This window comes from Colius striatus, chromosome 12, assembly GCF_028858725.1.
Source record: "Colius striatus isolate bColStr4 chromosome 12, bColStr4.1.hap1, whole genome shotgun sequence".
Taxonomy (NCBI): domain Eukaryota; kingdom Metazoa; phylum Chordata; class Aves; order Coliiformes; family Coliidae; genus Colius; species Colius striatus.
Genome location: NC_084770.1, coordinates 27916398 through 28053410, shown reverse-complemented (window position 1 = coordinate 28053410; position 137013 = coordinate 27916398). Strand labels below are relative to the sequence as shown.

Here is a 137013-nt window from a genome sequence, read left to right as displayed (position 1 = left end):
GCCCCTGGCCAGGCCCCCCTGACCCTGCAGCCCCATGGCCGCCTCCCCGGGGCTGCACAGGCCCAGCCCCAGGAGGAGCCAAAGGAGGAGGAGGAGGAAAATACAGGGGAGGAGCAGGGCAGAGGGACAGAGCAGGAAAGGGATGGAGCTTAAGGAGACAGCGAGTGCAGGAGGAAAAAGAGCAACAAGCAGCAGCAGAGAGGGACAGAGAGAGGATTGGAAGGGCAGAAAGGAGGATGGGGGGATACACAGACACAGGCAGGGAGAGGGACAGGGGGCAGAGAGACAGAAAAGGCACCAGGAGAGTGGAGTGACAGAGAAATGGGACAGGGATTAGGACAGAAGGGAAAAGGGAAAGGAGAGAGAAAGGCAGGGGAGGGGAGGGGAGGGGAGGGGAGGGGAGGGGAGGGGAGGGGAGGGGAGGGGAGGGGACGGGACGGGACGGGACGGGACGGGACGGACAGCAAAGCATCCATAGAGAGCAAAGAACAGAGGGCTGTGGATCAGCAGAAGGAGGCGCAGGAGGGCGGAACAGCGATGTCCTGAGAGAGTCAGAGGAAGAGCTAAAAGGGGATGAGGAGCAGGATGGAGGCCTGGAGAGAAGAGACAAGTTCCAGCCAGCTGAGCAAGAGAGACGGGCAGGAAAGTGGGGACAGGCTGTGGGGGAGAGAGGGAAAATAAGGCCCGGAATCACAACATGGTGATAGAAAAAGGCAAAGGGCAGGGAGCCGGAGAGGAGAAAGAAGAAATAGCAACAGGACATAGGACAGACAGGGAGGGGTTAGAAAATACAGACAAGGAGTCCTACAGAGAAAGAGAAAGAAAAACCAGTGATGGGGTAAAGACAGAGAGGGAGGAGGTGAAAGATGAGGGCAGGGAGCCAGACCGAGTGATGGGGAGGGACCAAAGCTAGCAATTATGGACAAGTGCCCTCATTCCCTGAGCACTGCCCAGGAACTGCATTAGCAGGAGCCTCCAGAAGTGTGGTGCCTGCAGCAGGCCTGTCCTGGGCCCAGCCCTGCACCCTGAGAGTGCTGCCGACCAGCACCTTGTCCAGTGGCCAGCCCTGGGGAAGGGAAATCACCCAGCTGTTTCTTTGGGGTTTTTTGTGATGGTTTTGCTTTTAAAAAGCAACTGTTTCAGCTCTAAATAGCACCTGCAAGGAAAAAGGAAGCAGGCTTCCCACGTGGGACACCTTTAATGCCTGAACCAGGTGTACCAGAGTTCAGAGATTTCATAGAATCATAGAATAAAATCACAGAATGGTGGGGTTGGAAGGGGCCTTTAGAGATCATCCAGTCCAACCCCTGCAGAAGCAGCTCCCACCTAGATCAGGTCACACAGGAACGTGTCCAGGGGGGTCTTGAAGCCCTCCAAGGACGGAGCCTCCACAGCCTCCCTGGGCAGCCTGGGCCAGGGCTCCCTCACCTCTCAGTAAGAGTTTTTTCTTTTGTTTCAATGGATCTTTTTGTGTTGTAGCTTCATCCCATCACCCCTTGTCCTGTTGCTAGCTACAACAGAGAAAAGGGATGTCTCAACCCCCTTACACCCATCCTTTAGATAATTGTAAATGTTAATAAGGTCTCCCCTCAGTCTCTTCTCCAGACTGAACAGCCCCAGGTCCTGCAGCCTTTCCTCGTGAGGAAGATGCTCCAATTCCCTGATCATCTTGGTGTCCCTATACTGACCTCTCTACAGAAGTTCCCTGGAGCTGAGGAGCCCAGAACTGGACACAGGACTCCAGAGCAGAGGGGGAGCGAAACCTCCCTTGACCTGCTGCCCACACTCTGCTTGATGCACCCAGGATGCCATTGGCTTCTTGCCCACGAGGGCACGTTGCTGACTCATGTTCAATTTATTACCAGCCAGCACTACCAGGTCTCTCTGCAGAGTATTTAGCTGAAGCAGTGGGAGGCATTTAGGTGCCACTTGAGACTCCTGCTGAGCTCAATTAAGTTCTAAGGCACCGTGTCTCCCTGCTTTGCCTTTGGAGAGCCAGTGTACACCAGAGGAAAGTGCTGCTGAAGCTCTGCACCTTTACCTAAAAAAGGCGATTATTTTGAGATTTCCCAAGAAAGTAGAGAGGGATTTTCCATTCTTCACCTTTTGGTGAAGAATGCAGCAACCTTGTTCCACTGTGAAGAGGAAGATTGAGACCTTGTGAATTTCAGAAGGGGAGAGATTTGCTTGAATGAGGCCTGTACCAAGAGCAAGCTGGTGGGAGAGGACAGGAGTGAGGAAAGAGCCGAGTTAGAAAGCGCTCTAAGAGAGAATTCTCTCCAGATTCTCTAGGAGAGAATTCTGACTTGACAGAATCTTACTTCCTTGCTTTAATTGTGGTAACTCACCTCTACTTTACTGAGGGATAAACAAGAGCCAGAATGGCTGCTACAGTGAGTAGAAGCTACGAATTTGTTGTAGAAGTTGGAAATGTGATAATAGATGATAATACATGATTTGGCAGAAGTACACTTCATCAGATTGGGAGAATCTGATTGGGAAATGATCTCTTGATGTTCCCTTCTTGAATTGATGTTCCTTTCTAGTCCATCTTCCTCCTCCCTGTAACTCCTCTCTTCCTGGATGGTGGCTGCTGAGCTGCCTGTGTGATGTACCATCTGCTCTTGAGCAGCTGTCCCTCAGCAACAATTCCCATTGCATCCCACTCTTCTCTGAGTTGACTCCTGCCTTTCCATCTTGTCTTGGTTTCAGGGATCTCCATCCAATCCTTATCTCTCTTTCTTCAGCCCCACAACTCCAGCTGTTTCTTCTCAGATGCCTTTGAGATGTCCACTCCCCAGGTCAAGTTGAGCCTCCCTCTTGCAGAGGTTTTGGGCCCTGGGATTTCTCCCAGTTGTTTTGAATGGAGGTGAGCTGGCTGCTGGAACACAAGGGGTACCTCTCCCACTTTATGTTGTCCTTCCTGCTCTGCAAGGACCCTGATGTCCCTTCACAAGGGCATTCTTTCACGCTGCTGTAAAGCACAGTGGTTGCCAAAACTGCTGCCTTTCCCCCCCTTTTCCTGCAGGCTGTATTGTTCTCAGCTGTGGTACACAGAGCTCCGGGGTGGCTCCTTGTCTGAGCCTTCTGAGCAGTCATCCAGGTTTTAACTGGCTTGGCCACAGATACAGTGCCTTCAGCAGAAGTGGCAGTCATTTCCCCACGGGCCTGGCGAGGCTCGTCCTTTCCCAGGGTGGTCTCCAGTCGTGGCTGGTTTGGAGGGAGTTTCCCATGGTCTCCTGGCAAGTGCTGTGCCGGAAAGCATGTCTGCTCCCTTTGCTCCCTCCCGAGGAAGCTGTTAGGGCTTGGCAGTTGAAGCCTGGGAAGTTGAAGTCTTGGGAGTTGGTTCTTGGAGAGGGAACTTCAGCAGCAGTAGGGATTTGCTGCCTGACATTCTTGGGAACAAATTCAGCTCCAAGGATGAAAACTCAGCATTGAATGGAAACTCCTGAAGGCTGGTGCTTTTTAACTGGGCAGTCACAGATGCCCAAACCACAGGTGATGATTCTCTCTTTGCTTGGAAACCAACCTTAGCAAGTCCTGGGTGCTTATTTCTTTGGTGTTTTCTTTGGTGTTCCGTAGGCACAAATGTAGCTTGGACCAGCCAGCTTAAATAAAGATGGTACGGACAAGTTAATGCAGCTGGCAAGCTACTTCAGAAACAGGTGCTGCAAGTTAATCAGTTGGGCCCTGGGTGATCACATGGGCAGAAGCAGCATATAAGGAGGTAGCTAGCAAAGGAAGGGTGGTTTTGAGTCACCTCAAGTGGTTGTACTATGTTGCCTGTATATGTCTCTGAATGTGCCTTACCTAGCCTCTCTACGTCTTTGAGTGAATATTGCTTGCACCACTACAGCAATGTTCTTTGGTCAGGAAATGGGACAGCAGATGAACACAGGTCTGCTGCAGGATGCTGGGGTCTGCTCATGGGCTGAACTCTTTGCGATACCTCTTCTGTCTTTTTCCCCATAGGGGCCGTGTCATCAGACCCACGTTTCATTTCAATGTACCTTCCCTCCCCTTGACATCCCCATGACATCTCCTTTGGTGAGTGTGCCCTGGGCTTGGCCCCACAGCTTGAGGGCTCTGTGTGTTCCCAAAATGGAGCCCTCGACTGTAAGCTCCTGTGTCACTTGTGTGTTCCTCCAGAGCAGCCTCAGACTGTTCAACCCAGGGCTGGTGGCTGCTTCAGCAGAGCTTTGCCATCACGGGATCAAACAGGACCCAAGGAACAGAAAGTCAGTGAGTTTGGGTGTCCCTCACAGCCTGTGCATCCCTACCCTGCCAGTCCTTGGCAGCAGAATGACTGGGAAAGTCATTCTGGGCCTGGGAAAGGTTTGTCCCAGAAGGGCTCAGGACTGCAGGAGAAGGGAGTTGAAGCCACCCACCAGCCTGTAGAGCTGTGGGCAGATGTTCCTGCTGAAAGGCAACCACAGCATTTCCCTCCCTGACCTTTGGTGTGAGATATTAATTAGTGCCGTGAGGCCTCCTCGTTGTCACTGGCCAGGTAACGTGCCCAAGGCACAGCTCTGCACCAGGCACTGATGTTCTTAAGAGACGTGGGCTCCTTCTCCTTCCTCCCCAGAAGCTCTGCTGGCAGAGCCAGTGACTGAGCACTCCGAGCATCTCCATTCAGCTGTAGGCCCTGGGTCTCCATCTCAGTCTCCCAAAAGGCTTTGTACTGAGATGATCTGCAGTTTAAAAGTGAAATCATTTTCATACTGCTGGTGGACAGAAAACTCATGGTCTCTCCTGAGCCACTTCCTCCCCTCCCCACATCACCCCTCTGCCACTGCTGCAGTTCCTTTTGAAGAAATCTGCCCCCACACAACGCTGAGTGAGCAGCCCATGGGAGATGGCTCCTGGCAGAGCTGGCCAGCCCAGCCAGATGTCCACTCCAGCGCAGGCTGTGGGCTGATGTCCTCTCTCTGCAGAACACCACCACCTGATGTAGTTGTCTCCTTGCTTTCCCATTCTGAAGAGCAAGTGTCAAAGCTCTAGTGATGTGAAGCTTTGTGGGCAGTGAGCAGAGCCAGTGTGCAGCGTGGCTGTGGTGTCCCTGTGTGTCAGGTGATGTGAGACACGGTGCCTGCTGATTTTGTGGATTACACTTTCAGAATGAATGCTCTGTCTGGGTGCATACTTCTAAGTGAGAAATAATTGGTGTTGCTTTAGGGGCAGGTAAGAGAGCTCCTCTCAATTGGAGAGAAACTTCTGATGCTCAGCACTGTTGAGAGTGGGGCATTTCCAAAGCAGCTATGTCTGTGGTCAGTGTGAAAGGGAATTTTGACCATCAGATCCTTGCTCAGCTTCTCAATGAGCTGTAATTCAGAGGCTGTAGTTAAACTCCAAGCCCAGTTTTGTCGTGTCAGGGTGTTCACAGCAGGAGTCACAGCATAAGTGGTGCACAAATCCATGCTGGTGTCCTTTCCCCAGGCTGCCCTCGCACCTTGGTGTGTCGCCTCACCAACATCTCCTCAGTGCCCGTGACCTTCAGCCTCTGCATTCCCAGGGATGGCTCAGGAGAGCCCAGCACTTCCAGTCTTGCTCAGATCTCAGACAACACTCACCCATCCTGTAGAAAAGGAGCCCAAGGCCGTGTCAAGCCAACCGAGTTCTCCATCAGGCCTCGTAGAGGGACCATCTTCCCCCAGGGATCCCTGGCTCTCCAGGTATGGGGAGAGCCAGACGTGCTTGGGCAGGTGGAGCTGAAACTTCACTGATGCATGAGAGGGCTTTAGGGCTGGCAGCTCTGAGCAGAATGCGGTGAGAGATCTGCCCTAGTGTTAGGCTTTTGTTAGCTGGGTTATCCTGGGACTTTTCTGAAGGAGCACTGCTTTGTTTCCAAGATCAATGATGATCACGAACCATATGCTGAAGCACAGAAGCCATTTGGGAGCTGCTTAGAGCAATGGCTTTGATTGAAAGTAGGCAGAGGAAGAGTGAGGAAAGAGCTGTTAAAAAGAGACATGTCATTGCCTAAAGCTGTTTGCTCTTCCTCCCTGTCCTATTCTTCCTCTCCTGTGGAGCAGAAGGAGTTGTACTCCATGTGGTGATCTCCAGTGGGGACTGGAAAAGCTCTGGCACAGCATCTGCTGGGCCACGTTTTGCCCTCAGCTTTCCCCTGGTAAAGCTGAACACCTTCTGTTGAAGTCAGCAGGTTCCCTCTGTTGTAGTTGGGACTTAGAAATTAATTCTAAGGCTGTGCTGAGTAAAGCATGAGTCTAAAGGTGCTTGGATTTAGCTTACAGATGCCCTGATCCCTGCAAGGTGTATTTAACAGACCAGATCTTGTCAAAAGACTCTCATTGCTCCCAGAGGCTGTGCTCTGTGCACAGACCAACAGAGGACAATGGCTTCTAGGAGTGATGAAGCTTTTAATGCTCTTCTCTCCTCTCCCTCCAGGTCTCCCTGTGTTCCACCACAGTAAGGACGTATGAGCTGGCGCTGGCGCTGGACGTGGATGGTGTTGGTGAGGAGGTGTGTGAGCTGCCCATCACTGCCAGGTACCAGCACTTTCCTCACAGCTGAGCCCCTCTCCTCATGCCCCCAGCCCCGAGCTGCCTGTGCAGGGTTCTGCCTCCAGCTCCAAACCAGAGCCAGTTGTGGCCAGCCAGCCAGGAGAGCAGCAGGGCTGGGAGAGCAGCCCATGTTGTGCTCAACACTCAGGCACGGCCCTGAGCCTTTTGCTAAAGGGAACATCATGATATTTGTTATCGACCTGGGTTTTGGTGCTTGAGCTGTAGCCAGTTTCCAAAGGGCCACCTCTCCTCCTTCCTGCCAGTGGTGGGCTTGGGCTGGGCTGTGACGAAAGTGCAGCACTGGACACAGCGAGGAGCCTGCTGAGAGCTGGTGTGTGCTTCAGCTGACAAAAGCTTGTGCCACATGAGAAAAGGGCTGATGGCAGGACTGGTGAGGGAAAAATAAAGACAAGGCCTTAGGAAGGGGAAAATAGTCCTTGCTGTGGAAGGTGGACTCAGGTTTCTCTGCTTCCTTCTGGTTCTCTTGAGCAGTCTCAGCCTTGTGCCAGAAGTTGCTCGTGCTGCAGGCAGATTGGATCCCGTTGTGCTGCAGTGGGTGTCAGTTTGATGACAAGAGGGATGCAGAGAGGAAGGAGCCAACTTTTGTGAGACACTGGAGTCTTGTGTTCCTTGAGCCCAGGTGAGCACTGGTGATGGTGGGAAAGCTCCCCCAGAGCTCACACCTTGCTGGGACTGTTGGGAGGACCGTCTTTGCAAGCCCCCTGAGGCAAAAGTGCCCATCAGAGAGCTCTGGGACAGGGCCCCGTGGTCTGCCGGGGCACTTGGCAGCCTCGGTGGTGCTGAGCCTCAGGGTTTGCCCATCCTTTACAGGTGATTTCACACAAAGTGAAAGGTGATTTATAGCTGTATTAACCGTGTTTGACAGCGACAAACATGCTCCATTTCATGCTCTTTGGGGAGCAAACACATTCTGCATTGTCTCAGCATCCCCCATTGCAAGTGATTTGGATAAGACCTTGTGCTGGGAACAGGAACCTACCTGAAGGGAAACCTTGGGAAGCAGTTTATCTGCTCTAGCCTTTGAGGTACAGGAGAACTTAGAGGACAGTGAAGAGCTACTGCAAGGAAGCTGCCAGCAACAGGAGTGGAGGCAGCAGATTTTAGACCCCCCGAGGATGCCGAGTCTTGTGTCTGGGTTATTTCCTGCCTTTCTGCTTTCTCCTGAGGGTTTGCTGTGTGGTTCTCCAGCCCCAAGCCATGTGAGATTGGTCCTGCTCATAGCTGAGTGCAGGTGCCGGTTGCTCTGGAAGCCCAAGCGGTGGGAGAGCAGGACACTGTTGTTTCTGTCACTGTGTTTGGGAGGGAAAGATCCCCTCTGATGAGTACTAGGGAAAATTGGGCCTTTGTGCCACTGCTCTTGGTGGGGGTAAAGGGTACAGGCAGAGTTGCTGATTGCAGGGATCCTTCCTGGCAAAGCAAGATCTTGTGATCCATGGCTGGTGTGGGCAAGGAAAGAAGGGATTCAAGGTATAAGCAAAATATGATGCCTTGAAAAGAGGAAGGATGGTCGAGGGAGGGTCTCCTCCTCCTCTCCTCTGCCCTGGTAAGGCCTCATTTGGAGCCCTGTGTCCACTTCTGAGCTCCCTGGCTCAAGAGAGAGAGGGAACTGCTGGAGAGAGGCCAATGCAGGGCTCCCAAGATGCTGAGGGGATGGAACACGTGTGTGAGGACGAAAGGCAGCGGGACCTGGGACTGTTCAGTCTGGAGAAGGGAAGGCTGAGGGGGCACTTCATCAACATTCACAAGTATTTAAAAGGTGGATGTCAGGAGAACGGGGCAACACTTTTTTCTGTAGTGCCCAGTGACAGGACAAGGGGAAATGGGTACAAGCTGGAACACAGCAAGTTCCACTGGCACAGGAGCAGAAACTCCTTTGGTGCTGAGGGGAGGGAGCCCTGGCCCAGGCTGCCCAGGGAGGGTGTGGAGGCTCCTTCTCGGGAGGTTTCCAACTGCACCTGGACACGTTCCTGTGCCCCCTGAGCCAGGGGAACCTGCTGGAGAAGGGGCTGGGGCTGGAGCAGCTCTGCAGGGCCCTTCCAGCCCCTACTATTCTAGGAACCTGTGACTTCCTTTTCTATTTCTGTCATAAAAGTGCCAGACTCGAGGGTGATGTGGGGAAATAGTTGGCTACCAGGGTGCTGCAGGAGGAGAAGCTCACCTCAGCTCTGGTGCTCGTGTCTCATTTCCAGCCACAGGATATAGAAGAGAGCAGTGGAGAGGTCGGAGCCAGCCTGGCAGGCTGCAGAGGGGCCCTGAGGGAAACGTGTTGCAGGGAAGTCGCTGGCCATAAGAGCAGATCGGGAACTCCTCTCCCTGCAGGGAGGAGCTTGGCGTGGCTGTGATCAGCAGTGTCAGATGCCTCTGCATCCTGACGTGGAGGCTGGCAGAATCTGTAAACGGCCTTGTTGGAGCAGGGGAAGGCTGGGACACTGCCGTGGTGTGATAAGCTACGAAGGCAGGCCTGGGAAAGCCAACTAGGATGTTCTGGTGCCTCTGTTTGGAGGCCTAAGTGATGCCAGGGACTGGAGGCGTTTGCCCAGCCGTCAGTCAGGAGGGGCCGTGCTCACTGGCTTCATCCTTGTATCCTTGCCCCCCTCGTGGGAGCAGGAGGTGCTGGTGCAAGAGCAATTGATCTCTGAGGGTGTCCAGTTGTGGCCGTGTGGCTCCGATTCAACAAGCGCCTCCTGTCTTGGTGTTCCCGTGACTCTGCTGTTCTGCCTCGTGTGTTTTCTGGGCATCCTTTGCCCCGAGTGCGCTCTTCAGAAAGGGGTGACCCGATGCAGGAGATGCAGCGAGCTGAGGGCAGAGGAACCGAAGCAGCGGGTTGATGTCATCGGAGCAGAAACCTGAGAGACGGCTGTGACAGACGGAGCCCTGAAGCCATGGGCTAAATCAACCCAGCAGCCAGGGCAGAGGGCTGGCCACGGCGTGAGGGGACGGTGTCTGTGCGTATCTGTGTGTCTAGATCTCAGCGGCAGGGAAGCGGGCGTAAGCAGCGCGTGTGAAGCGGGCAGACGCAGCTGGTGCGGGACAAAGGTGGGAGCGTGGCTTGGGTTTGGCGGCGATGGGGTTAACTCGGCCCAGCCGCCGCAAGGGGGCGGAGCCAGCCCGCCCGGCGTCGCGGTGACGTCACCCGCCGGCGCCCGGGCGCGCGGGAACGGCCGTTGGAGCCGGTGGCGGCGAGCGGCGGGTGAGTCCGGCCGAGCTTCGTCCGAGCTCCCGGCGAGCCGCGGCTGAGCCCCGGCCGAGCTTCGTCTGAGCTCCCAGCGAGCTGCGACTGAGCTTCTACTGAACTTCGTCTGAGCTCCGGGCTGAGGTCTGTCTGAGCTCCGGGCTGAGGTCCGTCTGAGCTCCAGGCTGAGGTCCGTCTGAGCTCCAGGCTGAGGTCTGGCTGAGCTCTCTCTGAGCTCTGGGCTGAGCTCCGGGCTGAGGTCCGGCTGAGCTCCCCCTGAGCTCCTGGCTGAGCTCCCTCTGAGCTCTGGGCTGAGGTCTGTCTGAGCTTCCTTTGAGCTCCGGGTTGAGGTCCGTCTGAGCTCCGGGTTGAGGTCCGTCTGAGCTCCGGGTTGAGGTCCGTCTGAGCTCAGTTGGAGATCTTGGCTGAGGTCCCTCTGAGCTCCCCCTGAGCTCCTGGCTGAGCTCCTCCTAAGCTCTGGGCTGAGGTCCCTCTGAGCTCCCTCTGAGCTCCTGGCTGAGCTCCCTCTGAGCTCTGGGCTGAGGTCTGTCTGAGCTTCCTTTGAGCTCCAGGCTGAGGTCCATCTGAGCTCCGGGCTGAGGTCCGTCTGAGCTCAGTCTGAGATCTGGGCTGAGGTCCCTCTGAGCTCCCTGTGAGCTCTGGGCTCAGCTCCAGGCTTAGTTCCCTCTGAGCTCCGGGTTGAGGTCCATCTGAGCTCCAGGCCAAGGATCATCTGAGGCTCATCTGATCTCCATCTGGGCTCAAGTCAGCATCAGGTGAGCACTGGGCTGGGTACTGGGCTGGACATGGGGCTGGGCACTGGGCTGAGCATTAGGCTACAGGCAATGAGCAGTGACACTGAGCATTGCTCCTTTGCAGTCTTTAGAATTGTTCATTCCCTCCTTGTGTTGTTCAGTTGTCCCACTTATTTGGGATCCCATGGGTGCTCCAGACCCAAGGAGATGAGGTTTTCTTCCCTCCTTCCTCTTCTGCTTGCCTCCTCCCCCAGGTGATCACCAGGCTTTGGGCAGAGCGGGAGCCCCATGGGCTCTGCTTGGGTCAGCACCCGTGGGGCAGTGCGGGTGGCACTTGCTGCCTCTCAGGGTATTTTGCAGAGCTTAATGTCAGTGTGATGTTTACCATGCAAACCACTGCAGGAGCTCGAGACTGCTTTGGGGAGTGTGGGGTGGTTTTGAAGATTCAGCTGAAGCTTTGTTTGGAGTGCCTTGGAGCCAGGCTGGCAGGCTGCAGAGGGGCCCTGAGCAGGAGAGGGAGATCGGTTGCAGGAAAGTGTCACTGGCCACGAGAGCAACCTCTGGTACCTCTGTTTGGAGGCATAAGTGATGCCAAGGGCTGGAGGCTTTTGCCCAGCTGTCAGTCAGGAGAGGCTGTGCCCACTGGTGTTTCTGAAGTTGCCAATATCTCTGTGGTGCCCCTGGTTTCATATGCTGTTTCCCAGACAGTGTGGGTAGGAAGAGGGCTTCAGTGTTGCTCATGGGCTGTTCAGGAGAAAGCTACCTGTGGCTTAAATATGTTTTGGGGAAGTCCAGATGAGACCTGCTTGATATTCTAATGTGGGAATTTGTCTTTCTCTGTAGGCTAAAACACCCAGGGAAAGTCTGAGAGGCACGTACACTCGTGTGCTTCCCTGTACCCTGTCTGTAGATCTGCCCCTGTGGCAGGGCAGGCAGGGGCCCTGGGGTCCCCTTGCAGGCAGGGCTCCCTCCCAGGGGCAGGGTTCCCGGGGCCCCTCGGGCACAGATGGAACTGCTTCTCCTTGCGGCAGGTTTTCCAGCGACATGAGCAGCCAAGTGAAAGCAGAGCTGCACCCCAAAGCTGCTCCTGCAGGCAGCAGGCGCACGGTGCGGGGCAGGGCGGCTGGAGCCGACTGGCTGGGCCTGAAGGATGAGGATTGGTGTGAGTGGGAGCCGCTGCCTGCAGCGAAGGGCAGCCCTGCCGTGAGCCGCCCCAGCCCTGCCCCGGCCGCACGGCCTGGCCCCGCCAGCCACGTCGCGGCTGCAGAGGAGGCGGCGGCTAAAGCGGCCCCACTGGAGGAGGAGGACTGGCTGATCGCTGCCTTGGCTCGCAAGAAAGCCCAAGCGCAGGCCAAGGCCCAGGAGAGGAATGCCGAGGCCTCGGAGGCCCCAGGGGAAAGGCTGCATCCCCGTCCTGCTGTCAGGTAAAGGCACAGTTGATGGCCACGCTGCTCCCGTTTGCTCCACGTGTAGCTGCTCCAGCAGCACCTCTCCCAAAGCCTCGTCTCAGATTGAAGCCATTAGTTTTAAGCGCTAGTTTGTCTTGGGGTGGAGCCCTGGGAGCCCAGCACCTGAAGCTGTGCAGCAAGAGCTGGGTGCCGCCAACCCGCTACATCTGCTGTAAATCTCCCTTTGAACGGCTCCTTGCTTAAATGCCGTAGTCCTAGCACTGCAGTCTTTTATCCCAGTGCTATTTGAGCCTCATTGTATGTTTTGTGATGTGGCTGCTGTGGTGTGGCCGTGTGCTCTCTCCATTTCCCACTGCCTGGCCTGGCTGTCCTTAGGACACTCTTGCTGAGCTCACGTGTGGTGCTGCTAACACTCAGGCTTGTGTCACAGCTCTGTTCTAGGGGATGATTTCTTCAGCAAGCTCTCTGCAGAGGACAGCAAAGCTGCAGGGGTGAGTCCAGATTTCAGGAGAGAGCCCAAGTGTGTCAAGGGCTGGGACTGGGCTGGGCTAAGATTGCCCCTGATCTCCCTGTGTCCAAGTCAGTAGTGGGATATGGGAGATGGACTGTGCCACAGAGGTAACCCCTCTGTGGCATCCCTGTGGAGTGGGGAAGATGGGACAGGGGAGTGGGTAGATGGGGGGAGAAAGGCTTCCAGGTGCCAGGAATTACGTGCTGCTTGCAGCCTTCCTGGGTGCACTTGAGGGAAAGTGTTGTAAGAAGAACGCTTGCCCAAATCAATGCCTTTGAGTTTTCCTGATGCTTGTCCCTGAGGCAGCAGAATCTCAGCAACAGAAGCAAGGCACAGGGAGGTTTTGAGTGAGAAGGACACCCAAAGGTGGTCATGTGCTCTTCTTCCTCATAAACCGAGGAAAAGCAGGGGCTGGAGTGAGGGGGGGGAAGTTTCCAAAGTCTGCTCATCTCTGATCTCTCCCCTCCCTGGCACACAGGGACCCAGGGCCTCTGCCACAGACGCGGAGAATCTGCTGCAGAACCTGAAGGTGAGTGTGGAAATGCCTCCCTCTCCCCACACCGTGCCTCCAGCCATGGCCTCCAGCATCAGCTTCCAAAGGGAGCAGTGACACTGAGGCCTTAGCAGTGCTCACCCTGCTCCCATCCTTGTCCCCTTGCTTCCCAGGATATGGATGACCTGGACGCTGATCTCCTGGGGATATCAAAGCCCAGTTCTGCAGCAGAGAAGACAACTGTGAAAGGTCCTGAGGAATGGGGTTCCTTGGGAGAAGGACGAGCTAAAGCCCCAGGGAAGCTGTTAGCTGCTGAGAAGGGTTAGAGGGAGATTTTACTTTTGTCTTCACAACTTGATTGGGAATGAGCAGGGGATGTCTTCATCTGGGAACAAAAAGTGGAAGGAGAGCCAAAGGGGTTGCATTAGAGGTATGCCAGCCACAAGGCTGTGGGGAGGAATGTGTGGCGCCACATGTAGCTGCAGAGGAGCAGGGGGGCTGGCGTCTTTGCACCCAGTTGCTCCTCTGGGCATTGAGTCAAGGCTGCTTGTTTGAACAGAGAAGGAAGAGGACTGGAAGAGGAAAGATGATGTGTCTGGCGTGTACAAGTCCTCGGTGGCCTCCACACCCAAGAGCCCAGTGGCGAGGAGGCGGTCTGTCAGGTGTGGTGCTGCGTGTGTGTCCCTAGCTCCAGGCACAATGTCCCTGCGACAGGGCAGGCAGGGGCCCTGGGGTCCCCGTGCAGGCAGAGCTCCCTCCCAGGGGCAGGGTTCCCGGGGCCCCTCGGGCACAGATGGAACTGCTTCTCCTTGCGGCAGGTTTTCCAGCGACATGAGCAGCCAAGTGAAAGCAGAGCTGCACCCCAAAGCTGCTCCTGCAGGCAGCAGGCGCACGGTGCGGGGCAGGGCGGCTGGAGCCGACTGGCTGGACTGGAAGGATGAGGATTGGTGTGAGTGGGAGCCGCTGCCTGCAGCGAAGGGCAGCCCTGCCGTGAGCCGCCCCAGCCCTGCCCCGGCCGCACGGCCTGGCCCCGCCAGCCACGTCCCGGCTGCAGAGGAGGCGGCGGCTAAAGCGGCCCCGCTGGAGGAGGAGGACTGGCTGATCGCTGCCTTGGCTCGCAAGAAAGCCCAAGCGCAGGCAAAGGCCCAGGAGAGGAATGCCGAGGCCTCGGAGGCCCCAGGGGAAAGGCTGCATCCCCGTCCTGCTGTCAGGTAAAGGCACAGTTGATGGCCACGCTGCTCCCGTTTGCTCCACGTGTAGCTGCTCCAGCAGCACCTCTCCCAAAGCCTCGTCTCAGATTGAGGCCATTAGTTGTAAGCGCTAGTTTGTCTTGGGGTGGAGTATTAGCGCAGGGTTTTCTCCTACTTGATCCAGCCTGCAGCCCTCCAGGCTCACCTTGCTGTTGTGGCCAGAATCGCACCCACTGTCCCAGGTCTTGCAGAGCTGTCCTGGATGAGCACAGCCCCACAGCACACGGTGTGGTCCTTGTTGCTGTCTGCATTCCCCTTCATTCCTCCTAGTTCCAGACACACCGCCTCCTCCTGCTGAGTTTACACCGGCACAGGTTGAGCCTTGTGCCGTTGGAATGGGGCTCAGAAGGGAAATGCAGAGAGCCATATGTGATGTGCAGGGCTTTGTTAGCTGGGGCTGCTGCTGTCTGGGGCGAGCGGGGATGAAACGAGTAGGAACAGCAGTGATGGAGGTTTTGAGACAGAGGCTTTCAGCTGCAAGGCAGGAATTGGTGTTGGGGACAGGATCTTGCCTTCCCTGAGCTCTTCCACATCTGGTGTTTCTGCCTGCAGCCATCCAGCTGCCTCCACAGGAGCCCCACAGCAGGCAGCTGCCCTGCAGGACACAGCCAGTGCAGACAGCTCTGGGTAAGGCCTCTGTCAGCTCTCGGGCACCCTCCGTGGGACAGATGTCCTGCAGAAAGCAGCTGCGTGTGTGCAGTGGGGGAGTGGGGGGGGCTGGGAGCCAGCAGCGATCCCTTTGGGCCTGAGACCTCTGTAGCTAGGAGGGAGGGCAGCTCGGCAGGTGGGTTGGGTTCTTGTCTGTTGGAGCACTAGGAAAGCCAAGCTTTCAACTTCAATGGCAAGCAGAGCAATATCTGTGTGCCTCTCCCTGCTGTGCATCACTTGTGTCTCTGCCCCTGCAGGCAGCCGGTGCCCTGGCTCAGCACCACGAAAGGAGCCTCAACTCAGGCGTCGGAGGCTGAGAAGGAGGATCCCTCCGGAGACACCAGCGCCCTGGGTGCGTTTCCTGGGATTGTGCAGCTTGGGCAGCAGGATGCAGAGAGGCTCCCCCTGCCCTGCAAAACAAGAACAAATCAGGAGGCACAGCATTACCCTTGGCCATGGAGTTGCTGCCCAGGCTTTGAGCAGCCGGTGTGGGAGCAGGTTGCCATGCTGCAGGATCCCACCATCCCCCTTTTGTGGTGTGGTGAAGACACGGTGCTGGGGCACACTGAACTCTTCAGGGCTGCCTTTGGACTTTCAGAGGGCTGCAAAAGACTTGGTTTCTCTTGGTGGACATGAGTTCATGCTGTCCTTTCTCTCTTCCCCCTTCCCTCTTCCTGCCCACGTGCTGGTCCCACTAGTGCTGTGTCTGGGCTGATGCTGTGCACCAGTTCAGAGCCTACTGAAAGCAACTCTTTGAGGATTCAGCCTCCTCCCTAGGCGATGGAGATGGAGGAGGAGCCATGCTCTGCCCTCAGCCTTTCTGTGCAGGGCAGAGTGCCAGCATTGTGGGGGTGCAGGAATGAACAGGCCTGCCTGACCCTCTGTCCCCATCACCACCCACCAGAGCAGAGCAGGACCCTTCTCACTCTGCCCAGGAGAGCCAGACCTTTGTCCTTCTGGGAGGGGATGATTGCTGTTGCCATGTCTGAATGGCAGACTTGTTCCATTTTCAGCCTCTACAGCCTTATTGCCAGGAGAGCAGGAGGTGCAGGGCCCTGTCCCACTTGCTCAGGTAGGTCTGCTGGGCCTGTGACCCTGTGAGGTGCAGGATCAGGCTTGTGCTGATGGCCCTCTGCTGCCAACTCCTCGTCATCCAGCTCTGTGCATCCATGGGAGCCTGGGTTCATGGAGGGAAAGTGTTGGGAGAGCTCTGGGATACCACAAGTAGTATTTATCAAACCAAAGCACGTGTGCTGTGGATGCTTTGTAAATCACAGCAATTGACACTGCTGCATTGCCTGAGCAGCATGTACAGACTTCTCCAGGCACATATACGTCATATTAACAGCAGAGATTGCAGTTGATAGAGGAATTGGCTTCCTCAGCATGGTAGTGAGGATACTCGGAGATGATTTCTAGAGCACTGGAGGGCCATCAGAGCCTTTGGCAGAGAGGGCAGCTCTTGCTTTGTCTTTGAAGCCCCTTTTTCACATCTCCCTGGGCCTCCTTGCCCTGCCTTCGTGGCAGGACAGCTGCTGTTTCCCCGAGAGCTGCCGGCCTTCTCCTTGAATCTACCCCCACAGCAAGAGGAGCCCAACATCATTTTGTCTGGGATAGGGGCTGCTGAGCATCAGAAGGGAGCCAGGCCAGCAACAGGGTTGGGCTGGGGAAGGGTAGAGGAAGGGCCTCAGTAAGCTGGGTATGAATTACCACTCCCAGGCTAGGAAGAATGTTCCCTCAGGACTTGACCTGCCTGACAGCAGCCCTGTGTCTCTGCAGGTTCCCACGCCCAGGACACGTCTCCAGGCTGCCCCACAGCTGCAGGTGAGACACACGCCTTCCTGTGTGGGCTGATGGCCACCCCACAAAGCCACAGATCCTGAAGGGCCTTGATCTTCCCTCTCCATCCCCACAGGCAGAGTCCTCAGGCCTGGGCTTGCTGCATGAGAGGAGGCCGGGGCATGGCACTGCCCAGCTCTGTGAGGATGCATCAGGCTGCCGGGCAGCTCTGGTCAGCGCCCAGGCCCGTGTGGCAGAGCTGGAGAGCCAGGTGAGCCCCGTCACCTGCTGGAAGGGGGCCACGGGTGACACAGCGGGAGGAGAAGGGCTCATGTCCACTCCAATGGCATCAGAGTGACAGGGGAGAGAGGAGAAACCTCTCTGTCCAGAAGTAGCCATGGCCACTGAGTGAGTGCTGCTGTGGGAGCTGTGTCCCTGGAGCAGCACAAGGACCCCGGGTGCCCGGCAGGTCCAGATGCTGGAGGTGGAGCGGACGCAGCAGAGGCTGTTGCTGGAGAGTCTCCAGCAGCAGCACCAGAAGAACCTGGATCTTCTCGAGAGCCCCTACAGGTACCAGGCTCTTGCCTGTGCTCCCCTCCTCTGTCAGATCCTTGCCTGCAGCCATCTCCTCTGAGGTAGGGAGGGCTGGGCTGCTTCCCCAGTCCATCCTTGGGGTGGACAGGCACAGAGGCACGTCGGGGTGGACCTGGTGGGGACAGAGAGCAGCCCCACAGGTGAACAACCAAGGTTGGAGTCCACTCTGACCAACACTGTCTGGTGGGTGGTGAGGAGGAGGAACAGGTTTGGAGGAACTCTTTGCCAGCATGTCCCCAGCCAGTGCAATGCACTGAGCAGCAACAGGAGGGTTTGAGGCTCTGACTGTGGAGAGGCCGAATGTTTCCCATGTGCACAGCAACACTGATCTGAATCCCCACGTGCACTTTGGGTGGAGAGCTCCAGGTATTGCCACGAGAGCAACACTTCTCCCTTGGTGTGACCTCTACGAGCAGGCGGCAAATGAAGGTGTTGGAGGAGAGCCACGGGCGGCAGGAGGAGAGGCTGCGGCAGGAGCTGGAGCAGCTGAGGGCTCAGCTGCTGTCGCAGAGCCAGGACGCGGAGCAGGCGCAGGCAGAGCTGCGGGCACAGCACCAGCAGCAGCTGGCAGCACTGGAGCAGCAGCACACGCTGGAGGTGAAGCGGCTGCAAGAGCTGCAGAGGTGAGAGCAGCACACACGTGGGGTTAGTAGCCCTGCTCTTGGCAAAGGAACCAGGGAACAGCCTGGGGCTGCGGTGAAAGGAGGCTCGAGAGGCACTGGGCTGTGGGTGGCTCAGTGGCTTTTGGAATGGGGATTTGCTTTGTAGGTTGGCACAGGGAGATGTGGCTGGAGGTACCATTTCAGAGTGAATGTTTTACCTTTTTACTCAGTCCAGTGAGCCACTGGTGTCGCATGTAGTTTGGGTCAATGAGAAGCCAGGTTTTGGTGGAGAAGCCCTTAAGCCCTGCATGTGGTCCGTGCCAAATGTGGATGGCTGTCAGGGGCGTGCCCTGTGACAGCCCACCACGCCAGCTCAGCTCCTGGCACCACTCAGCTCCATGACCAGGCCTCTTGCACAGTGCCTGTCACGGGGAGCACGGCTTTGAGACAGCCCGTGGTGGGCTCCTCACCCGTGTCCCGCAGGACGTCCATCCAGGAGCTGCGCCAGGACTACGACGAGCAGCTGCGGCGGCTGCAGCGGCTGAAGGATCAGGAGGTGGATGCGGTGACCAGCGCCACGTCACACACCAGGTACCAGCCCCCTGGCCGTGGTGTTCCCCGCGGAACCAGCCTCAGGCTGTGGCAACAGAGCCCATCCCCTCTTCCCCCTGCTGCCTCTCACAGGGCTGCTGAGCACTTTGCTCTCTGTCAGTACTCTCCTAAGCAGCAACTCTGTCTTCCCACCACTCTGCTGTGACCCACAGAGGGGCAGGGCAGGACTGCCTGGCCTTTGGCCCACCACATCTCCCCCTCCATCGCAGTGAGGTGAAGCGTGTGCCACAGGGTTGACTTTCTCCTCGCTCTCCTCCGCAGGTCTCTGAACGGCGTCATCGAGCGGATGGAGAAGTTCTCCAGTGATCTGCACGAGCTCTGGCACAAGGTGGAGGCCAAGCACCACAGCACCTCCCAGGAGCTGGCCACGTGGGCACAGCAGCTCAGGGGTACGTCTGTCAGCCATCTGTCAGTGCTGGAATGGCTCTGGAGGCACCCAGGAAATGGGGAGAAGGTGCCCTGAGTCAGGCAGGGACTGGGAGCCGAGGCTGGCAAAGCCTGGCCTGCCTCGGCCACTGAACACCTCTGGGTGTCTGCGTTACGAAGTGGGGTCCTGGGGGTGTGCAGAAGGGGAGCAGCACAAATGCATGCAGGTCTTCCGCTGTGAGTATGGTATGGGCAGAGAGGGCTTCCCACCTCGTGCTGCTCATGGCTCGGCTGCTCCCTCTGCACAGTGCTCCAAGACAGGATGTTGCAGCAGCAGAAGGACATGGAGGAGGAACAGAGACGACACCAGGACGTGATTGCTAAAGTGGAGGCCAGGCTGAGCGAGCAGTCTCAGCAGCTGGAGCAGGTGAGCCCAGGCTGTCTCTTTTGCCTGAGTCAGCCCTCCTGTCTGGGTTTGGGATAGGTATGTGTTGTCCCAGGAGCCTGGAACAGCCCCTGTCTCTCCTCCCTGTCCAAACTCAGGAGCGCTGCAGGGCGCTGGCAGAGCAGTGCCAAGTGGGATCTCTGCAGCGCTCGCTGGAGGAGCGGCAGCAAGTCCTGAGCCAGCAGCTCTCCAAGGAGCGAGCAGAGCTGGAGAGGGCCAAGGTGAGGTGGGACAGACAGCTCCAGGTGCTGTTCACGTGTGCCCCGAGTGTGAGCGGGGCTGCAGTGCGCTGTGTGGTGGAGGAAGGAGCCGGGTTCTGGGCTGCAGCATTTGCTCCCTCAATCCCACCCCCAGGCGCAGTGACTCACAATCAGAGCGGTCCCCTGGCAGCTGGAAGCTTGGGGCTGAGCTCTCCAAGCAGGGCTCACCCCAAGCACTGGGGGCTTGAACCAGCTTCTGGGTGTTGCCTAATGTTTGGTGGCAGAGATGGGCTGAAGGAGAAAAATCCATCAGCAAAGGGGACTCAGTGCTTTGCCTCTCCCTCTCTTGTGACATTCTGCAGAGCACTTTTCTGGCGGAGCAGCAGTTGGTGGTGCAGAAGTGCTCAGAGGAGTACCAGAAGCTGGCGACTGAGTGGGCTGAACTTCGTGCCCAGCAGCAGCAGAGCAGGGTGAGGATGGAACTGGACACGGGCACATGGGCTCCCAGGGAGAGGGCACCGTCAGCAGCCTGGCCAAAGTACTGCAGCGCAGCCCCTTCCCATGCCCACGGGGCAGGCTCTACGCTCCTTCAGGTGTTTCAGACAGAGATGTCGCTTGGGGTGGTGAGAATCAGGCTGCCCCAGGAGCAGCCTCCACCAGCCTGCTTTAGATGCTGACAGAAGCGTGGGTTCCTCTGTCTCTCCCCTCTGCCTGTGAGGAGTTGGGGCAGCCAGACCAGGCACAGCCACCTCCGTCATGAGAGGAAACCCCCACGGTGGGTGTAAGCAAAGCCTCCCCCTGCCACGAAGTTTTCCGCCCTTGGCCTAAAAACCAGACTCAAAGTCTGAAAACCAGGCTCGAAGCCTGAAACCAGGCTTGAAGCCTGAAAAATGAACCAGACTCGAAGTCTGAAACCAGGCTCAAAGCCTGAAAAACCAGCTCGAAGCCTACTTCATGTGGCGATCAACCCAGGGTCCGATTCTCAGCTGGGTGGGAAGAAATCAGTCCTACTCAATGTGAGTGACAGCAGAAATCTTCACTTTATTGAGAGCAGGCTCTAACTTATATACACAGCAGCTTCAAAGCTAGCTCAGCAACAGCAGCTAATAGATTACATTCTCATGTTGATCCTACTTGCGGTTTCTGCGATAAGCAAGCTCCCTCACATTTTCCCATCTTGTTTTTCCCCCGTAGTTTTTTTCCACCTTGGGCTGTTAGCTCGTTAGCTGAAAACAGCCCGACCTTGAGGGAGCAGAAAGCGGCCTGCTGTCTGCACTGACTACGTGACAGCAACTGCTTTAACCATGGCTCTGACTCTGTGCATTAAATTCATACAACTAGAGCTCAGATTGCCTTGCCCCATCAGGCCTAACATGATACCCCGGGATCCATGTCCATTCTCCCTTAACCATTCCTCCACATCCCCCTGCCATGGGGACGTGGCCAGAGCCAGCTCTGCTCCCTCCTAGGGCTGTCCAGAGGGGATCTGTGGCATAGACAAGGTGGCAGAGCTGCCACAGTGGAAAAGAAGCATTCAGCCTGAGTATTTCCACTGCTGACAAATTGTTTTGCTTTGAGCATGTTTGAGGGTGTGCAACGTGGTTGAGGGGCTCTGTCCTTCCCAGGGAAGGGAGTGTGTGTGTGTACAATCCCAGCTCTGCCAGCCCTGGTCCCCAAGGGGTGATGGATGAGGGCACTGCTTAAGTACCTGGAGGTGTTGCTCTGCACCCCACACTGGCACACACGAGAAGCTCAACGGGGGCAGATCTCTCCCATCACTTGGGAAAGACTCACAACAGTGAACAGGACAGGGCAGGTAGTGCATTGGTTTCCCCCGTACCCATCCCAGGAGCTGGCAGAGCTGAAAGCCAAGGAGGAGCAGCTGGAGAAGGCCAGAGAGCTGCAGGATAAGGCCTGGCAGAAGCTGAGGCTGGAGAAGGAGAGGGTGAAGGTGGCTGCGCAGCGCGTCCGGCAGCAGGAGGAGAAGGTGCAGAGCAGGGCCAAGGTGAGCACAGCATCTGCCTGAGTCTGGCAGCAGAGCTGGGAGGGGTCACAGCCCTCCCCAAGCCAGGAGGAGTCCTAGTGCTGTCCTGGAAGGGGAATGAGGGGATGCAGAAAGGAGCCCTGCCCCATAGCAGCAAGGGACCCTGTCCCCAGCCTCCCCAGCCTCTCTACCTTGCAGCTCTCATCCCAGAAGGACAAGAGGGGGCAGCGAGTGCTGCAGAAGGCTTGCAGGGGGGAGTGTGAGCACCCAAGGAGGCTGCAGGCCATGCAGCAGCGCTTGAAGCAGCTGAGGCAGCAGGAACAGCACCTGCAGGAGGTACACCCCCTCGCCTTTCCTTCTTGGCCTGAAGCCACTGTGTTGAGGGCCTCAACCTTTGCCAACAGCTTCTCTCTCTCTTTCTCCTGGGGATGGGGCAGGAGTGGCTGAGCACGGCTCTGAAGAGGAGACAGCTAGAAGAGCGATGTGAGGAGCTGCCCAACAACTCCATGATGCTGCTGACTGCAGACCAGGACCTCGGTGCCCCTGTGGACGGCCTCTCCAGCACACTGTGTAAGGCTTTCTGCCTGTTGCCAATGGGAAGGGACATGCTGGGGGGGGAGCTGCACTTGTATTCCACTTTTCAGGAGGCTTGTCATGTTGCTGAGGGCTGAGTTAGTTCCCTGATGATAAACCTCAGCTATGAGTTGGCCCCTTGTCCTCTGAAGGCAGGGCAGTGCCAGGAGGGTGCAGAGAGGGCAGAAGGGGAGAGGCAGCTGGATTAAAGCCCGTTTGCAGTGGGTGGTTGGGGAGGACCTTGCTGTGGGGACATGCAGGCAGCTGGAAAAGGAATGCTGTTGTCTCTGTCTGCAGTTCCCCTGACGACAGCGGCACCACAGAGCTGGGGTCTTGTTGCAGAGCCTCCAGCTCCTGTCAGGGTGCTCCCTCAGCACAGCCCTGGGGCTGGCAGGGACACCCTGGCCACAGCCAGCGGCACCGAGCTCATTGACGCCACGCTGCTGCTGCTGAAGTTCAGGGCCCAGCAGGTGAGGGGGAGGAGGCTGGGGCTGGAGAAGGGGCTTGGAACCAGCTGGATGGGAACAGGACTGGCTAAAGCGCGCTTTGAGGCTGGCAGCCACAGCATGGGGTGTCTCCTCAGACCATTACTGAGCTGTTGGGCTGGGTGGGCTTCCAGAAGAGGACCTAGAGGACCTGTCACACCTAGAAGAATGATGCCAGAAGCAAGGAGGGGTGAACCTTCACAGCTTGTCTCAGGTTCATTAATAACATGCAGGACCTGATGGTTCATCCCTCTCCTCACACCATCCCTGACTGGGAGAAGCCATCTCTGCTGGACTCTGGCTTTGTGATGTGCCAGTCCCCTCCCTTCAGCCCCCTGCTTCCCTGCTGGGGCTTTCTCCAGGCTGGGCTGCTCTTTCAGGCTGCTTCTGTAGGATTCGGGGTACTTTCCTCACCCAGTGACACCCTGGACTGTGACTCTGTTTGTGTTGCACTCTGATATCTGTCCCATCATCCCTTTCTTCTCAGGACCATGGTTTCTTAGAGAATGAGGAGTTCTACCTGGAGAGTCTGACAAAATCATCCTATCACACGTCAGCTCGGTCACGAGGATGGTGGTCAGCACATCTCACACCAGCAAAACTGCAGCCACGTCTCCACCAATTGGTGACAAAGAAACCCAAGCTTTCTTAGGCATTGTGGGCTTTTGGAGGCTGCACATTCCCAACTGCTGTAAATCCTCTCTGTCGAGTCACCTGGAAGAAAAACGATGTCAAATGGGGCTCTGAACAACGACAAGGCTTTCAACAAATTAAACGAGAGGCTGCTCAGGTGGTGTCCCTTGGGCCAGTCTGAGCAGGACCAGATGTGACAAACATGCTCTGCACTGCAGCTGGAGAGAATGGCCCTACCTGGAGCCTCTGGCTAGAAGCACGTGGGGAGGCTGGAGGCTGAGCCCTGGGATTCTTGAGTCAGGGATGCAGAGGATCCGAGGCCCGGTGCACTCCCACCAAGAAGGGGAGACTGGCAGCAGATGAAGGAGTTTGAGCTGCCTCAGAAGGAACTGGCATGGAAGCAGGACTGTTCTCAGCACCCAACTGCCAGTGCTGGGCTGGGTGTCCAAAGGGAGGGTCTCCTCCACACATCAGGCGACTGACGCCACATGGAGTGAGGGGGTTGTGTTGAGCACTCAGTGAGCTCCTGTAGGAAACCCCAGTCACCCCAGCATCCTGCACGTGATCACCAACTGGGACTTGACCCTTTCTGACATCCTGGGGAACCTGAGGCAGGAGCATCCCAACAGAATGTGGAGCAAGTGCTCAGTGGCATCTCTCTGCAAAAGGGATCTCTTCTCCTGGGCTGGTGTGTGGGAGCTGCGTTGTGTGGGCTGTCTGAATGCTGACATGGTGCCTTTCTGGCAGGTTTCAGTGCAACTAACATGGACTTGGAGGACACAGGCGGTCCCGAGGGGCAGACAGTGAGTCGCCAGAACCGGCGCCGAAGGAAAAACTCCTGGCAGTCCAATGTCCTGGTGTGGGAAATAGAGGTGCCAAAGGTAAGCAGCCACTGTCCTGCTCGTGCCTCCTGCCCTGCCCTACACAGCCATCTCCTGCTTCTTCCATCTCAGGGCCACCCCAGGCAGATAGAGAACCAGGCAACGAGGGTTTCAGCGTTTAGCTGTCAGGGCTACACCCTGGGATGGTTGCTGGAGTCCTTTTTCTCTATCACACTCCACCCTGATCTGTCAGGGCGATGCTCTGAAGGCCTTCAGAAGGCTTTGAGGGTTCACAGTCCCTGAGAGCAGGGGATGAGTTGTGGTGCTTTCCCCTGTGCAGGAGGGTCACGTTCCAGCTGCCTGTCCAAACCCACCCTGCAAATGAGCTGCAGGAACCAGGAAGATGGGCAAAAGAAGCCCCAGGGCACAGTGGGGTTTGATCTACATTTCCCTCCTTGACTCTTGCCTTCTTGTCTTTCATCAAGGATACAGTCACACAATTGATTGGCAAACAGGGGCAGTTTATTAACAGCTTGAGGAGAGAGTCTGGGGCCACAATTTCTCTCTCAGCGCTCCCTGATGTCGATGACTACGAAATCTGTCAAATCAAAGGTAAGAGGAATGCCTCTTTGTTCAGGGTCTAGGATGTCGCCTGGGGGCCTTGAATTAGAAATGGATTCAGTGGCTTGGCAAGGCCACGGCTTTTAGCCAAGTGTTCTGCTCAGGGCTGTTCCAGGACAGGGATGTGGCAAGTGGCCAGGGCCTGGGCACGTGCAGCCTCTGTTGTAGGGCTGGGAATGCATTTGAGCAGCTTTGGCTGCTGGAGCTGAACCAGCTCCTTTTGCAAGATCCCTTTGGGCTTGAAGCAGCAGATAGGGGATGCTTTTCAGCATCTTGACTGGGAAGGATGTTGCATCAATTGGGACTGAGAAGTATCTGCCAGCCAATTGGGTCCCTGCTGGAGGCCAAAGCCGTTCCAAGTGGGGTCTGGGGCTCTGAGCTGCTCACGGTGGTTGGATCTCAGGGTCTGTGGCCAGTCTGTTCTAACTGAACTTGTTGATGCAGCACAGGAGGCTTCTGGCAGCTGTGTTGCTTCCCATGGCAGGGCTGGAGGTGTCCTCAGCCTACCTGTGTGATGACCTTGGGTGGGATTTTTGTCTTCCAGGCCTCTCCCATCAAGTGGACAGAGTGCTGAGCCTGATTGGCGGGAGGTTCCAGCACCTGTGTCTGGACAACAAACACTGTGCTCGTTTCTGCTGGGAAAAGGTTCTGTTCTAGAAGGATGTAGGAACGGGTACAGCATGGGCAGCTGCCCCAGGCTGGCCAGCAGGTTTTGGAACCCATCCTGACATGGTGCTCAGCACATGTGTGCAGTTGTGTCAGGTCCCAGCTGATGAGCAACGACGTCACTCACCATCCCCTTTGTACATCCCCTCGTGCATTGTTAGAACTGTTTCTCCTTCCCTTGTTCCTTCTTGTTATTCCATTAAAATGTTCTGATTGCAACCTCTGGGAGCTTTTGGGTGTTTCCCCTTGTGTCTGGTTCCAGCAGTGAGCCAGCACCCTCCTGGCTCTTTGTCCCTGGCTGAGCAAAACCAGGACATCTACCCTGTCCCTCCCCCTGCTCCAGTGACACGTCCTTCTGTCCTTAGGGCTGCAAAGTCCCAGCTGCCTCCATCACTCTCTGCAGAGAAAAGCAAGAGGAGAAAATCTTGCCAAGCCCAGCTGTAGTTTCTCTTGGCTGTATCCTACAACTCTGTCCATGTGCTACAAAATAAAGCCCAAATTTGGACAAGTGAAACACTGGAAACAAGGGAAACTTTAGAGAAGCTTTTCCACTCCCAATTGAGGGACATCCTATTTTATGAGTACATAACCAGCTGGCTAGATGAGGGGAGAGCAGCACATGTCATCTACCTTGACTTCAGCAAGGCTTTTGACACTGTCTCCCACAACATCCTCATCAGAAAGCTCAGGCAGTGTGGCTGGGATGGGTGGACAGTGAGGTGGATGGAGAGCTGCTGAATGACAGAGCCCAGAGGGGGGGGATCAATGGCACAGAGTCCAGTGTGAGGCCTGTGGCCAGTGGAGTTCCACAGGGATGGGTTCTGGGGCCAGTCTGGTTCAACATCTTCATCAACCCCCTGGATGAGGGGACAGAGGAACCCTCAGCAAGTTCCCTGCTGGCACCAAACTGGGAGCACTGGCTGATTCCCCAGAGGCTGTGCTGCCAGTCAGTTGGGATCTCGACCGGCTGGAGAGTTGGGCAGAGAGGAACCTGCTGAGGTTCAACAAGGACAAGGGCAGAGTCCTGCAGCTGGGAAGGAACAACCCCCTGCACCAGGACAGGCTGGGGGTGACCTGCTGGAGAGCAGCTCTGCAGAGACCCACCTGGGAGTGCTGGCTGATAATAAACTGACCATGAGCCAGCAACGTGCCCTCATGGGCAAGAAGCCAATGGCAGCCTGGGGGCATCGAGTGTGGCCAGCAAGGCAAAAGAAGTTCTGCTCCTCCTCTGCTCTGCCCTGGTGAGGCCTCATCTGGAGTCCTGTGTCCAGTTCTGGGCTCCTCAACTCAAAGGGGACAGAGAACTTCTGGAGAGAATCCAGTTCAAGGCCACAAAGATGATCAGGACACTGGAGCATCTTTCATATGAAGAAAGGCCACGGGACCTGGGACTGTTTAGTCTGGAGCAGAGGAGACTGAGGAGGGATCTCACTAATATTGACAAACACCTAAATAGTCGCTGTAAGGAGGCTGGGGCAGCACTTTTTTCCATGGTATCGAGCAGCAGGACAAGGGGTGATGGGATGAAGCTGGAACACAAAAAGGATAAAAATGGAGCAGAAGCCACTTGGGGGGTTAACAGCAGAGGTTCAACCGACCGTCCTGGCCCTGCCCAAACAAAACCCCTGCACGCTGTGGGAGGAGAAGAGGTCCCTGGAGTGCCCCCAGGGCAGTGGCTGGGGAAGGCAGGATGGGCTGCAGCTCCCATGGGAAAGGGCAAACCCGCTGGTGGGATGGTCTGTGCCCAGGAGCCTGGCTGTGCTTGGTGGGTGATGAGAAAGGATGGGGAGACTCGGTGTGTGCCTCGAGGAGACTGAACCTTGCGGTAACGTGTAAGTAACGTGTGATGCGAGCTGTGTGTTGTAGGAAGTACCGCGGCAGGAACGGGCTGAGCTGATGAAGAACGAGATGTGGACGCTCGTTCTCGGCCCGCAGACTCCATTTCCCATGACCCCCAGCGCCTCGCTGCCGGCCAAAGCCGCGGGCGGGAGCCGCGGTGCCTGACGGGAGTTGTAGTTGTGCGGCGGCGCCCGGCGGGAGGCGCCGTGCGGCGGAGGGGGCGGGGCCGCGGCTTCCCAGCGTGCCCCGCGCGCAGCCCGCGCTCGTGCCCTGCTCGCGCCGCCGCTCGCGCTGCCGGGGCCGTTCGGTCACCCCAAAACTTCGCGTCCTGCCCCAACCCCCCCCCGGCGCTTCCCTCGTGCTGTGCGTGTGCAAACGCCGCTCGATGCGGTGCCGCGGGAACGGGGGAGCGAGTCCGGCCCCAGAGAGGGGTGGCAGCAGCTCGAAGGGCTCCCGGAGCCCTCCCGGGTCAGGAATCGCTGCGGCAGGGCCGGGTCCCTCTCTCCTGCCGCTGCCTTGGGCCTTGCTGCTGGAGCCGTCTCTGCGCAGGGGCCGGTGGCTGCAGCTCAGGAGGGAGCCGCGGGGCTGTGGGGCGCCTGCCCCTGGCCTGGCTTCCTTTTGGGGCGGGACGTTGCCACTTTGGCTCCGTGTCTCTGCCGGCCAGTTACTGACTGAAGAACAGATTGGAGAAGAAGCTGTTGGTCAGTTGCAAAACTGCAGCAGCCACAGGGAGGGAGAATGTGAAAACATCTGGGCAGACCCCAGGGTCAGTGGGGAAGGAGGGGGAGGAGGGTGCTTAGGCCCTGGAAAGGCTTCCCTGTGCTATGTGGGGAGGAGCGTGGTGAAGCAGGTTGTCCCCCTGAAGTCCACGGAGGCCACAGGGAAGCAGAGACCCACTGGCAGCCCGTGGAGGAGCCCAGGCCGCAGCGGGTGGATGCCTGCAGGAGGCTGTGACTCTGCTGGAAGCTCATCCTGGAGCGAGCTCCTGGCAGGAGCTGGGAGTCTGTGGGGAGGTGCCCGTGCAGAGCAGGTTTGCTGTCATGACTTGTGAGCCTGTGAGGGCCCCGGGCTGGAGCAGTGTGTCCCCGTGGGACTGTTCTCCTGTGGGTGACCCGTGCTGGGGCAGGGTGTGAGGAGCTGCCCCCATGGCAGGCCCCAGGCTGGAGCAGTTGGTGAGGAGCTGCAGCCCGTGGGAAGGAGCCACGCTGGAGCAGTTGGTGAGGGACTGTCTCCCGTGGGAAGGACCCCACAGTGCAGCAGTGGGAAGTGTGAGGAGGCCTCCCCCTGAGCAGCAGCAGTGGCAAAGTCCATCTGCGATGAACTGACCACAACCCCCATCCTCTGCGCTGCTGGGGGGAAGGAAGGGGACTCCTGGGAAGAGGAGGGGTGGGGGGAGGTGTGTTTAAGCTTCAGTTTTATTTTTCATCTCCCTGCTCTCATTCTTCCTTGAATAAATCAAACCTTTTTCTCCCCAAGTTGAGTCTGTTTTGCCCGTGACGCTCATTGCTGAGCGATCTCTCTGTCCTTAACTCACAAGCCGGTTGTTTTATTTCTCTCTCTCTCCTGTCCAGTTTAGGAGGGGCAGAGATTTTATGACTTGGTGGACACCGGGCTCAACCACCACATAACCTCAGAAATCTACCCCAGGAAGCAACCCCTTGAACTCGGGAATCAAGCCCAGAAAGCCACCCCTGTCAGTAAGAAGGAATCCCAGTAAACAACCCATTGCATCCAGGCAGCAGCCCCAGCAAGCAGCACCCATCGTCCAGTCAGAAACCCCAGTAAGGCTGCCCAGAGGGTGGCTTGGTCTCCATGTTCAAACGACATCAGGAGACTTTCAGGGTCGGTGTTGGCTGCAGATTGCTGGAATCACTTCATGTGCAGAAGAAAGAAAAATCAGAAAAGAAGTGAGAAAGTAGAAATTCTTTCTTCTTGCTGCTGAGTGTTGTGACATTTTCACTCCTGAAATCTCCTCATGAACCACCCAAGAGCTGAGGAATTCAGGAAAGCGATGCCCAGAGCCTTGGCTTCTGAGGGCATTTTGCATTTCCATGAGCCCTCTGGTGCCAAGTCCCTGAACGGCAGCTCCTGAAAGAGTGACCAAGCCTGCAGAGAAGTGAAAACCAGCAGCAAACCTCCGAGTTTCTGAGGCTGTGAGCGGCCCCACTGAGGCCATGGCTGGAGACCCTGCAAGGAAGGACAGCTCAAGGGAGCTGCTGCAGGAAAATTGCCCCAGAGCAGCCCCAAACACTGGCCATTTCCATCTCTGGCCGGACACCCCAGCTCTGAGGAGGGGCCTTGGCTGCACACCTCCGTCCTCCCCCAGGGCTCAGGGAATCCCAACTTCTCTGCTGTTCTTGACAGAAAGGAAACCGGTTTCCTACCCACAGTGCTCACACACCAAGTCCCACAGCTCTTGCTACGGCTGCTCTCTCAGCCAAGCCCCTTCTCAGACAGTTCCAGCTCCATCAGGTGCTCAAGGTTGGAGTCCCTGCTCAGTGCCTCTGCACGGGGGTTGCTCTGGAGACCCCTCGGATGGTGAGGTAGCGAGAATCAATGGGCTCTGGGCAGTTCATCCGGGCTTCTGTGGCTGTTCCCGCCTCCTGCCTGTGTCAGCTCACAGGAGGACAGAGCTCAGAACAAAGGCTGTGACCGCACAGCTCCTGCACAGAGCACAGCTGGATCCCTCCCAGCATTCAGACGCTCCAAACCTGTCGGCTACCCGGAAGCACCCCAAGCCAGCGCCACCTCCACGGGACACTTTGGGGTGAAAACGTTTCTGTCAGGCTCCCTTGGCTTCCAGGCTTTGTCTTGTACAACAGGAAACTTTATTTTTGTAACATATTTACAGGATTGCAAGGTCCAGAACAAGAGAAACCACAGCTGGGCTGGGCAGGAGACTTGTGGAGCCATTGGGGACATGGCTAGTAGCCCAGCCACTGAGCAAATCCTCTTTCCACCAGCATTGCGTTCACCGACACCACCTACAGGGAGGTGAGAAAAAAGCCCATCAGACACCAGCAGGAAACACCAGCAAGTTCCTCCTGAACAAGGAAAAGCCCCGAATCCTGGACCCTGGCAGAGCTGCAGCAATGGCTATGTCCACACACGCACCTCATCTCTCATCCAGCTCCACAGCTGAATCAGGGGCAGCCCCGTGGCAAGGTCGTAACTGGTGACCTGAAACACAGGGAAACATCAGCGTGAGGCCGTTCTGATCTGAGCCACGGAGGATGCAAGGCTGGACACGTTCCCTACAGTTCAGCTCCTCAAAGCTGGGTGCAGGCTGCAGCAAACGCCGCTACTGGCAGCAGGCAGCTGGGAGACCCTGCAGGCCAGTGTGCTGCAGTCACTGCAGCCCGTGCCCTGGCTGGGATGAGTGATGCCCTGGAGCACTGCATCAAACCAAAGGAAGCTCACAGACAGCCCCAGGTGAGCCCTGGGTCTGCTGGACAACCGGCCACTGTGGGCTCTGTCAGCCCGGGACAGGGCCCTTCCTCCCTGCCCGCAGCAGCAACAGGAGGGAACGCTCGTCCCTTCCCAGCCACAGCCCTGAGCGGTGCTGGGGCTACAGCAGGAAGGTCTCAGCAGCCAGATGTCTGCACGGGAGCGCTGCCCAGCAGCCAGGCTGATGGGCTCTGGCTGTGCTGCTTTCACACACACGGTACACGAAGGGGCATGGAGGAGAACAGCAGCAACAAGACTCCTCCATCCACACAGCTCTCGGGTACCTGTGCCACCAGCGCTGCGCCTCTGGTCATCTCGCTGACAGCAGCGTCCGCCTCGGGGGAAAAGCCGCCCTCGCCTGCGGGAAGGAAGGAGCAGGAGGAAACCCAGGCGGTTATCCACAGGCTTCAGAGGCCAGAGGGCACTGCCTCAGGGAACGTGCTAAACACTGACTTCTGCTGCAAGTAGCTGAAACCTGCTGGAGGCCTGCCAGCCACAACCCCCAGTGCTGAAGGCTGGCCTGACCCCCAGCCCCTGCAGCCACCCCTTCCATGCCCAGAAGGATCCCGCACGCTTTGGAGACACCGCTGCAGCATGCACCACTGACACCATTAGGAAAAGCCCACACAACCAACTCAAGAGGAGCCCCCAACTCCCCAGGAAGTATTTCTAGGCAGTGACTGACATTCTTGCAGACTCGCAGGGTCGTCTCTTGAGCACAGAACTACACACATTCATCATCTAGTAGGAAAACGTCAGGTGGTTGTCTACAAAACCAAAGTGGGCACTCGCAGCTGTTCTACGACTCAAGCAGGCAGAGCAGTTACAGCTAAGTCACCCTGCCCATCCTGCCACCTTGCTGTTTAGGAGAGCAATGAATTCTCTCTCCCATGCAGCAAAAAGCCGGGACATCCCTCATCTTTCCCCTGGAGCCCGGCAGGTTGTGCCCTGCAGGCACGTTCAGAAGGATAAACCCCACTTTTCCCAGTCCTTGCTGTCGCCACGTCAGAGGCTGTGCTTGCCATGGGAGGGAGAAAGCAGAGACAGAATCCTCCCTTGGCATCCACCAAAACCTGCAGGAGGGGAGCCAACGGCTCGTCTCCAGAGCTCCATTACCTGCCAGTGGCGCCACGTTGTCCAGCAAAACTTCTAGTCCTTGGAACGGTAGGGATAAGAAGTCAGACCTTCAAGGAAAAAGAATCCCTCAGGAAAAGAACGTGGCTTTAGGCTCCTGTGCTGTTCTCTCAGGTGACACTGATTCATCACCTGCTCTAACAGGAACTCGGTTTCAAAGGGACAACAGGTCAAAATAAAAGCCAGGCCTCTTGTCCCAGCAACCTGGGCAGCAGCAACCACGTGTCTCAGCAGCAGGCCCAGCGGGATTGGGCTCCAGGCAAAACCCACCCCCATCATGGAGGCTGCGCTGCTTTCCTCCCGCCTCTGGGGCACAATCCCGGAGTTCATGGGCTTGTGTAAGAGAACCCTCATCCAATGGAGCTCTCCCAGCCAGCTGGGCTGGGGCGTGGGGAATCTGAACTGTATTCCACGCTCATCCAGCATCTACACTTTGGGGCCTCCTGAAGGCATCCTTTTGCTCAGCTTGCACACTGGAGTGGCAGAAGCTGCAACTCCCTCTCCTCTCCAAGAAAAGCCTGGCAAGAGCTCGCTGTGCTCTGCAGGAACCTTCACCCGCTGCCCAGACAACCCTTTCTACCGGTTCCCGCTGCAGCGGTGGGAAAGCCCAGAAGCAATGCCAATGGCAGGGATGCCTCTGATGAAGCCTCAAGGCAGATCTGGCCTCAGGCAGGGAAAGAGGAGCTACAGACCTGATCTGCCTGAGGGTGTCAGTCTTCACTCTCTCGTAGCCCCCGTAGTCCACGTATCTGAGCTCCACTTCCCGGCGCTTTTGGCAGTAGCCCATCACTTGAGCCCGCAGCCATGTCCCGTCCTGGCCTGGAGCCACGCAGATCGTGCCGACTGCACAACACAAGAGTGCAGAGACAAAAGGTTCAGGCCAAGTGCATTTCCAGAAGGCAGCACTAGTGCTGCTGGCCTCTACTCAGATGCAGCAGCGTTTCGTACACTGCTGCTGCTGCTGCTTTCCCTCCTCACCACCCACAGCCCATCAGACAGGGCGGCAGCTGGCACACACGAGCGCTGGGCTTTCGCTCAGCTCTGGCTGCCACTGCCACGCTGCTCTCCCCAGGCAGCCAGTTCCCTTCCAGCCTTTGGTCAGTGAGCAAAGTTCCTGAGGAGGAACTCACCACTCCGTGGCTGGGGAGGAACTCCAGGCACGAGTGGGGCAAGGAAGAGGAGAGCAACAGCTGCACTATGGCAGCAGCTCAAAAACAGATGAGACAACAAGCCAACGGCACATTCTCACTCCCTGGGAAGCCCCCTAGCCTAAGGCTGGGGCATCAGGCTTCCACGTGGCCCGAGAAGGTTCTCAGATGAACAACTTGAGAGCAGCCAAGTTACTTGCCTTCCACTGGAGTGAACAGGGTTGGAGTGTCCTGTTGAGAATAGCAGGCAAACATCTGCTGGTGGAGGCTCGGCAGGGCACAGAAAGTGGGGTGTGTGGGCTGCTGCACAAACATGTGCCCCGCATCAACCTGGTTCACCACGGCCACCGCCACCGCGACTCCCTGTGGGAGGAGCAGCTGGCATGGGGAGGAAAGAGATTCTCAGCAGTGTTCAGGCAGCACCAGCTTCACTCACAGCAAGTCCATGTTCCACCAGCAGCTCCTGCCGCCTGCAGCCACGGCTGCCAAAGCCCTGCCCCTCTGCTACTTCACTCCCAACGTGTCTCCGTTGTCTTCACTTCTCCAGAGCAAGGCCCATCCTCTCACCCAGAGAGACAGCGCTGTGCACGGTTACTCTACAGCTTCTAGATGCCCCATAGAAGCAAAGAAATCTTTGTAGGTGTAATTAAATGCCATCAGGAAGTCAAAGGCTTTGAGAAGACCAGCTGCAGGGTCTGGGGACAATCCCAGTAATGGCCATGGATCAGTGTGGGACTTTGGCCCCACGGCAAGTGGCCCTTAAGCAGAGGGGGCAGACAATCAGCTTTGCTCGAGGCTGAAGTGCTGTTTCCTTAGGCAAACAGCTGGTCTGTAGCTCAAAGCCCACCAGGCCACAGGTGCAACTCCCTGAGTTTGGCAGAGCCTGGTGAAACATTCTGCTACCTCTACCAGCTACAGAAGCTGCAGCACCGAGGGCCACAGAAACCCCAGACTGGTTTTGAGGGCATCTGTGGAGCAGCCACATGGATACAGCCCACTACAACAGCACAGCACATGCACAGAGCACACAACAGCCTTCCACCCTGACACCAGCACAGCAGCAGGCTGGGACTTACCCAGGGACTCTCAAGGACTAAAGGAAGTGTCTCTGGTGCAGGGGGATACAGAGGGTAGATGCTGGGGAGACACAGCCGTTCAAACCTCCTGCCAATCAGGCTCAGCACCATTTCCACTTGATGTGGGAGGCCTGGAAGACAAAAGCCCCCTTCAAAGTCAGCAGCACAGGCAGGCTGAGGACACCCACCCCTGTCACAAGAGGCGATCCAGCTGCCAGAAGCCTCCTGCGCTGCATCGACAAGTTCAGTTGGAACAGATTGGCCACAGAAGCCGAGAGCAAAGCAACATGAACAACTCACACCCCCGCGGCCCCTGTCCAACAGCTTTGGCCTCCAGCATGAACCCAATGCACTGGCAGGCGCTTTTCAGCCACAATTCCTCCAACATCCTTCCCAGCCCAGACTGCCTGTGCTGATACACATCCCACAGCTGCTCCTGCAAGCCCAAAGGGACTCTGCAAAAGGGGCTGGTTCAGCTCCAGCAGCCAAAGCTGTTCAAATGCATTCTCAGCCCCAGAGCAGAGGCTGCACGTGCCCAAGCACAGCCAACTTGCCACATCCCTCTGCTGGAACAGCCCTGAGCAGAACACTTTGGCCAAAGCACCGGCCTCCCCAAGCCACTGAGTCCATTTCAATTCCTTGCCTGTCTCATCAAGGCCCCCAAGCTGCATCCTAGACCCTGAGCAAAGAGACATTCCTCTTACCTTCGATGTGACAGACTTTGGAGTCAGGGACATGAGGGAGTGTCGAGACGGAAACTTTGGCCCCAGACTTTCTCCTCAAGGTCTTAATAAATTGTCCTTGCTTGCCAATGAAACGGGTACCTAATGACTTGATGAAAGGGACAAGAAAGCAAGAGTCAGGGAGAGAAAAGGAGCTCAAACAACACTCTTCTCTCTGGCTTCTTTCACCCACTTTCCCAGTTCCCACAGCTCACTGATCCACCCATCCTCATATCTCTCAGAAAAAGACCCGATGGGGCAAAACCAGGCTTGGTAGCAGTTCCTGGCTTCCTACAGTCAAGCCCCATCCTCTCCCAGTGTCACACCACTGCTGCTTTGGGTTTGTTAAAAAGCATGCCACACACATTGTGGTGTTGCAGTGTGAAAGACTAAGTCTCAGCAACTGTGAAAGCAACTCATGAGATCAGGAAGAGAGCAGGCAAATTGACAGCAGAGCCACTCAGGCTGCCACGCACCACAGGCTACAGAGGGGCTGGACAGCTGTGCAGGCTGATGCAGACATGTCTGGGCAAGCCCTGTCACACCTCCTCTCCCACGGGCACGTGCCTCCACTTCCAGCCAGGGACGAGGTCACAGAGCAGAAGGGTTGGGCTGGAGTCCCTGTGGATAACCCTGTACAAGATCAAGGGCGCTCCCTGAGGAAAAGGGACAGCCTGTCTGCACTGCCCCCTGAAACGCCTCTTTCTGCTGCACAGCTCCCTCCTGAGCCCTCGGCTCTGCTGAAGAGCAGAACTGCCAGAGCAATGCTGTGCAGGGCAGCCACAGGGCATTTTGCATCTGCCAAGCAGGGCAGCAGGGATGAACACAGGCCCAAAAACCCATCTCTCTCGCAGCCTAGACACGGCTCACTAAAGACAGAGGCAAAGCAGCTCTCCAGAACAGCTCAGGGGAGCATTCAGCTGGCAGCGGTGGGTTTGGACAGGCAGTTCAATTGTGACCCTCCTACAGAGGAGAAGAAAGCAACTCATCCCCTGCTCTGAGAGACTGTGTACCCTCAAAGCCTTCTGAAGGCTTTCAGAGCATCAGACTGACAGATCATGGGTGGAAGGTGATGGAGAAGAAGGGCTCGGACAACCAACGTCACCCTGGGCACAGCCCCAAGAGGCCCCTTGGTTACAGCTGTGCTCTGGTTCTTCATTGCTGCTGGGTCCTGATGGGAGCTGAACACCAAAACCCTTGTTGGTTGGTTGTTGATGTCCCTGAGGTGGCACTGAGAAAGTACCAGACTGGAAGCAGCAGAGGCATAAACAGGACAGTGACCTCTTACCTTTGGCAGCTCTATTTCCCAGGCAATAACTTCGGACTGTCTGAATTTTCTTCTTGGCTGAGACTTCGTTTCAGTCCCTGTCTTCCTCACGGGAATGCCAGTGTCCACTGAGCCCATGTCAGTCCCATTTACACCTGCCAAACAGGCACACAGGTCAGCATTCAGACAGCCCAGACAAGGCAGCTGCCACACACCAGGCCAGGACAAGAGATCCTTTCCTAGAGAGGTGACACTGAGCACTTGCTATGCATTCTGTTGGGATGCTCCTCCATCAGGTTCCCCAGGATGTCAAAAAGGGTCAAATCCCTTTCAGAGCCTACTGAAAGTTTCCCTTGATGCCTGGAGACAAACCAGCCCACCTCTGGGAATGTAACAGGAGGAGGCCCGAGTTCAGCAGCAGCCCCTCAAACACAGTGACCCTTTACCCAGCAGCAGAGGCAAGACACTCTAAGGAGTCCAAGTTCCCAGCTGAGTGAGAGCTGAGCCAACGCCAGCACGGAGCTGCTGCTGCAGCAAGCTCTGCTGCATTTCCCCACGGCTTCAACAGGACTCTTCAGGGGGGTTTCAGCATGCAGGGGGAAGACCCCAGTGCTGACCAAAAGCTGCCCCAAGCAGAGCAGCAGCCGTTTGTCTCGGCCCCAGCCCAGCCGGGTGCCGAGCAGCCCGGCACAGCCCTTACCTGCCGCGCCACGCGCATGGCTCCCCGCCGCCAGCAGCCCCGCAGCATCCCTGCTGGCAGCCGCGTGCTCAGCCGCTGCCGCCGCCTCCACCAGCCCCTGCTCTGCGTTGGCACCGGAGCCTGAGCCCTGTGCGGGGCTGGCTGCAGCGCTGCTGGGACACTCTGTGCTCTCGGGAAGCACAGGGACAGAAACGGCAGCAGGGACACCGCTCTCCTCTGCACATCCTCCTGTCTCTGCTCCTGCCGTGTCACCCTCAGCAGTGCTGGGCTCAGCTCTTGGTGCCGACACATCCTGAAGGTCGGGCTCTGGGTGTTCCTCTGCTGATGCCAAAGGCAGTTCCTGAGGGACACAGGCTTGCCCTTGGGGCGATGATTCCTCCTCTGTCCCTCCTCTCTGCTGCGCTTCCTCAGCAGCTGCTGCCGCTTCAGCATCATCTCTGGTCTGCTCTCTGCGGTGGGAGTAGAGCCACCAGCAGCCCAGCAGTGCCAGCGCTCCAGGCACGGCGTAGGGGATCACGCTGGCAAAGCGAAGAGCCATTGCACAGAGTTCAGCAGGATCTAGCAGGAGACACAGACAGCATGGTCAAGTCGTCCCAGGGAAGGGAACAGGAATAGCTTGAGCTATTGCTAGGAACAGTTTCCCAGCTGCTCCTTCCACTCCCAGCTCTGCTCTACCAGCTCTATGATCTAAACCCTCATGTTTGGGCCCAAAGTCTCTTTTTTAGCTTCCAAAGCCTCATTTTGAGGCCAACAGAAGAATCACCAGACAGCAACACTACCATAGCCTTGGCCAGCCCCGAGATGTGGAAGAGCTCAGCATGGAAATGGACTGGGAGGTGCAGAGCAGCCTCTCCTGTCAGCCCTGTCTACATCCTCTTCCCTGTCCTGAGAGTTTGGGTCATCCTTACCTTTGGAAGAGGACGAGAGTTGAGGAGAAGTGAGCAGTAACGGAGAAATGTCTGGAAGAAATCACAAAGGCGAGTAGCAAGGGAAGGAGCCGAGTTGTCCCAAGGGCAGCTCAACTGTCCTGCTGGGAGGCTCTGGCTCTGGCTGTCCCCTGGGAGGCTTTATAGTCCCTGGCCAGGTGAGGTCACAAACGCCGGGTGGGGTCTGGAACAGCCCCTGTGTGACATCAGCAGCGCCCAACGTTCTCTGTCTCCCTTGGTGACGGCCACAGCGCTGCCCCTCCCCTGGGATGGCCTCTGGAATCACAGAAGGGCTGCAGGGAGGAGGCAGCTGAGGTGCAAGAAATCCGCTCCACAGTGGCTCCCTGGGACACCAGCACAGCGGCTGGGACAGAGCAGAGACACTGTGGGCAGCCCTGTGAGCTCTGGCAGAAGAAGGGAGCTGCAGGGTACTGTGGAACTCACAAGCTGTATGTCTGTGATGCCAGGAAAGTGCCAACCAGGACTCAGCAGCCAATGTGACTGTCAAGCAGGCCTTTCTGGCAGCGCTGGGCACACAGGGGATGGCTCCACCAAGAGTGTGTCCTCCTTAGAGCAAAACTTTCCACATGTCCCAGACTAGATCTGCGTATTCATTGCACTTCTTCATGAGTTCCCCCCATTGTCCTGCCTCAGTCTGCCCAGGCCACAGCTCCCTCACGCCTCCTTCGCTGGGCCTCAGGGGCCATTGAGGACGAAGGTCTGAGTCTACCTCACAGTGTGTTTTTCACCTTTGGCTTCCTGGTGTTTGGCCAAACCACAGGACAGGCTTGAGCAGTTGTTTCTTCACTCCTCTCACTCTGTTTGGTCCAAGATATGTTCTGCTCTTGCCAGATAACAACAGGAGTGAGATGTGCTGCAGTGACGGCTTCTTGTGACTCTCCAAGATCAGCAATGTCCTGAAGCTTGTGCTGCCACAAGGGAACAAGTTCCTAATGCCAATATTTCAGACACCAAACACTTACAAATGTGTTCCTGCAGATTTCTGGCTGAATGTTGCTTCTGTGCTCTGATGCTTCTGTAACATCTGCAATTCATTTGACACCCTGGGCCAACAGTCTGTCATTGTCTGAAAAAACACTGGGTTTTGGGTGAACTTTGCTCATTAGACTCTCATTATAGCACTGAAACACAGCTCCATCCCAAAGCCCACCCAGCTCCAAGGTGCCACCAGCCCTCACTGAGCATGTGCTCTGCACTCTCCTTACCCTACACCTTTAAAAGCAAAGTGAGAGCATTACACAGCAATCCCGATGAAGGTCTGTGTGACCAGAGTCACTCCAGCCCCATCTCATAGGGAAAGTAACTGTAAAAATGGCTTAAGAAAGGGGGCTGTTGGGGAAGACACCATCGTGAATCCGTCAGGGAAGGTTCAGCCTCAGGCTGCCTCTGACTCTGGGAGTAGCTGACTGATGCACCTCTCTGCCCCCACAGGGATGCCTCTGGCTCAGAGCTGGTTGTGCCGAGGGCTGGCTGGGGAAGCTCAGAAATCCCTCTGCACAGTCGCTTCTCTCATCTCCTGCTGCACTATTCGCAGCCTCAACATCTGCACGAGCTTTGGCAGACGCTGTGTCCATCCCCAGCAGCCCACCAGCACCTGGGGAACCTGTTGCTGCCATCAACTGCACCTTGGGTTCAGCTGGGTGTGAGAGTCCCAGTCTGGCTCAGTCCTCAGTCTGGGGCCCAAGACCTCCTGGTTTGCGTCCAAAATCTCATTTTTAGCTTCCAAAGTGGTACTTTTTGGAACAATTCCTCATTTTCACCATCCAAAGCGAGAGGTTTTGCTTCCAAACCCTCCTCTGGGGGCCCAAACCCTCCTTTTTAGCTTCCAGTGCCTTATTTTGAGGCATAAGCCCCCATGTAAATCTTTCAAACCTCATTTGGTGACCCAAACTCTAATTCCCAAAGCCTGATTGTCACATTCCAAACCTTGGGTTTAGATTTCAAATCATCCTCTTCTACATCCAAAACATCACCTTTATTTTCAAAGTCTTATTTTTGTGCTCAAACCCTCATTTTATGCTTCCAAACCCTCGTTTCTTAGCTTCCAAACACTCAATTTTAACCTCAAAAGGCTCGTTTTGTGTCCCAGATGCTCATTTTTAGCTTCCAAAGCCTCCTTTTTGCCTTTTTTAACCTTATTGCTTGGAGCACGGTCCAAAAGTTTTTGGTTCCAAAGTCTCACTTTGTGGCCCAAGTTGTTCTTTTTAGCTTTAACCTGTTCCTTTTCAGCTTTCAATCCCTCATTCTCGGGTCTCAACCTCAGTTATCAGCATCCAAAGCCTCGTTTTAGCTTTCTAACACACCTTGTTGGGTAAACCCCCTCCTTTTGAGCTGCCAAGGCCTCCCCTTGGAGGGCACAAGCAGGAGCTGGGCAGATGCTGCCCCTGTGTGTCTCTGTGCACGTGCGGCCGCTGCGTGCCGCGTCCCCTCACACCCCAGGCTGCACATGGGCAGTGCCTGGGGGTACCCAGGGAGGGCCTTGGGTGGCCGCCCCTATGTCAGCGTGTGCCCGGCACCCCGTGTCCCGTCCCTGCCCACCACACAGCACACACCGGCCCCAGCCTCTCGCCCCCCGCCCTGCAGGGAGCCCTCAGCGCTGAGAAGGGCCCCTGAGCTCAGCCTTCTCCTCTGCAGGGCCACAGCAGCTCTGGCTGGGATCTCTGTACTGTGTCAGTGCCCCACAGAGAGCACAGACACACTGAGGCACAGACAGTGCTGCTGGGCGGGGGAGATGAGCCCTCAGTGCCCTTGGCTGGCCGTGGGGGACTGAGAGCTTGAGCAAGGGCGAGACACGGAGTGGTGTGAGGGGGATCTCTCTGCTCTCAGCAGGGGCTGGGGCTGTGCAGGCTCACAGGGGATGGGCACAAAGGGGCAGCAACAGGGCACTGGACACCAGGCAGGGGCACAGCCCGGCTGCCCTGGCTCTGCTCTCACCCACAGCCCGTCCTCTGGCCTCACAGCCCTCGCTCAGTTCTCCCTGGGGGCAGCAGAAATGCTGAGGGCTCCTGTGCAAATTCATCCCTGCACAGACACTGCTCTCTCCTGCTACACTCAGTGCAACTGAACCCCCCTCAACGTCCCATTTCTGCTCTGTCGCCAGTTCCTCTCAGAGATGCAGCGAGAGAACAGAGCAGGGCAGGAGCACGTCCTCAGGTGTCTGGTCTCTGCTGCACAAGTACCACGAAGATGAAGCCTGGACTACACTCCTTCCTTGAACCATCAGCCATCAGCAGAGGAAGACAGCTTCAGCCTGTAATAAGTAATGGTAAAAATTGTTATTGTTGAGCAAATTGAGTGGGATTCAGTTGTGTTGTGCATGTTGTTATAAGCAATGACTCTGTTTGTGTAAGTTTTATTATGTTTTGTAATAGTAGTTAAGTGGTTAAGCCAACACCTGGGCAGCGCTGGGAAAGTGCAACAAAATAGCGAAACTTCAAAGGCAGGAACACCCAGCAACATTTTTCACCAATCTGGAGCTGGTAGGTGAGCAAGGACTACGCGTGGACACTGTCAACTGACCAACCAGAGACCGATTCGTCGCAGTGTCCCAGCCCATGGGGGGGGGGGGGAAACATATATAAGGACATACGAAAAGTTGCACGGTGCGCCGTGGCGGAACTGTTGCACTTCCCCCGGTCACCCAGCGCTGTTTGCCCTTTTATCGCTTGCTACAATTGGTTTAATAAAATAATGTTTGGTTAAGAAAGCTTTAGAGGCTGATTCCTCAATAACAATTTGGTGCCGTGACTCGGATTCTCGAGCTTCGGCGGAGGACCCTCGCACATCGGGACGGCGCCTCGTCTTTTTTTTGACGATCCCGGGGTGAGTTGGGGACTCCTCGAGGCCCTTGAATTCCGAACCCTAAATTTCGATAATTGGGCAAAGAATTGAACCCCGTAAACTTTGTGCACGAAGAACCGGACGAAGACCCCAGGGAGGGTAAGGATTCCATTCAGAACTGGACGAAGACCCCAGTGAGGGTAAGGATTCCGTTCAGAACTGGACGAAGACCCCAGAGAGGGTAAGGATTCCGTTCGGTTGGGGTGGGTTTCCTGGAGTGTGCTTGAGTGAGACGCCCCCCTTGGGGAAGCGAAGCGAGTGTGGACCCTGCCGTGAGGCAGCGTGGGACTCTCTTGTAGTGCGGTTCTCATTGCCTGCGAGAGCGTGAGCCACGAACGAGGGGTGCATGTGTGTGTGTGTAAGAAGGCACTCCGGAAGATGGGACAGAAGAAGAGCAAGCCTTCTGATCTCATGGGGAAGGGACCCAAGGAGAGGTTACCGGATATTCCCCGAGATTCCCCATTGGGCCTTATGCTCAGGCAATGGGAAGGTGCGCCTTGCACAAGAAACAAAAGTAGGGAAAAGATGGTTTATTATTGCATATGTGTCTGGGGAAACCAGCAAATTAGACCAGATCACTTTTGTTGGCCAATTTTTGGGTCATATGAGAATTGGATTTGTCAGGCTCTAAACCTTTACGTAAATGATAAGGAGCCCTTTAATTCTGAGGAGAGCGAGTATGCGCGTTGTTGGCCATCTTCTGCTACTCGTGCAGGGGTTTTCGCTTTAGGTGAAAATAAATCTGGCCGTAAGAAGAAGGTCCCTGAGGAACCTCCACCCCCTCCCCCTCCCTATGATCCCCCGCCAGTAGAAAATCCAAGACCCCCCTCTCCCCCTGTGCCTTCAGCCCCTGAGGAGGATCCCGATTCTTCAGGGACAGTCGGGGGGACCCGGAGACTCACCAGGAGTCGGGCTAGACAGCAAATAACATCAGAAACGGAGCCCTTGATAAAATTGAAGTTAGGTCCTCAGCGTCAGGAAATGGAATTCCTGGTGGATTCGGGGGCAGAAAGATCTACTGTCCAAACTGTGGCCCGGGGATGCACCCCGTCCTCGGAGAAAATACAAGTAATAGGAGCAAAAGGAGAACCCTTTTTTGTACCTGTAATTGAAAGAGTAAAAATAGAATCCCCATCCAGGATAGGGGAAGGGTCCTAGGTTCCCAGTAACTAGGTTCCCAGTAGTGGCTAACCCTTATAACCTGATGAGCCAGTTGTCCCCAGAATTATCCTGGTATAGTGTAATTGACCTAAAGGATGCCTTCTGGGCCTGTCCATTGAGGGAGGAGTGTCGTGACTATTTCGCCTTTGAGTGGGAGAACCCTGATACCCATCGGAAACAACAACTTAGATGGACGGTTCTTCCACAGGGATTTACTGAATCACCAACCCTCTTTGGACAGGCTCTGGAACAAGTCCTGGAGGACTTTGAACCGGAACCTGGAGTAATTGTGGTACAATATGTAGATGACCTATTAATAGCAGGGAAAGACTAAGATAGTGTGCGAAGTACCAGCATTAAGTTATTGAATTTTTTGAGTCTAAAAGGTTTAAAGGTATCAAAATCTAAACTGCAATTTACCGAGGAAGAAGTAAAATATCTAGGGCACTGGCTGAGTAAAGGGACTAAGAGACTAGATCCAGAGCGAGTAAACGCTATTCTGTCCCTCCAGCCTCCCAAGAATAAAAGGCAAGTGCGACAACTTTTAGGTCTTTTGGGCTACTTTAGACAATGGATTGAAAATTACAGCAACAAGGTTAAGTTCTTATATCAGAAGCTAGTGGGGGAAGGTCTGATGAAATGGAATACAGAGGATGACGAGCAATTAGAGAATTTAAAAACTGATTTAGTAAATGCCCCAGTATTGAGTCTGGTGAATACCCGGAGGCCTTTCTATCTATTTGTTAACACGGAGGGTGGAACAGCCTTCGGGGTCTTAACGCAGGAATGGGCAGGTAACAAGAAACCTGTGGGGTATTATTCCAAGTTATTAGATCCAGTTAGTCGTGGTTGGCCTACTTGTTTACAGGCCATAGTTGCTACTGCTCTCTTAGTCGAAGAAGCTGGGAAAATAACGATGGGAGGAGAGTTAAAGGTATACACCCCTCATAATATACGAGGGGTATTACAGCAGAAAGCTGATAAATGGATTACGGATGCCAGGTTACTGAAATATGAGGGGATCTTATTGCACTCTCCCAAGTTAGAGCTTGAAACAACTAATTTGCAAAATCCAGCTCAATTTTTGAATGGAGAACCGAGTGAATCTCTTTCCCATGATTGTATCAGGGTAATAGAATATCAAACCAAGATAAGGGAAGATTTAGAGGAAGAGGAGTTGTTATGTGGAGAGAAATTGTTCGTAGATGGATCATCTTGGATAGTGAACGGGAAAAGGAAGTCAGGATACGCTATAATAGACGGGAGCAGCTGGACAATTAAAGAATCAGGCCCCCTGATTCTTGGTCGGCACAAGCCTGCAAACTATTCGCAGTATTGAGGGCATTACAGTTGTTAAAAGATAAGAGAGGAACAATATTTACGGATTCTAAATATGCATTTGGGGTAGTTCACACGTTCGGAAAAATTTGGGAAGAGAGGGGCCTAATGAATTCTCAAGGTAAGGGATTAATACATGAGACCTTAATAAAGCAAACTTTGGAGGCATTAAGAGGGCCCAAACAAATTGCGGTAGTTTATGTAAAGGGCCATCGAAAGGGAACCTCCACACAAATAAGAGGGAACAATTTAGCAGACGAGGAAGCTAAGAAAGCTGCGTTACTGGTGATGAAAGCAATTGAACAAGATCCTGTACAAACTAAGTATACTATGAAATTCACAAATCAGGAAAAAGGAAAATTGGAGCAAATGGGAGTAGTTGAACGAGAAGGAAAGTGGTGGTTACCTGATGAGAGAGAAATGCTCCCGAAAGGGGTAGCTTGGCGAGTTTTGAGAGTTTCGTAGGCAAACCCATTGGGGAGTGCAGGCTCTAGTTGATCAATTTGCCAATAAATATATGACCCTGGGGGTGTATGATCTAACAAAAAGAATGTTAAACATTCTCCAACAAGCCAGTCAGTGCACTCCTGGTACTACATCCTTGCACCAGAGACAGGACTCCAGTTTGGCAGCAAGAATCAGCTGCATTAGCTTATGGCAAGATCCTCCCCAGAAATGTGACACAGAGATGCCAGGGCACACGGCAGGCTACAGGAATGGCAGCCTTGGTGGTGACCTGCTGATCTGTGCTGATCCACCTGCTCATACACAGAGAGAAACGGAACTGTTCTAAGGAAATAAAACCCCATCTGGATGAGATCAACACTGTAAACATGGCTCACAGAAATGCCACCCATGAAGTACTTGGGTCACTGGGCCATGTCAAGCAACTCAGCGTTTGCTCTGGCACCAACACACTTAGCACAGGGTGGGCTCCCAGTAGTCCTCAGAAACCCCAGTGAGCTGCCCAGTAACGTCCAGTAACTCCCAGGACTTCCCAGTGCCCCCCAGTACCCCCCAGTTCACCCCTCAGGAGCCCCAAATAACTCACTGGTAAATCCCAATTCACCCCCAGTAACTCCGTGTGCTTCCCAGTTCATGTCCAGTAGCCCCCAGTAGGTGCCAGTTAAAAAAGTCTTCAACAACCCCCAAGACTCAAGGTCTGAAAAGGACTCAAAAGGCCTCAAAAGGCCCTAAACTCCCAGCCAAAAGCAAACATTTGCTCCAGCACCGACATGTTCAACACCTGGAGAGGATTTTGGCTTCCCAGGGAGAGGGGCTTTGGGGTTCCTGGGGGGAATGTGGGGCTCCCAGGGGAGATTCTGGGGTTCCCAAAGGAGCATTTGGGGTTTTTAGGGCGGTACTTAGGGCTCCCAGCGGGTATTTGGGGTCCCCCTGTCCCTGCACAGGCGGAAGGTGAAGATGTTTCTGTTCCAGAGGCGCTGGCACATGATGTTATTGGAGACGGCAGCGCGGGGCTGGCGGCCGCCTCTGGAAATGCCAAACCCAACATCCCCTCCAAAGGGGTTTCAGCCACGGTGCAATTGTTCAGCTCCAGGGCCTCGGCAAACGTCTGGACCCGCACCGAGACGTTCAACACCTGGGGGAAAACTGGGGTGAGGGGGGTGGTGGTTTAGCCCTGGCTGTCAATAACCAAACCACACGGTTTGTTAACGGCTGCCCAGCTCAGCAGCACGGCGACGAGAACCAAGAGGGAGCTCTGGAGCCCCGTGGGTTGAGATAAGGACAGTGTAATAGAACACAGCCCGAGCAAGCAGCCACAGCGAGGGCCAAGGGACACAGCAACGAGCGCTGCCCAGTGTCACTGCTCAGCGCCCGCAGCCCGACGCTCAGCCCGAGGCAGCAGCTGCAGTTCCTGCACTCGCCGCAGAGCCGCGGCCCCGCAGCTGCCCTGAGACCCTCAGCTCTCCTCAGAAAGCTCAGGCAGCGTGGCTGGGATGGGTGGAGGTGAGGTGGATGGAGAGCTGCTGAATGACAGAGCCCAGAGGGTGGGGATCGATGGCCTGGAATCGAGTTGGAGGCCTGTGGCCAGTGGAGCTCCACAGGGATGGGTTCTGGGGCCAGTCTGGTTCCACATCTTCATCAACCACCTGGATGAGGGGACAGAGGGACCCTCGGCAAGTTCCCTGCTGGCACCTGTCCTGGTTTAGCAAGGAGCTGCTTTTGCTTGGTACCAGGGGGAGCGGGTTGCAGTGCAGACCCGGTAAAGAGTTTGTGGACTCTGGCTCCTGGGTTCAGACCCACCTCCGGCCCAGCTGGGCCAATCCAGCGCCTCTGCCAGCACTATTTAGGGACAGGGATTGGAAATGCTTGGCAGGAGGTTTAAGAGTGACATAAGATAGAGGCGCCCACGTGGATCCCCCAGGCTGAGGAGGAAGGAAGGAGGAGCAGACCAGAGACCCCTCTGCAAGCCGCGGTGAGAATGCAGCTGTGCCCCTGTAAGCCATGGGAGGCAATGGCAGGACTGAGAGCCACCAGCAGCTCCGTGTGAGTGAGCCCAGACGGGCGAGAGACTGTGTGAGGAGGGGCCATGGCACAGGCTGAGCTGGAGCCTGTGGGCCCAGAGCAGCCCCACCGAGAGGCAGAGAGGAGCTGGAGTAAAAACACTGGGATCGGGACTCTGAGCCCGGGAAGAAGGGAGGAGTGGGGAGAAGGGCTGGTCGGACTCTCCATCGTTGTACCACTCTGTGTTGTGTTCTGTTTGTTATGTTTTGGGGTTTTATGGTTTTGCTTTAGTTGGTGTTGCATTGCATTCTTTTGTTTTGTTCCCCAGGCCCAGCAGCCTGCTCGGTTTTGTCCTGGACCTGAAGCAGCAACTAAGCTCTTCCTGCCCTTTGGCAATCCTCAGGTCTTTGGTACCTGAAACCAGTCGTGGTCTTTTGTTCCCTGATGGGCCTAAACCACAACACAGATGTGGGAAGTGAGCGGCAGCGGCAGAGCCGCAGGGAAGGTTCCAGAGAGCAGCGCAGGGCCTGGCACAGGGACTCGTCCCCGCCTGGGTCCCCATCGCCACGGACACGGGGCCCCTCCCACCCGGCGCCGTGTCACAATGGGCCCTGTGTGACACCCCCAGAGCCAGGGCAGCTGTGGCCCTGCAGTGTCTGAGGAGACAGTGATGGGAGAGGGCAGGAGCAGGGCACTGCCCAGGAGACCCTGAGAGCAGCCCCTGGCTTTGCCTACTGTGCCTGGCAGCCCATGCTGTGAGGTGTTCGCCTTCAGCTGCTCTCCCCTCTAACCCACACGTGCCTCCATCTGGCACAGAGGCTCCCCAGCCACCCCAGGATGGCTTGTGAAGATGATGAGGCTCCCCTAAGGATGGTGGAGAGACGTCCTAGCCACCTCACGAGGGCCTGGGAGGACAGGACTCCCCAAAGGATATTGGAGACACCCCCCAGACACCCCAGGACGGTCTGGAAGAAAAACAGGGCTCGTCAAAGGATGGTGGAGAGGCCCCCCAGACATCCCAAGACAGCCTGGAAGAAAAACAGGACTCCTCAGGGGAGCAGCTCTCTGCCGGAGCCCTACGAGGTGATCCAGAGCCAGGTGCTGCAGATGGGTGAGTGAGGGTCCCCAGGGCTAGGCAGGCCGGGGCCAGCGAGCGCGGCCGGCTCGGTGCCGGGAGCCCGTTTCTTTGGCTCGCTGGCAGCAGCCGTCCTGTGGGCAGGGGCATGGCAGCGTTTCATCCCCCCACACAGCCTCCCCCTGCTCAGCCACGCTGGCTTCAAAGCTCTTCCCACCCTTTGGGGAGGTGGTTGGCAAAGATGATGCGTCCCACTGACTCTGCTGTTTCCCCTCCACGTAGATGAGACACTGCCAGAGCAACATCCAGAGGGTGAGGAGCTGCAATTGAATTCCGAGAGCATCTCCTCAGTTTCTTCAAGCAGCAGCAGCATCAACTCTGGGATTGAGGTACTGAGCTTTGGCCTTGCTGGGACTCTTGTGTGTGGCATCTTCAGGATGCTTCTGTGAGCAGAGGGACTCAGAGTTGCTGGGATCCTCCACCCTGCAGAGGCTGCAGCCCCTGCTTCCAACTGTCCTGGGCGCTGCAGCCAGCACTGCCCGGCACCTCTTGCCAGAGCTGCTCGTGCTGCTCAACCAAGCAGCACCATGGGGGTGCTGGGCAGGATGTCTCTTCATTCATTCACTCCCTTCCTCCCTCCCTCCCTCCCTCCCAACCTGCAGGCTGCTCTGAGGAGAGACAGCGTCCTCGCAGCCATTGAGGCCTTAACAGCAGCACAAGCCCATGACAGGCAACTGGGCAGCGACATGCTGGATGTGGCCATGAGTGACCCAGACTCCTGGCTGTGGGATGTAAGTGCCCTGGGGCTGGCTTGTCCTGCCCGTGAGCCCTGCCAGGCCTTGTTCCTCCTCCCCTCCCTGACCCAGCTCTCTCGGGCACCTGAGGCTGTTTCAAGGCAGCAGAGAGGGCTGGGAAGGGCAGAGGTTTCAGAGGCAGACAGTGGCACCACCATCCTCCCCTGTGTCCCCTGCAGGTGCCAAGCATCATGAGGTGCATCCACAAAGCCATGGAGCGTGTGCACACAGACACGTCGTGGCACAAACTGAAGTCGCTCCTGCTCCTGCTGAGCAACAGGAACCCCAGCGAGGTGGGCAGGAGCCTGCTGAGCATCTCTCCAGCATGGGACAGGTACCGACCCCGACAGCCATCAGGGCTCATTCCCCGTGGGGAGAGGGGCTGGGTGGCTGCCAGAGCCATGGCGGTGCCGAGGCCGGGCGGGCACGGCACGGTGGCTGCGGCAGCCCTGCTGACAGAGGCTCTGGCTCTGCAGCACTGCCCTGGCCATGCTGGAGGTGATCTTCTCGGCCCCTGGCCCTTTGCACGGCACCCTGAGAGCGGCAATGGAGGTGATGGACGCGCTGCAGGTCCGGCAGCCACACAGGGTGTTGGGCTCTGGTGTGGAGGACACCGGCATCTGTCCCTTGGCGGTGAGTGAGGAGTCGGTTCCTGCAGCCTCCTCTGCGGGCTGGAGCCCTGGGGCTGGGGCAGGGCTGGGGCTGGGAAGGGACAGGAGCCAGAGGCAGAGCAGCGGCTGGCTCTGGGGCACAGCTCTGCACGGCCCCTGCACAGGCCGGGACCCCGGACACTCGTCAGCACCCGCTGGTGCCACCTTTGTGCCGGCTCTCGGGAGGGCGGGAGGAGCTGGACCAGACACCAGGTCCCACGGGCCCAGCCGCCCCCAGGACGGGCTGTCTGCCCCGCTGCCCTGGCGCTGAGATGCCGCTGCGAAGCGGGAGCCGCACGGAGCTCGGCCGGCTCTGCTGCTCCCTCACTGCCATCTCTCCTGCAGCTGCTGGCCCACATCGACAGGGGCACAGAGGACTTGGCCAAGCTGTACAGAGCCTGGAGGTTCCTGAGGTGTCCCCGCACGCCGGTGCTCTCACTGCTGCTCAGAGGCCTTGTCACCTTGTCAGAGGACCCTGAGATGGTGAGCGGCGCGTAGTTCAAGTGACCCCGGGGCGGGGAGGGTCTCTCAGCACTTCACAAAGACAAAACTGTGTGTTTCCTACAGGCCAGAAACATGCAGATGCTGCTGCCAGACATCATGGAGATCATGTCGCATGGCAGCGCTGACATCAAGCTGAAGGCTCTGACTGTCTTCAGGAATGTGCTGGTGGCTGTGCAGGCGCACGAGGCCAGCCCCATCGCTCTGCAGCTCTCTGAGGAGCTCCTGCACCTCTTTGATGATGTAAGGAGCTGTGGAGCCTGAGCCCCACTGATGGCCCCTCTGGGAGGACGACTCTGCTCCCCTCCTCACTCCTCTTGTGTGGCCTTTCATGGGCCCGGGGCTGTTCAGCTGGGGCTGCAAATGTGTCCCACAGCTCCTGCCTCGAGGAGCCGACCCTGAAGCTTCTCCCTCCCCATGGGCCACAGCAATACCCCGCTCGCCTGGGCAAGGGAGAGGCTGTTGCTCAAGTCCTCCTGTCCTGCTCCCTCCTAGGAGTCCAGCCATGTGCGAGAGGTCTCCATCAGCCTCTTTGGAGACGTGATGCACATGGTGAAGGAGGACAGCAGGAGTCAGCTGAAGCAGATGGTGAGCGAGAGCCTGATCCCGCTGTTGTTCCATATGAATGATGAGGACACGGCCGTGGCCACGGTACGGATGTCACAGAGTCCCAGTGGTGTGGGGAAGGGTCTGCTGGCAGCACGGGGCGGGCCTTGGGGGCTGGGGCTGGTGGCAGTCAGCCCGCTGGAATGTGTGTCACTTTGGGGTCCTGAGGCAGCGGGGACTCCCAGGATCAAAACTCTGCTGCCAACAGCCTGGGCGGGAGGAGCTGGGGCAGCCGCTGCCGGCGATGCCCATGGGGAGCTGCTGCTGCTGCGTCCTGCTCAGGCTCTCCGGCATCCAGCCCTCGTTGCCTGCAACCCTGGGCTCTCCTCTCCTGTGCCCTTGGGCCTGCCCCATCCCCAGCAGCAGCTCAGCAGCTTTCAGGATCCCTGTTCTGCGGCCGGCAGCAGCAGATCCTGGAGGTGGTGGCTGCCCCCTATCCTTCCCTGCACCCTGCGCCCAGCTCAGCCTCTGTCCACCGCTGCCTCTCCTCACAAGGGGCTGGCAAGGGGCTGGCAAGGGCTCCCAGCCTGGCCCAGAGGAGGAGGAGGATGACCAGTCGTCCCTTCCCTGGACCCTGGTGCCATCTCTAGCCTCTGCTTTTCTGCAGACCTCCAAGGACACCCTCCTGGCCTGTGCAAGCTTCCTGGGGTGGAGGAAGTTCAGCTACTCGCTTGCAACAAGTCAGATGCACAGGGCTGCAGAGTGCTTGGTAAGGAAAACCCACAAGGCCCCGGCCGGGCTGGAGGGCGCTGCCCCACGGGCAGTTCTGTGGTGAGGGCTGTGCTGCTGTGCCTCGCCTGCCCTGCTCCAGCCCGGAGCCCACAGCCCAGAGCTGCACCCTCCTTCCAGCACAGGCCCACCAAGGGCTCTTCTCTCTCCCCTCCCCAGCCCAGGGTGCTGAAGGAGACCCAAGTGAGCCCTGGCAGTGGGACAGAGGGGTCTCAGTACCCCCAGACCCCCTCTGCCTGCGTCTCTTACGTCAGCCCCACAGGGCTCCTGGCTGGGAGACGGCAATCGCCAGGGGCCAGGAGGGTGCTGGTAGGAGGGATTGGTGCAAATGGCTGGGGAGGGTCTGTACCAGCCCTTGTCCTTGTGCTCTCTCCAGCTGGGGCAGGACAGCAGCAGGGCAGAGAAGTGCCTGCGTCGGAGCGCGCTGTACCTGGAGGACACTCAACCAACCCTGCGAGCGGCGGCCATCAGGTTCCTGGGTGAGCCACAGCCCCTGGGGCCCCTCTCCTGGCAGCCTGGCCCTGTGCCTTCCTGCCTTCCCCCTGCCCACACGCCTGGCCTGGAGGCTGCCTGTCAGTCCCACTGCCCTGCTTCCCCTTCCTTCCCTGGGGCCGTCCCTGCTGAGGGGGAGGAGAGGGCCGGGCCCGGGGCAGCTCTGACAGCAGCTCTGTTCCCAGGTGTTGCTGCACAGCACCCAAAGCCTCTGAGACGCCAGAAGCTGCAGGACATCTGCACCGGTGAGTAGGGCCAGTGCTGTGCTGGCCGGGACTGGTGGTGCAGGGCACAGAGCACGGAGAACACTTGAGGGGCAGAGAGATGCCAGGGGCACAGGGGCCTTGCTGGGCAGCAGCTTCCAGCAGGTCCCTTTGTCTCACCCGCTCCTCCTGGCCAGGGCAAGAGGCGGCTGGGTGGGCACGGTCTGGCGGGCACTGCTGGGGCTCTCTGCAGGCAGGGGGGTTCATGTCTGTGCTCTGCTTCCTTCTCTTGCAGCCCTCCAGCCCTTGACACGAGATGCTGAATGCTCAGTCAGCTCCCTGGCAACTCAGACCATCTCCGTCCTGACATCTCTCCAGGAGAAGCCACCCTCAGGGTGGAGCCGGTGGTGGCGATGCCTCAGGCCCCACTGAGCCTGGCAGAAGGGAGATTCTCTTCTGAAATGCAGCCACCTGAGAAGCTGTTGGTTTACATTAAAGCTGGAACAATCAGCCCTGTCTCCAGGTGTCCTTCCCACGGCCCCTGAGTGTGCTGAGCTGGGCCACTCCTGGCCTCTGCTGCTGCCTGCAGGATGGCCCAGCCGGACCCAGGCTGTCCTCACAGCAGAGCCCCAGCTCCCCTGTTGGAGCACGCAAGCTGGAGGGGAGCAGGAGAGATGCTGTAGCCCACCCTGTCCCTCCGGAGACAGCTCAGCTCACACAAAGGCCCCCGCTCTCTGCCAAGCTGGCAAGCCATCGTTTGTGCCAGCAGCCAAATGCTCTCTGCTGCTGGGGAGCCCAGAACTGGCCACAGTCATCCAGGGGCCTCAGCGGTGCCAGGTCAGGCCAGGGGTCACCTCCTCCAACCTGCTGCCCACACTGTGCCGCCACAGCCCAGGATCCTGTCAGCTGCCTCTGTGGCAAGGGCACGGGGCTTCTGCCCCACTCCCGCTTGTGGCCCCAGGCACGAGAGATGCAGAGGAGCTGGAGGGGCTCTGAGGAGGGCAGCGGGGTGCTGGGGCTGCAGCAGGAGCTGCTGTGGCCAGGCGAGAGCCACAGCCCCACCAGCTCTCGCTGCCTGTCTGCGTCTGCTGGGGATGGAGTTTCATTTCCCCAGCGCAGCCCTCACAGGGCTCTGCTTGGTATTTGTAGCTGGAAAGGTGTTACTGACACACCAGCCCTTTGGCTCTGGCTGAGCAGGGCTGGCACAGCAGCAAAGCTCTTTCCAAGTGCCCTGAGCAAAGGCCAGTGGGCTGGGGCTGGGCCAGAGCTTGGCATGGGACAAAGCCAGAAGAGCTGCCCCAAGCTGACTCCAGCGGGATTCCATGCCCTGGGGTGCCCTGCTCAGCAACACAAGCCCAGAGGAAGAAGGAGAAGTCATTGAGTCATTTGTCCTCCAAAGCAGCTGCAGGGCATCCTGAGGCTCTTCTTCCCACAAAGGGGCTGGGCAGCAGGAGTCAAAGGGAAGGAGAGAAGGAAATGTTGTTCCCCTTTGCTGCCTCACACAGCCTTTGCTTTTCTCTGTTAAACTGTCTTTCTCTGGATATGTGTCATTCCTGCTGTTGCTGGTGGTGTCTGTGCTTACAGTGTTGCTCTGGAAATGTTTGGGTTCCTCTCCCTGCAGCTCAGGCCTGAACCTGCTCTGTCCCAGCTGCAGCCCATCGAGCAGCGAGTGCGAGGCTTCCTCAGAGCTGGCTCGCTCACAGCATCTCTCTGTTGGAACGGGATGCAGTGGGTTTGTCTGGGCAGGTTTGGCATTGGGGCTCCAGGGGTGGCTGCTTTGAACAAAATGCTGCCAGGAGCTTTCCCTGTATCTGGCAGGGCCAGGGCCAGTTGGCTCTGGGATGGACTCGCTGCTGCCCAAGGCCTGGCCAGTTAGTGATGGAGGTAAGGCCTCTGTGATGAACAGACTGGAGAAGGGGAAGAAGCTGCTGCAGCAGAAGGGAGTGAGAATGTCAGAACAACATCTGCACAGACACCGAGGTCAGTGGGGAAGGAGGGGGAGCAGGTGCCCAGGCACTGGAGGAGATTCCCCTGTGAGCTGGTGAGGCAGGTGAGGCAGCTGTGCCCCTGCACACCCACTGATCTTGTCAATTCCCCTCTTTGGAAGCCGTTTCTCTCAAATTCCCTGTCTTGTTCTCGCTGCCTCTTTTCATCCACCCCATGCAAACTCTAACAACAACAGTGACTGTGACCACAAAGATGATTCCTTCCATCAGGGCAGCCAGCCGGGCTTTGAAGGACCATCCACCCAATTCCTGGGGCATGTTGTTCCATTCATCTCTGGTTGCTCTCCTGCCTGCTGCTGCTTTTCTCATCTCATTCAGCTGTTCCTGCAAGGTGCTGGTTGCATTTGGGAGCTGGATGCAGCAGTGGTCTTGGTCTCATTTAAGATAGCCACACATTCCTTGTTCTTTCACTAAGAGCAAAGCTAGGCCTGGCCTGTTTTGCAGTGTTGTTTTATTCTTAGCTTGGGCCTGTTTATTAACACTATGGAATCCCTTTTGAGTGGCTCCTGACACAGTTTTTTCTTGCCAAGTCACATTTGCTTTCAAGACTCGGTTTTCTAGAGCCCTTAGTCCTGGGAAGAGGAGACTCTGCAGTCCCCGACCAAGCTGTGCTGCTGTGGAAGGCCCTGCGCAAGGATCAGGGTCTTTGTCTGTTTCAGGAGCTCTTTTCATTCGCCCCCAGTATTGGCCTTTGCCTGGACTCCTTTCCCATGCAGGACAGAGGGTCAATAACGCTCCAGTGACTTGTCTGGCTCCTGTGCTAAGCTGTAGCTGGGCAGTCCAAGATCCATCCGGCCTGACCCACGTCGTGTCACTGTGGTAGTTTGAGCCTGGCTGGATGCCAGGTGCCCACCACACCACTTTATCCCCCACCTCCTCAGCAAGCCAGGGAAGGGGAGAAAATAAGATGGGAGTCTCGTGGGTTGAGATAAAAGCAGTTTAATAAAGAAGCAGCAAAGCCGCGCGCGGGAAGCAAAGCAGAAGCAGATAAAGCTGTTCCTCTCCACTTCCCATCAGCAGCGATGTCCGGCCACCTCCCGAGAAGCAGGGCTGCGGTACGCGTAGCGGTTGCTTTGGGAAGGCCAGAAATGAATCTCGCCTCCCCTTCCTGCTCCTCTCCCCCAGTTTATATTACTGAGCTGATGTCATAGGGTATGGAATATCTCCTTGGTCAGCCTGGGTCAGCTGTCCTGGCCATGGCCCGTGCCAAGATCATGCCCACCCACAGTTATTGGTGAAGGTGGGGGAAGGAGTGCTGGAGGGACAGCCCTGATGCTGTGCGAGCGTTAGTCATAGTATTGATATCAACAGTAAGCACAACACTGCAGGAGCTGCTGTGGAAAGTCACTACCATCCCAGACCCACTACAGTCACCCAGGGATGGAATTTCTTGTTCACAATGTCCATTTCAGAAATGGTGTTTCTTGCCACACCCACATCAAAGCAGAGTTCGGGGTGGATGTTTTATGAGGACTTCACACACGGATGCAGCTGCAGCTGGCTGTGCTGATGTTAGAAATGGGCTTGGTGCCCCAGTTAAAGCACCAATCTACAGCCCTGCACACTTCCAAAGGCCTCCCCCAGCTCTGCTCTGAGTGTGGAGCTTCTCTCCAAGCTCAGCACACCCGGGAGTGCTGGTCACAGCAGGGACTGTGCCCACAGTCACACAGAGTGTCCCTCATGCTGCAGCCCGTGCGTGGCTTCGACAGTCAATGGCAGCGCAGGAGGTGGGCACAGCCCTGACTGACGTGTGAGCAGCAGCCAGTCAGAGGCACAGAGGGAAGGTGAGGCCAAGGAGCCCAACATGGCAACAGGGGAAAAGAGGAGAGGAAGGAGGAGAGGTCACTTGTGAGTGATCAAACTCCAATGGGGGAGTGAGAGGAGTGAAGAAACAACTGCTCAAGCCTGTCCTGTGGTTTGGCCAAACACCAGGAAGCCAAAGGTGAAAAACACACTGTGAGGTAGACTCAGACCTTCGTCCTCAATGGCCCCTGAGGCCCAGCGAAGGAGGCGTGAGGGAGCTGTGGCCTGGGCAGACTGAGGCAGGACAATGGGGGGAACTCATGAAGAAGTGCAATGAATACGCAGATCTAGTCTGGGACATGTGGAAAGTTTTGCTCTAAGGAGGACACACTCTTGGTGGAGCCATCCCCTGTGTGCCCAGCGCTGCCAGAAAGGCCTGCTTGACAGTCACATTGGCTGCTGAGTCCTGGTTGGCACTTTCCTGGCATCACAGACATACAGCTTGTGAGTTCCACAGTACCCTGCAGCTCCCTTCTTCTGCCAGAGCTCACAGGGCTGCCCACAGTGTCTCTGCTCTGTCCCAGCCGCTGTGCTGGTGTCCCAGGGAGCCACTGTGGAGCGGATTTCTTGCACCTCAGCTGCCTCCTCCCTGCAGCCCTTCTGTGATTCCAGAGGCCATCCCAGGGGAGGGGCAGCGCTGTGGCCGTCACCAAGGGAGACAGAGAACGTTGGGCGCTGCTGATGTCACACAGGGGCTGTTCCAGACCCCACCCGGCGTTTGTGACCTCACCTGGCCAGGGACTATAAAGCCTCCCAGGGGACAGCCAGAGCCAGAGCCTCCCAGCAGGACAGTTGAGCTGCCCTTGGGACAACTCGGCTCCTTCCCTTGCTACTCGCCTTTGTGATTTCTTCCAGACATTTCTCCGTTACTGCTCACTTCTCCTCAACTCTCGTCCTCTTCCAAAGGTAAGGATGACCCAAACTCTCAGGACAGGGAAGAGGATGTAGACAGGGCTGACAGGAGAGGCTGCTCTGCACCTCCCAGTCCATTTCCATGCTGAGCTCTTCCACATCTCGGGGCTGGCCAAGGCTATGGTAGTGTTGCTGTCTGGTGATTCTTCTGTTGGCCTCAAAATGAGGCTTTGGAAGCTAAAAAAGAGACTTTGGGCCCAAACATGAGGGTTTAGATCATAGAGCTGGTAGAGCAGAGCTGGGAGTGGAAGGAGCAGCTGGGAAACTGTTCCTAGCAATAGCTCAAGCTATTCCTGTTCCCTTCCCTGGGACGACTTGACCATGCTGTCTGTGTCTCCTGCTAGATCCTGCTGAACTCTGTGCAATGGCTCTTCGCTTTGCCAGCGTGATCCCCTACGCCGTGCCTGGAGCGCTGGCACTGCTGGGCTGCTGGTGGCTCTACTCCCACCGCAGAGAGCAGACCAGAGATGATGCTGAAGCGGCAGCAGCTGCTGAGGAAGCGCAGCAGAGAGGAGGGACAGAGGAGGAATCATCGCCCCAAGGGCAAGCCTGTGTCCCTCAGGAACTGCCTTTGGCATCAGCAGAGGAACACCCAGAGCCCGACCTTCAGGATGTGTCGGCACCAAGAGCTGAGCCCAGCACTGCTGAGGGTGACACGGCAGGAGCAGAGACAGGAGGATGTGCAGAGGAGAGCGGTGTCCCTGCTGCCGTTTCTGTCCCTGTGCTTCCCGAGAGCACAGAGTGTCCCAGCAGCGCTGCAGCCAGCCCCGCACAGGGCTCAGGCTCCGGTGCCAACGCAGAGCAGGGGCTGGTGGAGGCGGCGGCAGCGGCTGAGCACGCGGCTGCCAGCAGGGATGCTGCAGGGCTGCTGGCGGCGGGGAGCCATGCGCGTGGCGCGGCAGGTAAGGGCTGTGCCGGGCTGCTCGGCACCTGGCTGGGCTGGGGCCGAGACAAACGGCTGCTGCTCTGCTTGGGGCAGCTTTTGGTCAGCACTGGGGTCTTCCCCCTGCATGCTGAAACCCCCCTGAAGAGTCCTGTTGAAGCCGTGGGGAAATGCAGCAGAGCTTGCTGCAGCAGCAGCTCCGTGCTGGCGTTGGCTCAGCTCTCACTCAGCTGGGAACTTGGACTCCTTAGAGTGTCTTGCCTCTGCTGCTGGGTAAAGGGTCACTGTGTTTGAGGGGCTGCTGCTGAACTCGGGCCTCCTCCTGTTACATTCCCAGAGGTGGGCTGGTTTGTCTCCAGGCATCAAGGGAAACTTTCAGTAGGCTCTGAAAGGGATTTGACCCTTTTTGACATCCTGGGGAACCTGATGGAGGAGCATCCCAACAGAATGCATAGCAAGTGCTCAGTGTCACCTCTCTAGGAAAGGATCTCTTGTCCTGGCCTGGTGTGTGGCAGCTGCCTTGTCTGGGCTGTCTGAATGCTGACCTGTGTGCCTGTTTGGCAGGTGTAAATGGGACTGACATGGGCTCAGTGGACACTGGCATTCCCGTGAGGAAGACAGGGACTGAAACGAAGTCTCAGCCAAGAAGAAAATTCAGACAGTCCGAAGTTATTGCCTGGGAAATAGAGCTGCCAAAGGTAAGAGGTCACTGTCCTGTTTATGCCTCTGCTGCTTCCAGTCTGGTACTTTCTCAGTGCCACCTCAGGGACATCAACAACCAACCAACAAGGGTTTTGGTGTTCAGCTCCCATCAGGACCCAGCAGCAATGAAGAACCAGAGCACAGCTGTAACCAAGGGGCCTCTTGGGGCTGTGCCCAGGGTGACGTTGGTTGTCCGAGCCCTTCTTCTCCATCACCTTCCACCCATGATCTGTCAGTCTGATGCTCTGAAAGCCTTCAGAAGGCTTTGAGGGTACACAGTCTCTCAGAGCAGGGGATGAGTTGCTTTCTTCTCCTCTGTAGGAGGGTCACAATTGAACTGCCTGTCCAAACCCACCGCTGCCAGCTGAATGCTCCCCTGAGCTGTTCTGGAGAGCTGCTTTGCCTCTGTCTTTAGTGAGCCGTGTCTAGGCTGCGAGAGAGATGGGTTTTTGGGCCTGTGTTCATCCCTGCTGCCCTGCTTGGCAGATGCAAAATGCCCTGTGGCTGCCCTGCACAGCATTGCTCTGGCAGTTCTGCTCTTCAGCAGAGCCGAGGGCTCAGGAGGGAGCTGTGCAGCAGAAAGAGGCGTTTCAGGGGGCAGTGCAGACAGGCTGTCCCTTTTCCTCAGGGAGCGCCCTTGATCTTGTACAGGGTTATCCACAGGGACTCCAGCCCAACCCTTCTGCTCTGTGACCTCGTCCCTGGCTGGAAGTGGAGGCACGTGCCCGTGGGAGAGGAGGTGTGACAGGGCTTGCCCAGACATGTCTGCATCAGCCTGCACAGCTGTCCAGCCCCTCTGTAGCCTGTGGTGCGTGGCAGCCTGAGTGGCTCTGCTGTCAATTTGCCTGCTCTCTTCCTGATCTCATGAGTTGCTTTCACAGTTGCTGAGACTTAGTCTTTCACACTGCAACACCACAATGTGTGTGGCATGCTTTTTAACAAACCCAAAGCAGCAGTGGTGTGACACTGGGAGAGGATGGGGCTTGACTGTAGGAAGCCAGGAACTGCTACCAAGCCTGGTTTTGCCCCATCGGGTCTTTTTCTGAGAGATATGAGGATGGGTGGATCAGTGAGCTGTGGGAACTGGGAAAGTGGGTGAAAGAAGCCAGAGAGAAGAGTGTTGTTTGAGCTCCTTTTCTCTCCCTGACTCTTGCTTTCTTGTCCCTTTCATCAAGTCATTAGGTACCCGTTTCATTGGCAAGCAAGGACAATTTATTAAGACCTTGAGGAGAAAGTCTGGGGCCAAAGTTTCCGTCTCGACACTCCCTCATGTCCCTGACTCCAAAGTCTGTCACATCGAAGGTAAGAGGAATGTCTCTTTGCTCAGGGTCTAGGATGCAGCTTGGGGGCCTTGATGAGACAGGCAAGGAATTGAAATGGACTCAGTGGCTTGGGGAGGCCGGTGCTTTGGCCAAAGTGTTCTGCTCAGGGCTGTTCCAGCAGAGGGATGTGGCAAGTTGGCTGTGCTTGGGCACGTGCAGCCTCTGCTCTGGGGCTGAGAATGCATTTGAACAGCTTTGGCTGCTGGAGCTGAACCAGCCCCTTTTGCAGAGTCCCTTTGGGCTTGCAGGAGCAGCTGTGGGATGTGTATCAGCACAGGCAGTCTGGGCTGGGAAGGATGTTGGAGGAATTGTGGCTGAAAAGCGCCTGCCAGTGCATTGGGTTCATGCTGGAGGCCAAAGCTGTTGGACAGGGGCCGCGGGGGTGTGAGTTGTTCATGTTGCTTTGCTCTCGGCTTCTGTGGCCAATCTGTTCCAACTGAACTTGTCGATGCAGCGCAGGAGGCTTCTGGCAGCTGGATCGCCTCTTGTGACAGGGGTGGGTGTCCTCAGCCTGCCTGTGCTGCTGACTTTGAAGGGGGCTTTTGTCTTCCAGGCCTCCCACATCAAGTGGAAATGGTGCTGAGCCTGATTGGCAGGAGGTTTGAACGGCTGTGTCTCCCCAGCATCTACCCTCTGTATCCCCCTGCACCAGAGACACTTCCTTTAGTCCTTGAGAGTCCCTGGGTAAGTCCCAGCCTGCTGCTGTGCTGGTGTCAGGGTGGAAGGCTGTTGTGTGCTCTGTGCATGTGCTGTGCTGTTGTAGTGGGCTGTATCCATGTGGCTGCTCCACAGATGCCCTCAAAACCAGTCTGGGGTTTCTGTGGCCCTCGGTGCTGCAGCTTCTGTAGCTGGTAGAGGTAGCAGAATGTTTCACCAGGCTCTGCCAAACTCAGGGAGTTGCACCTGTGGCCTGGTGGGCTTTGAGCTACAGACCAGCTGTTTGCCTAAGGAAACAGCACTTCAGCCTCGAGCAAAGCTGATTGTCTGCCCCCTCTGCTTAAGGGCCACTTGCCGTGGGGCCAAAGTCCCACACTGATCCATGGCCATTACTGGGATTGTCCCCAGACCCTGCAGCTGGTCTTCTCAAAGCCTTTGACTTCCTGATGGCATTTAATTACACCTACAAAGATTTCTTTGCTTCTATGGGGCATCTAGAAGCTGTAGAGTAACCGTGCACAGCGCTGTCTCTCTGGGTGAGAGGATGGGCCTTGCTCTGGAGAAGTGAAGACAACGGAGACACGTTGGGAGTGAAGTAGCAGAGGGGCAGGGCTTTGGCAGCCGTGGCTGCAGGCGGCAGGAGCTGCTGGTGGAACATGGACTTGCTGTGAGTGAAGCTGGTGCTGCCTGAACACTGCTGAGAATCTCTTTCCTCCCCATGCCAGCTGCTCCTCCCACAGGGAGTCGCGGTGGCGGTGGCCGTGGTGAACCAGGTTGATGCGGGGCACATGTTTGTGCAGCAGCCCACACACCCCACTTTCTGTGCCCTGCCGAGCCTCCACCAGCAGATGTTTGCCTGCTATTCTCAACAGGACACTCCAACCCTGTTCACTCCAGTGGAAGGCAAGTAACTTGGCTGCTCTCAAGTTGTTCATCTGAGAACCTTCTCGGGCCACGTGGAAGCCTGATGCCCCAGCCTTAGGCTAGGGGGCTTCCCAGGGAGTGAGAATGTGCCGTTGGCTTGTTGTCTCATCTGTTTTTGAGCTGCTGCCATAGTGCAGCTGTTGCTCTCCTCTTCCTTGCCCCACTCGTGCCTGGAGTTCCTCCCCAGCCACGGAGTGGTGAGTTCCTCCTCAGGAACTTTGCTCACTGACCAAAGGCTGGAAGGGAACTGGCTGCCTGGGGAGAGCAGCGTGGCAGTGGCAGCCAGAGCTGAGCGAAAGCCCAGCGCTCGTGTGTGCCAGCTGCCGCCCTGTCTGATGGGCTGTGGGTGGTGAGGAGGGAAAGCAGCAGCAGCAGCAGTGTACGAAACGCTGCTGCATCTGAGTAGAGGCCAGCAGCACTAGTGCTGCCTTCTGGAAATGCACTTGGCCTGAACCTTTTGTCTCTGCACTCTTGTGTTGTGCAGTCGGCACGATCTGCGTGGCTCCAGGCCAGGACGGGACATGGCTGCGGGCTCAAGTGATGGGCTACTGCCAAAAGCGCCGGGAAGTGGAGCTCAGATACGTGGACTACGGGGGCTACGAGAGAGTGAAGACTGACACCCTCAGGCAGATCAGGTCTGTAGCTCCTCTTTCCCTGCCTGAGGCCAGATCTGCCTTGAGGCTTCATCAGAGGCATCCCTGCCATTGGCATTGCTTCTGGGCTTTCCCACCGCTGCAGCGGGAACCGGTAGAAAGGGTTGTCTGGGCAGCGGGTGAAGGTTCCTGCAGAGCACAGCGAGCTCTTGCCAGGCTTTTCTTGGAGAGGAGAGGGAGTTGCAGCTTCTGCCACTCCAGTGTGCAAGCTGAGCAAAAGGATGCCTTCAGGAGGCCCCAAAGTGTAGATGCTGGATGAGCGTGGAATACAGTTCAGATTCCCCACGCCCCAGCCCAGCTGGCTGGGAGAGCTCCATTGGATGAGGGTTCTCTTACACAAGCCCATGAACTCCGGGATTGTGCCCCAGAGGCGGGAGGAAAGCAGCGCAGCCTCCATGATGGGGGTGGGTTTTGCCTGGAGCCCAATCCCGCTGGGCCTGCTGCTGAGACACGTGGTTGCTGCTGCCCAGGTTGCTGGGACAAGAGGCCTGGCTTTTATTTTGACCTGTTGTCCCTTTGAAACCGAGTTCCTGTTAGAGCAGGTGATGAATCAGTGTCACCTGAGAGAACAGCACAGGAGCCTAAAGCCACGTTCTTTTCCTGAGGGATTCTTTTTCCTTGAAGGTCTGACTTCTTATCCCTACCGTTCCAAGGACTAGAAGTTTTGCTGGACAACGTGGCGCCACTGGCAGGTAATGGAGCTCTGGAGACGAGCCGTTGGCTCCCCTCCTGCAGGTTTTGGTGGATGCCAAGGGAGGATTCTGTCTCTGCTTTCTCCCTCCCATGGCAAGCACAGCCTCTGACGTGGCGACAGCAAGGACTGGGAAAAGTGGGGTTTATCCTTCTGAACGTGCCTGCAGGGCACAACCTGCCGGGCTCCAGGGGAAAGATGAGGGATGTCCCGGCTTTTTGCTGCATGGGAGAGAGAATTCATTGCTCTCCTAAACAGCAAGGTGGCAGGATGGGCAGGGTGACTTAGCTGTAACTGCTCTGCCTGCTTGAGTCGTAGAACAGCTGCGAGTGCCCACTTTGGTTTTGTAGACAACCACCTGACGTTTTCCTACTAGATGATGAATGTGTGTAGTTCTGTGCTCAAGAGACGACCCTGCGAGTCTGCAAGAATGTCAGTCACTGCCTAGAAATACTTCCTGGGGAGTTGGGGGCTCCTCTTGAGTTGGTTGTGTGGGCTTTTCCTAATGGTGTCAGTGGTGCATGCTGCAGCGGTGTCTCCAAAGCGTGCGGGATCCTTCTGGGCATGGAAGGGGTGGCTGCAGGGGCTGGGGGTCAGGCCAGCCTTCAGCACTGGGGGTTGTGGCTGGCAGGCCTCCAGCAGGTTTCAGCTACTTGCAGCAGAAGTCAGTGTTTAGCACGTTCCCTGAGGCAGTGCCCTCTGGCCTCTGAAGCCTGTGGATAACCGCCTGGGTTTCCTCCTGCTCCTTCCTTCCCGCAGGCGAGGGCGGCTTTTCCCCCGAGGCGGACGCTGCTGTCAGCGAGATGACCAGAGGCGCAGCGCTGGTGGCACAGGTACCCGAGAGCTGTGTGGATGGAGGAGTCTTGTTGCTGCTGTTCTCCTCCATGCCCCTTCGTGTACCGTGTGTGTGAAAGCAGCACAGCCAGAGCCCATCAGCCTGGCTGCTGGGCAGCGCTCCCGTGCAGACATCTGGCTGCTGAGACCTTCCTGCTGTAGCCCCAGCACCGCTCAGGGCTGTGGCTGGGAAGGGACGAGCGTTCCCTCCTGTTGCTGCTGCGGGCAGGGAGGAAGGGCCCTGTCCCGGGCTGACAGAGCCCACAGTGGCCGGTTGTCCAGCAGACCCAGGGCTCACCTGGGGCTGTCTGTGAGCTTCCTTTGGTTTGATGCAGTGCTCCAGGGCATCACTCATCCCAGCCAGGGCACGGGCTGCAGTGACTGCAGCACACTGGCCTGCAGGGTCTCCCAGCTGCCTGCTGCCAGTAGCGGCGTTTGCTGCAGCCTGCACCCAGCTTTGAGGAGCTGAACTGTAGGGAACGTGTCCAGCCTTGCATCCTCCGTGGCTCAGATCAGAACGGCCTCACGCTGATGTTTCCCTGTGTTTCAGGTCACCAGTTACGACCTTGCCACGGGGCTGCCCCTGATTCAGCTGTGGAGCTGGATGAGAGATGAGGTGCGTGTGTGGACATAGCCATTGCTGCAGCTCTGCCAGGGTCCAGGATTCGGGGCTTTTCCTTGTTCAGGAGGAACTTGCTGGTGTTTCCTGCTGGTGTCTGATGGGCTTTTTTCTCACCTCCCTGTAGGTGGTGTCGGTGAACGCAATGCTGGTGGAAAGAGGATTTGCTCAGTGGCTGGGCTACTAGCCATGTCCCCAATGGCTCCACAAGTCTCCTGCCCAGCCCAGCTGTGGTTTCTCTTGTTCTGGACCTTGCAATCCTGTAAATATGTTACAAAAATAAAGTTTCCTGTTGTACAAGACAAAGCCTGGAAGCCAAGGGAGCCTGACAGAAACGTTTTCACCCCAAAGTGTCCCGTGGAGGTGGCGCTGGCTTGGGGTGCTTCCGGGTAGCCGACAGGTTTGGAGCGTCTGAATGCTGGGAGGGATCCAGCTGTGCTCTGTGCAGGAGCTGTGCGGTCACAGCCTTTGTTCTGAGCTCTGTCCTCCTGTGAGCTGACACAGGCAGGAGGCGGGAACAGCCACAGAAGCCCGGATGAACTGCCCAGAGCCCATTGATTCTCGCTACCTCACCATCCGAGGGGTCTCCAGAGCAACCCCCGTGCAGAGGCACTGAGCAGGGACTCCAACCTTGAGCACCTGATGGAGCTGGAACTGTCTGAGAAGGGGCTTGGCTGAGAGAGCAGCCGTAGCAAGAGCTGTGGGACTTGGTGTGTGAGCACTGTGGGTAGGAAACCGGTTTCCTTTCTGTCAAGAACAGCAGAGAAGTTGGGATTCCCTGAGCCCTGGGGGAGGACGGAGGTGTGCAGCCAAGGCCCCTCCTCAGAGCTGGGGTGTCCGGCCAGAGATGGAAATGGCCAGTGTTTGGGGCTGCTCTGGGGCAATTTTCCTGCAGCAGCTCCCTTGAGCTGTCCTTCCTTGCAGGGTCTCCAGCCATGGCCTCAGTGGGGCCGCTCACAGCCTCAGAAACTCGGAGGTTTGCTGCTGGTTTTCACTTCTCTGCAGGCTTGGTCACTCTTTCAGGAGCTGCCGTTCAGGGACTTGGCACCAGAGGGCTCATGGAAATGCAAAATGCCCTCAGAAGCCAAGGCTCTGGGCATCGCTTTCCTGAATTCCTCAGCTCTTGGGTGGTTCATGAGGAGATTTCAGGAGTGAAAATGTCACAACACTCAGCAGCAAGAAGAAAGAATTTCTACTTTCTCACTTCTTTTCTGATTTTTCTTTCTTCTGCACATGAAGTGATTCCAGCAATCTGCAGCCAACACCGACCCTGAAAGTCTCCTGATGTCGTTTGAACATGGAGACCAAGCCACCCTCTGGGCAGCCTTACTGGGGTTTCTGACTGGACGATGGGTGCTGCTTGCTGGGGCTGCTGCCTGGATGCAATGGGTTGTTTACTGGGATTCCTTCTTACTGACAGGGGTGGCTTTCTGGGCTTGATTCCCGAGTTCAAGGGGTTGCTTCCTGGGGTAGATTTCTGAGGTTATGTGGTGGTTGAGCCCGGTGTCCACCAAGTCATAAAATCTCTGCCCCTCCTAAACTGGACAGGAGAGAGAGAGAAATAAAACAACCGGCTTGTGAGTTAAGGACAGAGAGATCGCTCAGCAATGAGCGTCACGGGCAAAACAGACTCAACTTGGGGAGAAAAAGGTTTGATTTATTCAAGGAAGAATGAGAGCAGGGAGATGAAAAATAAAACTGAAGCTTAAACACACCTCCCCCCACCCCTCCTCTTCCCAGGAGTCCCCTTCCTTCCCCCCAGCAGCGCAGAGGATGGGGGTTGTGGTCAGTTCATCGCAGATGGACTTTGCCACTGCTGCTGCTCAGGGGGAGGCCTCCTCACACTTCCCACTGCTGCACTGTGGGGTCCTTCCCACGGGAGACAGTCCCTCACCGACTGCTCCAGCGTGGCTCCTTCCCACGGGCTGCAGCTCCTCACCAACTGCTCCAGCCTGGGGCCTGCCATGGGGGCAGCTCCTCACACCCTGCCCCAGCACGGGTCACCCACAGGAGAACAGTCCCACGGGGACACACTGCTCCAGCCCGGGGCCCTCACAGGCTCACAAGTCATGACAGCAAACCTGCTCTGCACGGGCACCTCCCCACAGACTCCCAGCTCCTGCCAGGAGCTCGCTCCAGGATGAGCTTCCAGCAGAGTCACAGCCTCCTGCAGGCATCCACCCGCTGCGGCCTGGGCTCCTCCACGGGCTGCCAGTGGGTCTCTGCTTCCCTGTGGCCTCCGTGGACTTCAGGGGGACAACCTGCTTCACCACGCTCCTCCCCACATAGCACAGGGAAGCCTTTCCAGGGCCTAAGCACCCTCCTCCCCCTCCTTCCCCACTGACCCTGGGGTCTGCCCAGATGTTTTCACATTCTCCCTCCCTGTGGCTGCTGCAGTTTTGCAACTGACCAACAGCTTCTTCTCCAATCTGTTCTTCAGTCAGTAACTGGCCGGCAGAGACACGGAGCCAAAGTGGCAACGTCCCGCCCCAAAAGGAAGCCAGGCCAGGGGCAGGCGCCCCACAGCCCCGCGGCTCCCTCCTGAGCTGCAGCCACCGGCCCCTGCGCAGAGACGGCTCCAGCAGCAAGGCCCAAGGCAGCGGCAGGAGAGAGGGACCCGGCCCTGCCGCAGCGATTCCTGACCCGGGAGGGCTCCGGGAGCCCTTCGAGCTGCTGCCACCCCTCTCTGGGGCCGGACTCGCTCCCCCGTTCCCGCGGCACCGCATCGAGCGGCGTTTGCACACGCACAGCACGAGGGAAGCGCCGGGGGGGGGTTGGGGCAGGACGCGAAGTTTTGGGGTGACCGAACGGCCCCGGCAGCGCGAGCGGCGGCGCGAGCAGGGCACGAGCGCGGGCTGCGCGCGGGGCACGCTGGGAAGCCGCGGCCCCGCCCCCTCCGCCGCACGGCGCCTCCCGCCGGGCGCCGCCGCACAACTACAACTCCCGTCAGGCACCGCGGCTCCCGCCCGCGGCTTTGGCCGGCAGCGAGGCGCTGGGGGTCATGGGAAATGGAGTCTGCGGGCCGAGAACGAGCGTCCACATCTCGTTCTTCATCAGCTCAGCCCGTTCCTGCCGCGGTACTTCCTACAACACACAGCTCGCATCACACGTTACTTACACGTTACCGCAAGGTTCAGTCTCCTCGAGGCACACACCGAGTCTCCCCATCCTTTCTCATCACCCACCAAGCACAGCCAGGCTCCTGGGCACAGACCATCCCACCAGCGGGTTTGCCCTTTCCCATGGGAGCTGCAGCCCATCCTGCCTTCCCCAGCCACTGCCCTGGGGGCACTCCAGGGACCTCTTCTCCTCCCACAGCGTGCAGGGGTTTTGTTTGGGCAGGGCCAGGACGGTCGGTTGAACCTCTGCTGTTAACCCCCCAAGTGGCTTCTGCTCCATTTTTATCCTTTTTGTGTTCCAGCTTCATCCCATCACCCCTTGTCCTGCTGCTCGATACCATGGAAAAAAGTGCTGCCCCAGCCTCCTTACAGCGACTATTTAGGTGTTTGTCAATATTAGTGAGATCCCTCCTCAGTCTCCTCTGCTCCAGACTAAACAGTCCCAGGTCCCGTGGCCTTTCTTCATATGAAAGATGCTCCAGTGTCCTGATCATCTTTGTGGCCTTGAACTGGATTCTCTCCAGAAGTTCTCTGTCCCCTTTGAGTTGAGGAGCCCAGAACTGGACACAGGACTCCAGATGAGGCCTCACCAGGGCAGAGCAGAGGAGGAGCAGAACTTCTTTTGCCTTGCTGGCCACACTCGATGCCCCCAGGCTGCCATTGGCTTCTTGCCCATGAGGGCACGTTGCTGGCTCATGGTCAGTTTATTATCAGCCAGCACTCCCAGGTGGGTCTCTGCAGAGCTGCTCTCCAGCAGGTCACCCCCAGCCTGTCCTGGTGCAGGGGGTTGTTCCTTCCCAGCTGCAGGACTCTGCCCTTGTCCTTGTTGAACCTCAGCAGGTTCCTCTCTGCCCAACTCTCCAGCCGGTCGAGATCCCAACTGACTGGCAGCACAGCCTCTGGGGAATCAGCCAGTGCTCCCAGTTTGGTGCCAGCAGGGAACTTGCTGAGGGTTCCTCTGTCCCCTCATCCAGGGGGTTGATGAAGATGTTGAACCAGACTGGCCCCAGAACCCATCCCTGTGGAACTCCACTGGCCACAGGCCTCACACTGGACTCTGTGCCATTGATCCCCCCCCTCTGGGCTCTGTCATTCAGCAGCTCTCCATCCACCTCACTGTCCACCCATCCCAGCCACACTGCCTGAGCTTTCTGATGAGGATGTTGTGGGAGACAGTGTCAAAAGCCTTGCTGAAGTCAAGGTAGATGACATGTGCTGCTCTCCCCTCATCTAGCCAGCTGGTTATGTACTCATAAAATAGGATGTCCCTCAATTGGGAGTGGAAAAGCTTCTCTAAAGTTTCCCTTGTTTCCAGTGTTTCACTTGTCCAAATTTGGGCTTTATTTTGTAGCACATGGACAGAGTTGTAGGATACAGCCAAGAGAAACTACAGCTGGGCTTGGCAAGATTTTCTCCTCTTGCTTTTCTCTGCAGAGAGTGATGGAGGCAGCTGGGACTTTGCAGCCCTAAGGACAGAAGGACGTGTCACTGGAGCAGGGGGAGGGACAGGGTAGATGTCCTGGTTTTGCTCAGCCAGGGACAAAGAGCCAGGAGGGTGCTGGCTCACTGCTGGAACCAGACACAAGGGGAAACACCCAAAAGCTCCCAGAGGTTGCAATCAGAACATTTTAATGGAATAACAAGAAGGAACAAGGGAAGGAGAAACAGTTCTAACAATGCACGAGGGGATGTACAAAGGGGATGGTGAGTGACGTCGTTGCTCATCAGCTGGGACCTGACACAACTGCACACATGTGCTGAGCACCATGTCAGGATGGGTTCCAAAACCTGCTGGCCAGCCTGGGGCAGCTGCCCATGCTGTACCCGTTCCTACATCCTTCTAGAACAGAACCTTTTCCCAGCAGAAACGAGCACAGTGTTTGTTGTCCAGACACAGGTGCTGGAACCTCCCGCCAATCAGGCTCAGCACTCTGTCCACTTGATGGGAGAGGCCTGGAAGACAAAAATCCCACCCAAGGTCATCACACAGGTAGGCTGAGGACACCTCCAGCCCTGCCATGGGAAGCAACACAGCTGCCAGAAGCCTCCTGTGCTGCATCAACAAGTTCAGTTAGAACAGACTGGCCACAGACCCTGAGATCCAACCACCGTGAGCAGCTCAGAGCCCCAGACCCCACTTGGAACGGCTTTGGCCTCCAGCAGGGACCCAATTGGCTGGCAGATACTTCTCAGTCCCAATTGATGCAACATCCTTCCCAGTCAAGATGCTGAAAAGCATCCCCTATCTGCTGCTTCAAGCCCAAAGGGATCTTGCAAAAGGAGCTGGTTCAGCTCCAGCAGCCAAAGTTGCTCAAAGGCACAGCCCACTTGCTACATCCCTGTCCTGGAACAGCCCTGAGCAGAACACTTGGCTAAAAGCCGTGGCCTTGCCAAGCCACTGAATCCATTTCTAATTCAAGGCCCCCAGGCGACATCCTAGACCCTGAACAAAGAGGCATTCCTCTTACCTTTGATTTGACAGATTTCGTAGTCATCAACATCAGGGAGCGCTGAGAGAGAAATTGTGGCCCCAGACTCTCTCCTCAAGCTGTTAATAAACTGCCCCTGTTTGCCAATCATGTGTCTGACTGTATCCTTGATGAAAGACAAGAAGGCAAGAGTCAAGGAGAGAAATGTAGATCAAACCCCACTGTGCCCTGGGGCTTCTTTCGCCCATCTTCCTGGTCCCTGCAGCTCATTTGCAGGGTGAGTTTGGACAGGCAGCTGTAACGTGACCCTCCTGCACAGGGGAAAGCACCACAACTCATCCCCTGCTCTCAGGGACTGTGAACCCTCAAAGCCTTCTGAAGGCTTTCAGAGCATCGCCCTGACAGATCAGGGTGGAGTGTGATAGAGAAAAACGACTCCAGCAACCATCCCAGGGAGTAGCCCTAACAGCCAAACGCTGAAACCCTCGTTGCCTGGTTCTGTATCTCCCTGGGTTGGCCTGAGATGGAAGAAGCAGGAGATGGCTGTGTAGGGCAGGGCAGGAGGCACGAGCAGGTCAGTGGCTGCTTACCTTGGGCACCTCTATTTCCCACACCAGGACATTGGACTGCCGGGATTTTTTCCTTTGGCGACGGTTCTGGTGACTCACTGTCTGCCCCTCGAGACCGTCTGTGTCCTCCAAGTCCATGTGAGTCGCACTGAAAGCTGCCAGAAAGGCACCATGTCAGCATTCAGACAGCCCACACAACGCAGCTCCCACACACCAGCCCAGGAGAAGAGATCCTTTTGTAGAGAGATGCCAGTGAGCAGTTGCTCCGCATTCTGTTGGGATGCTCCTGCCTCAGGTTCCCCAGGACGTCAGAAAGGGTCAAGTCCCATCACACAGAGCCCACTGAAAGCTTCCCTTGATGCCTGGGGACCACCCAGCCCAGCTCTGGGAATGCCACCACAGGAGGCCCGAGTTCAGCAGCAGCCCTTCACACACAGTGAGCCCTTCTCCAGCACACACCATCTAGGATCTGGAAGCCAAGAGCCAAAGAGCCCAACGGGGCCGAGCAGCCCTTACCTGGCGCGTGCTCCACTTCGCTGCCCGCCGGCATCCAGCCGCCAGCAAACCTCCTGGCAGCCGTGTGCTGAGCGGCGGGGAAGGGGCTGCGTGTGCCACAGCCGGCAACGGCCCCGCTCGCAGCCCGGGGCTCTGCCTGCGGGGATGGCGGCAGCGCAGCGGCGCTCTGGGCACGGCTCGGCTCCGGCGGGGTCCCGCACACGCTGCTGGCGCTGCCGGCGCTGCTGCCGGCCGCGGGGCTGGGTTGGCAGCTCAGCCTCAGCCCTGCCTGGGACACTGTGCTCTCAGGAAGCAGGAGGGCACAACATCCAGCAGGGACGGCGGCTGCTGCTTCGGGCCGGGATTCCTCCTCTAGCCCTCGTTCCTCCTGCGCTTCCTCAGCGCCTGTGGCCGCTTCCCCGGGAGCGCTCTGGGCACTGCTCAGCTCCTGCCCGGCTCCCACACGCGCTGCTGGCTCTGCTGGCGCTGCTGGCGCTGCTCTGCGTCGGCGCCTGAGCCTGAGCCCTGTGCGGGGCTGGCTGCAGCGCTGCCAGAACACTGTGCTCTGCACAGGGACAGAAACAGCAGCAGGGACACCACTCTCCTCTGCACATCCTCCTGTCTCTGCTCCTGCCGTGTCACCCTCAGCAGTGCTGGGCTCAGCTCTTGGTGCCGACACATCCCGAAGGTCGGTCTCTGGCCATTCCTCTGCTGATGACACAGGCAGCTCCTGAGGGACACAGGCTTCCCCCCCTCCTCTCTGCTGAGCTTCCTCAGCAGCTGCTGTCGCTTCAGCACCAGCTCTGGCCTGCTCTCTGCGGTAGGAGTAGAGCCACCAGCAGCCCAGCAGTGCCAGCGCTCCAGGCACGGCGTAGGGGATCACGCTGGCCAAGCAAAGAGCCATTGCACAGAGCCACAGCAGCATCTAGCAGGAGAAACAGACAGCATGGTCAAGTCGTCCCAGGGAAGGGAACAGGAATAGCTTGAGCTATTGCTCTGTGCTCTAAACCCTCCTGTTTGGGCCCAAAGCATTGCTTTTAGCTTCCAAAGCCTCATTTTGAGGCCAACAGAAGAATCACCAGACAGCAACACTACCCATAGCCTTGGCCAGGCTCTGGACGTGGAAGGACTCAGCCTGCAAATGGACTGGGAGGTGCAGAGCAGCCTCTCCTGTCAGCCCTGTCTACATCCTCTTCCCTGTCCTGAGAGTTTAGGTCATCTTTACCTTTGGAAGAGGATGGAAGTTGAGGAGAAGTGGGAAGCAAATGAGAAATGACTGGAAGCAATCAGGAAGGCAAGTAGCCAAAGAAGGAGCTGAGTCCTCTTGAGGGCAGCTCAGCCCAAGTGGCTCTGGCTGTCCCCTGGGAGGCTTTATAGTCCCTGGCCAGGTGAGGTCACAAACGCCGGGTGGGGTCTGGAACAGCCCCTGTGTGACATCAGCAGTGCACAATGTTCTCTGTCTCCCTTGGTGACGGCCACAGCGCTGCCCCTCCCCTATAAGGGCTCTGGAATCATTAAAGGGTCAAGGATCAAACCTTTGCACACACACTCACACACTGGTGGTGGAACATTTCCCACAGACACACACTGGCTGTAAAAGCCATGCAGAGAGCAGAGGGGAGGGTGCTGCAGAGACTGACTCTGCAGGTGCCTTCAGTCACATCTCTCTCAGTGTCTGCAGCTCCAATTCTCTCTTGACATTTCCATTCATTCTTGACCATCTCTTTATGGTGGTTACAGGTTCAGTTTTTCCATTTCATTGGTAGAGGTTTTTCTGTGGGTTTCTGTTTGTCATTTGTGGGGGAGGTGTGTCAAGTTTTCCCCTTGCTCCTTTGAGTGCTGGGCTGCCTTTTGACACATCACACTAGCACTGACTGTCACACCTCATTAGATTCTCCTGGCTGGCTGCTCCACCTGGGGGCCACATCTTTTAGCCACAGAAGTTCCACAAAATCCATTTTTCCACTCACAATGCCACCCAAACCTCAACTTTCCTTTGAGAATTGCCCCTAAACTCTCTCAGAACTCCCCCAAACCCTCACTTTTCCCCTCAAAACACCAACAAAACCCCACTTTTTCCTTGCAAACTCCACACAAAGCCCCACTTTTTCTCTCAGAATTGCAACAAAACCCCATTTTATCCCAGAACTCCACCACTCTTTTCCCTCAGATATGTACTCAATCCCAGCTTTTCCCTGCAAAACTGCACAAAAACACCACATTTTCTCCCAAAACTCCAACAAAACCCCACTTCTTCTTTCAGAAATAAACCAAAACACCACTTTTCCACTCAGAATATCTCCAAAACCCCACTTTTCCTCTCAAAACTACACCCAAATCCCAATTGCTTTCCCTCACAATTACCCCAAAACCTCTTTTGATCCCTCAGAACTCCCCCAAAACCCCACTTTGTCCTTCAAAACTCACACAAAACCCATTTTCTCCTCACATCTTCCCCAAAGTCCCACTTTTCCCCTCAGAATTGCTTCAAAACCTCACTTTTTCCCTCCAAACTCCACCTAAACCCCACTTTTGCTCTCAGAAATTTACCAAAACCCTGCTTTTTCCCTCAAAACACCACCCAAATCCCACCTTTTCTCTCAGAAATGCCCGAAAACCTCATCTTTTCCATCAAAACTCCACCCCAATGCCACTTTTTTCCCTCAGAAATGTACTCAAACCCCACTTTTCCCCTCAAGACTGTTGTAGGCACCTGGAAGATCTCGGGTTGTAAGGCCCGAGGTGGAGGGTACAGAAGAGGTGGGCATGGGGTGGAGTGAAAGGATGACTTGTGTCAGCAGATAAAAGCACATGGTGTAAACAATGAGCTGGAATCAAGCCTCATCCATACTGGGTGCGCAGTGATCTTGTCCCCTCAGCGGGGGTGGGCTGAGTGGTCCATGCGGGCGGCCTGGTGATGTTGCTGGTAGTGGCAACACGTCCCCTTTACACCCCCTTAGCTCCTTCTAATGAGAATTGGGTTTGTCCAGCGGCCTTCAGCGCAGCTCTGCTGACCACTTGGCTGGTTGCTACTTGCATCTCCTGCTCAGGGAGAGGCTCCTCCAACCAGCTCCGTGCACACGCTGTGCTCACACCCCAGCCCACTTCTTTCTCACGCTGCACTCAGTCCTGCATCTTGGTTTCCCACATGTCCCCCTTCTTTGTTTAGTTGCTGAAGAAGTAGCACAGTCTGCATCTGAGCATGCATTCCTCGAGTCATTGTTCTTGCAACCATGAGGCAGGCAAATCCTGCAGTACAGGGCAAGCAACAAGCAAATGCACACAGAGCTAACAAGAAGGCAATTTCCACCATTGCGATTGGCTTTAACCAAGAGCCCAGTCCTGACCTCCAGCTCCGTCCTGAAAAATCATCCCAGCCACTCACGTTAAGTCGTTTGGTGAGATCCTTCAAATCCTGAAGGCTCTTGTGTATGGACTCTGAGCGCTCACTCAAATTCACACACCACGTGCCTTCACAGCCCTCACAGCCCCGTCCTTGTGCCAGCCATAAACAATCTGCGGAGGCTCTGTTCTGCAAAGGAGCGTGTCTGATGGAGCCTGTATCGGGTAACCATCCAGTTAGTGCTGCTGAAGTACTGCTGCTGCATTTTGCAGCAGAACCGTGCAGCACCCCTTGTTCTCCTGCGTGTCTGAGGGCTCTCAGTGAAGCCTTGGGGTGAGGGACAGCTGGGAGCTGCAGCCCCAGCTTGAGGCCGGGCTCAGGACTAGAAGGCAGCTGCGATGAAGGGCTCTGAGTGCAGCCTTGCCTGCTTGGGCTGTCTGCCTCTACTTATGTTTCTGAGGGCCTGAGGGCTCTTCATGGACTCTTGGGACTGTGCCCAGACCTTTGGGTTTTCTGCTATTCAATGAATCACCCAATGGATGATGGAAACTTTATCTGGGTGCTTGGTTGCAGATGCGGCTCCAGACCCTGAGGACGATCCTGCACTGGAACCCACCGTGTATCCCACTGGTGAGTGGTTGGCCTCTAGTGACTTCGCAGACTAAACACTCGTTTGCCACATTCTATGGCATAGAAACTCAACTTTATTCTTTCTGTTCAGGTTCTGGAACAGAGGAGAATAAACCTGAAAGAGGAAAATCTTCCCAGAGCTTCAGTGAACTTTTAAAGAAAGTCTTTGACAAGGCAGCAAATGGTGTGTAAATATTTCACCCCAAAACAGAAGCCTTGGGCAGCTGAGGGTTTAGATCCAGGCAGGGACATGCTGTGACTGTCAGGCACACACAGGAAGGGATCAATCAGAGCCCCGGGGCACTGAGCCTGGGTTTCACGTCTCAGAGCTGCTGGCGAGCCACAGAGGTGGCTCAGAGTCTGGGTGCAGCTGTGGTTCAAGCTGAGGCCAGGAGACACCCGCTGCCCATGTTAGAGCAGGACTGGCCAGAGCTGCTCTGGGCAGCTGCTGCTGTGCAGCTGGCAGGAACTGGTGGTGCTCACGCCTCGCTGCCCGTGGCCGCAGGGGAGAGGGCTCTTGGGCGGCGCAGAGGACGCGCAGCAGCTCGGGGTGGCTGGCATCGGCAGACTGCCGGGCTGCAAGCATGGCCTGGCCGGCTTTGGAGCGGCCCCAGAAGGCAGCTGCAATGAAGGGCTCTGAGTGCAGCCTTGCCTGGTTGGGCTGTCTGACACCTTGTCCCAAAGGCTCAGAGACAGGCTCCAGGCGACTTTGATAGTAAGACTCGGGGAGGGAAGCAGGGCAAGTACCAAAGCAATGTGAAGTTTGGCCAAGAAGGGGGAACACATCCACGACCCTGGGAAGTTTGGATTGCAGCCAGCAGAGTACACAAAGCTGAGAGGAGAAGGTCCAGACTTAGTTTCTGAAGTTTGCTCTGTTTCTGCTGAAACCAAGGCACTGTCTCGGCCCCAATGTATTCACGTCTTCAGAGATGCCGAGAACGGGAGGAAGAGCATTTCCTGGTGATGCCGGCCCTGCCAGCAGCGCGCAGGACACACTGACGTGCAGAACTGTTCCTCCAGGTGCGGACGGCGAGAGAAACACAAAGGCCAATCCTCCTCAGGATGTCCAGCAGTATTGGCTAGCGGGCCTTGTGATCACCGTGGGCTCTGTGCTGCTTGGGATGGTTCTCTGTTGCGTGATCTTTCTGTGTAGGAAGAGAAAGTGGTGAGTTGTTTGGAGGCTTCTTTTGCCAGTCTTCTGTATGAGATGGGCGCTGTTGGCCGTGAAGGATTTAGAGGTCAGACATTCTGGGGTGCCCAGTTAGTTCCTGGTCAGACTGGACTGAGCTTTCTGCTGACAGATGATTGAAGTACCCTCTTAGTTCATGGCAGCTTTTTTCCAGAACCCCTTCTTTCTGTGGCAAGTGTTAGTTCAAAGTGAATCCACCTCAACAAGAGCAGACCCAGCCACAGATGTAGCCGGGGCAAGGTCAGAGAGTAGAAAGAACAGGAGCTGGCGTGGGCAGAGACAGCGAGAATGGCCATAGTGACATCTCCCCAGCAGGGAACCCGTCACTAGCAACCGCCCCGTGAGCTGATGCCCTAAACGCCCAATGTTCACCTCGGCTGAGGCATCCCAGCAACTCAGGCCGTGCTGAGGAACCTTCCCAGCTGTGGGCCCGTCCGTGAGAAAGGCAGTGAGCGTGTCCCTTCTGCATGCCAGCACTGCCTCCACGTGCTGGGGCCAGGGCTCCTTCCCGGCGCAGGCGGGTCAGGATGGGCAGGGCTGAGAGGGGAGGAGCCATGGGTGGGTGAGCAGAGCCCCAGCTGAGGGGTGTGGGGCACTCCATTTCTGCACAAACTCTCTGTGCTCACAGTTCCCACGGGCAGGCCGGTGCTCAGACCCCACTGTGTGCCCAGCACTGCCCAGCACCCCTTCACCCACCCGGCACCAGAGCTGCAGCACGGCCTCAGCAGCTGCCTCTCCACAGGCACTGACACACAGAGTGACAGCCCAGGCAGCCAACCAGAGGAAACAGCCCCTCAGTGACAGCCCAGGCAGCCAATCAGAGGAAACAGCCCCTCAGAGTGACAGCCCAGGCAGCCAATCAGAGGAAACAGCCCCTCAGTGACAGCCCAGGCAGCCAACCAGAGCAAACAGCCCCTCAGAGTGACAGCCCAGGCAGCCAACCAGAGCAAACAGCCCCTCAGAGTGACAGCTCAGGCAGCCAATCAGAGGAAACAGCCCCTCAGAGACAGCCCAGGCAGCCAACCAGAGCAAACAGCCCCTCAGAGTGACAGCTCAGGCAGCCAATCAGAGCAAACAGCCCCTCAGTGACAGCCCAGGCAGCCAACCAGAGGAAACAGCCCCTCAGTGACAGCCCAGGCAGCCAACCAGAGGAAACAGCCCCTCAGAGTGATAGCCCAGGCAGCCAATCAGAGCAAACAGCCCCTCAGAGTGACAGCCCAGGCAGCCAATCAGAGGAAACAGCCCCTCAGTGACAGCCCAGGCAGCCAACCAGAGGAAACAGCCCCTCAGAGTGACAGCCCAGGCAGCCAACCAGAGCAAACAGCCCCTCAGAGTGACAGCTCAGGCAGCCAATCAGAGGAAACAGCCCCTCAGAGACAGCCCAGGCAGCCAACCAGAGCAAACAGCCCCTCAGAGTGACAGCTCAGGCAGCCAGTCAGAGCAAACAGCCCCTCAGAGTGATAGCCCAGGCAGCCAATCAGAGGAAACAGCCCCTCAGAGTGACAGCCCAGGCAGCCAATCAGAGGAAACAGCCCCTCAGAGTGATAGCCCAGGCAGCCAATCAGAGCAAACAGCCCCTCAGAGTGACAGCCCAGGCAGCCAATCAGAGGAAACAGCCCCTCAGTGACAGCCCAGGCAGCCAACCAGAGCAAACAGCCCCTCAGAGTGACAGCCCAGGCAGCCAACCAGAGCAAACAGCCCCTCAGAGTGACAGCTCAGGCAGCCAATCAGAGGAAACAGCCCCTCAGAGACAGCCCAGGCAGCCAACCAGAGCAAACAGCCCCTCAGAGTGACAGCTCAGGCAGCCAGTCAGAGCAAACAGCCCCTCAGAGTGATAGCCCAGGCAGCCAATCAGAGGAAACAGCCCCTCAGAGTGACAGCCCAGGCAGCCAATCAGAGGAAACAGCCCCTCAGAGTGATAGCCCAGGCAGCCAATCAGAGCAAACAGCCCCTCAGAGTGACAGCTCAGGCAGCCAATCAGAGGAAACATCCCCTCAGTGACAGCCCAGGCAGCCAACCAGAGCAAACAGCCCCTCAGAGTGACAGCCCAGGCAGCCAATCAGAGGAAACAGCCCCTCAGTGACAGCCCAGGCAGCCAATCAGAGGAAACAGCCCCTCAGAGTGACAGCCCAGGCAGCCAACCAGAGGAAACAGCCCCTCAGAGTGACAGCCCAGGCAGCCAATCAGAGCAAACAGCCCCTCAGCGCAGGGCGGGCACTGACGGTCAGCCGGGGAGTTGCTGGAGCGTGCCACACAACGACAGAAGGACTCGGAACAGAGCTTGTGGGAACTCTTTGTTTAAAGAAGACGCCCCTGTAGCCCCCCCACTACCAAATCCTGGCCCAGGCAAAACCCACTACAACGAGGGAATCCAAAATGCTGGCTCCAGACTGGTCTGACAGGACAGTTCAGCTTTTCCAGCCCCTGGTGGCACACCGCAAGCCCCAGACTGACATGAAAGGGTCACAGCACACACCCATTGAGAACCCAGCCCCCAAGGAAGTCTCGCTTGCTCTCTCCCAGTTCAGGACAGACTGAAAGAGAAGGAAGAACTCTCTCCTCCCATTGGACATGCTGTGCGGCTGCTTGAAACACGACAGACCAGAGATGGGGAGCAATGCTTCACTTTTGATGACGGAGCTTTATTGTTTTTAGCACAACCGTTTGCTCCCATTCAAAAATACAAAGTGCCTGAACCACTGTGCAACAAATCAAAAGAACACTGCTGATGGGTTGCAGGCTTAAAGATTCGCCGGGGAGCACAGGGAAGATGTCATTGAGTACTCTCCTGGGATCAGCCCTGCACTGAGCTGCAGCTGCCCAGTCAGCCACGGGCCCAGGGAGCAGCCCATCCCCTCCAGGCCCTGCGGAGCCGCTCTCGCAGGCTGGGTCTGGAGGAAGCTGCTTCCTCTGCAGCTCTCAGGTTCAGCTGGGCCTGAACTGCCAGGTTTGCGACCGACAGGTTGACGTCATCTCTCAGGAGTTGAAGGGCTGAAACGGAGAGGAATGCAGCTGAGATCAGAGCCTGGGTTCCCCCCCAGGAACCCCTCCTGCCAGGGCCACCCCTCCAGCTCTTCCCATGGTCTGCATGGAGCCGGGACCAAGGGGATCAGCTGGAAGGTGCTGCCCATGGATACCCCACATGCCCCTGACGTTGCTCTGCTCTGCCCACGCTCTCTGCTCTCCCTGGCCAGGGCAGGAGTTGCAGCCTCCCCACCAGTCCCTGCTGACACCCCTGTGCCCTCACTCACCCCGACGGATGAGCTGCAGTTCCTTCTCTTGACCCTTCAGGTGCTGCCCAGCGAGTCCTGGGGACAGACATTTGGTCACAGCTGCCCCACACCAGCCCCTCCAGCCCAGCCTCCAACCCCCCTCCCTTTGGCAGGGCTGAGCCCAGGCTCTTCCCCAGGCACTGAGCACTCGAGGCTGCAGAGACTGAGCGCCGGGGCTGGGGCTGAGCTGCAGTGGCTCAGGGAGGGACGGGGCTGTCTCTCACCCAGGAACCTGACGGCCGCCTCTCGCACGGGCTGCTGTGGGCTCTGGAGGCACCACAGGGCCTGCCACACGTACTGCACGGCTCTGCTGCTGCTGCACTGCGAGAGCTGCAGAGGGAGAGGAGGCAAAGGGAAGGGTTGGTGCCGACTCTCCCCCTGGCCGGGTGGTGGCTGTGCCCGGGATGAGCGGCAGCTGTGGGCAGGGGCACAGCGTGTCCAGGCTGGGGCTTGGGGACTGTCCTTACCAGGCACTCATCCACTGCCCACGTCTTACACTTCTTCAGCAGCTGTCTGAGCCTCCTCTTCTTGAGGAAGGTGGCAGCTCGCAGCAGGGTGACCCGAGAGGCCTGCAGAGACACAGAGAGGGAGATGGTACCGCTGCCCAGGGCGCAGGATCTGTGTCCCCTCACCTGGGCAAAGCTCAGGGCCGTTCCTGGCCCCAGGGATCTCCTGCAGGGACATGGGAAGGTCAGAGATCCTCACCTCTGCCACCTCCTGGCTCTCCTCATGCAGGAGGCAGAGCAGCGGGACCAGGCTCTGGTGCACCTGTGCCTTCAGCAGCTTGCTTTCCTCTTTCTTGACGGCCTCCATGATGTGTTGGAAGAGCTGAAGGGAGAGCAGCTGCACGTGGATGTTGTCCTGGAAGAAAGGAAGAGGGTGAGACCTCAGCACTTGCTGCTGCAGGCCCACGTGGGCACAGGTCTCAAAACCCACAGAGCACAAAACTTTTCTGGCAGCAGCCAGTGCCCACGAAGGGGAGCACAAAGCCTTACGTGGTGGAAGAGTGGCTGGAGCGTCCCAGCCAGCTCCAGAGCCATGATGTTGATAACGGGGGTGTTGAACTTGTGGAGAATCTTGCTGAGCAGATTGAGGGTCATTATGACCACCTCCCCATCTGCATCCCCCAGCAGCTCCATGAGCCTTCTCTGCAGGACCTGCATCGTTTCATGCTGTGTGCGACATGATGCTTGTGGTGAAGCCATGAGAAGCTGCCCTGCCCAAACCACTCCTGTGGGTTCAACCCCGAGCTGCTGCCTCAGAGTCCAGAAGCCAAAGACCTGGCCCAAAGGACTTGGGGAGGCCACTGGGGAGGCAGGAGGGCTGGCAGGAGCTGCCAGAGCTCCCAAAGCCCAGCCAAGCCCCAGCTGTGTCCCCCAGCTCCCCTCACCCAGCCAGCTGCCCCCTGCTCACCGTCCTGGGCTCATGGCAGAGGGTGATGAGGGCTCTGAGCATCAGGCACCGCATCACACTGCTCTTGCTCTTCAAGTACTTTGGTGCCAGCTGCAGGACACGTTCATCACATACCTCCATGTGAGGGTAGGCCAGGAGCTGAAGCACAGAGAGCAGTGACCCTCTGCCCCAGCCCCACCACCTGGGCTCCCCCCCATCTCACCCCAGCTCAGGCTCACCTCAGCCAGGAGTGCCATGGCGGGGACCTCCCAGCGCGGGTTCTCCCTGCTCAGCAGCTTCACCAGCCTCTGAGCCATGTAGTATAGGGAGCTCCAGCTCATGCCACTCATCTCGCTGCCAGGGGAAAAGAAGGCACTGTAGACCCTGGGCAGAGTGGAAAAACCTCTCCCAGGACTGCCTCGCCAAGGGCTGGTCTTGTCCTGAGAGCCCTGACCAGGAGACAGACAGTGCCCAAACCAGCTCCTTTCGGGCAGGAGACTGGAAAAACACCCTTCCTGCCCCACAGCCTTCCCTTCTGAGGACACCCCTTTCCTGCCCATGAGTCAGTCGTCCCCCAGGCTCTGTCCCTGGCCCTCGGTGCATCCTGCCTGGCCCTGGGACAGACCCCCCCTGTCCCGTGCTGCCAGTCCAGACACCACAGGAGGGGATGCTGGCGTTTTTGGGGGTGTCTGCTGCTGTGCACCCACCTCTCCCAGGTTTTCCAGTCTGTTGGGCCAGCCCTCAGTGACAAGCCCCTGTCACTCACCACCAAGGCGATCGTGGGGTGCTGTCTGCAGGGCAGAACCCGGGGGGGGAGCAGGGAGAAGGGGGCTCTCACCTGGCCAGCACCCGCATCGCAGAGTGCCAGGTGTCAGGGTGGAGGAAGTCTTCCCAGCAACCCTGATGCTCGACTTCAAGCACCATCCCCTCATGGCCCAGGCTGCAGAGCAGTTCTTTCATGGTCTCCACTGCCAACCTGTGTGCAGAGCAAAGCCCAGGTCACACTGGGAGCCCTGGCCCCAGCTCCGGGCCGTGGCAGGGATGGCAGGAGTGGCATGGGGCACCTGCTGGGGGCGGTGGGATGGCAGCCTTCCTGCTGGCCTCCCTGACACAAGAGCTCCTCAGGCAGCTCCTCCGTGCTGGAGAAAGTTTGGAAGAGCAGAGCCAGGAAGAGCTGGGGGAAATACAGCCTCAGGCTCTCCTGGCACACGCGCATTTGGGTGATCTCCAGCAGTGCCCTGGTTGCCTGCAGAAAAGAAAACACCCCGAGACAGAGCTCAGCGCTGAGATGTCCCCGTGGCACAGCCCAAGCCCAGGGGTGAGCAGGGGCACAGGCCAGAAACTCACGGCCAGGGCATAGATGTCAACTCTGTTCCCATCCGAGGTGAATGTGCTGTGCAGGGGCCAGTCCTGCAGCACGTAGAGCAGCTCCTCCAGCACGTTGTCTGCTGTCGTTCTCACGGAGACCATCTGCCTCCAGATGGCTGCAGCAACACTGCAGGCCCAGAGATCAGTGTCAGGGGGGGCTTGGCCACAGCACCGTGGCCTGGGCAACCACGGGGGCTGGCTGCTAGCCCTGCCTCTGCCCGCTGCCCTGAGCAACAGGGCCTCGAGGTGCATGGAGGGAGCGTGGCAGGGGGCTCTGGCGCTGACAGCCCAGCGCTGGACACCAGAGAGCCCACAGGGCCCTGAAAACCTCCATCTGCCTGGCAGCTCCCGGGCCCCGGGCTCTCTGGGCAGGAGGGTCCCGTTACCTGTTGCACGACGGGTATGACTGCAGGAGGGTCACCACCACATCGTGCGGGTCCTTGAGACTCAGCTCCTCAATGTTATCACACTGCCACTGCTCCTCTGACACGCGTCTGAACTGTTTTTCTTCTGACAGGTCCCAGCCTGGATGGGGCAAAGAGCGAGCTGAGGCAGAGCTGAGGGGAACACAGCCGAGCCCTGTGCTCCCCAGGCAGGGCCAGCCCCGGCACAAGGGCTGCCAGGGACGCTGACCCACGTCTCTCTGGCTGCAGTCTGGGGGTGCCCAGGGGATGGAGCCCAGCCATGGGGAACAGCCCCAGCCCCTCTCTCCCTGGGGATGCCCACGGGGGGTGGGACAGGGCCCAGGCGGCTGCAGCCACCAGCACTGAGGCCCAGCTCAGCCACTCACCTCTCTGGACCTCCTGCACCTCTTCAGGCTGCCCTGCTGCAGCAGCCCCAGAGGCTTCCTCCTTCTCTTTCTCTCCCTGCCTGGCCGGCCTGGGCTCGCAATGGAGTCTCTCCTCCATCCTGATGAGGCCTGGCCTTGAGGGCTGGGACATGCTGGGCAAAGCGCCACAGGCGTGGGTCGGCAGGGAATGAGAGGTCTGCACAGGGCTCCTGGCAGACACACTCTGTCCCGTCCTGTCCCGTCGCCTCCTCTGGGCACCGTGGGGTGGCCATGGCAGCGCCAGCGCTACATCACGTCACAGAGCCAAGGGCTTTGTGACACGGTGACACGTTCCGTGGGGCCCCGTTTCCCCCTCACACCAGCCCCACCCTGACCCAGCCCCGATGCAGCTCCCTGGGCCGGCACCTCGGAGCTCTCCACAGTCCAGAAACAACTCCCAGGCAGCAGAGGAACGGCGCGGCACGGCTGGGGGAGGCTTTGTGGGCAGCTCCAGGGACGGGCTTTTCAGGGCAGAAGTGGTTTAAGCTCAGCTGGACACAAAGACTAAGCAGCTGCTCACTCAACCCGACCACATCCCCCATTCCCTGCCCCCATGAGCCGCTGAGGGGGGAGGAGGGAGAGATCTGGGGAGCAGCGAGCTGGGCCTGGGAAGAAAGGAGGGCTGGGGAGGGAGATCTTAAAGTGCCTGTTGTAATTCTCATCATCCTGCTCCCTTTTTGCTTTTATTCTGTTCTGTTTCTTGTAGAATAAACTTTCCTGCTTTCCTCTCTCAGCCGAGCACTGGAGTCTGCTTTGCCCAGAATCGTACCTGGCAGCGAGCCCTCCCTGCCCTTGTCTCCATCCACAACAGCCTTGCTGATCTTTTTACTCCCATTTCGCTGGGGCCTCTGCATCCTAACGAGGGTGGGGGTGGATGGGGGCACCGTGCGAGAGACTGTCGTGGTGCTGCTGTGCTGGCTGGGCCAAACCACGACAGACCCTCACTCTGGGGAGCGCCTGTGCCCTGCTGTGAGACCCTCACTCTGGGGAGTGTGTGGCCCTGCTGTGAGACCCTCACTCAGCTGTTGGGGCAGGGGCTGTTCCTGAGGCCAGCCTTAGGGCACACTCCCAGGACCAGCTCAGTTCCCACACAGCGTCTTGCTGCACAAACTCCCTTTCCCTGGGGAGTCCCCCCAGTGCTGGCTACAGAGATGACTTGGCAGGTTGGAGGCAATGTGGGAAAGCCCTTATCAGAAGGATGCTGGTACTTGAGGATGCTGGCACACCTCGTGCCCAGATAGAGAATGTAGTTCCTGGGTGAAAGGCTCCCCTGGGCCTGACAGGGACCCACCCCCCAACTTTCCACCTCTGCAGGGACCTCTTCTCCCCAGGCTGCTGCAGGAGAGGTGTCAGCAGCACCAAGGGGCAGAGGAAAGGCAGCTCACCTGCTTCAGCTCCCACCCCATCCCCAATACCACTGGGGAGTAGCCCCTGGGGTTCCCAGATCACACTCTTCACCGTGGCAGTGGCTCCTCTCTCAGGCTCCAGCTCCTGGAGTCAGGCTACTCAACCATACTCCTTAACTAAACAAAGCCACTTCCAAGCCCCAGTAACATAACTCTTACCAGCTCCTGGACCACAGGGGAGAAGAAAAAAAAGCTCCATATCTCGTTGTTTAACAAAGCCAGGGGTGATAAAGCCAGTCTGATGATCTGGGAAGTCTGACTCTCGTCTCTTTAACACTGGAGGCTGGTGAGATGGGAATTAACCACTGCTGTTCTCTATTAGCAAATCATCACATCCCAGCTGGGAGCTGGCAGCAGGCTGGGGCAGAGGTGGCTGGGGCAGAGGCGGCTGGGGCAGAGGCGGCTGGGGCAGAGGCGGCTGGGGCAGAGGCTCCCGGGCCCATCTCCACGCTCCCACTGCTGTGTTGAGATGGGGGGAGGAGGGTGAATGGGTTTTAGTCTCTGCAGCTGTGTGTCCAGGTATCATTAATCTAATCAAACCAGGCTGTCCTGGGAAAGATAGCAGCTGGTATCATTCCTTCTGGTTTCCCCAGCTCCTGAGCCTGGTCCCTCACTGCTTTGCCAGGGCACCTCACACACCAGCTGTAAGCAGTGACTGGGGATCAATGTCCCCTCTGGGGCCTCCTGTACCCAGCACCTCTGCAGGGAGCCAGTGACAAACAACCCAGGGGGCTTCCAAACCTCCTCTGGGGTACTTCTGCAGTGGTGCTTGAGGGGGCTGTGCTCATCCTAGTCCAGTCTCTCCCAAAGCAGACAAGCCTAGATTCAGTGCACCAGCTCGCCTCCCATTAGGCTGCAACCCCCTAGCCTCACACCAGCCTGCCTGGAGCAAGGGCTGGCTGGTCAAATGGTGCCCCTGCACCTCATCTGGTCCTCACCTCGTGCCTCTGCACCTCACCTGGTCCCTCTCACCTTTCCCTGGGGCTGGAGTGGAGCTGCTGCTTGTGGCTCGCTGCGATGGAAGCAAATCAAGCTCTGCTTCGTGTTGGATGAAGGAATGGTCCTTCCTGGCAGAGGCAGCTGCAGCCAGGAGAGGGGAGGCTGTGGAGCTTTTCCCACCCAAGGCACCCCAGGGCAACTCAAGCTGTGCCCCCCTCAGCCCCCTCTCAGGGGTCTGGCAGCTCCTGCAGGCTCCCCAGCTCCAGGGGGGTGGCGCAGCCTCAGTGGGAAACCTGGTGCCATGGATGCTCTGGCCCAGTGGGGAGAGGTAGAGGGTCCCAGGCAGGGGGAGGCAGAGAGGTACCCTCATCCCAGCACCCAGCTGTGCTCAGGGCCACCTCACCCTCATGGGCCACCACGGCCTGTCTTGCTCAGGGGGGGCTGCTGAGTGGAGGGCAGCTTCTGGCACGGGCAGAGCAGCTCAGGTACCTGCAGCTCGCTGGTGGGACCAAGGCCCGGTGCAGGCAGTTTATTAGAGCTCTGGTTAAGCAAAAGAATCCCCCAGACAAAGGAGAGGAAAAGATAAGAGGCCACAGTTTCCCCTGGAGCAGTTTGGGGCCTTCCCCATGGGCATGGTCCTGATGCACAGCAGGTTTGCTCAGCAGCTGCTAACCTGGTGCAAAGGGGCACAGGGCCCAGCGCTGCTCCTTGGACACGGCTCTGCCTCTGTGCAACACACACAGGTCACTCAGCGAGGACAGCAGAGCAGGAGGCTGGGCAGACACCCATGCAGTGGGGTGGGATGGGGTGGTGAGGCCACCCACCATGCACACAGAATGGTGTGCAGTGTTGAACCAGATGGGTCCCCAGCAGCACTGTGGCCCCAGAGTCAAGCCCAAAAGCCACCCTTTCCCCCAAAGCTTCTCACATGCCATCTCCCCCCTCCATGCCATCTCCTCACCCACCCTGGCAGCACACACTCTGCTCAGTCTCTTTCTTCCCTGGCTTGGTGCAAACTCTGGCCACAAGCACTGTCAGCTCTGGGGCCTCCTGGCTGGACACTGCCAAGCACTGGGGTACCAGGCACCCTGGGGAGGATGCAGCTCTGGAGCGTGGCAGGAGAGCTTGCCCAGGAGAAGCAGCATCAAAGCAGGGTGGCAGCCCCTCTGCCAGCCCCCAGACAAGGCTGCAGGGAGCCCTGGGAGCTCTCCTCCTCCTCCACACAGCCAGGCAGTTGCAAGGGCTGATGCTGCAGCCAGCCCTGGGCCTGTGGTCCGTCTTCACCTTGTCAGTGAGGGTGTCTCAGCCACCTCCGGTGGTTTTCAGCTTGAGGACCTTAGAAAGCGGCTCCTTGGCACTGGAGTAGAGCAGGAAGGAGCCCTCGGTGGTGTGAAATGCCTCCCAGTCTCTGCAGCCCACAGTGGGGAGGTGGTGAGCTGCCACGAAGCCTTCATAGCCTTGCCACCTGCGTGGGGGGGACAGTCAGAGCCCCCGAGAGAGAGGGGCTTGTGCTCTCGGGGCACAAGCTGGGCTGTGGGGCTGGCGTCTCCCACCTCCCTGCTGCAGGGTGTCCCTCACAGGGGCTTCTCAATCCCGCCTCTGGAAACATCTCCAGAAGCAGGGAGCAGCCCTGTCTGTCCTCCCTGGGCACACAGCCCAGCACCCACGGAGGCTGCCCCTGCGCTGGGCTCCCCGCAAGGCCCTTCCTGGCCTCCTCCCTGCCGCCCCCAGCCCTGCCCACAGCAGTACCTGTAGATGATACTGTTAACAGAGAAGGTGAAGCCATCAAAGGAGTTTGCTACCACCAGGAAGGAGTCGTCTCCCACCGAGAAGAACTCCCAGTCCAGGGCGCTGGGGATGAGGCAGAGGGGCAGGGGGTCAGCTGAGGAAGGGGCTGAGCGTCCGTGGGGCTGAGCCCACCCCACCCCAGTCGCTGCCACAAAGCCAACTGCACTCTTCCCAAGCTGCTCCTGAAAGGAAATCCACCCTTGTCCCAAACCCTGGCCCTTCTCCTGGCCCCCACTGGGATGTGGCGCCTCGTCTGCCCTTGCCCTCCCCACCAGCCTCGGTCTCCGGCAGTGGGAACCCTCCGGGAGACCTCCAGGGCGCTCAGGGGAAGGAGGTGGGCTGAGGAGCACCTGACCCTGCACCTGTAGGTCAGGAGGTCCTGGAACTTGACAAACATCTGGGCAGTGATGTTCAGCTCGTAGATGGAGGAGTTGATGGCATAGAAGTTGGAGGGTGCTGGCACCCCGCTGTCGTAGCTGTGGCTGTTTGCCACAGCCAGGAACACCCTGTCCCCGATACGAAAGACCTCCCAGTCAGCAGCACCGAAAGTCTGTGGGGAAGGAAGGAAGGCAACGTGAGAAGCTGGATGGGGAGAAGCCTTTGCCAGTCAAGGGTGCTGCCAGCTGTGTGTGGGCCTGCTGGAGGCACAATGGGCAAGTCACCCACTCCTCAACCCCTCCCAGGGCAAAGGATAAGCCTCACTCTGTGAAGCCCTGGGGGAGGAGCAGTGGGAAGGCACCACGGCCTCCCCAGAACACAGCAGAGCAGCTGCCTCTGCAATTATGCCCTGGCTTGTTGGAACCCAGCGAGGGGATGGAGGAGCAGAGTGTGCTCAGTGGCCAAGTCTCACCAGGATGGACTGGAAGAGCTGGAAAGAGCCACTGAGCCAGATGTAAATGTGTGAGTAGATGTTTGTGGAGGTGCCGTTGAAGGTGTTGGCCACTGCCAGGAAGGAATAGGGCCCGATGGTGAAAAACTCCCAGTCATAGGCTCCGGAGGTAGGGATGGTCTGGTTGGTTTCAAACAAGCCTGTGCTGGGGTTCCACCGGTATATCACGCTGTCGACGTTGTGGTTGTTCCCTGGGGAGGGGGAGACAGGCAGAGGTGCACTGTGAGGAAAAGGAATACCATCCTGACCAAGAGCCTCCATCCCTACCTACAGCCTCTATCCTTACCAAGACCTTCCATCCTCACCAAGAGCCTCCATCCCTACCTACAGCCTCCATCCTCACCAAGAGCCTCCATCCTGACCAAGAGCCTCCATCCCTACCTACAGCCTCCATCCTCACCAAGAGCCTCCATCCCTATCTACAGCCTCCATCCTCACCAAGAGCCTCCATCGCTACCTACAGCCTCCATCCTTACCAAGACCTTCCATCCTCACCAAGAGCCTCCATCCCTACCTACAGCCTCCATCCTAACCAAGAACCTCCATCACTACCTACAACCTCCATCCTCACCAAGGGCCTCCATCCTAACCAAGAGCCTCTATCCCTACCTAAAGCCTCCATCCTCACCAAGAGCCGCCATCCTTACCTACAGCCTCCATCCTCACCAAGCGTCTCCATCCCTACTTACAACCACCATATTCACCAAGAGCCCCCATCCTCACCAAGAGCCTCCATCCCTACCTACAGCCTCCATCCTCACCAATAGCCTCCATCCCCACCAAGAGTCTCCATCCCTACTTACAACCTCCATCCTCACCAAGAGCCTCCATCCTGACCAAGAGCCTCCATCCCTACCTACAGCCTCCATCCTCACCAAGAGCCTCCATCCCTATCTACAGCCTCCATCCTCACCAAGAGCCTCCATCCCTACCTACAGCCTCCATCCTTACCAAGACCTTCCATCCTCACCAAAAGCCTCCATCCCTACCTACAGCCTCCATCCTAACCAAGAACCTCCATCACTACCTACAACCTCCATCCTCACCAAGGGCCTCCATCCTCACCAAGAGCCTCCATCCCCACCAAGAGCATCCATCCCTACCTACAGCCTCCATCCTCACCAAGAGCCTCCACCCCTACCTACAGCCTCCAGGTTTAAGGAAAATCCTCACTGCCATGGGAGAACCTTTGTCCAGAATTGTGCCTCCAGGAAGCTGACCAGCATGTAAGGGCTGGGAACCTTCTCTGTGTGTGACCAGGATGTAAAGGCTGGGTACTTTCTCTGTCACTGACCAGGATGTAAAAGCTGGGTACCTTCTCTGTCACTGACCAGCATGTAAGGGCTGGGTACCTTCTCTGTCACTGACCAGGATGTAAGGGCTGGGTACCTTCTCTGTCACTGACCAGCATGTAAGGGCTGGGTACCTTCTCTGTCACTGACCGGCATGTAAGGGCTGGGTACCTTCTCTGTCACTGACCAGGATGTAAAGGCTGGGTACCTTCTCTGTGTGTGACCAGGATGTAAGGGCTGGGTACCTTCTCTGTCACTGACCAGGATGTAAAGGCTGGGTACCTTCTCTGTGGTTGACCACTGCAAGGAAAGCCTCTCCCTCGATGACAAAGGCCTCCCAGTCCCTGGCTCTGTGTGTGCTGATCCTCTGGTAAGTGATGAATTTCTCCTTCCTGCGGCTCCACTTGTATATTACAGAGAACTCCTGACCCCTGTCGTTCTGCTCGAAATTAGCCACTGCTAGGAAGATCTGAAACATAACAGACCAGGACATCTTGTGTTTCTCCTCTCAGAGGGGCAGGGACAAGCGGCAGCAGGGTGAAGATGGGATAGGGGGGCAAGGTTCTCGTGGGATGTGTGGTCAGGGACTAAGGTGGTGCAAGATGGCCCTGGCTGGCACAGTCTCCAGGCAGCACAGTGCACCCAAAGTGGGGACAGGCTGGATATATCTATGAGAGCAGGACAGACCCCCCTACACCATGCCTGTGACACAGAGCTTCAGAGGAGGAACAAGCCTGGGGCAACTGCAGTTTAACACACCGAGCTATGACATAACCTTCCAGGCAGACTCACCTTCTTTCCTATGGTGAAATACTTCCAGGACTGAGCCTGGTAGGTGGGGATGTTCTGGTAGGGTACAAACTTCCCATCAGTCCACTTGTAGATGGCTGAGCCCGGCAGGGTGTAGCGGCTGGCGGTGGCTGCAAACAGCCCCACCTTCGGGATGGTGAACACCTCGATGCCCATCGTCTCAGAGTTGGTCACCAGGTTCTGGTAATCCTCCACATAGTCCAGCTTTTGCTTGGCTGGGAGAGCACAAAAGTGTGGGGGGCTTAAAACCAGAGGATCTCTCCTGGAGAGGTGGCAGAGCAGAGCTGGGCTCCCGACAGGGGGCTGTAGCAAGGTGGGGTGAGTCTGTGCTCCCAAGCAATGAGTGATAGGACAACAGGAAACAGTCTCAGGTTGCCCCAGAGGAGACTGAGATTGGAGCTGAGGCAGAACTGTTTCCCTGAGAGGGGTGTCAGCCCCTGTGCCAGGCTGCCCAGGGAGCTGGGGGAGTGCCCAGCCCTGGAGGGATCCCAAAGCCGTGGGGCTGAGGTGCTGAGGGCCAGGGGTTAGTGCTGGGCTGAGCAGGGTGAGGGAAGGGCAGGGAATGCAGCAGCTTTGAGGGCTTTGCCAACCAAAACGACCAACCCAGGCACTGTGTGTGATGGGGGAGTTGGGGCACAGAGGCAGCTGAACCCAGAGCTGCACTGGAGCGTTGATGTGGGCACCGAGCACAAAGCAAAGCCCAGCCAAGCAGGGGAGAGGCAGGGGGACACTCCAGTCCCCTCATTCTGCTGTTGCCTGCCTCAGTTCCCACTCAGTGCTGTCAGGGACAAATCTCTGCTGCTCCCCTACTGCAAGAGCCTCCCTCCATCCCCACCACCGCGCTGCACCGCGGTACCTTCCAGCACGGAGAGCCAGGCGCTGCCGTTGCAGAGGTACAGCCCCCGCCGGGAGGCGTTGAACCACAGCTGAGCCTTCTCCTGCCTGCTGCAGGGGGGCCGGGCCCCCAGCGTCACCATCGTGTCGGCCTCTGGGCACGGGGAGGAGCAAAGCAGGAGCCTCAGCACACACAAGGGAGCAGCAGCGGGGCCGGTCCCGTGCGTGCAGGGAACGAGCTGGCTGGGGCTGAGCCGGGCTGAGGGAGCCCTGGGGGAGCGCTGCAGAGGGGCCCGGGCAGAGGCACCTGGGCTCTCCAAGGGGGCTTTGGGCAAGGATCCCACCCCACGGGTTGATGGGGACACCCTCCGCGCCAGTGCCCCACGCAAAGAGCCTTCCTCAGCGTTGTGGAAGGTGGCCAAGGGGCAGGTGCCTCGGGGCGGGACTGACCGTAGGGGTACCGCAGCACCTCGTTGCTCCTGGGCCTCGGGGGCAGGTCCTGGAGGACAGCAGGGACAGACAGCGCTGCCACTTGCAGGTCCGTGGTGCTGCATACGCGAGGGGTGGCATCGGCTCCAGGCAGCAGCACCAGCTGCCTCAGCAGCCCCTGGGGAAGCAGCAGCAGCGGGATGGGCAGCCGGTCCAGCAAGAACAAGCAATGGAAGCACCGGCAAGTCATGTCCTACATTTCCCTCCTGATTCTTGCTCACTGCCCTCCCCTCTGGGCTGTGGAAGCATCCACAGGCTTCACACACGCTTCTCAGACCCTCATTCCATGCCCAGCCTGCCAACACATCCATCCCAGGCAATTTAACAGCTGCTGCAAGGGGAACACTGGTGAGGGGCTCAGGAGCTGCAGCCAGCTCCCACCACCTCTCCTTTTCACTGCTGGTCAGGATCAGACCCCATCCAAACTGTTTTATCAGTGAGACTGTCCCTCACACACCCACAGCCAGGCTGGGACCAGCACTGCCCATGGAACACCCACAGCCAGGCTGGGACCAGCACTGCCCCTCACACACCCACAGCCAGGCTGGGACCAGCACTGCCCCTGGAACACCCACAGCCAGGCTGGGACCAGCACTGCCCCTCACACACCCACAGCCAGGCTGGGACCAGCACTGCCCCTGGAACACCCACAGCCAGGCTGGGACCAGCACTGCTCATGGAACACCCACAGCCAGGCTGGGACCAGCACTGCCCATGGAACACCCACAGCCAGGCTGGGACCAGCACTGCCCCTCACACACCCACAGCCAGGCTGGGACCAGCACTGCCCCTCACACACCCACAGCCAGGCTGGGGCTGAGCCTGGCAGCTGCAGCCCTGCTCACCCCCGCTGCCCAAGCCCTGCCCAGGGCTGTAGGGGGCTGCAGCTCACCCAGTTCCAGCCCTGTGCCATGGGGCACTCACCGTGAACACGCCTTTCCTTCTCCTCCTGCTGCCCAGGTAGAAGCTGGCTCCCCTCACCGACAGAGAGGCTGGAAACGGCGTCTCCCCCGTGCTGTGGGCAGGCAGAGCAGAGGCAGGGCACAACCTCAGGGCACGGGGAGCAGACGGCAGCGGAGCAGCATCACCCTGCCCCTCACAGCGGAGCCGGCGCCTCCCGCAGCCCCCCACACCCCCCCAGACCTACACGTCCTCGGGGACGCCGCAGTCCAGCGTGAGGGAGAAGGACCGGCCCGAGACGGCGATGACGAGCGTGTGCCAGCGGCCGTCGGCGAGGGACACGTTGTGGAAGGTGACGCGGCTGTGGCAGCCGCCCGCCCGCCGCTGGCTGCGGAACACGAAGTGCAGCTTCCCGGGGCCGTGGCGCAGCCCCACCAGCACGTCGGGGCTGCCGTCCGCCATCAGCGTGAACACGTACTGGTGCCTCTGCGGGGGGCAGCGCCTCAGCCCCGCGCGGCCCCGGGACGGGCTGTGCCCCCCGTGCCGGGCTGTGCCCCCCGGGACGGGCTGTGCTCCCCGTGCCAGGCTGTGCCCCCCGGGACGGGCTGTGCCCCCCGTGCCGGGCTGTGCCCCCCGGGACGGGCTGTGCTCCCCGTGCCAGGCTGTGCCCCCTGTGCTGAGCCGTGCCCCCCGTGCCGGGCCGTGCCCCCTGTGCTGGGCTGTGCCCCCTGTGCCGGGCCATGCCCCCTGTGCTGAGCCGTGTCCCCCATGCTGAGCCATGCACCCCATGCCTGGCCATGCCCCATGTGCCCCCGTGCCCCCTGTGCCACAGCCCCTGGGCTGTGACTCTGTGCTGGGCTGTGCCCCCTGTGCCGGGCTGTGCCCCCCATGCCCCCTGTGCCCCTCATGCTGGGCTGTGCCTCTGTGCCAGGTCATACCCCCTGTGCTGGGCAGTGCCCCCATGTCGGGCTGTGTCTTTCATGCTGGACCGTGCCCCCTGTGCTGGGCTGTGTCCCCCATGCCAGGCTGTGCCCCCCGTGCCAGGCTGCACCCCTCATGCTGGGCCGTGCCCCCTGTGCCCCTCATGCTGGGCTGTGCCCCCTGTGTCTCTCAGGCTGGACTGTGCCTCCCATGCTGGGCTGTGCCTCTGTGCCAGGTCATACCCCCCGTGCATATCCCTGGGCAGCGCCCCCATGTTGGGCTGTGTCTCTCATGCTGGCCTGTGCCCCCCTTGCTGGGCTTTGCCCCCCGTGCTGAGCTGTGCCCCCTGTGCCGGGCTGTGCCCCCCATGCTGGGCTATGACCCCTGTGCTGGGCTGTGCCCCCTGTGCTGGGCTATGTCCCCCATGCCAGGCTGTGCACCCCATGCCAGGCTGTGCCCCCTGTGCTAGGCCATGTCCCCCATGCTGGGCTGTATTCCCCATATGCCCCATGCCAGGCTGTGTACCCCATGCCAGGCTGCACCTCCTGTGCTAGGCCGTGTCCCCCATGCCAGGCTGTGCCCCTCATGCCAGGTTGTGCCCCCTGTGCTAGGCCATGTCCCCCATGCTGGGCTGTGCCCCTCATGCCAGGTTGTGCCCCCTGTGCTGGGCCATGTCCCCCATGCTGGGCTGTGGCCCCCATGTGCCCCATGCCGGGCTCTGCCCCCCATGCCAGTCTGTGTCCCCCATGCCCGGCTGTGCCCCCCGTTGTGGGCCATGTCCCTTGTACTGGGCTGTGACCCCTGTGCTGGGCTGTGTCCCCCATGCTCGGCCATGCCCCCATGCTGGGCTGTGCCCCCATGCCCGGCTGTGCCCCCTATGCCGGGCTGTCTCCCTCATGCCAGGCTGTGCCCCCCGTGCTGGGCTGTGCCCCCCATGCTGGGCTGTGCCCCCCGTGCCAGGCTGTGCCCCCGTGCCGGGCTGTCCCCCGCATGTGCTGGCCTGTGCCCTCCATGTCGGGCTGTGCCCCCGTGCTGGGCTGTGCCCCCATGCCGGGCTGTGTCCCCCATGCCGGGCTGTGCCCCCGTGCCGGGCTGTGTCCCCCGTGCCGGGCTGTGCCCCCGTGCCGGGCTGTGCCCTCTATGCCGGGCTGTGCCCCCGTGCCGGGCTGTGCCCCCATGCTCGGCCGTGCCCCCCATGCCGGGCCGTGCCCTCCATGCGGGGCCGTGTCCCCCGTGCCGGACTGTGCCCCCCGTGCCGGACTGTGCCCCCCGTGCCGGGCTGTGCCCCCGTGCCGGGCTGTGTCCCCCGTGCCGGGCTGTGCCCCCTGTGCCGGGCTGTGTCCCCGTGCCGGGCTGTGCCCCCCGTGCCGTGCCGGCCGCGCTCACCTTGGCGGGGCCGCCGGGCACCCGCAGCGTGGTGACGATGGAGAACTCCTCGGGGAAGCGGTCGCAGTGGACGAAGAGGCGCGATGCGGGGAAGCCGAGGGCGCGGGGCCGGGCGGCGCTGAGCTGGAAGCCGAGCAGCCCCTGCGCCCGGGCCACCCTGAGGCCAGGTGCCAGCCCGCGGGCGGGGGCCGCCTCCGACAGCACGTCCAGCGGGCGCAGCTCTGCGGGACAGCGCGGAGCCCGTCACCAGGGCGGCCGCTGCCTCGCTGCACGATGTCCCCGCTGGCAGAGACCCACCGGGCCGGGCTACCGGCCCCCTCCGGCGCCGGCCCCCAGCAGCCCGCCGGCCCTGCTCCTGCTGCAGGGACACGGGGAGGGTCCGGCCCCCGGACCGACGTCTCCGTGCCCACAGCAGGGGCACCACGCGTGTCGGCTCCCCTGCACGAGCCCTCCCGCTGACACAGCTCCAAATGTCGATGCCAGGGCCAGGACTTGCCAGCCGGGCAGCCCCAGGCTGACAGCGGTTTCCTCGGGCTCCAACCACGATCAGAGCCAGAGGGCACCGAGCCCGGTGCCACGGGCTCGCTGGCGGGCGGCCGCCTGTCCCGTCCCTGTCCCCAAGGCAGTGGGGCACCGCGCTCCCCCTCCAGCCCTGCTCCACGCTCTCCCAGCCCAGCCCAAGCCACACACACACACACACACACACACACACGTACCCCCCCATCAGGCTCCAAAACCGCTCATTAAATCATTATCCTCTCGCCAGAGGAGAAAACAGCCGCAGGGCACGGCCCGAGCGCAGAGCAGCCCCACCGCCGGCACTGCACAGCACTTGGCCACACTTAAAGACTCGGTCCCGTCCCCAGGGAGACCAGGCTTTTCGCTCCTATTTGTACTAATGGATGTCGGCTGCTGGGGCACAGCGGGGGAGCTGGGAGGGAGGGAGCTGCGAGCAAAGCTGGGCCGTGTGCGTCTGAATCCAAAGCAGCTGGAGGGTGGAAGCGTTTCCCCGCGGGCACCCGGATGGGCAGAGCGAGGAGGAATCTGCTCCTGTGGCTCCATCCAGCCTGGGGCAGGGAGACCAGTGAGGTCATCCCCATCCTGCCACCTCTGCACCCCAGTCCCTAAGCCCCAGTCAGTCCCTAAAGCCAAAGTGGAGCATCCCCATCTGCCTCCACCTCGGTTGCTCAGGGCGTGTGGCTGGGGAGGGCAGCCGGGGTGCTGGTGCCCAGGCTGGTGGTGCCCAGGCTGCTGTGCCAGGGCAGGTTATGTGTGACACGAAGATGGGGATAAAGGCAGAGCCAGGGCATGGAGACAAAAGCAGAGCCAGGGGTGTAGGTTGTGTCTGGCAGAGGACAGGGGGCCCTGAAGAGTCGGGGGCAGAAGGGACTTTCCAGAGGATCTTCATGTCTCTCCTCCACTTGCTCTCACCTCTCCCCCTCCCCACGCCTTGCTACGGGTGCAGGCGGGGTGCTGCAGCACCTGAGGCACCGCACCATGCTGTCACCCTCAGCCCCGGTCTGCTGGCACCCGGACCCCAGGGCTCATGATGCCCATGTACCGCTGCCCCCTGGCACAGCTGATGCCCATGTGCCGCTGCCCCCTGGCACAGCCAATGCCCATGTGCTGCTGCCCCCTGGCACAGCCAGTGCCCATGTGCCGCTGCCCCCATCACAGCCGATGCCCATGCACCACTGCCCACTGGCACAGCCCATCTGCCTGCCCTCGCTCCTACCTGTGCAGTGCTGCCAGGTCTTGCCTCCCTGCAGGAAGCCCTCACCAGTGGCCCAGTGGAGGAGGACAACCCAGAGCAGCAGCAGAGCCGACATCAGGAGGGTGGCCTCTGGGAGTCCATCCAATGGGACCCCCCTGCTGTCCAGGGCTCTACAAACACCAGGCTCAGCCCCACAGCAACTCTCTCATAGTCTCACAGAGTATGGGACGTGCTATGGCTGCGGCACTCCCGGGGTGCTGTGCTGCTCCTGGGGTGCTGCAGCTGCTGCTGTGCTGCTCCTGGGGTGCTGCGTTGCTCCTGGGGTGCTGCAGCTCCTGCTGTGTTGCTCCCGGGGTACTGTGCTGTTCCTGGGGTGCTGCAGCTCCTGCTGTGTTGCTCCCGGGGTGCTGTGCTGCTCCTGGGGTGCTGCAGCTGGTGCTGTGCCGCTCCTGGGGTGCTGCAGCTGTGCTCCCGGGGTGCTGTGCCGTGGCTGCACCGTCCCCTCGCCGCGCAGGGCTGCCGGGCAGTGCCGCTGCAGCCTGAGCACAGACATTTAATAGAGAAGTTGGTGGTGGGAGAGGAGGAGTCCCGGCTGCTTGGAGAGCTTTTATCTTTTGCCCAGCCCTCTGCAAGGCAGCTCCGGGGACGGAGTTTTAAGTATTTTCCCCTTTTTTTCCCCGTTTGCTTCCTTTTCATTTTTGGTGACTTATCTCTCCAGGGTCCCGTGGGGCTGGGTGGGATATTGGCCCCTGCACCGACAGACCCAGGTGGGCACTATCAAAGCCTCGAGCTTGCAGCAGCACAACCCCAGCCCGTACTGAGAGAGATCCTCTGTCCTCACGGGAAGCGGCTGGTGCGGACCAAGCGCCACACAGCTGAGTTCAAAGCGCCGCTGTCGCCAGCGAGGAGCAGCCGGCGCTGGACGCACGGCCAGGGGCTGCTGCCGCTCTGCCCGCCCCGTGCCAGCCACAGCCCCCCTGTGATGGCACCAGGATCGTGCAGCCCGTGCGAGAGAAGGAGCGCCTGCAACTCGGTCCCAAATCCCGGGAGGAGCTGCTGCTGGAGCTCAGTTTGGAGGCAAACGGTCGCCAGAGCCTGGAGGGGAGCTGAGCACATACCTGGGGACACTACACCATGTAGGGCTGTGCAGAGTTCCCCTTCCCCACAGAGCCTCTCCTTGAGCATCCCCCAAATCACGGCTCTGCTGGGATCACACTTTGGATGAGTTTCAGCGGAGCTTAATCTCTCTCCAGAGTGAGCTGCGGAGGCACCGCTGGCCCCAACACGGGGCCACCCCCAGACCCGGTGGCTGGCGCTGGCTGAGGAGGCACAAAGGAGATGCAGAGCATTTCCCAGGGCTGCACACACAGGCTGAGCTCTGGGGGCTTCCCAGCAGGAGGTGGCAGAACCAAAGCCCCTGTCGGTGAGCACAGAGGGTGTGCCAGGGGGTCCTCAGCACAGCACAGGGGGCTGGGGCTGCTTGTCAGCCAACACGCCAATGAAGTCTCCAGGTGAGGATTTTCTCCACCCTTGGGCCAGACCACAGCAAGGCAGAACACGGTGCACAGCCTGGGCAGAGCCTGGTGCTTGTCTCCCTCCCCATGAGAACCTGCCCAGGGGACAGAGCTGTGACGTGAAACAAGGACACAGGCTGGTGGCTGCCACTGCCGTGTCCCCAGGGCAGCAGGATGTGGTTTGCAGGGCCGTTCCTGGGCACAGGCACACAGTCCTGTGTGAGGGTTGCAGGGCCGTTCCTGGGCACAGGCACACAGTCCTGTGTGAGGGTTGCAGGGCCGTTCCTGGGCACAGGCACACAGTCCTGTGTGAGGGTTGCAGGGCCGTTCCTGGGCACAGGCACACAGTCCTGTGTGAGGGTTGCAGGGCTGTGCCTAGGCACAGGCACACAGTCCTGTGCACATAGCAAGAGCAGAGGATGGAACAGAAGAGGCAAACAGTGAGCCGTTTGCCTAATTTGCAGGGGCCGTAAACAAAACCATGTTGTGTCTCTGAACAGAACGATCCTGGGATTGCCACCAGAAAGGTCTGGCCATCCCTGGCTCACAGAAGGTTGAGAAACCCATCTGTAGATGATTGTTTGCAAGCAGAGCCCCCTGCAGAGGACACCTAACCGACGCCAGGGACGAGCTGGACCCTGCACACAGGGCTGTAATGATCCTGCTCTTCCAAGACCGTAACTCGTTCCTTATTCTTTGCAGACACCGAGTCGTGCTGCAGAGCTTGTTGTGCCCTGTGCATTTCAGTCTGTATTCCTGACGTGTGCAAGAGCTTCCTCCCTTGAGGGTTGGTGCACATAGGGGAAGCTTTGAGCTGTCTCTCGGGCCCCTCTCACGCTCAAAGTCTCCCCCATGTATCCTGGAGCTACTTCAGCTGAGCCCGACCCATTGGAGTCCTGTCAAGAAATCTCCACTCCAAGAAACCTGTCAGTGTTGTACAAGAACCACAAATGTGTTTAACCCCACTGGTAACCCCACACAGCACCCAGCTGCCACATCTCCCCTTTGCTGCTCCCCTGGATGTGACACCCAGCCCCACACCGCTCCCTCTCCCTCCCTGATAATGGGGTTTCTTCCAGTTCACCATCTCTGCCCTGCACACCCAATCCTCTTGCCAAAGGCTGCGTGAGACACTCTCCTGCAGCCACTTAACTCCCAGCCTTTCCCTGCAATCCCCTTCCCAGCAACCTGTCTATAGAATCACAGACTCATTTTGGGTGGAAAAGCCCTTGAAGCTGCTGCAGTCCCTGCCCTGCCCTCACCCTGCCCAGCCCAGCACTGACCCACAGCCCTCAGCACCTCAGCCCCACGGCTTTGGGATCCCTCCAGGGCTGGGCACTCCCCCAGCTCCCTGGGCAGCCTGGCACAGGGACTGACACCCCTCTCAGGGAAACAGTTCTTCCTCAGCTCCAGCCTCAACCTCCCCTGGGGCAACTGCAGCCCATTTCCCCTTCTTTTGTCACTCCTTACTTGGGAGCAGAGCCTGACCTCCAGCTCCCTGCAGCCTCTTGCCATGGAGTGTCAGGGAGTGCTCCTGGCTCCCCTCAGCCTCCCCTTCCCCAGGCTCAACATCCCCATTCCCTCAGCCCCTCCCCAGCCCCCTTGTGCTCCAGCCCCTTCCCCAGCATTGTGCCCGGCTCTGGCCACGCTGCAGCCCCTCGGTGTCCCTGTGGCAGTGAGTGAGGGGCCCAGCACTGAGCACAGCCCTGGAGCTGCAGCCTCCCAGCACAGGGCACAATCCCTGCCCTGACTGTACAACCTCGAGGGCTCCATGTGGGGAACTGCAGGTGGGAGGGTCTGGCTGAGCCCCAGGGGTGGCTCTGGGCTGGGGACAGCCACTCCCCATACAGAGAGGAATCTGCCTTGGCAGCCCCGAGGGAAGCTCTGTGCCGTAGCCCTTTGATCCGGGCAGTGGCCACACGCTGCAGCTCGCAGCAGGCGCCCGGTGGTAAGTGGCAGAGAAAGCCACAGCCCGGAAGCCCAGGGACTTGCCCCCACATGCTGCAGCCTGTTAAGCACTGTCAGCGATGGAAAAGAGGATGCACAACGCTGCCTGGGCCAGAAAGAATCCCATGGCTCCCCAACTGGTGTCTGGCAAACACCATCTCTCCCAGCTGAAGCTCACCTCAGGCTGCCCGGGCCAGTAGGAAGAGCTGTGGGCATCATAGGCAGTGCCCAGTGATGCACTCAGGCTGGAGCCAGGCCCTCCCTCCTGCCAGGCTGTGCCCATGGCAAAGAAAAGCAGCTTCCACACACATACTCTGCAGCCATAAGAAAACCTCCTGCCCCACAACAACAAGAACCACGGGGCAATTTATTGCTTGCCCCTGTCACAGTGCAGAGTGTTATGAGCTGAGGGGGGACTGGGGCGCTGGGGGAGCTGGTGGGACTCGGGGGGCAGAAGAGGGGAGCTCGCGGGGAGCACGGGCGGCCGGGCTCTGCCCACCCGCCGGCAGCCGAGCGGCTGCGCCCCCTCCCACATCCGGGCAGCGAAGGGAACAAAGGCAGAGAACAATTGCTATTGTTTCACAAGGCTTTCTTGGGGCAGCTCCTCCAGCACCGTGCTGCTGCCCAGCTGCTCTGGCTGCGGCACCGGACTCGGAGCCATCAGCGCAGACACAGCCCCGTGTGCCACCCAAACACCAGCACTGGCACAGACACAGCCCCGTGTGCCACCCACACACTAGCACTGGCACAGACACAGCCTCATGTGCCACCCAACTAGGAGCACTGGCACAGACACAGCCTCAGGTGCCACCCAACCACCAGCACTGGCACAGACACAGCCTCATGTGCCACCCAATCACCAGCACTGGCACAGACACAGCCTCAGGTGCCACCCAACCACCAGCACTGGCACAGACACAGCCTCAGGTGCCACCCAACCAAGAGCACTGGCACAGACACAGCCTCATGTGCCACACAACCATGAGCACTGGCACAGACACAGCCTCATGTGCCACCCAACCACTGGTACAGACACAGCCTCATGTGCCACCCAACCACTGGCACAGACACAGCCTCAGCCTCATGTGCCACCCAACCACTGGCACTGGCACAGACACAGACACAGTCCCGTGTGCCACCCAAACACCAGCACTGGCACAGACACAGGGTCAGGTGCAACCCAACCACTGGCACAGACACAGCCTCATGTGCCACCCAACCACTGTCACTGGCGCAGACACAGCCTCATGTGCCACCCAACCACTGGCACTGGCACAGACACAGACACAGTCCCGTGTGCCACCCAAACACCAGCACTGGCACAGACACAGGGTCAGGTGCAACCCAACCACTGGCACAGACACAGCCTCATGTGCCACCCAACCACTGTCACTGGCGCAGACACAGCCTCATGTGCCACCCAACCACCAGCACTGGCACAGCCTCATGTGCCACCCTCATGGGCAGGGCACTCTGCTGCCCCAGCAGCACACACAGCCAGGGGCAGGGCACTCTGCTCCTCCCAGACCCGTTCTGGGGCTCACAGCTACGTCACTCCCACATGCAAGACAATCCCAGTGTCAGCAGCACAGTGGGCACTGAGGGCAGACCTTTCAGGTCTCTCCTTTTGCTTCACCCAGGAGTAAACACACACAGCCTGCTCACCAGGACACGAGGAGAGCAAGAGCCTTCGAGACACACAGAGCTTTCACAGTCTCATCTCCAAGGCAGCACAGCACCTCCCCTTCCCAATACAGCTCCAGCCAAGAGAAAGAAGCTGGCAGGCAGCCTGCTGCTGGCTGTGCCCCGGCGCCGCGGCCGTTTCATGTGGCTCCCAACGCCTCCCGCCCGGCAGCTCTGGCTCCCCGGAGCCGCTGCAGCACACACAGCACACGCTGCACACAATTAGCAGCCGTCTCCCATCCCACCCTCCGCGTTCTGACACAGCCCCGCGTGCCAGGGGGAGTGAACCCGTGCCTGTGTACACAAAGGCTTTAAGGAGGATGCTGCTTGCGTTTTTACAGCTTTGTTGAAGGGTTTTGGGTGGTTGGGGGGGGGTGAGTATAAAAGCCTACAGCAATTGCAATGCAAAGGGTTTAATTGTCTCATAGTTCCCCTGCATGCCTAACACCTGTGGGGTTCCACACTCCCCCAGGTACATGTTTCACAGTTTCAGACTGAAGAAAGGCAACTGCTCAGAAAAGCATTGCTAGGGACACCCAGGCTGCCAGCACGGTGATCTGCCCTGCAGGGAGGGCATCCAGCCTTGCAGGAACTGTCACAGGAGCCACAGGGCTGCCTCACACCTCCAGTGCTCTAGTCCTAGCTGAAGGAAAGTGTTTGTGTGGTGAAACCCTCTCAGGGCAGAGCAGGAGCCTCTGCACAGGCACAGAGCCCTGTGAGATGGGCCCTGGTGCTGGGCACAGTGATTCAGTTTATTCCAGAAGGCTGGTGATGAAGTTGTGTTCCTTTCCTGCTACTAAAACAGAGGATCCAACAGGCCGGCTGCAGTGCCATGTTCAGGGCTTCCCATGGCCACAAGCACTCACAGCCATCCCTCAGCACAGGTCTCATCTCCACAAGGCTGGTTTTAGTCCTCCAACGTGGATTTGTGCTTATGTTTGGTCACCTGCAAGATTGCCTGGTATATTCATGCACTGGGTGGCTCAAAACCCCGGGGGGAGCAAGCCCTCTGCATGCCACTCACTGAAACAGAAATGAGTTTATTTCTAAGCCACAGAGCTCTGGGGGCTATGGAAATCCTCAGTAGGAACTGGATGTCTGACTGTCCTCCTCAAAGCTAACAGTCTGCTAACACCAGCAGACTTTGACTGATGTGCTGAACCCCACCTGTTGCCATAACATGATGTTTCTAGGCCAGGCACATGGATCCTAACAACACCCTTGTAAGACACAAACTGCATTGTATCAGTCAGCTGACAGCTTTTACAGCTCTCTCTCAACTACCAAGTCACTGCCATCGTTACAGACAAGACATTTGTCTGGAAAGCCCAAGCAAGTGTCAGCTCTCACTCCTGTGAGCATCCCCTGTGTCAGAACAAGTCCTTCCACTCCTTTGGACCAAGTCAGAACTGGACTGCTGTGAGCAGTGCCCACACAACCCCCCTGTGCCCAGCGATACGCTTGCATACAACTATGACAGCAGAAAATAGAATCACTTTATTTAAAGTATACAGACTAAATCCCACCATGAAATGAAGACAGCAAGTGAGCACACATGGATGAAATACTCTGTGCTTTTGCCATGTCTGCTGAATGCATCCTTTGCCACGTGCTGCTCCCAGTTCCCAAAGGGGCTGTGGTGGGCTCAGGAGCGACACTCCATCCACTACCATCCCAACAAAAGCGCTACATTTCCCTGTATGCCTTGAAACACCAGTTAGGTACAACACTGTCTCATCACCTCTGCTCCCAAACTACATCAGGTCTCCCTCCCACTTGCACACCAAAGCAAGAATTACCCCAACAGAGAGGTAAATTGTAAGATACAGAGCCTTTGGAGGCACGTGGCGACCTGCAGCCCAGGCACAAGCAGCATGGCACGAACCCTGACGAGTCCTACACATACAGAGTCCCCTCCCTGCAGCTTGCTCCAAGGGGCCACTCCTGCCACCTCACCCGCTGTTCATAGGGGGAAAAAAAAGCCCTTCTCAAATGCAGCCCATTTCAAGCTGCCCACAGAAGCTGATGCTGTCTGTTATCAACAGGTTATGTTATTGCTTGTAGTGAACTGGAGAAGGTTTGGGTGCTTTGGTGTTTAGGAGTGCAGTCCTTACATCCTACACCTGACGGCAAAGCTTGTGACTGAGTGTCTCAGAGGAGTAATAAAGCAGCTCTTGGGATTTCTTCTGAGCAAACACTGACTCAAAAGCTCGACACAAAGAACACCAGCCCGTTCCAGACCCACACCAGTCCCTGACAGTGACTCCCTGCATCTTCTCTTAAAGTTACATACTGCTCAGTCCCTTTCTCTGCTGGCACCTCGCAGACACAGCCCTGTCTTACAGCCTCTTCAGCTAGCTATACACTTCACATCAGTTCTGATTGCAAATGCTGCCCTTCACTTAGAAAGTACCATAAAACTGACAGATTATTTCCTCCCTACCCATGCTCCAGAAGCAATGCTGCCCATAAAAACACACAATGAGTTCTTCCAGCAGGCGATGCAAACCAGCTCTGTTCTCCGACAGCAGATCGGAGAGGATGGGCTGCAGATCGCAGTGTCTCCAAGCTTCCCATGCCACAAGGTGAGGTAGCAACAAGCAGCCTTTGAAACAGCATTGTCTCCATATTTTCCCCCAGTGTTTCCCCTTTTCCACACAATTTAGTGAGTGAACTAGAAGCCTCTCTGGAGCAGTGGAAGGAGAAAAGAGATGACAAATAAATAATGAATGATAAAAAGAACTAGGCCAATCGTTTTTGCAAGGTTTTCCTTTTTGGTACCAGCACCGAGCACTGCTCATTTTCAGGTGGAGAGAAATACAAAACACTTCAGTCTCTTTGAGAGTCTAAAGTCCAAGTGACTTCTGCACAATCTGCTTGGCAATTCTGTTAAATTGTTCTCGGTCTTCCCGCCACATCTTGGAGGCATCTACATTGGCTCCACTTTCATCGTTTGGCTCTGAAATGAGAAAGACTGAAAGATAGGTAGGCAGGCAATGAATGGAGCAAGATCCTTTTCAATAATGCCTCTGTGGTGCCACGTCCTTGTGCCTTTAGCACATCCATGCTGCCTGGGAGTACAGGCACTGCAGCAAACCTACCACAGCTGCTGGATTCCCAAAGGGCTGAACTGACGGCAAGAGAATATGGCAGCAAGGTCGAGTTCAGGTAAGAAACAACAGGCAAAAAAGCAAGACTTCCTTTTGTTTCTGCTGTCAGCAGCTGAGTCCTGGCATGCACAAGGAACAATGCAAGAGGGTGTTTAAAACTGCACGTTGTTCCCTGCAAAACGGCTTTGTCCTGGTTCTGCGGCTTCACAGACACAAAGCTCCCCCGACCAGGCCACCCAAACAGGCTCTGTCACTCTTTGGCATGGCTTGTTCTATTAAAAACCAACAAAACCCATCAAGCAAACCCATAGAATGCTTTCATTTCTGCAGCAGCTTTCATCCCAGGATTTCCAAGCACATCACGAAGCCCATCAGGCCCCCAGGAGCCCAACACGCTATTCTGTACACAGATAAGCTGAAGCACAGGACCCCTCAGGTTCATTGTCAGCACACAGGACGTGCCCTACACAGTTTGCTTCACACTCTGGTCCAAACCCACCTTGGCCCAGCTCATGGCAGACATCTGGGGCTCACATCTTTGTCACCACAACGCTGATGGTCTGCCCTGAGAAGCCCATAGATGTGTAGGGCACTCAGTCTGGCCAGCTGGGGCTCACACTCCCAGCCAGCCTGAAGGCAGATGATCATCCCTGGTCTAGACTAATTCCTGCAAAGGCCACAGGTAAATGGGACACATAGGCAGAGGAGAGTCCAGGTGATTCCTATGCTAGCCAGTCCTGGTAAGGCTACACCACAAACAAAAAGGTTCTTAGAGGCCACGGGAAGGTAGTGTCTGCACAACTTCCCAAAAGCAGGTTACTACTCTGAAGCTAAAATGGTCCCAGGTAAGAATCCATTGCTTGCTCTATGATCAACTTCGCTGCTTCTGAACCTTCTGAAGTCTTTTATTATCCAAACCCAATCCTAAGGGACATGGCTCTGGCCCTTTGAGGCAGTTCAGTGGCTCTGTCCACTCTGTGGAAAAGGATTTGCCTTGCAGGGAGCTGTATGTGACAGAGCTGATCCACAGCCCTTGCTGGATTTAGGGAAAGCCATTTAAAAGGCTGTACAAGAAGTTTTTCAGCCCACTCCTGTTCTCAAGAAACCTTCCTCTGAGCCAGAGCTGGCAGAACAGGCTACATTCCCAGGCTGCCAAATGACAGACAGACATGGAGGGTGCTGCCTTGTCAACCACAGCGGCCACAGGCTCCAGTCCACCATACTGGTTACATTTGGCTGGTAATCCTTCAGCTGCTAAAGCCACCTTCAACATGGGCCATTATCAACAGCTTTACAACCTGCAAGAGCTGAAGAGGCACCAAAGCACACAGGTCTTGTGCAGGAGCAGGGACCTACCTGAGCTGCTGCCTGAGGGGACGCGGCACCATCGCTCCAAACAGCTCATTACTAACTCACTCTTTTCCCCTCCCTAATTCTTTCCAGAGAACTGTCCTTTGTTCACTTAAACAGTAAGAAGCAGCTCTGGCTAACTCAGTAACTACCTGAGCTCCTGATAAGATGACATCAGTCCTTACCTGCCAGCATGCTAACCACGGACAAGAGGATCTTTTCCACGCTCTGCACGGGACTCCACCGCTCAGCGCTGCTCTCGTAGCCCATGGGATCATCCCCAGGAGCGTGAAGGATGGAGATGCAAACTCTCCCGTCTGGGTAAACTGCAGGAGAAGCACAGGGGATGGATTGTTACTCAGTGAAAACACTTGGCCTCTCCAAATCTTTAGCACAGATGAGTGTTTGGACTCGGCCTTTGCGTGAGTGAAGCGAAACTCGGTTCTGAATTTCTCCTCCAAAGGCAAGAGGCCACCAAATGTGAAAGACAAAAATCCAGCACAAGCTTCCTTGAAGCAGCTCTAACAAACCTGTGTCATTCTTCCCCAACAGGAGCCTGCTGGGAGCGCTCGTGTCACCTAATAACTGTGAGAGGCTCCAAGGAGAACATAAGAGATGCAGGCTGGTGGAACAAGGCAAGTACTTACGCACAGAGCCAGCTCCAAATAGGTCACCAGTCCTACTGAAATCAAAGGGTAACTGTCACACAGCACTGAACACAGGGCACAGTCCTTCACTGGACCATGACCACCACAAGCTTTAAGGAAACTTGCTCTGTTGCAGCAAGGAGGGAAAACGGGTATAAAAGTGGTACGTTACAAAGAACACAATCCATCTTATTTTGAACACTACTGAGGTGCAACCACAAGAGTTCACAAGACTGTTTTGCACTTTGCATAAATCTCAGCTGCATTAGAGCTGCATGGAAGAGAGGTCACCCAGCAGTTAAGGATGTGGATGTCTTCCCCTCCCACCTTCAGCGCAAGCACCGCTACAAGTCCTCTTCACAGACACTGACTTAAGGCCACAGACAGGCTGAAGAGGTACCATGAAGAGAACAGCTTGAAGCACTGCTTCAGCAACATGGCCTAACTCTGCAGCCTCCCTGTCCTGGTTTAGCAAGGAGCAGCTTTTGCTTGGTACCAGGGGGAGGGGGTTGCAGTGCAGACCCAGTAAAGAGTTTCTGGACTCATCCCCCGGCTCACACCCACCTTTCTGAAGTGCTGGCAGGAGGTGTCAGAGTGATACAAGATAGAGGCCACCACGCAGACCCCACAGTCAGAGAAAGAGGAAGGAAGGAGGGGCACCAGACCAGAGACCCCTCTGCAAGCTGTTGTGAGAATGCAGCTGTACCCCTGAAGCCCATGCAGGGCCACAAGCCAGCAGCAGCTCCCTGTGAGTGCACCCAGAGTGCAGAGACTGTGTGAGGAGGGGCCATGGCACAGGCTGTGCTGGAGCCTGCGGGCCCAGAGCAGCCCCACACGAGAGGCAGAGAGGAGCTGCAGCCTGTGGGATCAATGCACATGGGAGCAGCCCGGGCAGGGCTGTGTGTGTGTGAGGGACCCCACGTGCAGGGAGGATGGGGGCAGAGCCCACCTGCCCTGAGGAGGGACAAAGGGCAGAAGCCATCAGGAATAGACTGACTGAAACCCCCACTCCCAGCCCCCTTGGGCTGTGCAGGGAGGGATGAGGTAAAAACCCCGGGATCAGGGCTCTGAGCCCGGGAAGAGGGGAGGAGTGAGGAGAAGGTGTTCTTAAAAAGGCTGCTTGGACTCTTCATCGTTGTACCACTCTGTGTTGTTTTATGTTTGTTATGTTTTAGGGTTTAAGGTTATGTTTTAGTTGATGTTGCATTACATTATTTCTTGTTTCCTTTCCCAAGCCCAGCAGCCTGCTCTGTTTTGTCCTGGACCTCAAGCAGCAGTTAAGCTCTCCCTGTCCTTTGGCAATTCTCAGCCTCTTCGGTACTTGAGGCCAATCGTGGTCTTTTGTTCCCTGATGGGCCTAAACCAGGACACTCCCAAAGAAGGACAGCTTCAGCAGGGAGCTTCGAGTGCTTCTGCTCCTGGGATGATCAACCCTCTGCACTGCCAGGAAAGCAGGAGAGAACAGGGAGAGGGAAGGACCGCAGGAGCAGCTCTGCTGGCTTCCAGTTCCATCCGCGTGCCCGGCCGGTGTCTGCACAAGCCTGCAGCGCCTAAGTGCTTTGGAAGACTTTTATTGACATCCCGTCCTGCAGCCCCAGGCTGGGGACTGGAGCTGGCCTAGCCATAGCTGGAAGAGATGAAAACAGCACATGCTGAATCAGCCCTTCTCCTTGCAAGGCAGGAACACGCTGGCAGAAGGCATTTTGTTTGTAAGTTGCTCTGACAGCTTCATGCAGCGGGTCATTTAAACCATCTGGAGCACGGAGGCACAGGCAGGACAGCAAAGGCTGCTGCCAGGATAACACACACACCTCTTCCCACTTTGTCACCAAGTGCTAATGCAAGACTTGCCATAAATCACTGCTTTGGGAGAGGGGTTCTCTTCATCAAAGCATCCACAAATGTCATTTCGTTGTAAGAAAAGGTTGTTCTGTGGTGTCTCAGTTCCCCTGCAGGTAACAGAAACTGCAAAGGCAAGGGAACACAGCAGGCTCCTTAAACTTCTCCTTGCAGTTCCTAACAGGTGGAGGAGTAAAGGAACAGACAAAGTACAGCACAGTCACCCTTTTCCACAGCCTTTCTGAGCACAACCAGACGACCACAATCCCACGTGACAGGAGTCTGCTTCAGGTGATCTCAACTTTAGATTAACGTGACCCAGAGTCACAGGACTTCAACAAGCTGAGCTGTCCATCCAGTATGTTCCAGTTAACCCCACAGAGGAAGCACCACTCATCATGTGTAGAGCTACTCTGTAAGATGTGAGTCTGTCCTTCTGCACACCTCACCACCCCTGGCTGTGCTGCACACAAAGCAGCTGCAGGCAGAGAACCTGGACACAACTGGAGCTGCAGAGTACTGCATGTACACAGATTGGCTCACAGAGACCAGTCCTGCCAAGAAGCTTCAGTCCAGCTGAAGCAAGGTGCTGACGTAGCCACACTGCTTCCAGGTGCCAAATGCTGCAGTGCTTCAGACATCAGAGCTTCAGAGGGGATGCTACAGTTCTAAGCTGTGACATGCAGATGTGTCTTCCACAGGAGGAGAGAAAGATGTGGATTAAACAGGCAAGAATCTGCATCAGCAGTGCTTCAAGAAGGGGAGAACAGAAGAACTTCAGGAAACTGCAAACTTCCTTGTAATAGGATGAAATAAATCAGTTCTCAGGTGAGATTAAGATTTGTGTTATGCACATCCAGGAACAGCAGCTGGGAAGGAAACACTAAGCAGGAGGGCAGCATTTTCCTCCTATTGCTCTCAAGGGGCAGAGCCCTAACATACAGACCCAGTCCATCACATCTGGGTGCTGATGAACAATCTCTTGATTTAACAGACATTACAGGCAAGAATTTCACAAAGAATGCCAAGGCTGACTCCAGAATGGTGGTGCTTCGAGCTGTGAAACAGGGAGCTTTAAGGTTTTTCACCTGTCCAAAGCTCGAATTTGTGAGCTGTCCTTGTTCAGTGACCTCCACTGAAAAGTCTTTTAGGTAATACTGCCACAATCAGAATTGCAGAGAAAAGGCCAGCAAAAAAATGCCTGCAAACATGTCACCTGCTTGGACAGAGCCCTCTGTTCCACAAAGATCACACCAGTAATGACACTAAACTTGTGACTTAGTGGAGAAAAAAAGCCTATGCTGCCTAATAAATCTGTGTTCACACTGTGGTGAATGTCAATAGATTCTCACTCGTTAAAATGACACCAAGCTACTGAAATAAAAGCCACAGAGAGACTGGAAGAGCCTGTATGTATTCACTAAATCTCACAGCACATACAGAAGATTTCCCTTCAGACTATATACACCATACTCACAAGAGTTCCTGGAACGTTCTTAAAGGCAGCAAAAGTGCTGGAATCTTTATTGGAATGTTTATGAGCAAAAAGGTGGGTGAGCAATAATGTGATCAAGTGATCCTAAAACAGAGCAAAACTGCTGGACAGCTGAACACTCCCACTTGCATATCCAAGGCTGGAAAGGGTTAGTACCACCCCTGGTGAGGATGGCAGACCTTTTGCTGCGGATGTTTGTTTTTAAGGTGCACAAGCCACCCGCTGCCCGCCACGTCCCGCTGCGTCACTCACTGTTGGGGTGGAACATCTCACATGTGAACCTCATCTTCGGAGGGCTTAACGGGTAGTCAAGTGGGAAGCTCAGGATGGCAGGGAAAACCCCATACTCGAAACAGGTGTCTTCAGGACCCCTAGAAACAGACAGAAAGCTGTTCACCAGAGTTTTCAGCAGTTCATCCACACAAATTCTTACCTAATGCAAAGTCTGAGGTTTGGGTTTTACCATCTTCTCCAGAAAACAACGAGTTAACGCACTCCTACCCCACACCTCAAACTTAAATCCAAATACAGGGTTTGGGAGGGAAGGGGGAAATCAAAGCTTGCAGACTAAATTACTAGGAAGGTCACAACAGTGCTTAGTTAGCAGGGTGTGTCTGGATATAATTGGAGTATCTGGCTCCAAGGCATGTTCCGGGATTTGGGCGTCTGCACGGCAAGAGAAAGCAGGTGTGGGACTCCTGTGCCTTTGAAGATCCTGTTATGCTGCACAAGACAGAGATGTCAAGCACTGCAGCTCAGAAATCACTTCCAAAACCTAGGGAGATGCAGACTGCCAGCGTGGAGCTAACCACACAGAAGCGCTCCTTGCCAGCTGATGCTAAGAACACAAGCACAGCCCGGGCACCACGGCCGCCGGGTGCAGGGCAGCAACCCTGCTCCACACACTTCAGCTGTTCAGTCTGCGCTGCCTCAAGTGCACAGGGAGAACCAGGGCTTGTAGAAACACTTTCTTATTGTGTTCACCATCTGCTTCAAAGTGCAATCAGGTTGAGGACATTAAGAGAAGTATTTTTACCCTCCCTACGTAGAACAATCTTTGGAAGGTGAGCAAAAAAGTTTGGCAGTCGTGATTTGTTCAAATGAACCAGCTGGAAGACCTAAAAAGTATGCAAACATGCTCTCCCTTGATCAGAAAGGTCACAACACACTGGAAATCCTAGCCAAGGAAACCTGATGTGTTTAGTCAAAAGGTCTTCCAACAAGAGTTGTTCCTTCTGGGAAGTACAGTTTAGGAGTACATTAATGCCTCCTCCTCCCAGCCCTTATGCCTCATTGCAGAAAGAACACAGAAGTCCAAGGGCTCCCAACAGTTGAGACAGCAACTGGTAACCTACAGGAAAAGAAAACTCAGACTGGCAACTTCTAAAGCCCTCAGAGGCTCACTTTCCAAGCCTGGGATTCAAAAAGGCTGGCAGACAAACCCAGGAAGCCTGTGATTTAAAGCTGGATATTGACACTGGTGGGTAAGATGAGAGAAACGCATTGACACGCTGTGAGAACGAAAGTTGAACCAGCTCAAGCATTTCATTCCCCTTCTGGCCTTTTCCCTAAATTTAGCTGGGATTCAATTCACATCTGAGGGGAAACTGAATGTGTTTTTTAATGAACATTTTCATTCCAGCTGCATTTTAAAGGCTTATTGTTGAACTTCTAAGAGTATGTACATACAGGCATTGAAAAGCTGGTGGGTGTCTTATGTTCTGTTTTGAGAGCAAACACACAGCCTTAAGGGCTCTTCTGTCAAATACATTAACCCAACACACTCCATTTTAGGCCCTGTATTATGTGAGCAAAATGCTTTTGTTTTACCCATTCAGGGCTGCCAGGATCAGCTTCAAAGGAGTTATTCACGTTAATCCAAGACAGCATTTGCAGCTACAGAACTCTCTGGGGGCTGCAGCATTGAAGCCTGACAGCATCACTTGCACTTCCAAAAGGACAGGGGCAGGGCTGGCAAGGCAGAGGGCACAGCAGAGCAGGTGGTGTGACTGCAGAGGAGACACTTTCAAAGCCCCCGTGCCTCACACTATCATCTTGTCCCAGTTGCTGTGCTGGTTAGAGTCCAGACCACCCAGTACTTGATTAGAGTTCCTCCAAGAAACAGGGAGGCCAGGCAGCAGTGACACCCATCCCAGGGAGCAAAGAGCACTGAGTCAAGGGGCCAGCTGCCTTAAGCAGCCCCCATATCCCAGGGAAGATGAGGCACTGGCCATAACTAACCACAGGTGCACAGAAGGCACTCATCCTGCACTGGCTTGAAGCATAGAGCTCAAATAGATACCTTGTCTTAAACCTGCTCCATCCAAGACTCTCTCCAGCCTGCAATACTCACAGTATTGCCTAAAGCACCGAGGGGCAGATACCAGTTCTCGTCTGGCCATTACATGGCATTAAATGACCTGCTAGCAACCAGACTGCCTGGCTGTGAGTGTTATGAATTACTCCGCTGACCTTAAGACACAGCATGCAAAACACTAAACTCTGACTCTGTGGAGCTGGCTGCTGCCTAGGCCAGGGAAAGCAAAGGCCAGCAGAAATCAGCCAGAACACGAGGGAAGAACACATTGACAGGGACAACTAATTCTATAACACAGCTTTGTGTGCATTTGTAAATGGCTTCTTGTTTGTAAAATGATGCTGGGAGATGACCAAAACTCATAGTCACCAGATGCTGCAAAGGGGAATTCCATGCTGAACAAAAATCATAAGCCTAATTACAGATCTAATTACCTTTCTAGATGGGTTTCTGATCACTTGACTCCATTTTACACTGTTTACTTTCCAAGCAATCTTTAGTTCTTAACAATTATGTGGGTTTGTGTCTTTTGGGGATAAACTTGAACAGCAACACACACTTGCATAAGGCAACCGAAGCCAGCAGAACTCGGTCTTCAGACATTAAATTCATGACCTTGCACAACAAAAAGCAGCCTCTGGGACCTCATGCAGTGCTAAGGAGTCGAGCAGCATGGCAGTAAACTCTCTGGCTGAGCTGGGGTTACTTATCAGCACAAATAAGTCACCCTGTTGTTCTGCTGCTCATAACCACTCTGAACTCAGACGCTGTTTGATATATCACCCAAAGGATTCATTTCACGTCAGGCTCCAAAGCTCTGCTGCTCAGAAAGGTGACCACATCCTATTTTCAGTTATGGATCTATTGTGCTCCCTTGGGGAGGGTAAGAACTGCTCTATTACTCATCCATGTCAATACAGCCTGAACACCAAAATTCTACTCCCATTCTTCCAAAAGGCAGTGTTTTATCTCGTGAGTCATGCTCTTACATCAGTCTGTGTAACATCACCTAGCCCACCTCTGAATCGATAAATCATAGAATCACAGAATGGTGGGGTTGGAAGGGAGCTTTAGAGATCATCCAGTCCAACCCCCCTACAGAAGCAGGGTCACCTAGATCAGGTCACACAGGAACGTGTCCAGGTGGGTCTTGAAGCCCTGCAAGGAAGGAGCCTCCACAGCCCCTCTGGGCAGCCTGTGCCAGGGCTCCCTCACTGAAAGAGCTTTTTCTTATGTTTAAGTGGAACTGTTTGTGTTCCAGCTTCATCCCATCACCCCTTGTCCTGTTACTATCTACTATAGAAAAGAGGGATGTCCCAACCTCCTGACACCCACCCTTCAGATATTTATACATGTTAATAAGATCTCCCCTCAGTCTCCTCTTCTCCAGGCTGAACAGCCCCAGGTCCCGCAGCCTTTCCTCCTATGAAAGATGTTCCAGTCCCCTGATCATCTTGGTGGCCCTGCACTGGCCTCTCTGCAGCACTTCCCTGTCCCTCTTGAGCTGAGGAGCCCAGAACTGGACACAGGACTCCAGATGAGGTCTCACCAGGGCAGAGTAGAGGGGGAGAAGAACCTCCCTTGACCTGCTGGCCACACTCTTCTTGATGCCCCCAGGCTGCCATTGGCTTCTTGGCCACAAGGGCACATTGCTGGCTCATATTTAGCTTATTATCAATCAGGACTCCCAGGTCTCTCTCTGCAGAGCTGCTCTTCAGCAGTTTGACCCCCAGCCGAATGGGGGTGACGTCTTTTCCTTCTTGGGTCTTATCTATTTGCCCCTACCTGTGTTCTATCTTGATATAAATCAGATGAAGACAAAAAGAAAAGAGCAGGCTACTCTTCTCAGTTATTACACTACTTCCTTACCTTTTGCACTTCACCTTTCTGAAAACCTGAAGTACACCTTACATTCCTCATTTACACTTCTTTCATTCCCATAATCTCACACAGCACATTTGAGATGGCAAAACAACTAGAGAAGATTCTTGCAGACTGATACAAACGAGTCATTTAGCTTGCTTTCCAAACATAGGCAAATACCTCTACTAACAGCACTGTACAGAGATGAAAGGAGCCAAACATGTTTAGGGTAAACACGTTTCTATTGTACCACAGCTTCAGAATTTAGCAGATCTTAAAATATAACTTTATTATGAGCCACACAATGCTACAGAAACCAAAACGAAAGCGCCCCCGCCTCTCCCCGTGCGCTGACAAAGAGCTGAAGCTCAGCACTCAGCACTTTCGAGGCCTTTCAAGTCTACAAGAGGCTCCTCTGTGGTTTCAGAATTTGTTATGGGAAACATCACAAAAAAAGTGTTCTCTAGTTAACCAACCAAATCCAAAAGTACTTGTGTCCCCCACGAAGGCTCTACCCAACCACAAAATCTCTGCTAGGAGAAAGCAGCCAGAGGCAGGAATTGCCTTCCACGCTCCAGGAGGTGTGTGAAACCCTGTGGGATTTCTACAGCAACACACAGCTGCTGGAACTGAGGCACATGTTCCAGGAAAGGGACAACTACTCCATTTGCAGAAAGTGTAAGGTGCTGCAGCCAAAACCTTTGGTGTCAGGCAACAAAGCACCTCTTTCCATTTTATTGGGAGGGGGGTGAGTCACCGGGAAGTACAACCTGCTCATCACAGGATGAGCGTAGCAGAGGCATTTGCCAACTCTTGACATCCATCTGCAGCCAAGCAGTGGTAATCCAAGTCATCTCCACTTACCAAGGCTTAAAATAACTCAGAGGCTCAAGCTTGCCCTGAAGTAGCATCACCCACGCAGACAGCCTGTGTGGATGTGCTACAGCTCGGGACGCTGCTGTGTTGGGTGCGTGCCTCATCTCAACACGTCTTGGTTTTCCTCCCTAGACGATGCATTCCAAGCAGAGGGAGCTGGGAAAGCTCTGCACCCATGCTCGATGAGCATCTCCTAAGTCAGTACTGGTGGCTGAGACAAATCCCTGACAAACCCTGCTGCCAGCCCCAGCAGAATGAAAGGAAATCACCTACTCTTCCTAAAGGAATCTGGAAATACAGAGCCTGGATCAACTCTAACAACAGAACACCAGCTTAGTGGCAGACTTACTGGTTTGGAGCTGCTTCACCTTTGAGCTCTGTAGCATTTGTGTGAATTGTCAGACTAGAGTGACAAAGGTGCCTCCTCCCCTCTCCTACTGTTGTAGAGCTTTCTTTTCTAAGAACCCCCAGTTGTTCTAAGCACATCAGAGATTCCAAAGAGGGGTGGAGCACGAGTAAGTGTACAAGAACAAGAGAAGACGAACTGTAAGGTGCTGGACAAGTAGATTTTGTCTTTTCATGGAGAGCTTTGCTATAAACAACTACATCCATCAGCTCAGGAGTGGAAGGGGAAGGACACAGCGTTGTAAACAAGTCTCTGACACTCCCAAAGAGATGACAGGTAGCCATCAGAGTCATTCACCAACAGAAGAGTTCTTGACACGGAATCACTGCTCCCAACACCTTTATCCCCCCCAGCCAATTCATGACATCTAAAGAGTATTTTTGTAAACTCAAACCCTGTCTCAGATGAATGCCCTTCCATTTCTCTAGGAAAACAGACCAGTGACATAACTTTTTACAGCTTTTTTTTCCCTCCTACCACTGATATCTCTGCAATTTGCCTCCCAGAGGTTTGGGTGACCTACAAGCAGTTCTTGTTTCCTACAGTGTTTGCACATGCAATGTTGATCCACGACAGCCCAAAAGAGGATTGCTGTCAAATTTGCAAGTTACATATGCTGAATGTTGCTTATTATAACGACACCTGGACAACAACTGATTGCTTAAGCCCCAATGCTGCTGTCACACTGTTTAAATCCCAAACATAATGCCAGTTAGAGTCAGGAGAGAAGCTCCCAGCCAAAGGTGGGCCAAGCTCGATGCTGTGCAGAACTGACACTGTCTTGTTCTCCTAGAAGCCAATGATAGCATGCTTCAAATACAAAACAGGATTAACTCACATAATCAGAGCTTCCCACTCAAAAAAGTTCTCTTCATTCATGGGACCTATGAAGACAGAACAAAACAATCCTTAGTGCCACCGGAATGCCAGGCTACAGCCTCACAGTGCACAAATCCTGCCCAGATCCTCACCTGCTACGATCCCCTCCGGTGGGTTCAGGGTCAGCTCTGTGAAGAGAAGAACACAAGGAAGGTTAAAACAACCAGCAAGCCCAAGCTTTTCAGACAGCATTTGGGTGGCCACAGCTCAGCATACAGGCCCCACCAGCTAATGTCCTTGGAGCAAAGCCTGAGGACACCAACAGGAGGAATCTTCCAGCCACGCTTTACTGAGCAAAATGCCACATGCAGAAGGCCCAGCATCTCACTGCTGGCAGTTAAACTCCTTCCTGCAAGACAGTTCTCTAAGCAAAATTATTTGGTATTTTGTGCCTTTCCAGGCTTTCAAAACTACACTCCCCAGAGGCAACAACTTTAAGGAAGGAAAAAATAACCCTCTTCATAAAGTATGGGAAACGGTGTGCTCTTGGAGCACTCTGGTATCTGCAGGTACAATCTCCACAGCCTGGAGAGAAAACAGGTTGTATTCCCAGAACCTCTCTGCACCAATTCAGCCCTGACAGCATCCTAATACAAAACCCAAAACGACACAAAAAGCTGGGGCAGAGGAAGTGTGAGAGATTTGACAAGCCGCTCTGCTCCTTGAATTCAATTCGACCCCCCCTTGCATGGCCTGGAAAATGTGAGACAAAAATGCATCAGTCATGGCTGCACTTGGATCCACCAGCTCTCCCTTCTGTAGGAAACCAGGACAATTCCCAATCCATACAATAACCTTCAGCATCGGTGCCTCATTTCAAGGCTGCTGAAGCCCAGCACTCTGTGTGCTGATAAACTAACCACCAGTTTTTCTACTACCTAAGTGTGGAGACCATCAGCTTCCAGTCTCCCAAGTCCTGTGGAGCTGGAAAAGCACAATTCAGCTGTGAATGGGCAAGCAGTGAACCTGCAGTCACTGGGGGCTGAGCAGCAACCCCACAGCTCTGGGTAAGACCAGTGGCAGGAGGTGACACTCCAAGGAGGGATACTAATTAGATCAACTTAAGTGAGGGCTGTGAGCTGCTTATCTAGCAATGTGTTTCCTATTCGATGGCCTGTGGGCTACTAGTGGCCTGTTACACACAAAAGGCAGGAGCAGGAACATATGAAAACAACCACGAGTGTGGGAAGCCACAAACTGATCAACAGGATGCGGGACCTGACTTCTGTTCGGCTCTCCATGAAAGCTCCGGGCTGTGCTGCACACAACAGCTCCATCTTGTGGCTCTCTCTAAGAAGAAAACCCCTCTGTACAGCTCTCCAGCAACAAGGGAAACAGGAGCAACAGGAAGCAAGAGCCAAACCCCAGCGAGTAAAAGCCTTCACGAGGATGGAGGGAGGTTCAATTCTCCACCTTGCTCGGCTCTCCCCTTGCATTAGGCGAAGGAGGTTTCCCACCCTTAAGTACCGAACAGTGCAGGGGCACACAAGCTTTGGTTTTGAGTGGCTGCTACTACCCCTGGTCACTGAGGAATGAAAACCCCCTCCAAGCTAGGGTCACCTGAATGGAATGGGAATTGTTTCCAGTTGTTTTTAAGTGAGTAGTGAAGAGCACACCATCAGGGCATTTGTTTTAACCTTTCACTGCTGAATGACTTCCACAAGTTAACTGGGCCAAACTGTCTCCTGTCCCAGTCTCTGCTGGCACCCTGTCCCTCTGTGTCTGTCCCCCTGAGCAAGTCATGTGGCACAGCAGGAGCACATCAGCAAACAAAGCAACCCACCCCCTGCTCTCTGTGGCATCCAGGCAGGGGGGAGCTCCTGGCCAGGCTGAGGCTGGCCTCCTGGCCTGCAGGGTTTAAAGCTCTCCCAGATAAGAGTGCCACGTGCTGTCCCCTCACTGTCTGCAGGTGACAGCAGCGTCACCAGCACACACCCACACTCCAGCCACCACCATTCCAATGGCACCAAACACTGACTTGCTGCTCTGTCACCTTCACCTGCAGCTGTGGGACCCCAGGCCTTTGCTGGAGCATATGCCCCATTCTGCAGAGCTTCCACCCGCTCCCAGCAGGCAGATAACCTCTTCGGGGCAGGCAGAGCCAGGCCATCACCTTCCTGGTGCTTGCTACCAGAGCTGCCAGGCAAGACTTCAGGGGTCCTACAGAGCAAACACAGGCAGCAGTGGCCTGTTAAAGGATTTTGAGAGGTAGAAGAACAAGCAGTCAACGGGGGGGGGAAGGATAAACCAGAAAACCACAAAATGAATCAGTTTTGGAAGAGGTAAAGGGGAAGGCCAAGAAAAGTCTCTGCAGAAAACAAAGGAGCAGCAGAGTCACAAGGAGAAGCTGAGGCTGACAGCCACTGCTGGAAGGGCAGGCTGTGGTGATGTACAGGCACCAGGTCAGCCATGCACCACCACAACCACACCAAGGTGCCCTGAGGTCAGGGGAATTGCCAGACACAAGAGTTGGGTGCATGTTAGAGGAGCCTGTGGTGGTGCAGCCCACCACTCCATTCCATTCTCTTTTCAGCACTGGTGAGCATTTAGAGCAATGTCTCACCTTCATATCCTAAAACAAGGTACCCTGTGGGGTTTGCAGATGGGTTTTCTGCACACAGGCAGGGGATGTGCTTCCCAGTCAAAAAGCAAGAAGTCCCAGCCTGTAGCATCACAGCTAAACCTCACTCTAGAGCGTTGCTTGTGAGTAGAGACTGAACGAAACGGAGCTGACACAAGCAAAGTGGGACACTTCCATGAGGAACCTGGGGCAGATCTGGGCACACACACACTACCACTGCCTTCCTTTTCATCTCACTGCTCATTATGGAATCATTACAGGCTGCTTGCACCTGAGCCAAAAGGAGAACAGAAAACACATTTTCTTGTTAAAGCAGTTGATAAAAAGCCTGATCACACTGTTAAAAGTGCTTCTGATTTAGTCCATCTCCAAGGTGATTAAGAGCACCAGGGCACATATCCACTTCAGTATCTGACAGCATGTGGTCTGAGATGCTTAACACAAGAATCCTGTTCTTTCTGCACTGCCAGAAATCCTGTTTTCTACTCTCTTCCCTGCCGCAGCATCCCGTCAGCACAGGGCAGAAGGAGCTCACGTGGACACACAGCGCAGTGTGTCTGAGATGTCTCCTAAGTGTAATGCTCAGGAAAGAGCATTTTCAAAGCAGATTAAGAGGGCCAGCTGCAGAAGCCTGCTGCAAATGCTCATCCTTCCCTGTGCTCAGAGACAGCAGCTCAACACAACCCACACCAGCACCGTGGGAGTCTTGCTCCAGCTCCACACAAACTCTCTCCAAGCAACAGGGACAGATTCTGCTCAGTCCAACTGAGGGCTACTTTTTTCCCTGAGAATTTTGAAACCCCAGAATTAATATAAATCCCATATTTTTAACCTGACAGCGTTCCCAATGACACCTGTTGGCATTGCAATCCAACACTGTTTGTCCCAGAAAGGAAATGCAGTGCATATAACAGGGCACCACAACCCCTGTGACTCTATAGATCTTAATATACTCAAAGTAACCCATTTTGGATGTAAAAAGTCCAGCCAGCAGTAAGATGTCTTTGAGACCATGCAGCCAGGAAACAGTAAGCATAGAAAAAGAAGGCTTCCACCTCTTCATTCTCACACACACAAGCTGCTCCTGAGAGACTCGCTTCAGGCTTTAATACTATTCTAGATTCAGAATGAATTGCAAACACACGCTCTAACACAAACTAGGCTCTTCTTTTATACCTGATCTTTGGTTTTGAAAACTTCACCTGAATTAGTTTTGGCAGAGTAGAAAAATCATTGATTAAAGGTGAGACAGCAAAAAGTCATTGAACTCCAATCATGCAAGTAAAGATATAAAGGAGGAACAAAAAACTAAATCTACCTCATCTGGCTGCCCACAGCCACCTTCCCTCCTTCTCCCTGGGGAAGGGAAAACAGTGCTATTTCATGGAATCATAGAATGGTAGGAGTTGGAAGGGCTGTTTAATCCACAATCATCTAGTCCAACACCCCTGCCAAAGCAGGTCCACCTAAATCAGGTCACACAGGAATGCATCCAGATGGGTTTTACAGGCTCATCCGAAACAGAATCATCTGTTTAGGCTCCAACAGGTAGAAACTCCTCACAACATCCAGCATTTTTCACATAAGGTAACCACAAACCTTTATTTGAAGACTTGAACGCAGACATACACAGAGAAAATCAAAGAGCTAAGCTGAAATGAGGAAGCCAGTAAGGAAAGAATTAGAAGTGTGGCAAACACCCATCTGCAAAGCACTGACTGGCACACATCTCTGTCATGACTAGACCTAACTAAAGGGAAGAGACAGGGAAGGAGAAAGAGGAACTGGAGAGGTTTGGCTAACTCTGCTACAGAAGCCAAAGCCTCGCATGCTCAGCCAGTGCTGATTGTGTTCATTTTTCACAATGCTAGCTTTTATTAGAGCTGGGAAGGTATTTATAAAGGAGGATGACAAACCCAGTGTCATCTCAGCTCATCTAAGCCTTATCCTGGGAAACTACATGGAGATTTGTGTAACATCTGCCTGTAGCACTGGCAATTTTTGTTTATGCTACTTAATCTCACTCTTTTTCCCTACAGAATTCATTCACACAAGACACTCTAGTAAGATCTCTGAGAATCTCAACAACAAAGGATGAAAAATGCTTTTGGGGACTAAGGGGATTTATGTCTGAGAACAGACAAAAGCAGAGTCAAGTCCTTTTGCAGCTGCCTTTCAGGTCATTGCTTCTAGACTGCAACAGAAACAGGCAGGCTTCTAGGTCACGCCGTCAGCACAAGCTTCACCCACACCACCTCACCAGTAGGGCCTGCTCACTGCCCTGACTGGCTACTGCCACCTCACCAGTAGGGCCTGCTCACTGCCCTGACTGGCTACTGCCACCTCACCAGTAGGGCCTGCTCACTGCCCTGACTGGCTACCGCCACCTCACCAGTAGGGCCTGCTCACTGCCCTGACTGGCTACTGCCACCTCACCAGTAGGGCCTGCTCACTGCCCTGAGTGACTCGTGGCAGCATTCAAGCCAGTCCCAGACTCCAGAAACCCACATCACGTTTCAACCTCAAGATCTGTGCTCTACAGAGCAGCCTGAGAATAAACACAGGACTGGCAGAAAACATATGTCTATAAATACTCTGTTTTATGCAGGCTGGAGTCTTGAATGGGAATGATGGGAAAGCAAGGAAAAACTCCTCAACCTTGGACAACTTGGAGAGCTCCTTAAACAACCTTCACTGGAGCAGAAGGCCAGCTCTAATGGTATCCTTCCCCTAACAAACACTTATTTTTCGTGCATTCTACTTCCTTGCCTTGAATAAAAGCCTAAACATCAGGGCTCAAAGGCAACTAGGTAGACAAATAAAAGAATAAAAAGTATTTATTGCCAGAAAACTGCACTTGGGGACACCTCTGAAGCTCACTGTGGAGCTCACCTGGGAGAAACAGGATGGTCCTGGGGGATGGCTGCTGGTCCCTGGGCCGGGGCAGGCACAGGCCACCACTCAGCACCCTCTGCAAGCCGCATCTCATGCAGGGTTTTAAACAGAGACAAGTCTCTGCTGCTGATCACTGAACCTGAGTTTAAATGCTGTTACTGCCACGCTTCCCTTAAGGTCTTGACAAACGCCTCTAATGATGCTTGAGGGAAGAAGGCTTTGCCACAGTGGCTCAGCCTTTTGTTCAACCTGGAGAATTTAACCGGGAAGAACACAAAAGGAATGGGCCACTTGCCCAGGATAGCCGGGCCTCCCAGACGTGTCAGCCGTGCACAAAGCGTCCTTCTGTGTCCCAGCCTAGACAGCCCAGGCCAGCGCACAGGATGGTTTTCCACCCAGGGCCTACTGCAACGGCGACGGGGGCTGCAGCTCGCAGCGGACGCGGAGCCGTCCTGCTTGCCCCCTTCACCGCCGCGCTCACAGCCCCCCGCTGCCCTCGCCCCCGCCTCGGCTTCCTCTGTAAGGAGCGCTCTGCAGGCCGAGCAGAGGCGAGCAGCCGACGAGGCCGGTGGGGCTGGGAACCCTGACCGGCGGGGCTCAGAGGGTGCCCCGCGCGGAGAGAGGGAGGGAGGCAGGACCGCGGCCTGCACCGCCGCCGCCCCCGCCCGGCCCGCGGCCTCCCCCCCACCCCCCGCCGCCTTTACGAAAGGATTCCGTCGGCAAGGGGCAGCGCGGACAGAAGCCCCAGGAGCGCCCGTCCCCGCCGCTGCCCCGACTCACGCTTGTACTCGGCCATCAGCCGCTTCAGCGCCGTCCCCGCCATGGCGAGGCCCCGCCGCCGCTCCCGCGCGGCCGCTCCTGCGCTGGGGGGCGCCCCTCTGCCCTCAGCCGCCGCCGGGGCGGCGCCGCGCATGCGCCGGCCGGCCCTGGGGGGGCGGGGAAAAAAGGGCGGGAAAGGGCGGGCGGCGGCCCGAGGGGGCGGGCGGCGGCCCGAGGGGGCGGGCGGCGGCCCGAGGGGGCGGGCGGCGGCCCGAGGGGGCGGGCGGCGGCCCGAGGGGGCGGGCGGCGGCCCGAGGGGGCGGGCGGCGGCCCGAGGGGGCGGGCCGGGGGAAGCAGCGACCGCCGCAGCTCCGCGGGCCCGGCTTCCCGCCCAGCCGCCTCTCAGGAGGCCCCGAGGCAGGCGCCGGACAGGCCGCAGCCCCTCGGAAGGGCCGCAAGGCGCGAGAGCAGTACAATGGCCCCGAGGAGTGCGAGGCACAGAGTGAGTATCAGACTGCATTTGGTGTGTGCAATAGCGAGGGAGAACACACAAGTGTACAAATTGATGGAATCATAGAACGGTAGGGGTTGGAAGGGACCTCTGGAGATCACCCAGTGCAACGCCCCTGCCAGAGCAGCACCACCTAGAGTAGGTCAGGCAGGAACTCGCCCAGCTGGGTTTGACTGTCTCTAGAGGAGAAGACTCCACAGCCCATCTGGGCAGCCCCTGCCAGTGCTCCCTCACCTCAACAGGGAACAAGTTTTTCCATATGTTTAAATGTTTTTGTGTGCCAGCTTCTTCCCATTACCAGTCACTAGATACAAGTGCTGCCCCAGCCTCCTGACACCCACCACTTAAATACTAATGAGATTCCCCCCTGCAGTCTCCTCCAGACTGAACAGCCCCAGGTCCTGCAGCCTTTCCTCAGCAGAAAGATGCTCCAGTTCCCACATCACCTTGGTATCCCTGCCCTGGCCTCTCTCCCACAGTTCCCTGTCCCTCTTGAGCTGGGGAGCCCAGAACTGGACACAGGACTCCAGATGAGGGCGCATGATGACCAAACAAGAAGATCCACAAGCCATCCCAGTCTGTACACCGGAAAAATAAAATAAGGGCCCTTCTGTTAGTTTCCAGCAAGTATGAGGTGACCCAAGGCAGCCACGTGTGTCTGGGAGATGTGACAGGCAGATTAATACCCCCCAGAGCAGCAGCAGACAGTCTGTGGAGGTACAAGGGGATGGTCTAGAATAGACTCCACACTTCTGAGAGGATTGTTTTGGGGTGGTTTTTTTGCACACACACATTTATCTCCCTCCTTGCTCACCAGACTCTTGACATCATCACTGCCTGGTGAACATGACAAGGTGCTTTTTTCCCCCCATTTATCCATTTTACCTACCAAAACTGAGTATGAAAAAGAAACCTGCACAGTGCTTGTACCCACTGAGAAACAGACATACTAAAGGCAGCAGGAGAGAGGGGACAGTTCCTGCCTGGCCCTCAGCAAACAGCTGGAGCCGCAGCAACAGGTTTTTCCTGGTGAGCTTCCACAACAACAAAAGTCCTGCTGCTTTACCATCAGGAGCGTGGAGTTTTTGGACCAGCTGCTCTGGTTGTGACAATAATTCAGGCCAGATCTCACTTCTGCATTAAAAAAGTATATTTCAGACAACTTTATCATAATATGACAAAGCACATGTAAATCTGCACTGTTTTAACCGCCAGCTCCCCACAAAGCGTTGTCTCTGCCTGGCCCAGCCTCCTGCCAGAGGCTCCCCCACGTGCAACACACACTAAAAAACCCTCTGAGTCAGCACCTCCGTTCCTTCTCCTCGGCTTTTCTTAAAAGGAAACGTTTACACTCACAATTGGCATGAAAATATACTGAATTATTTACACGATTAGAATTGGACAGAGGGGGCAAGACTGGCCAGAGCCAGGAATGAATGCTCCATGTCCTCACACAGGGGTGAGGATTTAGGCCACAGGTTTAAAGACAAAAAAAAAAACACCCCAAGATAACAGCAGAGAGACAACACATATTACTTAAATCTGAACTGAAATCAAATTGGCCCAATTTAAGATCTAGATTAATCCCTGCAGATACCCTTTTGACTTGCACACACAGTACGTCAAAGACAACAAGCAATTTTGGTAAATGTCCTCTAAAAGTTGAGAAGAATCCTGTGTGATTGGCATGTTCATTTGTTTACTATTTAATAGCAAATCCCAGGACAGATGAGAGAGTGAGGTGTGACGAGGATCCTTAAGCTCCTCTTCTCGCAGGGACGGCACATGCCTTAGCACGCTCCACCCGTCTGCTGCTGGAACACATCGATAGTGTCTTCATCCTCCATCTCCAGCTGGCAGAGCAACACAGAGAACACGAGATGCGAAATGCACAGCCTCACGGTGACAGAAGCGCTCAGCTCTCAGCTCCCAACATGTACCCGTAACAGAAGGGTAAGTTTAATCCCCTCATGCATGAAGCACCTTTCCCAGGACTCTGCTGCCCCTCAGAAGGGGCATGAACAATGCCCAATGGGGCTCCAGTTGGTCAGACCGACCCCAGCAGCATCCCCAACAGGTCCCCAGCTAAGTGGCCTCTCAGTTCCTCAACCACCCAAGAAACTCCCTGCTTGAAGTGGGATGGGCCTGACACCACCAGCACTTGCCAGGGGTCCTTTCCACACCAGCACTCTAGTGCTGGCTTGTTCAGCTACCCATTTCCCCAGCACTGAAAACATTCAAGGGGGGGGGAAAAAATATCCCACCTGAGGTAAATTTGGAATGTGGTAATCTTACAGCAACTGCTTCAGAACCCTTTTGATTTCAAACTCCTTTGACCTACCCACAGACAGCACAATCTCTGCACAGCCATTTGCAGCAGAATTGTGTCCCATACCTGTGCAGGCGTGTCCGTTTCACTAATTGGTTGTCCATCAAATCTGAATCTAATCTGCCTCATGGACAAGCCCTGCAAATGTAAAGGAATTCATATGAGACTGTGCTTTTGTTTCAGGATCCAAACCAACCATTTACTGTCAGGATAAATATGAACAGAACTAAAAGCCCACAAGATTTCTCCAGGTGTGAAACTTGGCGTGTGGATCTCGCTACAGAAGAGGAGGAAGCAGAGCAGCCCCAGCGAGGACTGAGTCCACAGGGCACCAGAGGCTCTCATCCAGGTTCTGATCCTGCTCTGCATGCACAGATATCAAGTTAATTTGCAAAAGTAATTGAAGAAATCAATTAATGCACCATCTGTACAGCCCCAGAGGATGTGTCAGCAACTGCTTCCCAGGCAGACAGGGCAGTAACGGTGGATTAAGCTGACTCAAAGGAAAACAACCTTTAAAAAGCCCTGGAAAACCCCTTTTTTGTGTAGCCAGCTGTCAGCACCAACTGCCCCTTATCAACACAAGGTTTTGCCCACCTCAGGCACCTGCTCCAAGCTCCAATTCTTTACTTTATGATGAAAAAAGAAAGCATGAAGAGCAGCATCTGAGGAAAAGAGAACCTGAAAGACATCTTCCTCACAAGGCTGATTAGAGAAATGCAGGAGTGTGGTGCTGAACCCAAGCTGAAGCCAGGACTGAGCCTTGTTTTGCCAGCATTTAATCACACGAGGCAATCTTTAATCCCTGGTCTTTTCCTCCCCAAAAGTCTTCCAAGTCCCTGTGCAATTCACGCTCTCAGTCACATGCAGAGCCACAGGAAGGCAACGACTCCCCACACCTCTCTGCAGACTTGGTTCTGGGTCCTGACCCAAGAGGCATCGTGCTGCAGCAGGCTGGGCTGAGCATCACCCTCAGGGCAGTGAAGGATCCCATGTGTAATAGACAAGGGAACCATGAGCAAATCCTGGCTAAGCTTCACAGAAAGCCCTTTGCACCCCCAGCCTCTGCCCTGAGCCAGATGTAGAAGCACAGGCTCAAGAGTAAGGTGTAAGGATAAATCCTATTTGGCTCAGGATGGCCCTGAAAAGTGGTATCTGAGGCAGCAGCAGAGCCAGCCACCTGTGGAACACAGCAGGCTGCAGGAGAGAGATGTAGAGAAGGGAGAACATAACCCACAAAGCCTCAACACAAGAAAACTTGTTGTGTGCCCTCTCCCAACAGAAACTGCACTGTGTTAAGTCAATCAAGATGGAACTGAGGGTTCTGAGGATAAAAGCTGAGTGAGCTGGCCTTGGAGACAGGGATTGGAACTGGAGAAATGTCAGTAATGCTGCTGGGACGTTTTGAGAGCTCTTGTAGCTCCTGGTAAGGAAGAAAAAGATTGCATGAACCGAAGAGGAAAACTTCTAACACCTGAGAACTGACAGCATCGAGCCCTGGCTCTCCCCCACGCCTGGACACTCAACTCCGGCGCCTCCAGCCCTGTGGGCACACTCCCGCCGCGCCGAGGGCCCTTCCCCGGGGGCAGCCGGGGCCGGCCTACCTGCCGCTCGCAGTACGCCTTCATCAGCTTGCTCAGCGGCGTGTGCCGTTTGATCTTGAACTGCACCACCGAGCCGTCCTGCCCCGCCACTTTCAGGTTGATGTGGTCGTTCTCCGTTTTCACGCCTTCCTGAAGGTAAAGCGCGAGCGAGACGCGTGTTCAGAGCGCGGGCGGCCGAGCCCCGCCGCTCCCCGCGGCAGCTCACGGCTCCTCGTGGCGGGGCCCGGCCCTGCCCACCACCCGCCGCGGCCTGCGGACACGGGGGCTCGGCGGACGGTCTGGCTGGCCACTGCCGCCTCCACACCGCTCCCCTCCTCCTCCTCCTCCTCCCGCCGGCGCGCCGCGGCCCGGCCCGGCCCATCGCGCCATCTTGGCCGCCGCACGCCGCCGGGCGGGGCGGAGCCCCATGGGCGGCCCTGCCCAAGAGCCCGGCGGAGAGGCCTCTTCCCCCGCTCCCCTCCGCGGTCCCCGCCGCGCCTCACCTTGGGCTTCTCCTCCGACATGGCGACGGGATGGGACGGGACGGGACGGGGGGGCGGGAGGGCACGGGCACGGCGCGCGCGCTCGGCTCCCGCTCGGCGCCCGCCACCGCCGCCGCCCGCGAGAGCGCGCGCCTCGGCCCCGCCCCCGCGCCGCCGCCGCGCGCCCCCATTGGCCGGCGCGGCCGAGTCACGTGGAGCCGCCCCCCCCCCCCCCCCAGCGGCTCTGGGAACTGCGTCAGCGGGAAGCGGAAGAGCGGCGCGGGCGGGGCCAGCGCCTGCGGGTGCCGGCCCAGCCGCACGGGGGCGCCGTCGCACCAGCGGCGCGGCGCTCCCGCCGCAGCGGCCCCTGAGCGCCCGCGGGACCCGGCAGCGGCTGCGCCCGGGGCTGCGGCTCCAGCGCTCCGCGCAGCGCTGGGCCCCTCCCCGCCAGGCGAACACTGAGGGGCTGCAGCGTGGCCAGAGCCGGGCACAGAGCTGGGGAAGAGGCTGGAGTACAAGGGTGCTGGGGAAGGACCGAGGGAATGGGGGTGTTGAGCCTGGAGAAGAGGCTGAGGGCAGACAGGAGCACTCTCTGACACTCCCTGAGAGGAGGCTGTGGCGAGCTGGGACTTGTTCTCACCATTACGGGACAAGAGGAAATGGGCTCAAGTTGCCCCAGGGGAGGCTGAGGCTGGAGCTGAGGCACAACTGTTTCCCTGAGAGGGATGTCAGCCCCTGTGCCAGGCTGCCCAGGGAGCTGGGGGAGTGCCCAGCCCAGGAGGGACCCCAAAGCCGTGGAGCTGAGGTGCTGAGGGCCATGGGTTAGCGCTGGGCTTGGCCATGTAGGATCATCAGAGGCTTTGGAAGGCAGCCCCTAAGCCAGTGTTGCCAGAGCCCAGATGGTGAGAAGAAGATGCAGCACAACACTGCAAACCCCATCTGGGTCAAGCACAGTGTAAGAAATATTGATGTTGCTTTTGCAGAATTAGAAAGAAATTAAGACAAGGAATTTCAACTGCTGTCTGCCTCTGTGTAATGGAAATCAGTGGGCTGACCATAAGACTGTTATCTGTTTGCAATGTTAACTAGAGTTTTAAGTCTCAGGACTGTGGGGAATGGGTGATAATACACAAAAACCAGACATCCCCTGAGGGGATGTAAATCTTGGAGTACCTAATCAATGGGGAAGCAAGGGAGGGACCTTGCAGCTGGGATAGGGAATAAAAAGCCCAATATTGTATCTATGAGGTGTGCCTACTAGCTAGGACACCCACTCATGCAAGAATGCTTAATAGAAGTGCTTCACTGCAGAGTCTGACCTGAGTCTTTCAGAGAAAGCTTGCTTTGTTTCTCACAACAGGACCACAAAAGAGCTGTCAGCCCCCATCCTCCTTTCCCCACTCCTGGATCCCACACACAGGTAGCACAACACAGGACTGAGTCTGTTCCCAACATGCCAGGAGCCCCTCCTTGGACAAGGGCTCTTAGGACTGCTGGGGACACAGGCCAAGCTCTTGCAGAGAGAACCAGCCCCTTTCTTAGAGAGCAGTATTACTCCCAACACCCAGCTTTTCCTATGGCAGCCAACAGACTCCTTTCAAACCCAGCAAGAGTTCAAGGCAGCCTTGCTCCTGCCTGCCTCAGCAGCAGGGCCTGGCCAGCCCAGGCCAGCTCCTGGGGACAACACCATCAGCCATCACCAAAAGCCTGTGCCTGCTGTGGAAGCAGAATTCAATTCTTCTGACTAGGACAGTAATCAAATCAGTTTAATAGATAATCAACATACTGTAAATGCATGAGAATCCTACAGTATTGCTATCAGCCATGGCTCTCAGGCCCAGGAGACCACCCTTCTAGGAAGGCACAGAGGTAGGAGAGTCACTGGGGCATTTCCCCACATTAGTTGCAAGTGAGAATGTGCACGTGGGACCTTCCTCCTGGAGACCTGAGATAACCAGAAACTGGTGCTGTTTGAAAGGAGTGCTGGTGTGCTGGCACAAGTACAGGCACGTCGAGTGACAGACAAGGCCTCTCACTGACCAGTGAGTCAAGAGACTTACTGGCTTTTGACCATAGTAAAAGTAGAAAAGGAAAATGCAGGACAGAAGAGCCAGAGGAGCCTGGCTCTGTGTGTGTGTGGCAAGAGATGTGTAAGGTCAATTTTGCCCCTGGCCAGGGACAAAGACTGTTATTTGCATTGCTTTGGACTCTGTTACCATCCCAGGGGTGAGTGAGAAGAAAGGTGTCATCCTCCCATGTGGCCACCACATCTTTCTGCAGCAGCAGAACTGAGCAAAGCTCTGGGAGCAAACCGAGCACCTGGAGTGGGGACAATGGTGTCCCCAAGCACCTGGCTCATCTGCTGTGGCAGCTGGTTGGGCTCCTGGCAGCAGGGGAAGTGTGGAGTCCTGCAGGGCAGGCACAGCTGGAGATGTTAATTATCAAACTTTGCATAAGGGTTCTCTTCCTTGAACAGGCCTAGAAGAGAAGAGAAGAGAGATTAGTTCAGACAGCAGCTGCTCTGCCAGTCACAACCTGCAAGAAACCTAAGTCTTGGTAAATCTCTCATCATTTGTGCTTCATTTAGCCTCCTGTCCCACAACCCTCCTGAGAGACCTGCTCCTCCTCCAGCTGTGTGTGCAGTCAGCACTATTTCCACTGCACAAGGGGAAAGATCCATGAAGATGCTTGACCTGATGGCAAACTCCCCTTCTAGGCAGCCCACAAAGAGTAAAGACTGATCCTCCTGAGCACCCCTTTTGCACCCCTTGGCAGCAGAGCCCAAACCCAAATCGCATTGCAACTCTCAGCCCCTGCTCCTACATCCACAGACTGGGAGGCAGCGAGCCAGGGTATAGGTCTGATGGGCCAGCCTGCTTTCCCAGCCCCATACCAACTCTTTTGGGGAGGGACAGCCAGAAAGGATGAGATTGCAACCCCTGCCATCAGGCTGCAGCAAGACAGAGCCCAGGAACGGCAAGACAATCCTGGAGCACAGCTCTTCCTCCTCCACAGGCAGCCTTTTCCCCCACCAAGAGCTCCTCCAGGCACAGCTTTCCCTGCTCTTCCTCTCTCCCCAGAAGAGCCAGCCCACTCAGAAGCCCCACGTGGCGAGTTGGGAGGAGGCAGGTCCCAGGGAACGAGTGTCAAACACTCCCTCTTCCCTGGCAGAGAGCGGCAGCACTGGAGGTGGGCAACACCCTGTGACCTGAGCATCGCTAAGCTTGCTGCCAGGGGGCAGAGAGCACTTCAGAGAGAAGGGGGAAGTGGAGCCTGTGCTTTCCCTGCTGGCCAGGACTCCTCTGCAGCTGTAAGCATAGCAAGGAACACAGCTCCCGAGGCTGCTCGAGCTGAAGCGTGGGCTGAGCTGCTCGCTTCAGCACCATACCGTATTTCCTTCGGATTTCATCGTGCCGTGACTTCATCTCTGCTCTCCTGCAAGAAGCACACAGAAAACCCACCAGTCAGTGGCTGAGCAAGTGCTGCAGCTCTTTGCTTCTTCTCAACCTAGAGAGCCCAGGCTGCTGCTCAGCCCACCTCCCCAAGGCACTGGGACCACCAGAGCCCTCACACTTCAGTGGCCCTCGGTGGGTCAGACACACAACACTTGTGGTGCTGCATCAACAAACCACCCCAGAAGGACAATGCTCACGAGGGTTATGTTTAAGCCAGGGCTGAAGCAGCCACTGACTGCATGTGTCGAGCCCCTTGTGCTTGTTTGGTACAGACAGGAACCAAATTGTTGAGTGGGCTGAGGCAGTGTGGCTCGCTCAGGGGCTGCAGGGCAACCTCACCTCTCCTCCTGCCGTACCCGCCTCTTCTCCCGCTCCCGGGCTGCTCTCTCCTCATCCTTGTCTGGCCTGACAGACAGAAGAGCCTGTTAGCAGCACTCAGTTCTGGAGCAGCACAGGGCTGCACCCGAGCCACCCCCAGAGAACAGGGCACCCCTCTGATACTTGCTTTTTGCTCTTTTTCTTACAACAGCAGCAGCAGCAGATGCCCAGTGCGATCAGAATTGTTCCTCCCACCACAGACATGGCAATGATCAGAGCTTCAAAGTTCACTACAGGATTTGACAAAAGGCATTTAGCACACAAACTCAAGGCTGCCTGCAACTACAGTATTGGCCAGCACGTGGCTGCTGTCCCCAGCAGCTTCAGCCACTGGGCCACAGGCACACGCAGCTGTGAGAGGGACAGCATAAGCTGTAGGTGTTCCAGGGGCTGGCACCAGCACTCACACACCACCTGAGGATACACAGCTGCCAACTACAGCACTAGGCGACTGGCCATGAAGAAAGGCGAGAACAAACACACTCTGGTCAAACTCCTCTGACAGAAATGGAGCAAAGTTGTCTTAATCACTAACCCAGGTGAACAGTAACCCACCAAGGGAAAAAACAGGAGGCTTCTGTGCTGAGGAGCAACCCCCAACAGAGGCCACAGCTGGCACTGACATTCCTGCCCATAGGAGTCAGCCTCAGGAGTCATCCCAGATGACAGTGGACTGGGGTGCTTGGGGGATTCCAGGTGGTGCCTAGATGTGCCTGTTTTGGCTGCTCTGCAGGAGCTGAGCAGGGTAGCTGCCTCCTGGTGACAGGCTTTGGAGCTGCTGCCTCACAACCATGTGTTCTGTGCTGCACAGGGGTGAACAGATCCCCCAAGCCCTGGGGAGATGTTGTGGTGGGGTGCCTGAAGCAGCAGCCTCAGCAGCACTGCTGGCTCCAAGCTGATAAATCCCAGTGGATCTTTCAGGGTGAGCCTGGAGTGCAAGATCACCCTTCCCCACAGAGGGAGGTCCATGGCAGAGCACCGGGCACTCCTCCACCTGAAAAAGGCTTAAGTCATGCACCAAAAATGCAGCCTCACTCAGGAGCTAATCTCCCACAGGACTAATCTCTACAGCGAGTTTTGCAAGCAAAGGAATGTGCTATTCTACAATGAAACCTTTTGTGGAGCTACTCACATAAAACCTAGTATTTCAGGGTCTTAGACAAGTTGCAGGACAGCCATGCTGTGGTGCTCACAAAGAGGAGATTCTTCCTTCACAGGGTATGGGAGTGGTTTTAGCTCTCTAGTGGGTAGAGAGCCCAGCCTCAAGCACAGCAGACGACAGGCAACCACAATTCAACTCCCAGGTTCCCCATCAAGGGAACCAGCTTGCTTCCTAGCTGTCCCCAAAAGCTGGGTCCTGAGAGAACAAGCTTGGTGTAAAAACACTAATTTCTCCAGAGACCCACCAGGAGGAAGAGCACCAAGGACAAAAGGCAGCCAGCAGTGGGCTAGCAGCCAGAAAAAGCTCCATGGGTGACCTGGCTGCAGGCAGCCAGCTGCAGCACAGCTCATGCAGGGCTGGTTTTGGAAGAGAGTGGATAGGAGCTGAGCAGGACCACAGCCCACTCAGCATTAGAAGCCCAAGCAGGCCTCCAGAGAGGTCACCTCGCTTCTGGTTCCAGGAACCCCTGTGAATTTAAAAAAGCTGCCTGGGACAGCAGCCACACAGCTAAAAGTGAAGAGCCAGAAGGAAAAGGGTGCTGAGGAGAGAGCTGCTGAGGAGCCAGACACTGGTGTGCACACTTTTGATCAGTGGGAGGGCTGCATGGGACCTTCCACTCTTGTTCCTGGCTGCTGGCTGTTGGGAAGCCTCCATCAATCACACCAAAGCATAAGGAACACATTTAGAGTAGCTAAAGCCCCACAGGTCCTTCTCGCCAGAAGGTAGGGAGCTGCTCACACTCTGCTTTCTCACCCACGCTTTGGGAAGTGTGAGGAGCCCTGAGTGACTTCAGCCTGCCACTGCTACACCAGCAGTGAGAAAGGGAGGAAAGGGAAACCTCCTGTTTTGAGCACTTACCCCAGCAGACTCCCCAGCGCGCAGAGCGGAGCTCGCACATGTCGCCCGGGGGAAGGACTCTGCGGACCGGGTACTCCACACACCTCCCACTGCTGGCACACCACAGGCACTGGGACAGAGGGAGCAGGCAGAACAGTGTTACTGCCTGTTAGCCACCCCCTGCTTTGGCAGCCACAGCGACAGGGCCCCCTGCTGTCTGCTCCCGAGATCCAGGTGCCACCCAGGACACTCAGGAGCAACAGGTAAACATGGGCTGCATCAGGCTTGGCTGCACCAGGACAGGCAGCTGAAGGGAGTGCAGGTTCCTACAGCAGGCAGAACCCTTCTCCCTGCTGGCAGGGTGGTAGTAATCACCAAATCCTTTGTGTTTATTCCACAACACAGCATTTTGAGGACAAGAAAGCCTTTGAGATAAGCCACTCAACACAGAGAGGAGGAGCAGCAGTTTGTGTGTGCCCTCAGCTGTCTTTCCCAGTCAGACTACCTGCAGCAGCTTTGCACCCTCCTCTCCTGGTGGCTCCAGTCCCCAACACCAGCTTCAGTTGAGTTTGGTCAAACTGGTTCTGCCCACATCAGCTGCAAGATCTGACTCAAGTTCAAGTTTGCTGATATCAGAGATAAGGCCCAGACTGGCAGGACACAGGTACACATCCTGCAGCCACTCAGTGCCACAGCACACATGGACTGTGGAGGGGCAGCTTGAGCAGCCAGCACAGCCCACCCAGGTCCTGCATTGTGCACGTCCCCAGGGGCATCTCCCACCCGTGAGGAGGAGCTCAGCAGCCCTGTTACTCAACTCAAAAAGCATACAGCAAAACCCAAGCAGTGTCTGGCAACATCTCCCTCTCACCAGCAAGGGTGGGTGGCATTTGCAGTGTGCTCAGGACAAGGGGAGGGGAGCAGCCCCCATTCTAGGAGGGAAAGTGCTCCACAACAGCCCTACGGAGCCCACGCTGTTTTCAGGCATGGGGAGAGGTTGGGAGTTTTACTGCTGCTACTTACAGTGACATTTTTCAGACACTCCTCACAAGTCCTGTTTGTATACTGCTGACAATCTGCAGGAAGGTAAAAACAAAAGACACCTCAGTACTTTGAAGAGCTTTTCAGTGGTTTAAACCTTCAGGCTCCTCAGAGCTTGCCCCTGCAGCCACTCCTGCCAGACCAGCAGCAATGCAGCTTAATGCTGCTGCAAGAGCTGCCAGCTTCAGACAGCAGTGTCATGGTGGGATGCCCACACACAGATGGAAGCCCTCTGCCTTGCCCACACCAACCCCAAAGCCCAGAGCTGGGAGTTCCTCTCTCTGGGTCTCATGTTTCCCTAAAGCCTGAGCATCTGCTGCAGGCAGTGGGACAGTTTGGAGGCACAGCTGGGGTCAGCCCCAAGGGACCCTGCAAGGGGAAGACAGGCACTAGGCAGGGCCCAGATCACCAGATAACAGAGCAGCTCAAGCAAACAAGCCCCAGACAAGGAAGTTCCTACCAGGAAAAGCAGAAGCAGGGGAGCACAAGGAGGGACACACAGCTCCAGTCCCCACAGGAGCCTGTACCCTCCCTGCTGCACAAGGGCCACACCTTGCCACAGCAAATCCATCCAAACCCTCCTGCAGGAAATGCTCCAGGTGCAGGGTCAGATCTCAGATGGCTGATTGGACAAGGTGGCCCAGTCCAGCCACCTTCCTGGGCTAGCCCATAGCTCCTGGCAGTACCAACTCATGGGGAAAAGGCCACTTGCCTGCCACTCACTGGTACATTGCCCTGGGCCCTCAGGAAGGGCAGGTTGCCAGCCCTTGAGGACCAGCCATTTAAACCTCACCTAAAGAGCCTAAGCACCAGCCTGCTTGTGGTTAAAAAATCCCTCCAAATAAAGCAATTTTCCTGCCTGCTCAGTAATGGGTGGAAGGAGGAGTGCTGCTTCACACCACCTTAATCAGGAGCAAGATCTGCCCCAGAGGTGCTTGTTTTCCACGCTCACAAGCAGCATGTTCTCTCTCCAGCTGGCAGGAGCCCTCAGCTGGGACCCACTGACAACAGTCACATGCTCTGCTCAGCCCTCCAAACAACTGGGCAATTTATTAACACAGCTCAGATAAGGGTGTTTACACACTGCCCAGAGAGGGGAGGCTGAGATTGCACATTTCAGACACTCGAGGAAACTGCGTCTTCCCCCCGTTTCTCCAGCCAAGGCCGGAAAAGCAGCAGCAGCAGGAGAGGGTGGGCTTCATCCCAGAGCCCTGCCCTCCCTGGGCTTCATCCTCTGAGCCACTGTCTTACAGCTGGATGGGAATGAGCCCATTCCAGGGCCTTGCAGACCTTTGGGATAGGGCTTTTGTCTGAAGGCCTGATCTCAGGGGACCAGCCCACCCTCACAGGGTGACATGGAATGCACTGCAGGCCTCAGGGACAGAGGTGGGACTGCAGCTCTTGCTGTGCCAGAAGCCTCCTGGATAATGCTCTTGCCACTTGGCCACAAGAGAAGTGAAGCAAACTGGCTTGGGGCTAAAGGAAACAGCAAAACACATGCTGGTCCTCCCTCTCCTTCCCAACCAGAGCTGCCATGTGGCCGTCACAGGGCTGCTCATCACGTGGAGGACGCTTCCTTGCTCAGATGAGAGGGCAGGCTTCTCAGGACACCCCTGAAGCTGGTTGTCCCTGCCCTTTGATAGAGCTTCTCCTCGACCTAGCACAGCACTCACACGTCCAGGCTACATCCCTGCACCCACCAAGGAGCAGCAGTTGGCCACCCATCACCTCTACCTGACAGCACCCAACTTCTTCCTGGCCTGAAGCTCTTGGCCTGAGGCTGCTGCAGTTGTCCCTGCCCTGACAGGGACCTGCTCCAAAGAGCATCGGGGGGGCTCTGACTGCCCCTGCCCAGGCCAGGCACCTACAGCAGCAGCTGGAAGAGCAGCAAGCAGAGCCTTCTGCCCAGTAGCCCATCTTCCAGACCTGCACAGGATCACACCCCGCAGAGCTCCCAGCAAGGAAGGGACCTGAGCCTGCCCAGCCCCACCGCTCTCGGCCCTGGGCGCTGGCCAGTGGCTACTGCGTGGCGACAGCCTGCTTCACGCACAGCCGCCCCGCAAAAGCTGCGCCCAGAGTCACCGCAAAGCCCTGAGTTTCGGGTGCTCTGCGAAGAGCTGCCCGGCCTCGGCCCCCACCCGCATCCCCTGCGCGGGGAGGACACGGCGGGGCTGCGGCCCCGAGGAGCGTCCCGCGCCCGCGCTTACCTCCGGCCACGTCCTGCGCGGCGGCGGCGGGCAGCAGGAGCACAGCCAGAGCCAGGGCGCAGGGCCGCAGCAGCGGGGCCATGGCGGAGCGGGACGGAGCCGGGGCCGGGCGAGCCGCAGCCAGCGCCTATGTAGGGCCGGGAGCGGGGGCGGGCCGGGGGCGGCCCCGGGGGCCGGGCAGCAGGGAGCCGGCGGCGAGCGAGCACCGGCCGGAGGAGCGGGGAAGACGCGGGGACAGGGGCCGGTGCGGGGAACGGAGGAGCTGCCGCCCAGCCATCCCTCTCCGAAGAGGGTGGAGAAGCCCTCGGAGTACCATAGCTCACGGCGAGGACCAGCGCTGCCGGGACTGGCCGCGGCAGGAGGAGGAGGAGGAGGAGGAGCGGGCGCGGCGTCCCTCTTCACGCATGGAAGTGCATGAACTCTCTGAATCTACAGAGCGGTTCGCGTGATGCACCGCGGTGGAATGTGGGTGAGGGACTGATTTTACGGGAGACTCTGGTATCGTTTGCGTAAAACAAGTGAGAGGCCAGCCCTGCCCCGGAGAGGAGGACTCGGCTGCTGGAGAAAGCCGTCCAGGAAGGGTGAAGGACGGCTTTATCCCTGGAACAGCCCCGGCATCCCAGCCCCTCTGGCACCACTTTGAAACCCTCCCAGCGCCATCTGGCCACACAGCTCAGTACCTCCAGCGAGAGTGACGCCAGGGACCCGCAGACAAGCGGCACAGACTGAGCAGCTTTGCTGGGATCAGCAACCGGGAGGGCCAGTGGTTAGTCAAGTGGTGTTCTGCCTGAGCGCTTGAAGGGTCTAAGAACCCCGTGTCAAACGGCATTGGGGTGTCCTGTTTTGTCTGGGACACCATGTGCACACAGAGAAATACCCACCCTGGTAATTCCGTGTTTGCAGCCCAGCCTCTCACCCTGCTCAGCACGGGCCAGGTGCAGGTACCCATGACAGACAGGGTGCTGGGCTCTCCCTCACAGGCAAAGCAGGAAGCCAGCTGGCCTCAAGCCAGCACATTAAACATTCAAAATGTGAGAAGTTGCATCAATATAAATGAGGATTTTCACATGCTGTAGGTCAAGAACAGAGCTGAGCACTCTCCTGTGCAGAAGCCAAAGAGCTCTGCACTGCTTGATTCATGCCCAGCGCTGCCAGCAGCCACAGGATCAGGCGTCCAACTGCCAGGAAGGTCACAGTGCTGCCTGCGTGGGACTGCTCTGGGACCTGGATTTACCCCAGATACCTTGGGAACAGGGGAAGAGCATCACTACCTGCATGTGGCCTTCTTGGCAGCAGCGGGCCAAAACTGCTGTCCCTACAGATAAGTCAGCACAAGGTGCCCTGTCCCCAACAGCCCTGCAGCCTGAGAGCTGGAGCTGAGTGGGCCTTGGGCACCAGCATAAAGGCTGATCCAGAACAAGACCAAGCTTTTTCAGTCAAACCACAGCTGCAGATTCTCAGAGGTGTCTCACACTGACACCATCAGCTCATCCTTGCTGCACTCCCAAAACACACCTTTCCCCCCTTGAGGTGCAGGCAGGAGCAGGCAGCTTGGCACGGGC

At 56.8% G+C, this 137013-nt stretch overlaps 6 protein-coding genes across 6 annotated transcripts; 1 reads left to right on the top strand and 5 right to left on the bottom strand.

Annotated features, from left to right (window-relative positions):
* Nucleotides 1-10278: 10278 nt before the first annotated feature.
* LOC133626415 (fas-binding factor 1 homolog) lies at nt 10279-25384 on the top strand. The gene is made up of 26 exons (XM_062005323.1): nt 10279-10490; nt 11501-11893; nt 12309-12369; nt 12868-12918; nt 13056-13203; nt 13442-13544; nt 13701-14093; nt 14685-14759; nt 15038-15132; nt 15794-15852; nt 16560-16604; nt 16696-16830; nt 17029-17129; nt 17570-17776; nt 18239-18346; nt 18629-18756; nt 19042-19160; nt 19277-19399; nt 19741-19848; nt 21228-21383; nt 21561-21698; nt 21800-21932; nt 22233-22405; nt 22908-23934; nt 24360-24486; nt 25040-25384. Exons 2-24 carry the CDS (start codon nt 11514-11516, stop codon nt 23070-23072), a joined length of 3204 nt encoding a protein of 1067 aa, XP_061861307.1. The 5' UTR covers nt 10279-10490; nt 11501-11513; the 3' UTR covers nt 23073-23934; nt 24360-24486; nt 25040-25384.
* A 4540-nt stretch (nt 25385-29924) lies between these two features.
* Nucleotides 29925-46808, bottom strand: LOC133626414 (A-kinase anchor protein 1, mitochondrial-like). Its single transcript, XM_062005322.1, has 12 exons — nt 46797-46808; nt 46661-46696; nt 45188-45380; nt 35816-35949; nt 34510-34636; nt 33806-33936; nt 32930-33107; nt 32274-32424; nt 31564-31631; nt 30732-30805; nt 30115-30180; nt 29925-29984 (listed from the first exon to the last, which is right to left on the bottom strand). The coding sequence occupies exons 1-12, from the start codon at nt 46806-46808 to the stop codon at nt 29925-29927; spliced, it is 1230 nt and encodes a 409-aa protein (XP_061861306.1).
* Nucleotides 46809-77900: 31092 nt separating this feature from the next.
* TSPEAR (thrombospondin type laminin G domain and EAR repeats) lies at nt 77901-95420 on the bottom strand. The gene is made up of 24 exons (XM_062005321.1): nt 95327-95420; nt 93592-93812; nt 91532-91770; nt 91309-91399; nt 90346-90502; nt 89918-90049; nt 89044-89276; nt 88534-88720; nt 86921-87150; nt 86433-86620; nt 86032-86133; nt 85593-85747; nt 81495-81633; nt 81088-81235; nt 80805-80986; nt 80579-80716; nt 79980-80094; nt 79762-79899; nt 79344-79520; nt 79054-79209; nt 78816-78917; nt 78573-78678; nt 78328-78384; nt 77901-78067 (listed from the first exon to the last, which is right to left on the bottom strand). Exons 1-24 carry the CDS (start codon nt 95418-95420, stop codon nt 77901-77903), a joined length of 3654 nt encoding a protein of 1217 aa, XP_061861305.1.
* A 6505-nt stretch (nt 95421-101925) lies between these two features.
* On the bottom strand, nt 101926-121606 carry UBE2G2 (ubiquitin conjugating enzyme E2 G2). The gene is made up of 6 exons (XM_062005504.1): nt 121488-121606; nt 115324-115359; nt 115191-115236; nt 109143-109261; nt 105095-105235; nt 101926-103408 (listed from the first exon to the last, which is right to left on the bottom strand). Exons 1-6 carry the CDS (start codon nt 121528-121530, stop codon nt 103296-103298), a joined length of 498 nt encoding a protein of 165 aa, XP_061861488.1. The 5' UTR covers nt 121531-121606; the 3' UTR covers nt 101926-103295.
* Nucleotides 121607-123109: 1503 nt separating this feature from the next.
* Nucleotides 123110-126508, bottom strand: LOC104553136 (small ubiquitin-related modifier 3). Its single transcript, XM_062005506.1, has 4 exons — nt 126393-126508; nt 125911-126039; nt 124373-124444; nt 123110-123830 (listed from the first exon to the last, which is right to left on the bottom strand). The coding sequence occupies exons 1-4, from the start codon at nt 126411-126413 to the stop codon at nt 123768-123770; spliced, it is 285 nt and encodes a 94-aa protein (XP_061861490.1). The 5' UTR covers nt 126414-126508; the 3' UTR covers nt 123110-123767.
* Nucleotides 126509-128119: 1611 nt separating this feature from the next.
* On the bottom strand, nt 128120-135541 carry PTTG1IP (PTTG1 interacting protein). Its single transcript, XM_062005667.1, has 7 exons — nt 135452-135541; nt 133227-133279; nt 132225-132333; nt 130332-130434; nt 130166-130231; nt 129760-129806; nt 128120-128849 (listed from the first exon to the last, which is right to left on the bottom strand). The coding sequence occupies exons 1-7, from the start codon at nt 135531-135533 to the stop codon at nt 128806-128808; spliced, it is 504 nt and encodes a 167-aa protein (XP_061861651.1). The 5' UTR covers nt 135534-135541; the 3' UTR covers nt 128120-128805.
* Between the last annotated feature and the right edge of the window lie 1472 nt (nt 135542-137013).

Coding starts and splice junctions, on each gene's coding strand:
- LOC133626414 (XM_062005322.1), bottom strand. Junction 32,425..32,929: donor CCTGTTCACTCCAGTGGAAG/GCAAGTAACTTG, acceptor TGTGTTGTGCAG/TCGGCACGATCTGCGTGGCT. Junction 30,806..31,563: donor CAACGTGGCGCCACTGGCAG/GTAATGGAGCTC, acceptor TCCTTCCCGCAG/GCGAGGGCGGCTTTTCCCCC.
- LOC104553136 (XM_062005506.1), bottom strand. CDS start 126,413: ATGTCGGAGGAGAAGCCCAAG. Junction 124,445..125,910: donor AGGCGTACTGCGAGCGGCAG/GTAGGCCGGCCC, acceptor TTACATTTGCAG/GGCTTGTCCATGAGGCAGAT. Junction 123,831..124,372: donor AAACGGACACGCCTGCACAG/GTATGGGACACA, acceptor TTGCTCTGCCAG/CTGGAGATGGAGGATGAAGA.
- UBE2G2 (XM_062005504.1), bottom strand. CDS start 121,530: ATGGCGGGGACGGCGCTGAAGCGGCTGATGGCCGAGTACAAGC. Junction 105,236..109,142: donor TGAGATGTTCCACCCCAACA/GTGAGTGACGCA, acceptor CTTCTCCTGCAG/TTTACCCAGACGGGAGAGTT. Junction 103,409..105,094: donor CGTGGTTAGCATGCTGGCAG/GTAAGGACTGAT, acceptor TTCTCATTTCAG/AGCCAAACGATGAAAGTGGA.
- PTTG1IP (XM_062005667.1), bottom strand. CDS start 135,533: ATGGCCCCGCTGCTGCGGCCCTGCGCCCTGGCTCTGGCTGTGCTCCTG. Junction 130,232..130,331: donor TGTAAGAAAAAGAGCAAAAA/GCAAGTATCAGA, acceptor TCTGTCTGTCAG/GCCAGACAAGGATGAGGAGA. Junction 129,807..130,165: donor CGGGTACGGCAGGAGGAGAG/GTGAGGTTGCCC, acceptor TGCTTCTTGCAG/GAGAGCAGAGATGAAGTCAC.
- LOC133626415 (XM_062005323.1), top strand. CDS start 11,514: ATGAGCAGCCAAGTGAAAGCAGAGCTGCACCCCAAAGCTGCTCCTGCA. Junction 12,919..13,055: donor ATCTGCTGCAGAACCTGAAG/GTGAGTGTGGAA, acceptor CTTGCTTCCCAG/GATATGGATGACCTGGACGC. Junction 17,777..18,238: donor CGGCTGCAAGAGCTGCAGAG/GTGAGAGCAGCA, acceptor CGTGTCCCGCAG/GACGTCCATCCAGGAGCTGC.
- TSPEAR (XM_062005321.1), bottom strand. CDS start 95,420: ATGTCGGCTCTGCTGCTGCTCTGGGTTGTCCTCCTCCACTGGGCCACT. Junction 88,721..89,043: donor ATTTCACCATAGGAAAGAAG/GTGAGTCTGCCT, acceptor GTTATGTTTCAG/ATCTTCCTAGCAGTGGCTAA. Junction 78,385..78,572: donor GGCGGCCGTCAGGTTCCTGG/GTGAGAGACAGC, acceptor GTCTGTCCCCAG/GACTCGCTGGGCAGCACCTG.